Source organism: Ruditapes philippinarum, unplaced genomic scaffold, assembly GCF_026571515.1.
Source record: "Ruditapes philippinarum isolate M1 unplaced genomic scaffold, ASM2657151v2 ctg290_1_1_1_1, whole genome shotgun sequence".
In the NCBI taxonomy this organism is placed as follows: Eukaryota; Metazoa; Mollusca; class Bivalvia; order Venerida; family Veneridae; genus Ruditapes; species Ruditapes philippinarum.
In genome coordinates, this window is record NW_026854468.1 from 8,730 (window position 1) to 135,069 (window position 126,340).

A 126,340-nucleotide genomic window follows, 5' to 3' on the forward strand; every position below is an offset into this window, starting at 1 on the left:
AACACTTCCTCCCCCGTGTTGTACACTTATATTAAATAAACTGTGTAAATACGCTTTGATATTGTTGTTCACATTATTATTTCTTTGACAAGTAAGTTTACATTCCTAGAGTCAAAGATGCAATGAAAGAGAAAGAAGGAATCCAAATCTAATAGAAAGTAATAGGAAATGGTCACAAGAAAGTATTTGAAAGTATAATTGCTAACTGGCAATTAGGAGTCAGCAAGACTTTCAGCCAGTATTACAAAATTGTATCTTGTCAGCAATTTTCGGCAAACTTTGGATAAGGACCTTGAACACTATAGATTGAATACAAAACGGATGCGGTATTTTGGTCCAACATACGCTAAAACATAAAAACATGTAAATTAGTTATATTCACTATATTGTTTACAAGTCTACTTGATATTCAGACGAATTTTATTAGTTAAATCAAAGCTAATTAAGGAGGCCACGTGCTGCGTGTCTATTTGCTGTAGAATGAGAATTTTGAAAAGTACACAGCAATTAATTGACGCACCAAATAGTTAGACATTGAAAATATTTAACGAGATTTAATTCCTATTTATTTAGAAATTAAAACTGAGTTTTGTTAATTTCTCATGTGGTAAACACTAAGTGCTTTTTTTATCCTACGAAACCGGTGAAATGGAAGTAGAGTAAGTTGAAAACATGACAGAAAGATATAAGAGTAAAGTGATTATAAAAGGCAAGGAGCAGGAAATGAAACATGTGTTGTTATGCTGACACTTTCTAAAGTAGGATAGTACGTGATGTATTTCAAAGCAAACAAATCGCTGTGAAATTATAACTACATGTTAAAGCCGATAGACTTGTCGACAACAACCATATCACGTACTTTACGATCATAACAAAAACGAAAAAGTACATCAAAGTAAATTAAAGTAAGTATGTATGTATCAAGATAAAAAATAAACTGATTCTGATCAAGTATAAACAAACCTTTTATTTGTTTTGTGTAAAGAGTTAATTGCAACACACAAAGTTTTTTATTTGTTCCAAAGCATATGCTTTAGACTTGCAAATATTTATAAATTCCAAATTTGTCCAGTTGCCAAGTACCTTCAAACCTGGCTCGAACTCGGTCTTTCTTTGTTGTTGTATTAATGTAGACAATTTATACCTGAAAGATATTTAAAAAAAAAAACAGTTGATCTTACTTTGGTGTCCCTATTCCTAAATAAAGCCCGTTGAGAAATATTCCAAATCAATTGTCTATTTTATCTGGTATTTTATGATTCTTGTATTTTTAAAATGGGTTATTAGAAGAAATACTGTTTGGCAAAACACATACACACACGGACGCACCCACGCACTGGCGCGCAAGAGCTCGAGTATGCAATGGAGTTCAGATAGTAAAATTGTTTATAGATAATTACCTTTGTAGTCAATTTATAGACCACATATTTAAAAGTCATACAGAGAACATATACAGTAATGCACACTAAGTAAGTCAAACATGGTGGGGGGCTTTGTAACTGTTAATATTTAAGCACCACTTGCCCTTTATATTTGAAGAAGATTTTGCAAAAATGTGGTTGTCGTAATGTAAAACAAACAAGCTATAAGATTTAAGAATTCGAAAAGATCCAATAGCCTAAACTGTTTTCCGAACTAATATCTTAAACGTCATGATATACAAATATAGCTATCACCTTCATTTTGTTTGTCTTCAATTTTTGCAAAAACTTGCATATTAGGTTATCAACGGATATTCAAACACTAGTGTTATTATAAAATGTCAATTTTCTCATTTGATTATTCATTGTTTTGTGAGTAAGTATTAACGTATGAATTATTATTGAAATATATATATATATCTAGGATCTAAATCATATAACAAGACTTTGTAGGACAAAGACATATTTGCTGTAACTATGCTTCACTTTATGTCGTTATTTTCATGTTTGTTTTTATAGCCTATTATAATTAATTGTCAAGTTAATTTTGCAGTCTGTATACTTTAGTTCTCAGGTAGAAATATTCTACAGTTAATATTGTGCACTTTTTTGTTCTGTTATTTTGTTGTTTAAAAAAAGTGGAATTGAATCTATGTCGAAATCGAAATGTCTTCATTTGTTGGAGCCGTTCTTAATTTGCATAAAATTCTGAATAATTTTGTATTGAATTTTAAATGCCATATCTAAAAAAAGAACGCAATAAAACAGACAAGATTCAAATAACAAACTATTAATTATTGAAAGAATATCTGTATAAACTGAGATACTGTTCGCTAATATATTGGTAATAACTATCTTAGAAAGTACTCTGTAATGTCCTTCACCTTATTCGTCTTCAATAACAAGTTAAATTTAGATTTATCTCTCAAACATTTTCTTAGCATTTGTATCCAGTCAAATAAATACACGTTCACCAGAATCACGTGAAAATCAATATAATGTAGGTGGGAAATTATAATTTTAGAACTCAAGAGAAAATATTATACATTTATTGGCAATAAATCTTAATCTAGAATCATCTTTTCATGATTTAACTAACCATTGCTTTCAGTTTAATGGGGGTATCAGATTTGTTTTCGCAAGAAGAACTTGCCAATTTTTCAGGACAGTATACGTAAAACACAAAAACATTCAAACGAGAGATTTTAAACTTTTTTCATTATTCCTCATGAACAGACTCAGTTATTTTAATCTATCTATATGAATCCTAAACTAATTGAATTAATAACGATCGATCTGAATCAACAGCATGACCGTTGACAATGTCCTATATGAATGATTACTTCGCCTATTGCAGTACGAGCATTCCAAAATTTGTACTCTATTGAGCAGGTGCGAGGTCCAGTGGTTATACACTAGAGGTTGGGAGGTCCACTCCTACTCTAATTTAAATTACCAGTACTGTTTCGGAATATAGGCTTTAAAACCAAGTTGTATGGCGGTCAGTAAAAACAAGGTCCGGAGCATAAAATTGTATTTACATGTATATTATTTTGTTTTAATGCGGCTTGAAAGTAAGAAGTTTTATGAACTTTATATCCATATGTTGTCTATATGTTGCCGTTGACCAGATCGCCAAGTTTAGCACTATCCGGCTTCGGTATATTCTTGTGAGTTTGCTTTTATTTATACTCGCCACCGGTTGCCCATATGAGCGAGTCTTCCAGAAAAGTATTAGTCATTTTAGATTTTTGGAGGATAGTGCAATTACAGATACAGAAAGATGCCTCAATTCCAGAAGATTCTCCTGGTTCTTCAGCGTGCCAAGTGTTTAAGCACCCATACACGGGACCTCGATTTAAAGTCTCATCCGAAAGACTGATTAGTAATTTTAGTTGTCCAGCCCGGGAATCAAACCCACAATGTTGAGATTACAAGTCTCGAACTCTAACAATATTCTTAAACAGTTTTGCTTTGCTTTATGTGTGACCCACATTCGTGACAAAAACCAGTGTTGTGTAAATTATGAACTCCTGACATTTTATTCCTTTTATAAATTGAGCTCTTTCTTTAAAAGTTTATAACTTTCTTTAAAAGTCTGTAAATTACTGTTCCTTCACATGACTCGTCAAAGACAACTACAATTAACCAAGCTCTACAAAATGTGTTTAAACACGCGATATGCAAACACGTGGTAAAGACAAAGATCCTGTGACTAGCAGAAGAAGTTTTAACACACTTTAACGTATCATATGACACCGTGATAAAATTCCCACTTGTAGGACTACAGTTTCTGTTTATTTCTTCACCTTTCTCTTCCATTTATTGCACTTTATCTGAAGAGTAACGATTCACTTTTAGAATCCGTTTACATTCGGTTTTCTTTATGACATTAACTTCGCATTCACTTAAAGCATTGTCTCTTTAATCATGGCGTTATAAGTCTTGTATGGTCTCTTTTCAGTTATTCATATTGTATATGTCTTCCTTAATAACATAACGATAAGAAACGACCAGGTTACATGAATGGTTCGTTTAAAGTACACAGTAAACGGTTGCACTGAACAGCTTAACAATGGCAACAATTTACGTGATGCTGATTTTAAACTGTCTTAGAAAATTTAATATTTATTCGATAAAATCATTTGATAAAATCAAAACGAATGTTTTACTTCTTTCTCATGGTTGTAGAGAAACGGGATATTAAAAGAGTGGATGAAAAGTTGAATCATATATAAATGTAATACATTAAAAGAGAAACGATGTTTAGTTGCTGTTTAAACGTTTAAAGTGTCAAAATTATCCGCAGTTCGCATGGTCTTAAAGTCAGAAAAAGGTACGATATTAATGCATTACACATTGTTTCAACAAGCTATATCTCGTATATATTCACTTGGAATATATACACATATAAAACAATGGCAACATGTAAATGATAATCAGATTTTATTACATTTATTAAGAAATTAGAAATATGTCATACAGAACCACTTTAACAATATATAACATCATTTATTTTATTCATCTGAACATTTAATTTTACAAAGAAGATTTTATTGACATTTTGGTCATAAAATGTCAAAGTATGCCAAGATGTTGTAAAATATATGACCAATATGGTTTTAAACCATGGCTTATAAAATAGGTTTCTTTCATGAGATTTATTGCGCAATATGTTGTACAATTTCTCCGCTATTTTATCAATCATTTTAAGGACAAAATGTGATAAAAGTTTAATTTACACACACAAAAAAACACTGATAAATAATGATTCTAGTATTTCCCATATAACTAATTTAAAGCATTTTATAACTTTTTTTATCTATAACTTAAAATGATAAGATAAAAATAGACTATAGTTTCAAAATTATATATATGTAATGTAAAATAACAATTAAAAGAATAAATGCTACATTAACAAGAAACTTAAGATCACAAACACTGTTCCCATGACCTCAATTGTTAGTACATAAAGCTACATTTTATTCTATTCCCGACAACTCTCGAATGTTACATAAATATATAAATATATACCTAAATAAATACGTTTCAGTTACTGAAAATAAAAATTGTTATTCTATACTAAATACGTATGATAATTACCTGTTTCTGATAAGTGATGGTCCAATATATTTCACTGAGGTTTTTCACATGAATGGACAATTAACTTGTGTGCAAAATCTCCTATTCTTCATTAACTTAGTTTTTCCAGAAGAATCATTTTTAGTGTGCAAAATAACTTACAATGGTAACCGTTTAAACGTTTTTACAAATCGCACATAAAATATATTTTTATTTAAATTCTGAGAATATAGCTTAATTATGTGGTGCATACGTTTTTGTTAAATGCCCGCCAGTTCATATATGTAAGAATTTCATTTGTTATGTTTTAAATATTGGGACGACAATGGAGTTCCTTTAATACATACATTGTCAATTAGGCAACAAATCTGTAGTCATGGGAATGTTAGAACCATTTTATATACATAGAAAGGAATGATTACACATAGGAATCACATATTGAACACATATCTCTCTGATACAAAAATATGTAGCCATGGTTAATGGTGATAAAATTCACATGTAAACCTATAATATATACAAGATTCTTCAGGAATGAAAATTATGTAAAATTATAAGCTAGCCAATGTTATCAAAATGGTTCTGGCAAAAAAATGCTGTAATTTTAGCAAAATGTATATTTTTTTGCAGGAATGAAATATTTTATAAACTGAGATGATAGCTTTTAAAACCAAAATATTAACTGTTTGTTAACAAATAACTTAACACCAATATTCTATGCAAAGTTTCCCATATATATTATAATAAAAAGCAATGATTAATAAATTAACCGCTACATATGTGTTCTTGTGATCATAAATATATACCGATTACTAAAAGTTTAAGAAAGCAATATAAACACAAAGCAAATAACTAAACCATTAAGTTCAGTATGAAATATCAAGCAGGAAAGATGCTTGGCACGAATTGACTAGCCATTCAAAAATTATCCTACTCTTCTGGCCTCACTCTATATGTTTAAAATATATGTTTTTTTGAATAAAAATCAACAGAATATACAAACTGGGCAAATAGGAAACACCCTATATTTTCTTTGTTTTGAGTACATTGTGTTTATATATACATAAACCTCAGTAACACCGTATGACCATCATTGGACATATCAATTAAAAATAAAATTTTAAAAGTTGTTCACTTCCATCTAAATTTTCAAATCAAACGTGTCTAGCCATATAACTAAGAATAAATACTTTAATGTGGTTGTATTTGTTACAATCATGTAATATGATTGCCATTGAAAACGAGTATCATTTTTTTTGTAAACATGCTCATTTTTCATCATTCTGTGACTGTGACTTACTAAACTTTTTAAACAAAGTATAATTTCATTAAATTAATCAATGTCTTAATCTGTATGAAAATAAGTATATGTATTTTGTCATACGTACATGTATTTTGAATGTACAAAACATGTTAATATTCACATATCCCACACTTCTCTACAATAATTACACCTGTCTATTGTTTTTTATTTGTTTGGGTCGTCGGACCAAACAAATAATGGTAGCGAAATTTCAGACCCTGATGCTGTTAATTGCAAATGCCGAAAGTAGTCCGCTTTTTTGAAGCGGTTACTTCCCTTCATATGTATATTAACGCCGAAAAATTAAGGGGAGATCACTGCGTAAAGATTGTCAAATGACAGGCGCATTAATTTTCGTATTGACAAAATAGTTCCCGATTGGACGAAGATTTCTAATATTGTGTTATTCTTATAGATATACATGCTAATATTCAGCTCCATGATTATTTACTTCAGTGTTAAGCAACAGGTTTACCATGAACAAAATACATCGGAATTAATAAGGGTAACAAACTCTAATTAAGAATAATATGGTATTCTTCAGGCTATTATCTTATAACTCCCCGTGGTCGAGGAGTTTACACGCTCGCTTTAGAAGCGAGAGGTCTGGAGTTCAAATCCCATTTCAGGCTACTCATGTCTTTTTTTTTTCTTTTTTTCTTCTTTTATTTTTAATTTATTAAGCCAAATAAACATTGAATTGAATATCAGTGTTGCAATTAGTCTTATACCCACTATAGTTGTAACACTGGAAACAGAATTCGGTGACACTTTACAAACAAATTGGTTTATAGTCTAACAACCTTCACCTTTCTGACATTCTGAGACCCAAACAAATTCAGCGCCTTCTGTGCTTTGATCTATGTTTGTTAAAACCGGAGGTTGTTTAACTGTGAGAATTGTTTATGTACACAGGAGTGGCTCTCTCCAAACAAATTTTTTTATTGACATGTCTGTCACTAAACTTGTTTCTTGTATTGGGTATAAACAAATGGTTGATTTTTCTTTTTTTCTAAATAAAATTTTGTGTTGCGTTTGTGTCTCAGATAATTCAGTAACAGAACTTTTTATCATTCATAAAAAAGTTACAAAATCCAACACCATTTTTTAAATTAAAAAAAAAATTACCCGATAACTATTCAGATGACATAAATAATTGACTTCTTACACTACAGATAATTTATTATAATCAACATTACACCTCAACATCTCAACATGTACAAAATATACAGTTTCATTGGTTCAAATGTACCATTTTAAATTGATTTAAATGCTTATAATACAAATGAAAATAAACTTTGTAATACTATATAAAATTATACAAACTAACAGAGTATATGAATCGAATATGTGGATAATATTCTTAATAGAAATCATGTTTAGAAAAATAAAACAATTAATTTCTTTAAAAAATATAGAAGAAGCTTAAAATTTAAAAACATGTATATAGAAATCTTTTCATAAAACATTTAACTAATAGCAATGTACGTAATCATCCACAATTGTATTGCTAAAAATAAAATAAAACTCATGTACATGTACAAACAATTGTCAAAAACCCTGTTGTCTATAAACTTATCAGTAGGCATTTAATGTAAAACCAATATTAAAGATACTAAAACACCATTTTCATGCTTAAAAAAGGTTGTTTTTAAAACAATAACTAAGGACAACAGCATTGCTCTGAGATTGATAAAATGAAACTTGTTAAAATTTCCTGCTAAAAACATATATGTATCATGAAAAAATTTGTGTTATTTTGTACAACTATTAACTCCAAATTTAAAAGCAACTAATGAATTGGCTGTGCCACCAAACACTTAAATTATGATTGGCCATTTTGAATGTGTCTTTGAATATAATAAACTTGTCCTGATTGGTTGATATATTTACAAGAGTGAGCTGATTGGTCAGTTGATGTTATCATATGACAGTCATGTGATTAAAATGAAACTTCTTCTGCATCTTCCTCATATGATTCGTGCCGTCCAGGACCCTGTAAAGAAAATATGTAGAGGTTATAAATGAAATTATTCAGACTAAGTTTACCATTGAGAAGATTAACTATGCGATACAAGTATAAATGAAATCTTGGGATGCAAAAATCCCTAAAGATTATTAAAAGAACCTTTAATATCTGAGTTATAAAACTAATGGAGCTAAAGATCAGACATGATTTTAATAGTATAAAATCATTACAGGACACCCCAATCAGGTAACAAATTTGGCTATCATTATGTTTAAAGTACATGTTGCTAAATTTTGTCAAATGTGGGGTATATTGTTATTCACTATGCAATCTACACATTCTAGTTCATTTTATTTCTTAATATATATAATTAACATATTGTCTTTATATTATAATATGTATTATAAAAAAATGTATATAGAATAAATACCAAGATTTACTAAAACTACAAATAAGTAAATGTAAAGAAAAAAAGAAACTTTGAGCTTAATCAAACACAAAATAATTTATTGTGACATCGTTAAAAATCATTTTGTTTTGTTCTTTTCCCATTTAAATCTCAAAACAAATATATATGTTATGGAGATCGAAGATAAAATCAAAAATATAAATCACTAGAATGAGCGGGCAGATGAATAGTGATGACACAATCACTAGGCACTATCACCACTTCGTTATAAAAGAATGTATGCTTTAAATCCACTCTGACATGTACGATGACCGTAACAAATGTTTAAAAAAAATGTCATTCCAGCATCTCAAGATATTTCAAACAACTCTGAGGTTTACATTAGAGCAATGAAAAACAAATAAATACGAGTTTGATTAAATCTGATCGTAAGAGATAATGAAAAGTGCAATACCCCTTACTCCCACTAACACTTCCTTTGTCAATATTAATTATATTAAATACTAAAAATATTTGATGAAATGATAAAAATTGAGGACCAGAATATCAAAGGGAATTACTAAGTATTGTCTCCACAAGTTCAAACAAATTATAAATTATATGATGAAAACAATTCAGTTTTCAGCTCCAAATATATTTAAACAGAATGATTGTATTTTACATAAACTCTTGTCATTATAAGATAAACGTTGATTTGATGATTTATGTTTTGGAGACTTATATACTTAAAGAACAAAGATCTATTGCTTGTTTACTCAGTGTCTTTTCCTGATGTCAAAATGACACATTTCCCCAGATAAATCACCGCTCTTATATTTTCCATTAACAATGTGAGACCTTTAATTAAAGTATGTTCACCCACGACATGTTGCTTAACTTTACTGCATTAATGGGAAAACATATCAAAACACCAATCGTTAATTGTGTGTACGTGTCCATTACCATGGCAATTCTCAACACGAAAAATATCGCCAAGTTTATGTCAGGTAATATGATCTTTGTTTTTGTTTTTGTCACATTCTAATAATTGGTTTATATCAAATTTATCGTCTGAAGACTATTGTTAGAATCTAAGCTATAAAGATCTAATGAAGGAGAGTATGGGATTATAACATGTGCATAAATTATTGTAAGAAATCTGAAATCATAACTCATACGAAAGACCGTGTAAACTGATTAGTTGCCGTCAAAGAGTAATGAGTATATGTTCAGTTGTTTATTTAGGGATACATTTTGTAGTATGTAAGCTATTTACTTGTGTGTGTGTGTTTTCTTTTTGTGGGGGAGGGGGGAGGTTTGTCTAATAAATGTTTCTGGTTTCGACTATGAATAAAACGGTAATGTATGTCAGACACAGAACAAATTTGATATTGTTTATTTTTTAGCTCGGCATTGAGTATTACAAATAAATATCTAACTAGATATATAATTTTTAACGAAAAATGTAGAATTCACTTTGGCAAAACTATACATAAATAAAGGTTTCATTAAGTATAATAGGGCTTCCTATACTTGGAAAGTGTTCAAATATTGTCATGGCTAGTTATTATTATGTTTTATTCAAAACAAATCAATTGATACAATAAAAATGTAATTTTGCTTTGTGAAATATAGGAGATTTTACTTTTGTTTTGTAATAATTAAATTGTAAAAAAGGGTTGTCTTTTATTTTGTTTCTAAACTGACAATTAAAACAACCCCGTATTACAATAGACATCACGATTTCATGACAGCTATGTCATTGAGAGAAAAGGCAAAATGTTATCACCGCTATATATGATACATATCAAATATAGTATAATATATATAAAAACTTATTATCTTAATACAGATACCACTAGATATAGATAAAGGGGTAACAATTTTGTCGTGGTCACTTTTATTCCCCAATAATTTAAAGATATTCTGTTTGTCTGACGTTTGACCCATAACCGGCTGGAACTGTAAATTAGTAATCTTTGCTAACAGTGTATAGAGCCTTGCCACCTTCCACATCCACATATTCTGGTCAGACCCTACACTGTTTATAGTTCACTTTTTCTATCCCCGTAAACTTTAATTGACAGTTTGAGACAACGTTTGCTATGGTATGTGACATTTTGAAATAAAAATGTAAACACAAATGTGTGCCTTTCGAAATCATATTTTACTTCACTCTTAGCCGAGAACTCTAAGAACGATTGCTTACAGTTTGCCATCAATTTGCTATGCAAAATCTAAGTCAATAATGATTCAAATTTAAAGACCTGTGGTGTTTTAAATGTATAAAATTTTGCTGACATCAGATAATGAATATCACAGTAATTTAAACACTGTACTCAGTTCGTAAACCACTACGATGACATTTGCCTTGCTTCTTAAAAGACATTTGAATGATCTTTACGGATTCAATAATCAACGTTAAAAGTCATTTGGGGATACATAAACAGATGACTACATGATTTTCAAATAAAACACAAGATAAAACATTAAGTAAAACAACAGTAGGGAAATTGTTTTAAGACTCCACAACAATCTCCGCAACGGTCTGTTATACCACGAATAAATATGTTGATATATGTCACAACAAAACAAGACAGAATTATATATATACGTTGTTGGTGTGAGATACATTATCTTATATTACATATCTATATATAGCAATTCTACAACAAAAAGTTAACATTCATCGTTTAAATGCTTTTGAACTCTTATCAACATTTTTAAAATTATATTCTGTGAATATTCAAATAATATATTTCTATTGCCTTTTTATCAATATTTGAAATTATTATGGAAAATGTGCCCCCACTTTAAAGGCTTGTACAGTGGGTCCATTATAACATATACATCATAAAAATCAACGATATGCAAGTGTCCGACTTTTAAAAAATAAACTTCGATTTTGTTTAAGCTACTCATGGGGAAATGCCAGCAATTAACTTATGAACATAGTTGTTAATTCATCCATCTATTCATCCATCATCCATTGGTTCGTCCGTCTGGATCTATCTTTTTGCTATAAATGCGTCGAAAGGTATCGCTCGATATTCTATGGCAGGAAAAGCAACAATTATTTCGAGAGTAATCTGACGTTCTTACAAAATCTAAGGAGTATTTTACATTTGTAAAATATGATGGATGTCAGTGAAAAAACTTTAGTTTTGTTGTAATTCTGTTTATTTTCCCCTTTAGTTATACATAGATAAATATATACATATATACACATGTTACATACCTTTACATCCAACGATTTTTTGAAAAAAGAAAGGAGGAACAAATTAACAGGAAGAAAGTACAAGTACTTGAAAGAATCATTGCTCTCTGACATTCAGGGGTCAGCAAGACTTTCAGGCCCCAGTATAACAAAATCGTATCTTGTCCGACCTTTCCCTCAAACTTTGGATAAGGTCCTTGATCATGTTGATTGAATACAAAACGGATGCGGTATTTTAGTTCAACATATGCTAACAACTAAATATGAACACAAATAACATGTAAATGCTGGGATTTTTTAATAAGTTTATTCCGATCATCTTATCATGTACGCGTCCACTTGACTTTCAGACGAATTTTACTGACAGCATTGAACCATTAATGAAAGTTAAGAAGGTCACGTGCTGCATGTCTTGTGCTCTAGAAAATGAAACATGTGTTCTTATGCTGACACTTTCTAAAGTATGATAGTACGTGATGTATTTTAAAGCAAACAAATCGCTGTGAAATTATAACTACATGTTAAGCCGATATACTTTTTGACAACAATTATATCTCTTTCTTTAAAGTGACATTATGCCCATCCAAGGATAGATAGTGAGTGAATAGGTGAAAGTCAAAATAAATTTTAATTTTGTCATAATTCCTTTTAACTTAATAATTTATTTTGCATAAACATTAAATAACGCAAGGGTCCAAGCAAAATTTCTGTGAATAGCCATTACCAATGGCATGTAACGTTCAGATTATAAAAAGAGTGGGACAGTCTTTTTATTCTTTAGGCAGATTTAAATTTAATCCTATACATTTTCCAATATCAACTGTTGGTCAAACACCATTTTAACAGTCAAACTTTTGAAATATAAAGACAATTCAGCTGAAATTGACTATAAAAATATGAGCATAATGTCACTTTACAATCACAACAAAAACAAATAGTACATAAAAGTACATTAACGTAAGTATGTATGTATCAAGATAAAAAATAAACTGAGTCGAGTATAAACAAACCTTGTAAAGAGTTAATTGCAACACACAAGTTTTTTTTTATTTGTTCCAAAGCATATGCTTCAGACTTGCAAATATTTATCAATTCCAAATGTGTGCAGTTGCCGAGTACTGTCTCGAACTCGGTCTTTCTTATCATATTGAATTAATATAATTAATTGCTTAGTTTGCATAATGTTCTGAATAATTTTGTATTGAATTTTAAAATGCCATCTATCTACAGAATCTAAAATAACGCAATAAAACAGACATGATTCAAATAACAAACTATTAATTATTGAAAGAATATCTGTATAAACTGAGATACTGTTCGCTAATATATTGGTAATAACTATCTTAGAAAGCACTTTGTAATGTCCTTCACCTTAGTCGTCTTCAATAACAAGTTAAATTTAGATTTATCTCTCAAACATTTTCTTAGCATTTGTTTCCAGTCAAATTAATACACGTTCACCAGAATCACGTGAAAATCAATATAATGTAGGTGTGAAATTATAATTTTAGACTTCAAGAGAAAATCTTACACATTTACTGACAATAAATCATAATCTAAAATCATCTTTTCATGATTTAACTAACCATTGCTTTCAGGTTAATGGGGTATCAGATTTGTTTTCGCAAGAAGAACTTGCCAATTTTTCAGGACAGTATACGTAAAACACAAAAACATTCAAACGTTTTCATAATTCCTCATGAACAGACTCAGTTATTTTAAGCTATCTATATGAATCTTAAACTAATTGCATTAATAACGATCGATCTGAATCAACAGCATGACGGTCCCGTTGACATTGTCCTATATGTATGATTACTTTGCCTACTGCAGTATATCAAATGAACATTCCAAAATTTCCACTCTATTAAGCAGGTACGAGGTCCAGTTGTTATACACCAGAGGTTGCGAGTTCCACTCCTACTCTAATTTAAATTACCAGTACTGTTTCAGAATATAGGCTTTAGAACCAAGTTGTATGGCGGTCAGTGAAAAACAAGGTCCGGAGCATATGTATAGTATTTTGTTTTAATGCGGCTTGAAAGTAAGAAGTTTTATGAACTCTATATCCACATGTTGTCGTTGACCAGATCGCCAAGTTTAGCACTTTCCGGCTTCACAATATTCTTGTGAGTTTGCTTTTATTTATACTCGCCACCGGTTGCCCATATGGGCGAGTCCTCCAGAAAAGTATTATTCATTTTAGATTTTTGGAGGCTGGTGCAATTACAGATACAGAAAGATGCCTCAATTCCAGAAGCTTCTCCTCGTTCTTCAGCGTGCCAAATGTTTAAGCACCCATACACGGGACCTCGATTTAAAGTCACATCCGAAATAGAGAAAATAAGAATCCCTAAAGAAGTCCAACACATCATAATTGAAAATGTTGCAGGCTCGGTTTGATTGAGCCTGTTCATGGACGGTACTGTAAAATGCAACCTACCGTCCACGCCCCCTAGCACCGGCTTAAGCAGAATTCAACATTTAAACATGAAATGGTAAAATTTTGAATTTAGAAACATCCGCAGATGTGTTCATACGGCGGTTATCAGGGAACCTTCAACGTGACACTTTCGTGCCATTCCATGAAAAGCGGCGTATGGTCCCCAAGTAATAAAAAGCGTGTGCCCTAAACCAGAAAACAATGGGCGGAACTAAATAAAATGGAATCTTGAAAGGGGATCAGAGGTTATGAAGCCTGCATATCACAGATAAGACGTCAAAAGACAAAGTTAAAAAACGCAGGCAACATATCCTAAGGGTGATTCAACATTATTCAAGTAGGAATACTGGAACCACCCAACTAGAAAATGCCGAAAAGTTAAAACTAAAAATACCACAAGCACAACAAAAATGTCGTGCTGATCTTTAAGGATCGGAAATTTAACATCTCTGATTGAATGTACGGGGCGACTTTTTACAGACTTATAAGTAATTTTAGTTGTCCAGCCCGGGAATCGAACCCACAATATTGAGATTACAAGTCTCGAACTCTAACAATATTTTTAAACAGTTTTGCTTTGCTTTATGTGTGACCCACATTCGTGACAAAACCTGTGTTTTGTAAATTATGAACTCCTGACAGTTTATTCTTTTTGTAAATTGAGCTCTTTCTTTAAATAACTTTCTTTAAAAGCCTGTAAATTACAGTTTTTTCACATGACTCGTCAAAGACAACTGCAATTAACCTAGCTCTACAAAATGTGTTTAAACACGCGATATGCAAACACGTGGTAAAGACAAAAATCCTGTGACCAGCAGAAGAAATTTTAACACTTTTAAACGTATCATATGACACCGTGATAAAATTCTCACTTGTAAGGCTACAGTTTCTGTTCATTTATTCACCTTTCTCTTCCATTTATTGCACTTTATCTGAAGAGTAACGATTCACTTTTAGAATCCGTTTACATTCGGTTTTCTTTATGGCATTAACTTCGCAATCACTTAAAACAGTGTCTCTTTTATCTTGGCGTTTTAAGTCTTATATGGTCTTTTTTCAGGTATCTGTCTTCTTTATTAACATAACGATAAGAAACGGTCAGGTTACATAAATGGCTCGTTTAAAGTAAACAGTAAACGGCTGCACTGAACAGTATAACAATGGCAAAACGTGATGTTGATTGTAAACTGTTTTAGAAAATTTAATATTAATTCGAAAAATCAAAACTTATGTTTAACTTTTTTGTCATGGTTGTAGAGAAACAGTAAAAGAATGGATGAAAAGTTAAATCATATATAAATGTAATACATTAAAAGAGAAACGATGTTTAGCTGATGTTTAAACGTTTAAAGTGTCAAGAATATGCGCCGTTCGCATAGTCTTAAAGTCAGAAAAAGGTGCGGTATTAATGCATTACACATTGTATCTCGGATTTGTTTACTTGGAAAATATACACATATAAAACAATGGCAACATGTAAATGATAATCAGATTTTATTACATTTATTAAGAAATTAGAAATATGAACAAACATTACATCATACAGAATCACTTTAACAATATACAACATCATTTATAGTGTTAATCTTACAAAGAAGATTTTATTGACTTTCTGGTCATAAAACGTCATAACATGCCAAGATGTTGTAAAAATATGACCAATATGATTTTAAAACTATGGCTTATAAAAAGAAGTTTCTTTCATGAGATTTATTGCGCAATATGTTGTACAATTTCCCCACTATTTTAACAAACATTTTAAGGCCAAAATGAGATAAAAGTTTAATTTACACACACACAAACAGGGACAAAAATGATTCTAGTATTTCCCATATAACTTATTTAAAGCATTTTATATTTTTTTTTTATCTATAACTTAAAATGATAAGATAAAAATAGACTATAGTTTAAAAGTTATATATATGTAATGTAAAATAACAATTAAAAGAATAAATGCTACATTAACAAGAAACTCTTAAACATTATTCCCATGGCCTCTTTTGTTAGTACATAATGCTACATTTTTATTCTATTCCCAACAACTCTAGATTGTTACATATATGTCTAAATATATACCTAAATAAATACGTTTGAATTATTCTTTTTCAGTTGTTAAAAATTGTTATTCTATACTTAATAAGTATGACTAATAGCTGTTTCTGATAAGTGATGGTCCAATATATTTTACTGAGGTTTTTCATCAACTTGTGTGCAAAATCATCTTATTGATCTATGTCATAATTTCAGTTGTTTTGTTTTAAACATTGGGACGTCAATGGAGTTCCTTTAATACATGCATTATCAATTAGGCAACAAATCTGTAGTCATGGGAATGTTAGAACCATTTTATATACATAGAAAGGAATGATTACACATAGGAATCACATATTGAACACAATCTCTCTGATACAAAAATATGTAGCCATGGTTAATGGTGATAAAATTCAAATGTAAACCTATAATATATACAAGATTCTTCAGGAATGAAAATTATGTAAAATTATAAGCTAGCCAATGTTATCAAAATGGTTCTGAAAAAAATTGCTATGAATTAAGAATAATAAATTGTTTTTGCAAGAACAAAATATTTATAAACTGAGCTGGCAGGCTTTTAAAACAAACTGATTTTTGACCAAAAACTTAACCCCAATATTCTGTGCAAAGTTTCCCATATATTTTAACAAAAAAATGATTAAAAAATTAACCCTCATATTTTTTTGATCTAAATTTTAACCCATTACTAAAAAAATTTAAGAAAACCAATATAAACACAATCAAATAACCCAAACATTTTAAATTAGTAAAGAAATTTCAAGCAGAAAAGATTTAGGCCAACTGACTAGCCCTTAAAAATTATCCTTTTCTTTTCCCCATTTTTTATTTTTTAAAAAATCTTTTATTTAAAAAAAATCCAGAAAAATACAACGGGGGAAATTAGAAAAGCCCCCATTTTAATTTTTTTTTTAAAACATATGATTATGTATACAAAACCTCATAACACCGTATGACATTGGTTATTAATATTTTAAAAATTTTAACTTTCATCTATAATTTTAAATCCAACATGTCTAGCCATATGACTTATGAATAACTAAATTTGGCTGTTTTTGTTACAATCATGTAATATGATTATCATTGAAAACATGCCCATTTCTCATTATTCTGTGACTTACTAAACTTTTTAAACAAAGTATTATTAGCGAAGTATAATTTAACTAAATTAACCAACGCCTTAATCTGTATTAGTGAATTTAGCAGAGAATATGTTGTATTCATGTGTTTTGCAATACTTACATGTATTCTGAATGTTTGTTTGTTTGTTTCATTTTACGCCTTTTCCCAACAGTATTTCAGTCATATAGGCGAGTAGTTTCCTAGCCATCGTTCCTGGAGAGTAACACCAGTACTAGACTACCTTCCTCCGTGCTAAACTACCAAAGCATCTCTTGGGGATCGAACCCATGCCAGAGAGGAACTGGATTAGAAGTCATGGACTCTAACCCCTCGACCACGGAGGCGGTTTATTCTGAATGTACAAAAATGTTAATATGCACATATCCCACACTTCTCTACAATAATTACATTTCTATGTTTGTAAAATCCCGAGGTTATTTAACTGTGAGAATTGTTTATGTAAACAGGAATGGCTCCCTCCACACAAAAAATTCTATTGACATATCTGTCATTGAACTATGGCTATAAACATGTGGTTGTTGTTTTTTTGCTGAATAAAATTTTGTGTTGCATTTGTGTCTTAGATTGTTCATTAACAGCACTTTTTATCAGTCATAAACAGTTACAAAATCCGACACCAGTTTTTAAATTAAAAACAAGAAACATGGCAATGCCACGAAACCAGGTTTTCAATTATCTCCATTGTAGATAAATATGTTGTATTTGTAATACAAATGCAAGCAATAAACAATGTAACTATGTGCAATGTAAAACATGAATAATGTAGGAGGAATTGCCACAGAAGAAGTGTTCACTGTATATTCTGTATTAGGAAAAATGTATTCTGTATAAGGAAAAAAAACAAAGGGCCATAATTAGGTCAAAAATTATCCAATCACAAAACCTCTCCAATATGCGCCAGGGCACATGATGACAAAGCTTCTGTGAAAGTTTGAACAAAATCTGTTGAGAAATGTAGGACTAGTTCAGCACAGAAGAATTTGTTCACTATATATTGATAATTCTGTATAAGGAAAAAAAACAAAGGGCATAATTAGGTCAAATATTATCCAATCACAAAACCCTAACAATATGCGCCAGGGCACTTGATAACAAAGCTTCTGTGAAAGTTTGAAAAAAAAATCTGTTGAGAAATGTAGGACTAGTTCAGCACAGAAGAATTTGTTCACTATATATTCTGTATAAGGAAAAAACAAAGGGCCATAATTACATCAAATATTATCCAATCACAAAACCCCGACAATATGTGCCAGGGCACTTGATAACAAAGCTTCTGTGAAAGTTTGGTCAAAATCCGTTGAGAAATGTAGGAGGAGTTGCGCACAGAAGAAATTGTTCACTATATATTCTAAATAAGGAAAAAAACAAAGGGCCATAATTAAGTCAAATATTATCCAATGGCAAAACCCGGACAATAAGTGCCATGGCACTTGATGACAAAGCTTCTGTAAAGTTTGGTCAAAATCCGTTGAGAAATGTAGGAGGAGTTGCACACAGAAGAAGAAATTGTTCACTATATATTCTATATAAGGAAAAAAACAAAGGGCCATAATTAGGTCAAATATTATCCAATGGCAAAACACGGACAATATGTGCCAGGGCACTTGATGACAAAGCTTCTGTAAATGTTTGGTCAAAATCCGTAGAAAAATATAGGAGGAGTTGCGCACAGAAGAAATTGTTCACTATATAATATTCTATATAAGAAAAAACAACAAAGGGCCATAATTAGGTCAAATATTATCCAATCGCAAAACCCCGACAATATGTGCCAGGGCACTTAATGACAAAGCTTCTGTGAAAGTTTGGTCAAAATCCGTTGAGAAATGATGGAGGAGTTGCGCACAGAAGAAATTGTTCACTATATATTCTATATAAGAAAAAACAACAAAGGGCCATAATTAGGTCAAATATTATCCAATGGCAAAACACCGACAATATGCGCCAGGGCACTTGATGACAAAGCTTCTGTGAAAGTTTGGTCAAAATCCGTTGAGAAATGTAGGAGGAGTTGCGCACAGAAGAAATTGTTAACGCCCGCCCGCCCGCCCATCCGCCCGCCGACATACCTAAATCTAATAACCAGATTTTTCCTTCGGAAAACCTGGTTAATAAAAATTACCCAATAACTATTCAGATATCATAAATAATTGATTTCTTACACTACAGATAATTTATTTTATAATCAACATTACACCTCAAAATGTACAAAATATACAGTTCCATTGGTTCTAATGTACCATTTTAAATGGATTTAAATGCTTATAATACAAATGAAAATAGACTTTGTAATAGTATATACAATCATACAAACTAACAGAGTATATGAATCGAATATGTGGATAATATTCATAATAGAAATCGTGTTTAAAAATAAAACAATTAATTTCTTTAAAAATTAAAGAAGAAGCTTAAAATTTAAAAACATGTATATAGAAACCTTTTCACAAAACGTAAAATGTTTAACTTAGCAATGTTAAATCAGCCACAAATGTATTGCTAAATATATAAAACATGTACTTGTACAAACAATTGGCACAAACCCTGTTTTGTATAAAACTAGTCAGTACGCATTTAATGTAAAACCAATTTTAAGATACTAAAACACTAATTACGTGGTTAACAAAAAGTTTTAAAAATATCTAAGGAAAATAGCAATGCTCTGCGCTTGATAAAATGAAACTTGTTAAAATTTCCTCCTAATATACATAAATGTCTCATGAAAAAGCTTGTGTTATTTTGTACAACTGTTAACATTAAAACAAATTAATCTTTTTACAAGCAACTAATGAATTGGCTGTGGCACCAAACATTTTTTATGATTGGCAACTTTGTAATGTTTCTTTGAATATAATAAACTTGTCCTTCCTGATTGGTTGATATATTTACAAGAGTGAGCTGATTGGTCAGTTGATGTTATCATGTGACAGTCGTGTGATTAAAATGAAACTTCTTCTGCATCTTCCTCATCTGATTCGTGCCGTCCAGGACCCTGTAAAAGTAAAAAGTAAAATTTCCAGTTTTAATACAAAATATGCAGAGGCAATAAAAGAAATTATTCAGATTAAGTTTACCCATGAGCAGATAACTTATGCAATACAAGTGCAAAATAAAATCTTGAAGGGGTAAAATCCCTTAAGATTATGAAAAATACATTGAATATCTTAGTTTTAAACTAAAGATCAGACCTGATTTTTGAAATATAAAATTTTGACACGACACCTCAATCAGGTAACAAAGCATTATGTTTAAAGTCCATGATGTTAAATTTTGAGTTCAATTTGTGGTATATTGATATTCACCATACAATCTACACATTCTAATCCATTTTACGTCTTATTTTAAAATCATTGTTTTTATCATATAATATGTATTATACAAGAATGTATAAAGAATGAAATATTAAGATTCACTAAAACTAATAGAAAACTACAAATAAGTAAATAATCTATAAAGAAAAAGAAGAAACTTTGAGCTTAATATCAAACACAAAATGCTTTTTTCTGACATTATTAAAAATCATTTTGTTTTGTTCTTTTCCAATTTAAATCCCAAAACAAATATATATGATGTGGAGATCTAACATAAAGTAAAGACTATAAATCACAATAATGAGCAGCGAGATGAACAGTAATAACAAATGCTGTTCAAAATGTCATTCCAGTATTACAAGATATTGCAAACATTGCTGGGAATTACATTAGAGCAATGAAAAACAAATAAATACAAGTTTGATTAAATCTGATCGTAATAGATAATGAAAGGTGCAATATCCCTTACTCCCACTAGCACTTGCTTAGTCAATATTAATTATATTCAATACTAAAAGTATTGGATGAAATGATCACAAATTGAGGATCAGAATATCAAAGGAAATATAATGTCTCCACAAGTTCAATCAAATTATAAATTATATTGTGAAAACAATTCACAAGTTTTTCAACCCCAAATATATTTAAAATAGAATGATTGTATTTTACATAAACTTTTGTTATTCTTACAGGAATCAACATTCTAAATATAAGATAAACATTGATTTGTTAACTTGTGTTTTTAAGACTTATTTACCGAGAGAACAAAGATCTATTGCTTGTTTACTCAGTATCTTTTCCTGATGTCAAAATGACACATTTCCCCAGATAAATCACCCCTGTTATATTCTCCATTTACAATATGAGACCTTTAAATGAAGTCTGTCCACCCACGACATGTTGCTTAACTTTACTGCCATAATGGGAAAACATATCAAAACACCAATCGTTAATTATGTGTAGTGTCCATTACCAGGGCAATTCTCGATAAGAAAAATATCGCCAAGTTTATGTCAGGTAATATGATCTTTGTTTTTGTTTTTGTCACATTCTAATAATTGGTTTATATCAGATCTATCTATCATCAGCAGACTATAGTTAGAATCAAGCTATATTTATCTAATGAATGAGATATGGGATTATAACATATGCACAAATCATTGTAAAAATCTGGAGAACGTAATTGCTACTAAAGACCGTGAGAACTGATTGGTTGGTATCTTAGAATGATGAGTATATGATAACTTGATTATTAAAGCTGCATGCCCACATATTATAAAGCCAAAATAATTCAAGAAAGTCAACCTTGAGAAAAATGTACTAAAGTTTTAAGAAAAGTCAAAATATTCACAATTCGAGAAATGATGTACATTTTATATGCAATTGATGACATATAGTACTCTGCAGTATTTATCATCAAATTTCATAGTTATGCAGTTAGGGCTGTTTTTGCCATCTTCTGACCTATTTTTGGTAATTTTTGAAGATCTAAAGTGCCATATGCAATGTGTAAACTATATTCTTTGTTCACTTGACAATATTTACTTTTTAAATCATTTGACAGATTTCCTTGCACACTAGCATAAATCTGGAGGCATGCTGCTTTAATTGTTACATTTTGCAGCATGTTTCTTGTTTGTTTGGTTATTGTGAGGGTGTGTGGTGGGGGAGTGGGTGATTTTTCAGTCACATTGATACTGTAAAGGTCATATTGTTGACTCTCCAGCCTGACTGTAAAGGTGGCCTAAAATGCCCCTCCATGTATTATTTAAGGCACTAGCCAACACCAGAGAATGTGTCACCAACCTCACACAGACTAGCTGCACATAGCTTCCACATATGACAGAATCCAAACTGCCTGGTGCGATTTAAACCCACAGCAATTTAAGAAATACTTTTTAAAATGATTCAAAACAAGAAACCTAATAACCACTTATATAGCTACAGTCAGATTTGTATTTGAAATAAGAAATGGATGTCAGTACACTTATGAAATATTCATAGTAATTCATAATGTTTATGAAACAATTGAAAAGTCTTATGGACAGAGCTAATTCTATTGAAAATTGTAAACTGGTAAGAAAGATTAACATAATTATCATCAGTTGGGTAACAATTAACTATAATAGAAAACTATCTAATTTTTCTACAACTTTCTCGGAAAAAGCTCAGTTTGCTATCCAAATAATGCCATAATACTGTACGTACTAAACTACAATGCCATAGCAAAAAGCTGTAGCCTAAATGAAGATATACAATATTGTAAAAATATATTATGTAAGTTTCTCAATCAAATATTATACATTTATTTCAGCACTGCTCTAAGAATTCTTGCAATTTCTGTCAGCAAGAGCTACTAAGTTTAACCCTTACCCTACTGAAAACAAAAGCCATAAGACTTGCCCCCCCCCCCACCCCATTCACCAGTATAGAGCCAATTACCAGTCAACACGTCAGTGCAGTCTAACCAGGATTTTCATATTGATATCCCCAAAACTGATAATGAACAGTTCCAAAACTGGAAGCTGGACAAGTCCATTCAAGAAATTCAGCAAGTTTAGGGTTTAACATGATTTAGTTATGCTCAGTTGTTATGGAAGCTTTAAGTTTATTTAAACCATTCTTTGAAAAGAATAAACGAATCCTCTTCTTTGAACTAACCAGTAACTGGCTTCGTATAAAGGCACTGAATTGTGCTAGGCCTAGCAATTTGTCAGAGAAGAAGATTTTTTAAAGATTTTATTTTTAAAATTTAGTTTAAGCCCTTCTGACCCAGATATACTATGGAGAATAACCATTTAAATAATTGTAGTAGAGCTCCATGCCTAAGGACCATCCCAGGAATATTTCATCAAATTTTACCCAGAGGTTTCAGAGGAGAAGTTGTTTGAAAAAATGTTGACAACTGACACACTGAAAGACCATGGACAAAACTTCTGACCACAAATCATCTTGAGCACTTCGTGCTGTTGTGAGCTAAAAATCGTTATGTCCATAGTAACGAAGATATACCAGTCCCAATTTAGTAGGGTAAGGGTTAAATGGCGTTCTTTTTTCTTTTTTAAGCTATATCTAAGCAACAATTTTATCATCTTTAGCTCTGAAAATGATATCTAAATACAAAATTATATTATCAATTTCTACAACATTTTCTTAACTTACTATAACTATAATTAGTATATATAAAATTGACAATTAGTAACTATATATATTATCTGGGATCAGACATAATTCAATTGATATACACTAAAGAATTAGATGAGTAATTATAACATAAAAACACAGTAATATATTTTGTAATTTTAAATAATTTGAATTATTATCTAGCAATATAGGAATTAAATTAGCATAAGCTTATTATTTGATTCACATTTTCTTTTCACCTTTCAGATGAATTTATATCAGAACTGATAAATATCTTTTATTCCAAAGACTGGTATATATATTGTATAAGTGGATATTTCCGCATGTCAAAATGTTACCAAATTTAAAATTCCAGACATTCTGCTTGAGGAAATATAAGCAAATCAGGCAAGGGTAGAATTTAAAGACAGTTTAGTTGATATTTACACTTGAGAAAATTTTAACAATTTTTTGCCAATTTGCGAAATTCGCAAATATTTCCACAACTAACTTAACCACTTATACAGTCACCTATTGAGCAGGCAAAGTTTTATTCTGTAGGTGGGATGGGTACACTGATAGTGAAGGCAGAAAAAGGTTAAAACCATCTTTTTGTGCAAGACCAGTAGTACTACTAATGCCCTATCTTATTATTCTAATATTGAAGAATTTGTGAACCAAACAATATCAAAGCACCATTTATATATTTAAGGAAGGTAGATAAATTAGTAGCTCAGGTTAAAATTAAGCTGAAACACACATAGCTATAAAACATATTAACACACTCGTATAACCTGATGATCATCCTCCTCCGAGTCAAAATCAGAGCCGGAGTGATTACCTCCCTTTGCTCCAATAGGAAGTGGAGCAGGTGGGGTCGGAGGTCGGTCCTCCTCACCGTCTGCTTCTCTCTATAGGATAAATATACATACAACAACATATATAGCATGCAACATCCGAGTATGTTTATATGTACATAAATTATATGTAATAACCGTATATATGTAAGGTAAGTCACACAAATATTGAATTAATGATACTGCATGCAAGGTTGTCTTAAATCATTATGCATATCAGTTAGTATGAACATAAATATTAATACGCAAACATTTCTTGAATAGATAGTATTAAAAGAATGAAACACTGCCTCATTTTCAGTCTTTTTAATCAACTTAAGAATTATCAACAACTAATGAATTATCTAAAGGTTTTTAAAGTATCTAATAATAATTAAAACAAAGTTATATCACAGTTTAATAAAAAAACTTAATCAAGTATTTATCTAACTTAATTGCTTTCATTGAACATTGGGGGATGTGTAAATAACCTAGAAAATAAAGCATGGCTTGTCTTGTATCAAGGCACTGTACATAATGAGGTATAACCTAATTTTGAGGTGTTGCGAATACTGTCAAGCCTAACTCAGATGCCTGTGAAAATACTAACCTTCACATTTCATATCAAAACAAGTTCATATTAACCCTTTCCTAATAAATATTTGATACCAAAATAATGACACAATTCATCAAACCTATAACACCAGCAATTTTAAGCCTTAAGCAATTATTTCCATACTTAAAATGTTTGTATTCAAGTTAATTTCAAACAGACTGTTACATGCATATAATGTAATGTTTAGAACAAAATCAAATATTCAACTTTAAGGGAAATTCAAATGAACATTTTTCAAATCCTGATGAAGTTTCACATAGTTCAAAATGTTGGTGCACATTAAAAGTTAAACCTTCGAAATTATCCTGCGTTGGTTATTTGTCCCAAGTCATTAATATATTTTAACATATTTGAAATAGACCAACACAGAACTAACCTAAGCTTTTGTCTGCAAATAAATGCCCTTGAAAACTTATATAAATACTTTAACAAACATTCAATAAAGAAATTAATAATTTTTGTTTTAAATTTGACATTTAAAAGTTTTGATGTATTTTAATACACCAGGTGGGATTTTCAAGAATCTGAATCTAACCTAATGAATGACCTTGACAATAAACATTGCTTAGGGGTGTGCAAAATTGTAAAAAGGATCAAATTGTGTTAACTGTGTGAAAAGGAAACCTGAAATATATCAATATTGCAAAACACCTAAATGACTCTTGAAGTATGACTCTAGTTATCCTTAAAAGTGCAGTATAAAAATGCCCACACCTTAATGAAATATGAACAACAAAAAACTTATTGTTAAATTTATTAACACAATATAGATCTAAATACAGAATGTGATATCAAACAATTACTTAATTAATATGTAAGATTTTAGGTTCTATCCTACCATGCCCCCATCCCATCATCACACCCCATTATCTTTAAATCTAGCATGACCCCTGAATACCAAATCATAATAATCAAAGCAAATTGCATAATGGCAGGTCAGTGTCATGGTATTTTCTGTTCTCCTGAATGACACAATCTTGCTGTTTGTTAGAAGAAATTCTATCCTTCGTTAAATTACTCCTTTGTCCATTTCAATCAAGTGCGACTTAAGACTTTAATTTCAAATAGGAAACACAAATTATATACAGCAACATTTCATATATAGATTTTCAATCCTTGTCATTTCTTTTCCATGGCAAGAATCAGATTTCCTCCCACACAAAGTAATTTGAGATTTATGAGTCTTGCAATAACTAACAATTTATTTTCTTCCCTTTTCTACATCACCTGTGTCTGACAGCTTGAATCACATTTAAGTGTCTTGTTTTACAATTATATAAAAAAAGACCTTGTTCAAGGTGTGCTTATCATTTTATTGACATTACTGGCTTTTACATAAAGCCAGAAGAAAAGTAATAAAATGACTTCTCTTCTATCGTTGATCAGGAATATACCATATTTCCTGCTTTTATCCTCTGTAAATTTTATCAGATTCATCAGTTTTATCCTAAGTTCATTTCAACCAATTCTCTGGTCTACCATCTGAATATTTATCAGATTCCCTTCATTACCCTATGTACAGTTTATCCTCAGTACATTTTATTAGATTCCTAACTTTTACCCTCTGTGCATTTTCTCAAATGTCCTGGTCTACCTTCTGTACATTCCCTAGTTTAACCTCTGTACATTCCCTAGTTTAACCTCTGTACAGTTAATCGAGTGAGATTTCGCACTTAATCCTCTGTATATCTTATATGATTCCCTGTTTTTCTCTCTCTACAATTTATTGGATTTTCCTCTTTACCTCTGTATTCTTTATCACATTCCCTGCTTTGTACTTTGTATTTTAGATTCCTTGCTCTTCTGTACATTTTATCAGATTTCCCACATTTAATTCAGATTTGCCACCTCAACCTCTGCACATTTTTTGATTGTCTGCATTACCCTCTTGCTTTACCCTCTGTACATTTGTCAGATTTCCAGCTAAGCCTTACCTTCTGTACATTTATCAGATTCTTGTTTTACCTTCTGTACATTTATCAGATTTCCTGCTTTACCTTCTGTACATTTTTGTTCAGATTCCAGGCTTTATTCTCTGTACATTTTATTAGATTCAAGTTATTGACCATTGCAATCAGCTGGGCACAAAGTTTTACAAGTCACATAAAAATTTCACCTACTGTATTCAGGAATCAAACCTTGGGTCGCTGAATTGGGAGTCCAGTATGCTTACATCTGCAGTCCTATCTTTTTCATGCTTATATATCTTTCATATTGTGATAAGTAATCCTCATTTACCAGTGTGACAAGCTATTCATTGCCATCCAAGCATCTCGGCTATTTCTGGCTGATTCAGTTATATTTTCTTACATCATATAATAAATATTCTTATAGCAAATAACTTTTAAAATGGCCACTCCCACTCAGAAATGTATAAGAAGAAAGTTATATAAATCATAATAATTATAAAAGAAATAATCATGAGAAAAATCAGCCAGGGGAATACTTAAATATAAAGTCAGAAAAATATTATGTTCCTAAAATATCTCAATTTGTATGTTAATGAACTCATACAATTTCTCCTCAGAATTATTTCAACACTAAATTAACATGCATGATTAACATGCATATTATAAGCAACTTGTGTCTTAACTTTGTGAAGCTCTGTAGTTTATTAGCTAAAGAAGTGGTTATTCCTTTTATTTTATAATCTTTTATAAAGATATAATTTCAAAGAATATTTATGACTGTTAACTATGCAGAATGTTTAACATAAGGCTTGACTTAGGCTTGACTAAGTTTTCAATTCCATTATAACTATTTTTTTCACATGCAAACTACAAAAACATGCTCATCTAAGGCACCTAGCATCTCCCCCTTTTCCTTCTGCATAGCAGATAAGTTCATGTAGTTTCATGTAATCTTGGTTTGTAAATCAGCCTTGTAAAGGTGCTCCACCCAGATCAAAAGCATGAAATTTGACTAAAGGAGGAAATCTTTCCAGTTGTTCCCACAGTACCAAATGATCCATACATAAAAACTTAATATAAAAGCAAAAATGCTGCAAGTTGAATAAGCATCAGTTTTGATTTATAAATCTGTTTTGATTTATAAATCACTGAGTTAAAATGGCCTCGTTATAAGTTTAAACACACCCTGGTTGAAGAAGCAACCTGACTTCACACATGTCTGATTGATCTGATTTATGCTTAAACTACATGTTTACAATGTCCATAAGACACTTTTGAAAGATAAACCCTAATGCCCAAAACACAATTTGAAAATAATGAAAAATCTTCAGATAAACATAAAATAAATCAACCTTTTAAAACTAGAACTGCCACTGTCATGGCGTGAATACCCCCGCATACCACTTTGTCAGATTCAACAGTGGCCATTTAGAGCTCAAGGACAACCTCCCTGCCAAATCTAAAGTTACTTGAAGCCAGTGCATTGCTTAGTTATGTATTCTAAATGCTTCAAATGTGAAAATGTCAAAATCAATACACTGCGGACAGGCATTCTTAAGCATTTGAGCAGACAAACTTATCATAGTAAAAATCCCTGTAACCACAAAATCAATATTCATGACTAACCTGCATGCCAAATATGAAGACTGTGGGTCAAATGAATCTTAAGTTATTGGGCGGACAAGGTTTTTTAAGTCAAGGCCCCTGTGACATTGACCTTTGACCCAGCGACCTCAAAATCAATAGGGATCATCTACTAGTCATGACAAACCTGAAAACTGTGGGTCAAAGGAATCTTAAGTTATTGGGTAGACAAGGAAAAACTGCCGGACGGCCAAGCTGATTCCAGTATACCCCCCTTACAACTTTGTTGTGCTGGGGTATAAAAATATCTAATTGCGTTTCCCAAATGACCTTCACCTTTGAGTTGAAAATAATTTTTCTATGACAAAATTCACAAACATGTAGCAGCAATATTTAGCATGGCATCCAATAGAAAGCTCCATAACTAAATTAAGTTATCCATCACCTATGCAAAAATTACTAATCTTTTTTTATGATTGAAGTTTATTAAAGGCACATGAAGCCTCCTCCCTAATGAATAATTTTTTCATTCTGCAGAAATGGCAAAATATGTGTTTTATAATGAAATACATTTTGTAAAAGATTAAGAACAATGATAATAGCTTTGACTTAAAGAAAATTGTGCTGAATGTGGATTAATTTAAAGGTAGAAAAATGTAAAAAAAAGTAGAATTTTGACTTCCATACATTACACAATACTAAATGACTATAACTCACGCAGCACTAATTGTCAGAAAGCAAGCAGAATCAAAAGATGAAACAGCCATATGGTCAATGAGTATAGCTTTTTGAAAATGTAACAGGACATTAAAGAATAAACACTATTCAGAAATAACAGCATAACAATATAGCATTTTGGAGGCTTAATGGTACTTTAATAAGTCTTAAAGGTTGAAAGTTCTACTCAAAGTTTGATGCAATGGATCAACTAATCAGATACAAATTTTTTCAGCACTAGTGTCCAATCCTAATTTTCTATCCCAATTAACATAACTCAATCAATCAATCAATCAATCAATCAGACTAGCTTTTATTATTGCTGATAGAATTTTACCTAGATGTAATTCACCTTTGAGTCAAAATTAATTTTTCTATGAACAAAATTCACAAAACATGTAGTATGTAAAATTGAAAACCTTTGTTTGTAATTTTAGATAATTATACCTAATGAATGAAGCATAAATAAATAACACAAGAATTAATTATCAGGCACTGACATCTACTATTGACTCAAAACAATGTTTTCCCCCTTTAAACATTTGGATAATTTCAATATTAATGCAGAAAATAAGTAAGCTTTTGCTAAGCAAGCAGAAATAAAGCGAAACTTTACCCCTTTGAATGAATTATGCTGAAAAAGTAAAATGGTATGAAACTAAGAATAGGGTACCAAAGTACAGGTAATAAAGTTCATGGCTGTAAACACTGTAAAATCATTGCAATTTCTCAATGACTCTTTCTTATAGATTTTAGGATTACAGTCACCAATGAATAAATTTGTTTGTTTGTCTGGTATTTAACATCCGATTTTAACATATTTTTGGTCATTATCTCTGTGGTCGCTCCACCTTTCCTGGATAACTAACCAGTAATTACATATTTTCTCAGAAAGTTACCAACACTACTCACATATGAATTCTGAAGCAGCAGTAAGAGACAAATGACCATTAGACTTAATGTCCCATATAAATCATCTTACACGAGGATTGAACCTGTGACCCCTGGTTAACAAATCTATAATCTGACTGAAATATCTACTTATATCAGGTAAACACATGTATTAAAATAAAAACCTAGCCCTTCTCAAATTATTTCAACAGTTTTTGTGATACCTAGTTTTAATTTCATTTTTGTCACGTAAAAGGGCGTTTTCCACTGTGACAACATTTTTTGAGAAAATACCAATACAGTGGCATGCATACATGCTCATTTATGTCCGTTATCATTAAGACTTGTTAAAACCATCTTTTCCACAAATATATAAAACATTGTTTGTTTGGTAAAAACTTTGGTAAAAAGACTGTCATAATAGTTTTAAATTTAACATTGGCATAATACTTTTAAGTACTTAATATGCAGAAATTCCAAATGATTTTACAGCATTTATAATAATTATGCAGTAACAGAAAAAAAGACAATGTATTTATGGGAGCATGCAAACTTCTATTAAACACACATAATTACTAATTGAACAAAAAAATATATTGATATGCACAGAATGCTTTGCCTCTCAAGGAATTAATCCACAAGTATTCCCCCTTGTTGTTAACTAAATTTTTTTATTTGCTATGTACTAGTTTTCTACTTTTGTATGCTTGTTTTGCTTTTCCTTGTCTTCTTTTTTATGCACTTTCAAAGAAAAGAAGGGGTCTGTTACACTGACCCTGTTACTTCTTAAAAAAGGTTTTATCAAAGCAAAAAGCCCTGTGACATCAAACAAATCTTCAACAAAAATATAAACAAAAGTATGATCATGCTATTAGTTCTCTAAAAAGCAACAAAAACTGAACGAAATTGCGGGAAAATTTCACTGAAATGTTTTACACAATACATTCAGAAACAAACCTTGATATCCTCAAAACTGCTCAGCCTCTTTCTCGACCTCTCCGGCGTTACTGGACCGCGTTCATCTTGTGACCGGACATTTTCCCAGTCACGACCCATGTCATTACTGCCACGACTATCACGTCTTTCACGAACATCTTTTTCCGGATCTTTCTTATCTTTGCCCTAAAACACACAAAAAGTTTCAACCCTTAGCCTGCTGAATTTCTTAAATGGACTAGTCCAGCTTTCAATTTTAGAACAGTTTAAATTTGGGAGAAATCAAATTTAAAAAAAAAAAAATTAAATTAATTGGCTAACAGTGAACAGAGCCAGGTCAAACTGCATGCATGTGCAGGCAGGCCTGGCTGAGTACTGATGGAAAAGGATTCTCATTTTCAGTTCAAGTAGTTTAAGGGTTAAGTACATTAGATCAAATTTAATCTTTTTTTTTTGCTTTTTTTCAGAATTTCAAATTCTTCGGGATGTGTCAGACAGTGAATGTTTAACACTGTTGAACTTGTGTAGTGGATTAATTAATTTAGTACAGTCCAGCAAATATTAAAATAGAGCTACCAACAGTTAGGAGTAATGTCAGAGACTGAATTTGATTGGTTTAAAATAGCAAATTAATTAACACAGTTTTAATATAACTGGTGAGTTTATAAAATTCAAATTTTACTTTGAATATGATAAATATAATTATCATTTCAATGCAAAAATATACAAAGGGCAAGAAATTAAAAAAGCATACAAAGGGCTAGGAATTCAAATATAAATATACAATTTAGGGCTAGAAATTGTTATTCTTATAAAATATGATATTGATACCAAATCTACTGAAGTCATAATAATAAAACTAACCTTTTGTTTTGACTTCTGTTTAGCTGCCTTCTTTTCCTCTGCAAGTAAGGCTTTCTTTTCTTTTTCCAATCTCTTTCTTTCCCTTTCTTCTTCCTTCTTTCTAAGTTTTTCTTGCTCTTTCTCTTGCTACAAAGTATATGCACAATCAATTGTTACATTATATATCTTAAAAAAACATGTTTGTCTTTTAATCTCCACAGAACCATTAATCATAATTAGGGAAAATTTCAAGATATATAGTAACTAAATAGCAGTCAAAGCATACAATGATCAGATACCTCAGTTATTGGTCTGTAATGGTTGTGATCCCATTAGTATAAAATAATTTGCAGCCAGCAGGCATGTGTTAATCTACTGTGAATTAACCAAATTTCATTGGCATGAAATTTCGTGGTTATGTCACAATGAAAATATTCGTGGGTTCTTTAATTTGTGGACTGTTTATTTTTTGAAAAGGTAAAATGTAAATAACAGGATGCAATATTATCTTACAGCAGAAGAAATGAAATTTAAATGGATCTAAAAAAATTGGATTGACCTATCCACGAAAATCACAAAAATTAGTTCCCCACAAATAATAATGAATTTGCAGTGTCATCTCTGTCCCTATCTTTAACCTGCCAAATTTCTTAAATGGACTTGCCCAGGTTTCATCTTTGGGACTGTCCATTACCAACTTAAGGGTATCAAAATGAAAAAGTTAGTCAGACAACAAAGTAATTAGCCTGACAGGCAGTCCAGAGGTTCAGGCTGACCTTGTTTAATACAGTGGTAGCAGAGGCTGATTATATTCAGTTGTAACAATTTAACGGCTAAAAGCAGGTAAATTTTTAACTGTATGACTTTCATGCTTGGTCACTGAATGCTTCTTTTAGTGTCTTTAAATAAATATCAGACCCAAGTGTACTAATATGTGTTACTTAAAATACATCAGTTTACATAATAGATCAATATTTGTCTGTCCTTGCTGTCTAGATAAATGTCCCATTAAACATGATTATAGAAATTAAATTGCTATGAAATCTTCCAGCTGGTAATAGGAAACTTTCTTGTCAAAGACCCAACCTAAAATTTACTTGAAATAATTGTTGTTTTTGTCCTTATTTTAGTTTGTCATGACCTAAAAAAACATCTGTTTTAATAAAATTTCACAGATATCACCAGGAAAATTGGTAATGCTGGGGATGACATGGGTAGTGTTTGGGATGACATGGGTAATGCTGGGGTTGACATGTGTAATGTTGGGGATGACATGGGTAATGTTGGGGATGACATGGGTAATGTCAGGGATGACATGGGTAATGTCAGGGATGACATGGGTAATGTCAGGGATGACATGGGTAATGTCAGGGATGACATTGGTAATGTCAGGGATAACATGTTTTATGTCAGGGATGACATGGGTAATGTCAGGGATAACATGGGTAATGTCAGGGATGACATTGGTAATGTCAGGGATAACATGTTTTATGTCAGGGATGACATGGGTAATGTTGGGGTGACAAGGGTAATGTCAGGGATGACATTAGTAATGTCAGGGATAACGAGGGTAATAGCAGGGATGACATGGGTAATGTCAGGGATAACATGGGTATGTCAGGGATGACATTGGTAATGTCAGGGATAACATGGATAATGTCAGGGATGACATGGGTATTGTTGGGGGTGACAAGGTTAATGTCAGAATGACATGGGTAATGTCAGTGATGACATGTAACATGGGTAATGTCAGGGATTACATGGGTAATGTCAGGGATGACATGGGTATTGTTGGGGGTGACTAGGGTAATGTCACGGAAAACATGGGTAATGTCAGGGATGACATACGTAATGTCAGGGATGACATGGGTATTGTTGGGGTGACAAGGGTTATGTCAGGGATAACATGGGTTATGTCAGGGATAACATGGGTAATGTCAGGGATAACATGGGTTTATGTCAGGGATGACATGGGTATTGTTGGGGATGACAAGGGTAATGCCAGGGATAACATGGGTAATGTCAGGGATAATATGGGTAATGTCAGGGATAACATGGGTTATGTCATGGATGACATGGGTATTGATGGGGGGAATGGGTATTGTTGGGATTGACATGGGTATTGTTTGGGGTGACAAGGGTAATGTCAGGGATGGACATGGGTAATGTCAGGGATAACATGGGTAATGTCAGGGATTACACGGGTAATGTCAGGGATGACATGGGTATTGTTAGGGGTGACAAGGGTAATGTCAGGGATTACATGGGTAATGTCAAGGATGACATGGGTAATGTCAGGGAATACAAGGGTAATGTCAGGGATGACATGGGTAATGTTAGGGATGACATGGGTAATGCCTGGGAGAACATGGGTAATGTCAGGGATGACATGGGTATTGATAGGGTGACATTGGTATTGTTGGGGATGACATGGGTATTGTTGGGGGTGACAAGGGTAATGTTGGGGATAACATGGGTATTGTTGGGGGTAACATGTGTAATGTTGGGATGACATGGGTAATGACAGGGATAACATGGGTAATGACAGGGATGACATGGGTAATGACAGTGTTGTAAAGTTGGATTCCACTTACAACAGCTTACATAATCATTACATAATATTGTATAATATTACTAAAGACGTTAATCATATATAATCTTCATACATATTTTTCAAGAAATATTAAGGGTTTAAACTTTAACTGAGATTTAAGTTTATTTTAAAGTTTAATCATATTGAATATTGTATTGTTTTACAGACATTTCATTCTTATCATTCATTAGTTTAATGTTGATTATAGTTTGTAGAACTTATTGATACACTCATTAACAGTAACTTAGCATGGCCTAAGACTCTTTATATACAACATATAGAGAATGGTTCTACTTTTACTTATATTATCCTTAAACTTTAAAGTGAGATACAAGTTACTGATTTAGCATTATATATGTTTGTAAATATGTTTAGTTTCTTATTAGTATTTTGATTATTTTGATTACTTTGTATTACTTAGTCATTATTATCATCTTTTATAGAAATGTCAATATTGTTTCATGTTAAACTTTTCCATGAATCATAATCTATTTTTAGACTAGTTATGTAAAAGACTTGATAGCCTAGAGCTTTGTTAAGTAAATTCTGGTTGGCTGTAATTTGACCAATCAGATAAGTTGTTACATACAGTGCACACTGTAGGTAGATGCTAGCTCCCTCTAGGATTTCAGAAGTCCATTTATACAAGCATCTCAAACAATTTTATCATTCTGCTGCTAATTTTTGGAAAAGTAAGATCTCTAAAAGCTCTCTAAGGTTAATTAATTAATTATTTAATTTATTTTAGGCACTTTGGCATTTAAATGAACCTTAGAGATTATCTAAATTCACTAAATTATTTTTGTTAAAATTGTAAGTAATATTAGTAATTATTTTTACAGAGTTAATTAAGATTAATTAATATCTTTTCTTTGTTTTAAGTGGCAGCCATCTTGAATTATTAGATCTCTATTTTTGTTCACATAGATTAAAACAGGGCTTGCTACTATTTAGGTTATTAGTTTAACAGCACAGAATCATTAAGGTTATTTATCATATTTTCAGTTATAACAGTTTAAACAACTTTCAATTGGTTTAAATCTTTTATTCGCTAGTTTATTTTGATTATCATATTTTTGGTTAATTACAGACAGTTTATATTAAAGTACATTTTGTCAACTTGTTTAGTTTTAAGTAACTTTTAGTTAAGTGTAAATAAAAGCTTAGTTCATTAAAAATTTGGTTGATTTAAGTTTATTCAACATTTGTGTTTTATTTCCCTTTGCATTCAAAGGGTGGTGTCATCCTGACGATTAGATTTTTTCCCTATTAAAGAGTACTTCTGAGCAAACTAAGAACATTAGGTAATAAGTAACTAAATTCTATTAATAGAAATCAAAAAGGTTTTAATTTTCAACACCACAACAATGGTGCCAAGTGGGATAGAGGCCTGCTTCTATTTTTAGAAACACCACTTATTAACCATATTTTTTCATCACCACAACAATGGTGTCAGAATCGGGATAGTTTTGAAAATAAGTAAATTTTCTCAACTCAGGAGTACATTATTTTTATAAGTAAATTTTTGATAGTTTTGAAAATAAGTAAATTTTCTCAACTCAGGTGTACAGTATTTTTAATAAGTAAATTTTTGTATTTTTGAAAATAAAGATTTTTGTCAAAGTATATTTTTGAATACAAAATCAATTAATAGCAATAAAGTGAAGTCAATTATCAGTAAACACTCTTAACCTATCTTTTCTTCCTTCAAACTGCTACTGATGATCTGTTCTATTTCAACTGATAGGGGCGGCCTGAAGGTTGAAGCTTGTCACAAGCCTGAACAGCTAACTTAGCTTCAGTTAATTTCATATAAGGTAGGACGGTGAATACATTGACATCCTGCCGGCTATACGTTTTGCGGCAGTCCGGCAAGCTGGATGTTATATGGGGTAATCGTTCTATTAGTAATACAATAATAGGTGATTATATATTTCTGGCTATACTGTTCTGGCAGCTGGAAGCACAAGCGTGTCTTATATGATCCTAGAGTTGTAAAATTCTTGTCTATCTTCCAGCCAGGCCTATTTTACCTCTTTAATTCAATATAAAGGCCAATTCCCAAAGAGTCCCTTACCCAGAAACATAAATCACAAGTACAGAGATCAATAGCAACCAAAGTTATTGATTTATGAAGTACATAGTCATTTCCAACTAATTACAACTTTATTTTCAGCGTCCGACAGTGCCTATTTCGTTAACACACGTTTTAGGCAATAAAGTGTGTATAATTAGAAAGCTTTCGATCTATCTTTATAATATAAATTCTAAATTTTTATTTTAAAAGCACTACACTTGGCATAACCACTATTTTGTCTGTACATTGGCTCCGAAATAAAAGATTATCAAAATTTGTCTGTATATTGGCTCCATATTATTAAAGAAAGAAGAATTCCTTCATATTGTTCAACCTTCTGAAATTGTCACAGAAGATTCAGCCTCAGAACATGGCCAGCTACTAGACACTTAAACACTTCCTAGGATGGAACCGCTATCCAGAACCCTACAAACCAATGTTGGCATCAAACACGTCAGAAGAAGATGTCTACTTCTACGAATTGTTATCCTCACTACAATCACTACTTCATACCGGAGAGACAACTACTACCATGACGACCATTATGCAACATCCAGACAACTGCCTCCAAACTTCTTCACATCACAACGAACTCAGTCAGAGAAATCCAATATCTCCGAGAGCAAATTCAGTTCTATCAGAAGCGACTTCAAAAGCACTTCAGCTGTCACAAAGCAGAACCAGAGAAACATGACCAACTACGCCATTCTTTTACCAGTCAACACAGCCCACAATAAACAGATTTGGCTCCATGTCATATGCCAATTAGACATCACCAGCTTACCAGCAAACAAGAAAATATACCTCAGAAGACGTCAAAAATATTCAAGAAGAATCTGGAGAATGGCTACATAGACCCTGAAGTATACCAGCCTAGACGGTCAACCTACCACACTGACCTTCCTACAAGCAAACCAAGATCGTTACATAACAAGTACACCATGTTACCCTTAGAAACACAGTCCTAACTGTTACAAATTGCAGAGAAGATTCTGAAGATATATACCACCATCAATTGGGGCACTTACAATTCAAATCATTTCATAACTGAAGAACAATTTCATCAATTTGGCAAGTGACTTTATACAATCACTGATAAAAGATGGATATAAACTGGGGTGATGATAACTACCAAGATAAAGACATTACCAGAAATAAAGATTTTCAACATAACACAAACTGCTCTTCAAACTGTCAAGAAGGACTGCTGCCTTACTTCCAGATGTCAAACTGAGCTACAGCTTTACAACAAAGTCAAAGAAGAAACTCTACCAAAGAAACATTTAAACTTCAAGGGACTGATTCTGCAGGCCAAGAGTCAGTCCAGACAGTAATGCAAAACTACAAGAAAATGGCCTATCACAAACCAGATGACGAACTACGAATGGCATCGGACACAATAAAGTCAGCAACAATAGAAGACTCTATTCCTGTTCAGGGCTACAATCTAACGCCTTTCCCAGAACTGATGCCAAAGAAAGCCAAACGACGACCCTTCAATGCCAATTACATACCAACTGAAGACATCACCGACACAAACAGCAGACCAAAAGATGCAATATTCCATTGGACAGTCTGCATGGCTACTGTTTACGATAACCTTTCAGTAGTCACATACGATAAAATACCAACAGGCGATGATGACGATGACAAAACCAATACCAGACCTAACCAAGATGACAAACCAATACCCGGCGAAGACCATATACCACGAGAAGATGCCAAATACCAATCAGATGACCAATACCACAGACCAGATGCTTGCGTTTATTTGAGACGAGGGAAGAAGATTGGTAACTATTCAAATCGCGACTGCGTTAAACTGAGCAAACCCGAGTTTGTTCATAGATTGACGAGTAAAATTCAAAACAAGTATAAAAACATTTAGGGTAATAGAAAAGATGCCACCTTTTATAAAGTTTCCTTTTTCAATTCATATCATATTGATAAGAAGTAATTTAAGTTAAAGTTACACTGTCATACCATACCATGTTGTTTTTTGTTATGTTGAGAAAAAGACTTTTGTATACATATAAGATATTGATATGTTGAGTTGAACTTTTGTTACAATAATTGATATTGTGTAATTATTTGTTAACTTTTTTGTTAAGTACACATTTTCTGTTTGAGTTTTATGAGGCTGCTTTAGGTGTCTTAGTGAATGTTTTTTGTGCTCGTTACATAGAATTTAAGTTTCTATGGGCTTGATGTTTTTGAAACATCAAAATTTTTTGAGTTTTTAGAGATTTTCTATAGGATTTAAGATCTATAGGCGTCTTGGTGATATGTTTCACAGACATTTTTTGTTCACTTAAGTAATGATCCTAAAGTAAAGCGTTTGCTTACCATAGATGTGCATAGCTCCATCGCAGCTAGGTGTAACACATATGTTTTTTGTGATTTTTCACAGTGTGGTGTGAGACTTTGATTTATTTAAAAGTTAATATGTATTTTTACATGTCATTAGACTAACAAGATTTAAGTTGGATATCATATATTTTGTTGTATGAGATAGACCTGTTTTACTTATGGTATAATTGTTAACCATTTTGATGCTACTTTCTTAATGATAAAGTATTGTTAATCATCTGTCAAAGCTATATTTCTTATGATTGTATTTTAACATGGTGGTGTAACTGATTCTTTATTGAAACTTTAGGCATTATACAAATTTAAAGTTAAAATCTATTATTGATTCTATTAAAAGGTGACATTCTTTTCTAGAAAGTGTTTCGTGTAGATGAAGATAAAGAAAATTCGCATAAAGTGTTATATGAATAGTGATAAAGTGTTATATGAATAGTGATAAAGAAAATCTAAAGTGTAGAATAAAGTGAAAGAAATAGCGCGCAAAGTAAAACAAATCAATTGATCGCGCATCTGAGTAAATATAATTAAATCGCGCATCTGAGAAACATTACCAAATTGTGCATCTGAGAGACAAAAATAATGATATCGCGCAACATGTAAATAATAGTGCAAAGACATTGGGTGCAATGAACATTTAAGGTGGTTGTGCCATCATGCACTTATACTAAACATAACTTGTTATCGCGCATAAGTATCAAATCCCATAATTGTGACAAAATCTTAGTGCAAAGACATTGGGCACAGTATGAACATTTCAGGTGGCTGTGTCAGCACACTAGTAACCCGAACATGACAAAAAAGAAACCCCAAACAAGACGAAACTAGAAAACCCCGATGATGACAGAAAGAAGAAATAACATTTGTAAATTGTTATCATGTTATAATAATATAATAACACTTCTTTTAATTCCAAAACAAGACATTTTAATAATTATTTTCTCATTTTTATATTCACATGATGCATAGATACACATGTATTTCTATTTCCATGTAACATGAGATAAATAATATTTCACCATAACTGCATGCTTGTACATTTTTGTAAATATGTTCTTTATTCATTCTTTTAAAGTAGATTTGTTAGCTTATTGTTTTATACTTTATAGTTTCATCCATATATTATATTGACATGAACATTTTTTGATAAGATAATATGCTATTTCTTTGAGGTATCTTAATGATACAGTTTAAGTTCAAGTTTTATCTTTGAAAAAAATTATTGCTTTATTGCAATAAATTTTTTTCTTTTTTCCAAAACCGGTGTATTGTTGTAAAGTTGGATTCCACTTACAACAGCTTACATAATCATTACATAATATTGTATAATATTACTAAAAGACGTTAATCATATATAATCTTCATACATATTTTTCAAGAAATATTAAGGGTTTAAACTTTAACTGAGATTTAAGTTTATTTTAAAGTTTAATCATATTGAATATTGTATTGTTTTACAGACATTTCATTCTTATCATTCATTAGTTTAATGTTGATTATAGTTTGTAGAACTTATTGATACACTCATTAACAGTAACTTAGCATGGCCTAAGACTCTTTATATACAACATATAGAGAATGGTTCTACTTTTACTTATATTATCCTTAAACTTTAAAGTGAGATACAAGTTACTGATTTAGCATTATATATGTTTGTAAATATGTTTAGTTTCTTATTAGTATTTTGATTATTTTGATTACTTTGTATTACTTAGTCATTATTATCATCTTTTATAGAAAATGTCAATATTGTTTCATGTTAAACTTTTCCATGAATCATAATCTATTTTTAGACTAGTTATGTAAAGAACTGATAAGCCTAGAGCTTTGTTAAGTAAATTCTGGTTGGCTGTAATTTGACCAATCAGATAAGTTGTTACATACAGTGCCACCTGTAGGTAGATGCTAGCTCCCTCTAGGATTCAGAAGTCCATTTATACAAGCATCTCAAACAATTTTATCATTCTGCTGCTAATTTTTGGAAAAGTAAGATCTCTAAAAGCTCTCTAAGGTTAATTAATTAATTATTTAATTTATTTTAGGCACTTTGGCATTTAAATGAACCTTAGAGATTATCTAAATTCACTAAATTATTTTTGTTAAAATTGTAAGTAATATTAGTAATTATTTTTACAGAGTTAATTAAGATTAATTAATATCTTTTCTTTGTTTTAAGTGGCAGCCATCTTGAATTATTAGATCTCTATTTTTGTTCACATAGATTAAAACAGGGCTTGCTACTATTTAGGTTTATTAGTTTAACAGCACAGAATCATTAAGGTTATTTATCATATTTTCAGTTATAACAGTTTAAACAACTTTCAATTGGTTTAAATCTTTTATTCGCTAGTTTATTTTGATTATCATATTTTTGGTTAATTACAGACAGTTTATATTAAAGTACATTTTGTCAACTTGTTTAGTTTTAAGTAACTTTTAGTTAAGTGTAAATAAAAGCTTAGTTCATTAAAAATTTGGTTGATTTAAGTTTATTCAACATTTGTGTTTTATTTCCCTTTGCATTCAAAGGGTGGTGTCATCCTGACGATTAGATTTTTCCCTATTAAAGAGTACTCCTGAGCAAACTAAGAACATTAGGTAATAAGTAACTAAATTCTATTAATAGAAATCAAAAAGGTTTTAATTTTCAACACACAACAATGGTGCCAAGTGGGATAGAGGCCTGCTTCTATTTTTAGAAACACCACTTATTAACCATATTTTTTCATCACCACAACAACAGGGATGACATGGGTAATGCTGGGGATGACATTGGTAATGACAGGGATGACATGGGTAATGCTGGGGATGACATGTGTAATGTCTGGATGACATGGGTAATGACAGGGATAACATGGGTAATGACGGGGATGACAAGGGTAATGACAGGTATGACACGGGTGATGCTAGGAATGACATGGTTAATGCTGGGGAATTGACATGTTTAATGTCGGGATGACATGGGTAATGATGGGGATGGCATGTGTTATGTCAGGGACAACATGATGACATTTGAGATGTTGGAGGTGACATAGGTAATGTTCTGGATGACATGTGTAATGTCATAATCAATCCTTAAACTGCTTGAATAGAGAGTGATTAACCTTTGCCACCAGTGTGCATATCTGTGCGTTCTGACAACACTCTATACTGTTGGTCCGCCTTGAATTTTAATACAGATGTCCCCAAAATTAGTTATGAACACTCCCAAAAATGGAAGCCTGACAAGCTCATTTGCAAAATTCAGCAGGTAAAAAGGTTAAGAAAACCCTCCAAGTTCTTAGACTCCAAAGACAGGTAACAAATAGGGGTGCCAGAGTTATTGACCTTTACATTTGAGAAAATGGTGATTATAAAAAGTTCCTTTAAATCCTTTAAAGGCACATCATGCTTAAGAAATGAATAAAGTTTTCTTCCAGTTACTAAGAAAGGGCAAACACTTATCTTAAAGGTTAGTAATAACAGATCGAAAACATATGTTTATTACATGAACAAAATTGCGCAGAATATGAAATAATTTGTGGTTAAGGTAGAAAAATGTAAACAAAGTGGTATTTCCACTCCTATATAAAATGATAGTCCACTGTAACTATACTAAAGATAGTTCAGCTATATGGCCCATGAGTTTTTGGTTTTTTTACATTGTAACATTAAAAATAATAAAAAGTTTTAATTTAAAAATCAAAATTTCTGCATTGGTTTTGGCTAAATAGGCCTTTAAGCACTGAGATAGGTTGTAAGGGCTTTTATAGAATCTAATTATGAAAATTCCAGCTTTCAATAAAATATACAATAATAAAAGGATAAATAAAATTGAAGCTAACTAAACAAATCCCTTTATATACAATCTGGCTACTGCTTCAAAATATAAGACATAATTATGTTTTGTTTTGTTTGTTTGTTTCATTTTACGCCTTTTTCCAACATTATGTCAGTCATATAGACGGGTAGTTTCCTAACCATCGACGTAATTATGTGACGGTTTCCTAAAAGGATAGGTATTCCAAGTACAATGTAATAAGACCTTCAGTTCTTGAGACATATTAATAATGTGCTGCATCCTTCGTAGATCTTTTCACAATAAAATAACCTCAATGTGGGCCATAAGGTCTGACATTTTAGCTGAACGCATTGGGCTGTTTATTAAAATTTACCTCCTTTATTAGAAAACTGATAAGGTCAGTGCAAAACAATTTTCTATACAAATAAATCTGAAATAGTTTGTGGTCCAGCCAATAAATTTGTTTTATTGACAATATTTGTAACTTAAATTCTGTTCCGAAATAAATTAATGACGCAATAGCGAAACAAATTCTGCAGTTTGCAATAATTTGTCTCATATATCTGATCATCAGCTTCATGAAAATAGCTGACATAAAAGATATTTCACTAATCAATTACCTGTAGAATTATGAGTGAAATTTTCATTATGAAATACTAATAGGCAAAAACATCATTTAATTGAGAAACAGACAGTCTATCTATTGCAGGTATTATCTTCGAAGATATTTTAAATCAATAATTTTATCAAATTCCTGCTTTTCATTTCTCTAGGTTTTCTGTTTCTGCATTGATAAAAGAAAAACTTCTTTTTCTGTTTCTGTAATTTATTTTTTCCAGAGGTGGGGGTTGTAGGGGGGGGGAGGGGGGCAGCATCTGACCTGAGAAGATATAACACCTTAGTGCAGTTACAGGTTAACTCCTATTAAATTATATAAGGAGTTAACCTGTTACTGCACTAAGGGGACAAGACTTTCTCATAGACTATAAGGTGAGATTCAAAACCACAGCAATGAGGGGAAAGTTGTTCTTAGTTGAAATAGACAATTGGTATAATGTACGGCTAGAACCCATGCTCCCTTAAATGAGAGGAAGAAAACTTCACCTCAAGACCATCGTTAATTCAATTCTCATAAACATCTCTTCAATTAATTCATTTGATAATAAAATAACGCTGTAAATTTTCTGATTTATATCTCCGATGACATTTTCTTAAGTTTCTCTTGAATCAATTTGGTTTTCTTCCATTTGAATATGTTATGAAAATTAATACTGCGTTTCAATTAAAACCAAACCAAACATATCCGTACAAAATTTTATTGAAGTTCCCCAATGTGGCTTTGACAAAACTTTACACTGACTCATACATAAGAAAAATCTATTTTTTACCCTCAATGGTCTTGACCCAATAAGCACAAAACTCAAGCCTCGTTATAATACAGATCTGTGGAAAGTTCTTACATATCAAATAAATCAAATATATCAGAAAATAAATTATGATGCTACGAGAATATGTAAAGTGTTTTGCAGCATTAAAAGTTATAACATTGTTAACAAGGTCTACACGAACAAGTGTGGCCTACAAAAATATACACATGATTGTATACTAGACCAGCTTACCTTAATGCGCTCTTTCTCCTGCTTTGCAAATGCCTTTTTCTCTTTGTCCGACATGGTTGACTGCGGTCTTTGAGCCGGCAGCACTGTGTAATCCTGTGCTATTACCTCTGGGGTCATAGGTCGGCTGTCATGCTCCTTGAAACATACATGCGACCATAATCACGTACATGTTATAAATGGAATAGTATGCTGTATGCATTAAATACATCTCTTGCATTATTACGGTATGTTAATTGTAAATTTATCTTCAGCATCTGATGTGTACAATTGACAATTGACTGATGTGTACAACATACATGACATACCATTAATGAATTTAGAATATTTTTTTTCCCCCAAGCTTATCTAGGGATACAAACAAACTTATACAGTCACAAGTCTTTTAAAATAAGCGTAACAAGTTGACTAAATCTATCATGACTAGTACAGCACTGTGAAGCTTATATAATAACCGTAAAAGTTTGTTTGAACTAGGGGTATAGCTTGGAAAAAACCCTCATTTGCAGAGTTCCGGATATCATCTAGTCAAAAGTGTGAAAAAAATATTTGTCGATAGTAGTCTGGTTAAATAACAAGCATGCTAGTCTGGGCTCAGTCTACTGGTGCTACAGAGACCCGCAAGCAAGCTAGTCTTGTTCCTATGATGCTGCTATTTAAATTAATACACAATTCATGGGACATATTTTTGTGCGCAAAAAGCGTTGGTAAGAAAACTGCGTTAAATACAAGGTCTTGGGATCAGTTACATCACGTGTACTTTTAAATACTAAATTGTTTTGCTTAAGTGACTATGCAGGTACATTTATATAGTGGGAAGCCTACACAAGTGTTTACTCTTTTCCCCAGACAATATTGTCACCTTAGTGCAGTAACACATTAAGTCCTTCTAAATTCAATAGGAGTTAACTAGTTATTGCACTAAGGTGACAATTTACTATGTTAGTGGCAGCATATTCAATATACATCAAACCATGCTAGTAAAAGGAACTTTGCTTTTTTCTAAAGCTAAGTAGGCTTCATTCATGCAACAGTCTTCAGAATCTATGATAGGTGTATTTACAATTTGGTTAATATTTAAAATGGTAAGCAAGGCACATTATGTTTTATAAGTCTAAGCATTTAAAATTTTCCCCATCTTTAGGAAGTTTTAAATAAAGGAAACCAGTATTAAAAATGGCAGAAAATGCTTATTTTTACTCAAATGTCCAAAATTCCAAATTACTTTCTATATTTACAAACCGGCATTTTTATGACCTGTTTTTCCCCCAATTTACTTATGACTTCACGACTCTAAAATTTCACAATTTTGGCAGACTGGACTCTTTTCCTAAAAGGGAGTGTAAAAAAATTTATTACAAGTTGAAAATAATCTGATCATGAAATTAGTTTTGAAACTTATTAATGTATAACTTAGACATTGAACAACTTATGTATGACACTGATAATTGTGTCAGTTAATGTTTGTTTTTCTAGTATTTATGCTAATTTTATTGCATGTTTATGGCCGGCCATATCTTGTGGTAGATCCACACTAACTGTATCTGTTAAAAATAGTCAGCTATATTATACAGGATTGTAAATCATTTCATTTCAGACTTAAAGTCTGAGCTGGTTCAGTGACAGTCATTCTTGTAAAATTCTCGTGAAATCTAAATACATGAAGCTGGCTCATTTAAAAAATTCAGTATCACTTTTATGAGAAAAAACATTTGGAATTAAATGCTTCACTGAAAAAGGCATTTCAAACAATGATAATAAAACTGATTGCCAAGACATGTTGCAAGGTAGTAATTTAGAAAGCATTGCAAGAATATTTTTTTTTGCCATATACAAATAAGCTTATCGCAAAAGATTTTGCACATAAAGCCGATTATTACAAGTCCTAGGATATCATGTACAGATTTTATATCTCAAAGTTAAGAAAATGACAGACAAACAGACAGATGGACAGACAAGACAGCAGAAAAGAATATGTTCATCAAAACATTGGTCAAGATATATATATATTTTTGAGAGTAAATGGAATTATCAAGTGTGCATGATCGTTTAGTCCATTCCAGTGAGTATATTTGTGCTTTCCTTTCAATTAGTATGGTTAAGTTAGTAATCAAGTCTACAAGTATACAAGGCTAAATTTTAGGTGCGCTAACACTAATTTTATCATGGTTTGTTAGTGAATTTCATGGTGTTAAAAAAATTACAGACACACAAACTTTCTATGTAAAAAGTTTATTGAACAGTAAGTATAACATGTTGTTAACACTAGTAAGTATATATATACAAATTAACATTAGTAAATATAAGTATTTAAAAGTCGTTGCATTCAAAAAGAATCTAAAACTTAGTTAAAAAGGTGGATTTTAAAACAAGCATCACAATACACATGCACTTGGAATATGGACTAAACAAAAACAACTTGAAGCGGATATCTATGTATATATATATAATTATATAAAAGCTAGAGCAAAAAAACAAAAAAAAACCAAAAAAACTTGGCTATAAAATATTGGTAACTAAACATTTTATATCAGAAAAGAATACCACTTTTCCTGCATTTTGTTTTCCTTAATTTTTTATTCAGTTAGTGTGTCACATACTTGTAAGTTTATATAATAAGCCTTCATAGAAATTCAAGGCAATTTGAGTACATGTATTTATTAATAAATACAAGGAAATTGATTGCTTGGTTTAGAAAAATCATATATTTATAAAAAGAACAGAATTTTTAGTTATATAATATACCAAAATCCTCAAAAAACAAACTATGTTTCACTTGCAAGTTTGAGTGTCCTTTGCCTTTCAAAAACAAAGAAACTTTGTACACCATTTGTTATTGAAAGCCACAATGAAAACTGCAGCTTTAGGTTTCTAGAATATGGAAATTTTGTTTGTTTGAAAGTTTAATTTAGTACGCATTTTTTCCCCTTGCAGACAAACTGACTGAGTTTTTTTTAAGACCTTCACATTCTAATCCATTATATAAAGAGGCAAGGGCAGGATTACCTTGAAATCATCTTTTTCTTAACCACAAAATGGCAATAATGCTTGTATATATAAGGCACTATGTGATAAAAGTGGTATTCTTTCCCTATCATCATTTTTTAACAAAGGGTACATTTTGGCTATATGGTATGGCCTTTTTTTTCTAGGAAACAATATTACATAAATTATAGTTTTGGAATTCAAAGATTACATTACAAAATTAGCAAAATGTCAGAATGGAATTCTAAAACATTAGGAGACACAACATTGAAAGTTCAAACCAAACAAAAGTTTTGTCCAAACTTGGTAAATTAACTTGAAAATGCACTAACAAACTGATAGCACTTAATTAAATGTTAGATTGTAAAATTTATACAGAAGATATACAATAACACATACATAAGGATTTTCATATTTCCAGTGACTGTCCTTTTAAAATATAACATAAAATTACAAATGGCTTAAAGAAATCACAATTTTTTTAATTTAATATGTTATAAAAATTTCGCAAGTTGCTGAGATTCGAACATTGGCCAAATAACTTAAAATTCTTAAAATAAATTTAAAAGGCAATTTCCAGAAATCTTCAGTATACTCTTAGAATTACAAACAGCAGTTTCTAAATTAGTTTTCCTTAAGTTTCACTACAGACTCCAAAGTTTCTGTGATGAAATTGAAAACTATAAGCTGATCAAACCTATTAACGCTTAATCTGCCGAGTGCTGAAACCAAAAGTAGTGTTTAGCCTTGAATTGCCAGCAACATGGAGCAAGGCCATTCTGCACATACGTCCAGTCTGATCAAGCTCTTTGCTGCTGGTAGCTCATTTTTTTTTTGTATTTTTATATTGAAATCTCTTCAACTTAGAATGAATTGCTGGGCAAATTCATTTAATAAATTTACTTTGTTACTGGTTGAGGGTTAAAGGCTTTAAAGGTTCTAATAAGACAGCAGGCTTTCTTTTATAATTTTCATTGTTCAATTTCAAATATATCAACTTTATTTTCATTTCAACAAAGTTTTTTAACATAGAGCTATCCTTTTAGCATTCAATGCTGTAACACAAAACTATGTATCATTGCATGTATTTTTTCAGAACACAAAAGAGGGATGATAATTCTGTGAAAATGTATGATAGAGTTATTGGTGTTGGTCTGATATTCCATAATATGTTCCATGCAATATGTTTCAACAAAAGGATTTCAATGTTTTAACCAATATAAGTTCAAGCATAAAAGAGTAATACACATCAATGTCAACTTCAATGTGGAGATTGTTTACTTGCATTACTTAAACTAAGTAAAGTAGCAAGTGAATTTTCTTAGTTCATAAAGGGCTATAACTGTGTGAAACTTCATGCTAGAGATATGGACCTTTGGACAGTTAAGACATTCAGGAAATGCCCAGTGATTAACTGAACAAAGCATTATGCCAAATTCAAATTGCTTAATGTCAAAGCCGAGTTACAAGAGTTAAAAAAAGCATCTCTATAGTTTGAAAATCAAATTATTCTTTTCCAATTGTCATATTAAAAATTGGCATAGTAAGAATTTTCAGTCTATAAGATGGATTATATCATTTAATGTTTTCCCCTATACAACAGCTTACATATCAGGTTCAGCACTAGACATGCCAGGCAAATTCCTCTACTTGTCTATATTTCATAAAATTATATCAAATCTCCAAAACTCAATATTATATTATATATTATTATATAATGCTCACAAATGATCTTCAACTGTGCCAAATGGTGAGACTTTTTGTAGTGACAAATTGTTGGTGAAACAGCAAGAAGTTATTACAGTTTCAGATAAATTTATCCTTTAACTAATAAAATATCAAATTCTACATGTTCTAAATATAGAATTCCAAGACAACATGATTGAATTTTATGAATTAATAGTATTTTATACACAGCTCAAAACACACCTTAAGCATTTCTTTCCAAGGGAGGTAAATATAATGAACTTTTTTCTCTCAAAAAGCTTCATTGCATGCATTTGGTTATCCTTACACTTTAAGGTAACTGAACCATTTCAGCAAAAAAAATTTTAGGCATTCAATTTCGCTTTAAATATAAACTCAGTACTCTAATCATATGTGATGTGACCATTATATGGCTATTTAAATTGCCATCCCTACTTTGTGGGGTTTCAATACAGATTGGATATAGTCCATGACATTTAGTATGACAGATATTGCTGATTGTTGGATCAGTTACCTTTAATCAATAATGTCACCTTAGTGCAATAAGAGGTTAACTCCTTATATAATTGAATTGGAGTTAATCTGTTATTGCACCAATTGTAACAGACTGTTATCTAACTTTTTTTATGTTACATTTTGTGTTACATGCGTTACATAGGCGCGGTAAACAAATGTTAGTCTTTCTTCATTTCTACTTTAGCAATAATTAATCCGTCAGAAAGAGCAAAAGTATCGCATTACCCCATTAACAACCTTACCTTATTTATAATAAAAGACATCATGATAAAAATAACTTCTTGAAATATTACATATTAAACAAGATGTGGAATAAATAACAAATGACATAAAGGAGACATTAATTCGGTCAACTTTCCTTAATTAACCCAGGAAAAAGCAGAAAATCCATATAAACCTGTTGAATTTGTATAATGGATTCGCCCTGCTTTGAATTTGGAACAATCCATTCAAAGTTTAAGGGATTTCAATATAAAAATACAAAAACAGCTGTCAACCATTTATAGCAATGTTTATAGCAAATTAATGGGTCATTTTTTCCCCCGGTTCCTGAGCCAGTTAAGGAATAAATTATAAGAAAACATATTAATACTTTGGCATAACAGTTTCTTGGAGATTCAAAACAATACAAATATTACTAAACTACCCCACCCCCACCCCCCAAAAAAACATACAAAAACAACATGTTTATAATAATTCAAGATAGAAGATATTTTTGTTGGCATCTTTAATAGGTCAAGTGGGGCAAAGGATGTATTTACAATTGGGGATCTTGGCATAATTATTTTTGTTAGATATCATATTAACTTTAAATTAAATTAAATTTACAAAAAAAGACATTTAAACAATTTTTAAAAAATATCAATCCTGTAATTGGCACTGTATTGCACAAGTTTAAAGTGTTTTGTACTTCAAGTATAATCTTTAAAAAGTGAGTGAATTTTTACATCTTTTTTGAATTCACAAGATCTTCTTGAAAGTAAAGTGCAAGCAATAATTTTGTACCTTATGAGACATTATTCGTCATACAGAAAGACTAGGCAAGCAAAGAATTAAAATAACAACCATCTAAACAATATTGAGACAGATTTTATACAATTAATTTATAACGAAAAAATAATAAATAACTATTTATATTGCACATTACATTTATAAATAATATGATAGATAAATAAAAAATGTAAATTTGTTCACATATTTGCGATATCACATTTAGTCATTCTTTACAAAAAAAAATTAAATTCTATATACATGTATAGCAGTTTAGAATTACATCTATGTGTGTGTGTACTTTTCTTTGTACATTTAATTTTATATTGATATTTGCTGATCAACGCTGATTTAAATTGTGTATAGGTATGCTGTGTTCACACAGATTCTTTGTATCATGTAAAACATGTCATAGCTTGTCGTGTTATATGACACATTATGATTAATATTGACATCATGTTATATGACACATTATGTTCAAACTGATTATTTCTTTATATAAATTTCTGATTTACAATATTGACATCATGTTATATGACACATTATGATTTACAATATTGACATCATGTTATATGACACATTATGATTTACAATATTGACATCATGTTATATGACACATTATGATTAATATTGACATCATGTTATATGACACATTATGTTCAAACTGATTATTTCTTTATATAAATTTCATCATGTTATTATGGCACTGTTCACTGTTTTTATAATCAAAGTGTTTCCAATATTATAATGTTATATGACACTGTGTTCAAAGTGATATGTTTTTAAAAATGATACTGATAAGTATTTACATTATTATCATGTTATATGACACTATTTTTATAACATGAAGTATCTATATTATATGACACTGTGTTAAAACGGATGTTTTTATAAAGTAAATAATTTACAATATTTAAATGTTATATGACACTGTGTTCAAATTGATATGTTTTTATAAGGTAAAGTGTTTCCATTATTATCATATTATATGACACTGACTGTTCAAATTATTATGTTTTTACAACATGAAGTATATATAATGTTGACATATTATGCGACACTATGTTCAAACAGATATGTTTATATAAAATAGATTAATTGTGGTTTCAAGTCCTTGACATCATGTTTTTGAAATAAAAGTTAATTTACTTGTAATTGGTATTTACAGATTTTTGAGTAAAATAGGTTTGGATTAGTATCTTATTCTCACTGAAATAACAGGGACAGTTCTGAAGTCTACATTATGTGTTGTAAATGTGTTTCAAGTCACACCTACACAGTTACAGTAAAATGGAGACTTTTAAGCTTTAGTGGTGTCCCTTCTTGCTATACTTTAGGCACATGTGGGCACCCAAGCAGCACCATCGACAATTGGTAAGTAAGGTAGCTGGAAAGATTCCTCACATTATAAAAATTACCCTACATAAGGTAACAAAAACACAAGAACAGTACCCAATGCAATAGCTGCAACTGCTTGCACAACAAACATGGTCTCATTTGACTGATCATGTAATTGCAGCTCTGGTAATCTTTCCTGCATCACAGCAGCAAGAAAGGTTTCCCCATCATCTTTATTCTGTAGTCTCATATTTGCACAATCACCAACATTTGGAATATTACCTACTCCTCTTCTATCATCAGGAACCTTCTTTGTCTCTCCAATTTCAAATTCAAGTCCATCTTTTTTATCACTGTCACTTGTAATACTTAAAACCTTTTGGTCACTGCTTTCACTATCAGAAAAATCTTCATCATCAACATTTTTATGTCTTTTCAATAATTTTCTCCTACAAAATTGTCTCAGCCTGTCCTTCCCTTGCAAAGTTTCCTGCTGATTGTACCTGTTTCCTAAAAGCTCATCTTTAGTACTAAGATCTGTTCTAACATTTGTATCTCTCTCAGTTTCTTCACATAAATTCCCCCCATCAATTGATGTTGCGACTGCATCATTTTTTCCAAAACTATAATCAGTATCATCATAATTTTTAGAGACAGCTTCTTGTACACAACTATCCTCCTCATCACATAGAGTCCAGTTTTTCTTAAGTTTCGCTTCTTCATCAAGCTTATCAGTAATGTACAAATATTTTGAAGATGGCAAAGAAACTGTTGGTCTAAATGGAATGTTAGTCTGACATGACTGCCAAAAATATTTCTTTGAGTTGTGTTCAATAACCTGCATGTCTAGTACACCTGAGGGCTTTGGTAAAACAGTTTTCTTTTTTCTATCTCTTTCACCTATGGCTGCAATAGTTATAGACTTTTCAATTTGTTCTTCAGCATTTCTACCTTCACCTGATGTTGTACTGTCACTTGATGGTTTACCATGACTTGGTCCTAGAGGATAGCATACTGACTTTTCAATAACCTCTTCCATAATTATTTTAGAGTCAGTTTGAATAATCCCTTTATCAATGTCTTTCTTACTATAACTTGGTCCTAGTGGATAGCACACTGACTTTTCAATAACCTCTTCCATAATTATTTTAGAGTCAGTTTGATTACTCCCTTTATCAATGTCTTTTTTATCTTTAACACCTACATCTTCCACAATCTTGTCTTGACAATCCTTCCCCTTGTGCACTCTTATAGACTCCGCATCAGTTTGTGTTTTTCTATTCTGTTGATACTGGATTTTCACATTATTCAACTTGTACTCGGTCACATACTCATATGTCACAGTTTTTATCTTTGGACACTCTGTATCTAAATCTTCATTTACACTGAATGTATATTTAGTAACTTGATCCCTTGGCTGACTTGAAAAAACAACATTTACATTTTCTGTGCTACCTGGATTTATTTCAGCACAGTCTAAGTCCTGTTTAATCGATTTTGATTCCATTTCTTTAAGATGCTCAGCAGACCTCCTCTGCACAGAATACTGAGGTCTATAGTCAACTTGATTAAAACTATCATTACAGGTATTTGTTTCATTTTCTTTTTTAATTTCATGATATTTTCCATTTTTTAACTCTGCAACACATGAAGAACTATACAGATTAACATGGTCCTGAATATTTTTATCATCTGTCTTTACATCATTTTCAGAAGAATCATCTACATCACTATTTATTTTATATTCTACTTCATTATTCATTTCAGATTTATCTCCTTGCCTGCTTGAAGCAATATCAATATTAATGTTGTCTCTACAACTATAATGATCACTTCCTGTAGTTACATTTTCTGACCCAGTTGTCTTTCCTGTTGGTGATGTAAGCAATATTTTTGGAATTGTCTTCTTTTCAAACTGAATAACCTTATCTTTGATGCATTCTGATTTACTATTTGACACAGTAATTGGAATCATTACTGGTATATTTGCATTGGTTCTTTGTTGTGTTGAGACCCTCACTAATGTTGGTCTTTGTTTTCTGCCAGATATTGGCTTGACAATTCTAGGAGACCTCTTTGAAGGACAATCCAGCCCACTGTATTTCTCATCAAAACCTTCATTCATCGTACCATCAGTTAATGTGGTAACATCTTCTGTTCCACCATTATTCGATAATGATTCATTTGATGATGTATCATCATCACATGGCACAGTGTCATTGCTCGTATTTTTACAAACAGTCTGATTAAAAACACTTACTTTGGTTTCATGAAGTTTCTTGTCATTATCTAGCAATCCATAAGTGTCTGTTGCATTACAATAATCTAATGTGCTATCATTATCTAGTTGATTACCTGTGCTTACATCTTTAAATTTACTTACAGCCATGTCACTTTTGAATGGCTGATCAATGACAAATGCATTACTATCAAACAGTGCCTTGTCTTCTTCTAATTTTTTATCAGTGTTTGTACTATCAAAATAATCAAAAGCAGCATCATTTCCTATTTGCCAGTTCTCATCTACAGGATCTGACAAAATATTGTCATTTGATTGTGTGCTGACTAAACCAATATTCCTTGGTTCTGAATCAAACAAGCATGTTATAAAATCCTCTATATACTTCATGTTATCATCTTTGTTACCATTGGACTTTCTTTTTCTGAACAGATGGTGTTGACCAAGACTGTTACTTGATTTGTATACAGGTAAATTTTCTTCAAAACGCACCCTCCTTTCTGATAAATTTGACTCACTTTTAGATTTCCTTTTCAAATTTGATCTTACAGGAACATGAGGAGTATCATCAATTATGTCTGGCACTTTGTCTCTTACAGATCTGTGTAACTTGCATGAATTGACTTGTCCTGGCTCGACAGCATGGAAAGAACATTCACACAATATAGAATCCTGTTCCTGGTCGGTGTTTTCCATCTGATAAGACTTCACATCCTCAAAGCTGCAATCTATAGCAAACTGCTGATTTATATCAGCACTGTTGTAACCATCTATATCATCTGACTCTGGATTTACTACAAATCCTGGCATTTCAAATGAAGCAAGTTCTATCTCATCTCCAGATTCAGAATCAGTTTCACTTGGTCCTGATTCAGAATCTGAGGAATTATCTTCTGCATTGAAATCAATCTGTTGTGCTTCGAAACTTTGCTGTTCAAGTGCATCTTCATCTAATTTAACATCACCGAGACCCAAGGATTCCAGCTTTGAATGTAAGCTCAGTTGTTCATTGTTTGGCTTTTTGGAATTTCCACTTTCTACATCATTTTTCTTTTTTGTGTTATTGATGTTATTCGAACTTTTAACACAGTTTTGTACTTCAAGTGGCGAAAGCAACTCACTGCCTCTTTCCGATCTTTCTGTTACATCTCTTGTTTCATTGTTAACATGATTTCCATTTTCTGCCAAGCCTTTTGCTTTCTTTGCTATGCTTCCTTCATCAGATAAACCCGACTTGGCTTTCTCAAAATCATAACTTACATTTTCATCATTAATATCAGCCTCCTTATCAGCATCATCATCATTTTCCACAGCAAAATCTTTACATTTTGACTGCAATATTCCTCCTTTATCAAAAACAGACTCTTTAAGACTTTTGTTATCATCTTCTTCATATAAGTCATATCCTTCACTTTCATTATCACCATCTCTTCTGTCACTATCAATTTCCTTTTTATTTGTATTTTTTCCACTTCTTATATATTTTTTCCATACTCTACGACATAACAAGTCAGTCTGTTGAGCATTTTCAAGCATTTTCTTAGGATCGTGCTCAGTTTTGTCAACCTTAATATCTTCATCTCTTTTTATTTTAGTAAGATCCGAGTCAAGAGAGGAAACAAATAATTCTTTTGGCCTTGGGATCTCTTGGGGCTTAAAATCTAGGACAGACACAGTGTATTTTGATGGTTTCTCTTTTTTCTTTGTTTCAGATTGCTTTTCAGATGATCTTATTCCACCTTCAATCCAACCAGAAGGGCAAGGATTTAACATATGAACAACACCAGGTGTTACCTTTTTATTCACATCCTTTTCATTTTCACGTGAGCTTGTACTTTCTAAACTCAGATTATCACTTGGTTTTGTTTCTTTTCTAACATGGTCTGATTTTTCAAGCTTAGAGCTTGGAGTTTTCTTATCAGTGCCAGTATTTTTCTCTTTGTTAACATTCCTTTCCCTTTCACTTTTAGATTCAGGAGGCATAGATATTTCACTGCAAGGTTCAGAACCCTGAAATGGTTTAATGTTTCCCATAATTATTACATTGTTTTCTTTACTATCCTCTTCTTGCATTAACTGTTCACTATTTTTCTTGTCTGACTTTTGGTTAGAAAAAACTTTGCTTTCTTTGATAACAATAGGGACCTTTTCAATTTTCTGTTCCTTATCATTTTTTTTAAATCTAAAAGTCTGACCTATGGTTTGAATTTCACTGTTCACACCTTTATTCCTTTCATCATTTGATTTCTTAGATCTTGAATCTGCTGGGAAAAAATTAGAAAGTGATGGTCTTTCTTCAACATGCTCCTTTCTGTCATTAAGGATGTGATCCCTGTATGTGTGCGGTAAATTTTCATCATCAACTTCATCCTTTTTGGTTTGTTTTGATGAATAAAGTGGCTTCAGGACTGTGATGTGGGTATTACCATTTATAGAATATGGTAGAAATGTATTTTTTTCTTTATTTTGTGATGGTAAATTCATTTCTCGATCTTCTGTACATTTCAATTCATTTAAATACTTTTTTTGATTTTGTTTATCAGTTTCTTCATTCTTTTTACTAGCAACAAAAACTTTACTGCCTTCTATTATTGGAATTTTAGTTTTTGAGTATGTGTCCTTAATTTCGTCAGTTGGAGAAAATAATTGCTTTTTAATTGTTTCCTTACCAATTTGTAAATGTTGTTTTATGTTTGGGATTATTTTGACAGGCGTGTCATTATCTTCCATTATAAATGATTTTCCAAGCAACGACTCTTGTTTGTTGTCAACTATTTCAATTGGTAGTCTGCTTTCTGAATGAGTAGCTATCTGTAGATCTTTTAACACTTCTGGTTTTTCACTGTTGTTTGCTATTGTTTGGGTTTCAGTTACATCCATCTGATTGCTATCCAAACTCTCATTTAATTGAATCGAAATGTTACCTTTACCTTCCATTTTCTGAGATTTTTCCTTTGTTTCCTGAAATATTTTTTCATCTCCTTCACTAAGAGATTCAATTGGTTCACAAAGTGCATTATCCTGAAGCTTTGGCTTTTGAAAAAAGTCCATTGTGTCTGTATTCTCTCTGTTTACATTTGTAGAAAAAAATTCTGATTTAAAATCATTGTGGATGGAAGTAGGTCTTACCCTTTGTCGGCTATATGGCTCTGCATCATAAACTTCAATTTCAAAAGAATCTTTAGCTACAGGTTTAACAGCCTTGATTGTGGTATTCTGCTTTTCATATACTTTGTTTTCTACTTCTGGACATTCTACTATTTTAGCAAGAAAGTTTTTCTCAGCACTGGCACTGCAAAGTTTCATCATATTGTTACCATCTGCTTCAGTAGAAGTTGTTTTTGTATCAACATGTTTTTGATCCCAGACATTTTTATCCAATTCACTTTTAACCTTTACTTCTTCTTTGTCTATTTGTCTGAGTCTGTTCATTGACGGAACTTCTAAATTTAAACCAAAATCTAAAGGACTTTCGTTAACATTTTCAAAGTCACTTGAATCTGTAGATACTGTACTAAATCTCTCTAATTCTTCATCAAGACTAAGTCTCTGCTGTTTGCTGCCTGTTTCAATATCTACTGCACCTTCTACTATAATGGTGGCAATTGTGTCTACATCATTAGACTCACTAGAAAGAGCGCTTAATTTTTCTAACTTCTCGTCATCTAGATTCAAACTTTCTGTGTCATTATTGGAATTCCCATCGAAGGTGAGTTTATACAGGCTAGACAAAGAGCTACTCGCAACACGTTTTCTAATGTCCATTTCAACACCTTCTGCCTCTAATTCCGATATATTTACTGTCTGTTCAGGATCCGAAATGACAGAAGAAGTATTATGGACAGATTCACCATCTTCTAATGAAGAAAGGGATAAAACTTTTATGATATTTTCTTGCAAAGTAGTTTCTAGTATTTCATTCCTTGCCACAGAATGCAATTCTCCTATATTTCTTTGCTGTGACTCGTCTTGGTCAACTTGATTAAGTTTCGTTTCTACAGTGACAATATCTTTTTCAACTAGCTTCTTTTCTACTTTTGAACTTTCTATAATAATACTTGGATTGCTTAATGGCTTAGAGTTAACATTTATATTTTCATTATGTTGAACTGTTGTTAAATTAGTTTTTTCTTGTTCCTTTATGTCTGATTTCATTGTATTATGTAAACCTTCAAAATTTCTGTTCACCTTTTCCGGCGTTAAAATGTACATCTTCAGTTCTTCTTTTAACTCTTTACTATCCTGTAAGTTTTGCAATTCAATGTTAGAATCTTGAATTGAATCTGTTAAATCAGAGCCTGTTTTGCAAGTCTTATCAAGACAGTCTTTCCTTTGTTTATTTATTTTGGCATAGATTGGCATTTGAGCTGAAGGTTTTGGTTTGGGTTGTAAAAAATGTTCAGATTTAGAATTGCATGGACCCTCATCAAAATCTTTTTTCTCATTTTCATGTTTTGTAATGTGAAACAACTTTTTTGGTTGTGTTAGTTTTATAGTCTTTGTCTCAAGGGAAGTGTATTGATTTGGTATGTGAGTTTTATCTTGAGAATGTTCAGACTTTTGATTTTCTTTAAAATATTTACTTTTTCTACCATGAATTTTTACCTCAGGTTGTTCTGAGTTTTGTGTTTCATTTCTGTTGGGAATCTCATCATAAATGTTATTTGAATTAATTTTCTTGTGTCTTAATTTTTCAACTTGAGATTTAACTTCATCAATTTCTGCATAAATGCCTTCAAATTTAGGTGGACCAATTTCATCATATTGACTTTTGGGAATTTCAGAATATACAATTTCTGCTGAGATACTTGGATTTACTTGTTCAGACTTGGTATTTTGAATATGTTTACTACCTGAACCTATATATTTTTCACTTTCAGCCCTACCATTTAACCCTCCAATACAATCATTATTTGCATCATAATCGCCATGTGAAGTAACTGATTCAAAAGATGAAGCAGGATAGGAAAATAAAAGTGTTTTTGTCCCCATTAAATTATCCCCCATACTTTTGCTCTTTCTGACCCTTTCATTTTTGTTAACTCTAGTGTAATTATCACCTTTACCACTATATGTTCTGTCAGTTTTATAGGCTTGGTTAGTTTGATTAGTCTTACTACTGTTACCAACCTCGTGATCATAAGATCGGTCATGATCATCGTCATGGTGATCATCTCTATGGCGTTTTTCTCTTTGATGCTCATCTCTACGTTCATCATCACTATGGTCATCTCTATGACGATGAGCTTCTTCTCTGTGATGTTCTTCTTCATGCTGCTCGTGTTCCTTCTTTGCCTGCATTAAAGCAGCCAGAGGTGTGGCTACAGCATGAATTTTCTCCATACGGCTCTTCCTATCGGGGACATCATCAAATGAGTCATTTAGCGAGCGTCTATCAAGAGAAGCACTATCCTCAACAGAGGATGGACCTCGAGGAGAGGGTTTAGGCTTTCCTGGTTTTGGTGCTACTGGAGGAGCATGTTTAGGTTCAGGCGGTGTTCTTGTAGGCTCTGGAGGAGGTTCTTTTCTCGGTTCATGAGGCGGAAGCTTGGTCTGTGGTGGGGCTCGTCTAAGCTCATCTCTTCTATGCTGTCTCTCTGCAGACAAAAACATTTAAGCATTTTTAATCAAAATTTACTTTGAGCAATATTATTGGCTAAACAACTTTTAAAAGGAATTAAGAAAATCAGAAGGGATAACATAAATACAGTTTATCATACAGCTTTTGCTGTACACATTCAATATATACTTGCGCCTTCCAGAATTTAATAAATAAATGTCATCCCCGCCACCACACCAATCATTGAAAACTGTTGCAGATGAAAAATCACAGTTATTATGCCCTAACCTTTCATTAAATAAAATCAATTGATTTATCTATGTTTCAGAGTAAGGTTTCATCATTCAGAGGCCATTACATTAAATGTTTCACAATCAAAGCAATCAGATATCCAGATGTGTGGTAAAATTTAATTTTTTGTGAAGAAAAAAAATCAATATTGATTATGCAAATATTCAAATGGTCTCATACTTTTTAAATTTGCTTTAAGTTTATTTTAAATATAAGATGATGCTAATAATAAAATATACAATAATGTACTATAAATTTAGACTCAAGCCTTATTTCTTTTGTTTCAAATTAAGATAATTACTTTTCCCTTAAAACCGAGATTATTACATAATTCCTGAGATAGATTATTACATAATTCCTGACAGATTATTACATTATTCCTGACATAGATTATTACATTATTCCTGACATAGATTATTACATGATGTAATTCTTATTTGATATTATTTTACAGACTTGAAAAGGTTGCATCTGGGTTTTCATTTTCAGAAAATTCCTGCATGAGTTTTTTTTAAGATGCAAAAGATATCTGAGAAAAATTTAGTAGAACTAGAAATGTGTCCATAGGACACGGATGCCCCCACACGCCACTGTTCTGTCAATCTTATGACTCTAGGTCAAATATTTTTTGGACTACATGTGCCACAAGTTGAAAACTAAAAATCAACAAAGGGCCATAATTCTGTTAAATTTGGTCGCAGCAAAAAATTCCTTCCTTTACTACCATCTACACATTAAGGTTGTTAATCCCTGGAAGTTTAAGCAAAATCTGCCATCCGGTTTAAGAGGAGTTGCATTCACAAAATTTAACATAGTATATAATTAAAAAATCAAAAAAGGGCCATAATTCTGTTAAATTTAGTTGCAGCAACAATTCCTTTCTTCGTTACCATCTACACATTAAGGTTGTTCATTCCTGGAAGTTTAAGCAAAATCTGCTATCCGGTTTAAGAGGAGTTGCATTCACAAAATTTCTACATAGTATATAGTGAAAAAATCAACAAAGGGCCATAAATCTGTAAAATTTGGTCGCAGCGAAAATTCCTTCCTTTACTACCATCTACACCTGAAGGTTGTTCATCCCTGTAAGTTTAAGCAAAATCTGCCATCCGGTTTAAGAGGAGTTGCGTTCACAAAATTTCTACATAGTATATAGTGAAAAAATCAACAAAGGGCCATAATTCTGTTAAAATTGGTCGCAGCATAAAATCCTTCCTTTACTACCATCTACACATGAAGGTTGTTCATCCCTGTAAGTTTAAGCAAATTCTGCCATCCAGTTTAAGAGGAGTTGCGTTCACAAAATTTCTACATAGTATCTAGTGAAAAAATCAACAAAGGGCCATAATTCTGTTAAATTTGGTCGCAGCAAAAATTCCTTCCTTTACTACCATCTACACATTAAGGTTGTTCATCCCTGTAAGTTTAAGCAAAATCTGCCATCCGGTTTAAGAGGAGTTGCGTTCACAAGATTTTGGGACGTACGGACGGACTGACGGACGGACTGACGGACGGACGGACAAGTGCAACGCTATATGCTCCCACATTGTGGGGGCATAAAAATGCACATAAGACAGGTTAGCAAAGATTAAATGTGGCATCAATGGTCAAGGGGTTATGGTCATTGACCTCAAACCACTTGCCCCTCACTGCTATGTATTCAAATCCTGCCAGGGACTTTAGATTCTTTCATATGAGGAAGTTATCCAGCAAAATGAGATTTCAAATAATATTTACATTTGATGTTTATTATTATGTAAATCATAAATACCTTCATCTCTTTTCCTCATGTTATTTGTACGTCCACCAAAAGTTCCACGTTTACTCAGGACTCTGTCGAAAAATGGAGACTCACGATTCTCTTCTGCCACAACTTGTCGAGTTTGGAACTGTGTTCTACCAGAGTACCTGAACCTGGAACCAAACCTAGGCAAAAAGCTAACACTCTTCTGATTTTCTGGTTCCCTGAACCTGTAATAGATAGCCGTTGTTTTCAACGCAAAAACCAAAAATAACAACAAAAAGTTCTTGATGACTGAAAATCACTAATATCAAAACAAAGATTAAGATCAAACAAGAGGGCCATGATGGCCCTGAGGTCGCTCACCTGTATATAGGCCCCCCCAACCCCCACCCCAAACGTTGCAGGGCCAATTTAACCCAAGGGCTTTTATTTGCACAAACTTGGTAGACACCCATAAGAAGATGTTTCATGCTAAACATCTAAGCTCTAGCTCATTGGGCTTTTTAAAAGAAGATTTTTATTAAGTTTTTACTAAATACTATATTGACCCCAGGGCTTTTATTTGAACAAACTTGGTAGACACTTATTAGAACATGTTTCATGCTAAATATCTTAGCTCTAACTCTTTTGGTTTTTTAAAAGAAGATTTTTTAAGTTTTTACTAAATGCACATAGGGAAAATCAATGACCCCTGGGGCGGGGCCAGTTTTGACCCCAGGGCTTTTATTTGAACAAACTTGGTAGACACCTATTAGAACATGTTTGATGCTCAATATCTTAGCCATAGCTCTTTGAGTTCTTTAAAAGAAGATTTTTTAAGTTTTTAATATATGCATATAGGGAAAATCAATGACCCCACGGGGCTGGGCCAATTTTGACCCCAGGGCTTTTATTTGAACAAACTTGGTAGACACCCATTAGAACATGTTTCATGCTAAATATCTTAGCTCTAGCTCTTTGGGTTCTTTAAAAGAAGATTTTTTAATTTTTTACTATATGCATAAAGGGAAAATCAATGACCCCCCCAGGGCGGGGCCAATTTTGACCCCAGGGCTTTTATTTGAACAAACTTGGTAGACACTCACTAGAAGGTGTTTCATGCCAAATATCTAAGCTCTAGCTCTTATGGTTTTTTAAAAGAAGATATTTAAAGTTTTTTTCTTTCGGTTGCCATGGCAACCAGAGTTCTGCATGGAATTAAATTCTTTGAACAATTTTTAAAGGTGACCACCAAAGGAACATTCCTGTGAAGTTTGGATGAAATTGGCTTAGTGGTTTATGAGGAGATGTCATTTAAAGTAAAAGTTTACGGACGGACGACAGACGCCGGACGGACGCTGGACAAAAAGCGATCACAAAAGCTCACCCTGTCACTTTGTGACAGGTGAGCTAAAAATGAATACGCTTGATTGCTTTTTAACACGCAGAGACAATGTAATTGTCATATGGTGACTATCCAGCTTGACTTCTGGAGGAAGACCTTAAAGGTGCTCCTTTTGTGTAATATCTAAGGCACGAGCAAGCACCTAAGTACAACTATGGATCTTTCATCAATTAGCTGGTAAGCTTTCTATGTATCAAAATCATAAGTCCCTGTGGTAATTGGGACCCACAGCCGTAAGGGGCAAGTGAATCTAAAACAGTAAACTTAACCTCTTGGCCACCAACAAGCACAAGCTTCAATATTAAGTGTAATATAAACTTATGAATGCTGAAGCATAGAAAATTCAAGCTCTTTAAATTTGATTGGCAGACACTTTCCTCCTTAGTATAATATTCAACTTGCCAAATTAAAAAAAATGTCAGAAATGAATGCATTATAAAAAGAGCTGCCATATGATAACATCTATCTAGATCTTTTGTCTATCAGATCTAGATCTTTTGCTTGCTTATCAGACTGGATTTTCTAGTGTTGCATCAGTTCTTTAAAATGACATCATTACACGGGCTTTATAAATGAGGTGCTTGCTTCAAATGTCATTCAGCCACAAGATTTGTTGTAACTGAGCAGAACCTCATTTCAACCTTATAACAGTGACCCTATTGATATTTAGCAGCCTTGTTACTGCCTTACACAGTTAACACCTGGGTCTGAGTTTCCAACCTTTACCAGCAGTCTATTTAACAGTCTAATAATCTAAGTATATTCCCTACCTGAAGAATGAATGATGTTCAACACTGATCTTCCACAATCTCTTGGCAAACTTTACATTGGCAAGTTTAAATCCGATTAAACTAGCAAACTCTTCAAACTGAAAGTAAAGTCAATGAATATTACTATAAAGGTACAGAACAAGCATGATAGCCAGTGCACCAACAAAGATTTTTATATAATATACAACCTTTCAGGGAACGGTTTCTTTGGTGCAGTGGTCTCTAGGACTATGTGTTTATTTGCTTGTAAACACATTCGAAACTGCTTTCCAAATGCATAAAGCATCTTTTTAATACAAATTTGAAGATAAGCAATAGTTATTTGTCTGCCCTTTTTGACATTTGAATTCATTAGTGAACATTAGCCATAATTCAGATGTCTGCATCTAAAAAAGACATGAAAGCTTTGTCTCTGTTTCCTAGTCTTATAAAATTAATTTCAAAGACCACAGTTTCAACTTCCAACAGCTGAATTTAATACTTCTTATATATCACTAATCTTTGCTGACAAATATCAAACATTTTGGGGATGAGTTCCACAATTTTTTTTTTTAATCATGAATGGGTTACAGTGAAAGTAATCACTTTTTCATTATCCCTCATGTACAGACTCAATCAAACTGAGTCTGCAATTTTCATGTAATTTTGTTGTTTAAAATGCTTCAGAGGATCACTCTTTTTCCAGATTTTTTAAAAATGCTCTTAAGTTATCAACCCTTTTATAATCAATATAGACTTCTTAATCATTGAAAAAAATGAAGAATAAAAAAAGGGCTGAGAATTTACCTCTCCAGGACGAATCTTGATGTAATATTTATTACGTCTGTAAGATATTTTTAGCACTTTAGGCCAAACAAATCGGTTGATTTGCTGCTTGTCCTTATATACAATGAGTCCACTTGCACAAACACCGAGTTGAATGTCTCGGCCTTCAGCATCCTGCAATGTACACAACATTCTTAAATAAACAACTTGACTGATTGTGTTAAATTTCCATGTTTATCTAATGGGAACCATAGGTTGTTTTTTTTCAGTTTGACTGTGTTCAAATTTCATGTTTATCTAAAGGGAACCATTGTTGTTGTTTTTTTCTGTCTGTGTTTAATTTTCATCTTTATCTAATTGGGAATCATTGGTTATTTCAGTTTGACTGTGTTTAATTTTCATGTTTATCTAATTAGAACCATTGGTTTTTTTCACGTTGATTGTCTTTAATTTTCATGTTTATCTAATGGGAACCATTGAGTTTTTTTCCCAGTAAGAGTGTGGACAGAATACACTGCTATCTGACCACTATAAAATACTACAATTAAAGACTACATAATGTCACATTAGTTGCAATTTCACAATTCAAACAAAAAAACATTTGCATGACAGGGAAAAAGAATATTTTCAAGCTGTTCCACATTTCACTTTTGTTTTGTAACATTTCAATATAAATTCATTTTTAGAAAGTTAGACATTCCACAGTTTTTTTAATTAAGGCTAAATTCTCTCATCTCAAAGCACTTTATATTGAAATTCAGTCTGCTTTGATAAAATATGATAATTACCAGTAAAACTTGTCATTAAGATATTTTTAACCCCTAAACCAGTTTAAACCCAACATGATTTTTCTTTCCCATCAGTATAGAGCCTGGCCACCTACACTCTTGTGCCTGGCCACCCTACAGCCTGATACTGATGGAAGCTCAAGATTTTTTTAATTTTGTTAATGATACCCCTAAATTTCAAAGCAGGACATGTCCATTAGTACACAAAATCAGCAGGTTAAGAGTTAGAATAATTTTGACACTGACCTTTGCAGGATGTAGCTCCACCCCAAACATTGCCAACTTCTTAGCATTCTCTAGAAAATGTAGCTCAGCTTCTTCTGGTGTTTCTCCCCTACAAAATGCACCAAATGTTAGTTACGGTTTTTGTTTAGGCCATTTTGTATTTTTCCTACCTTCTTTTGTGGGAGAAAACCTTCATGTGCACCATTTAAACCACCAAAGATTACCACCAGAGGGCACTACCAGAGAGCTCCAGCAGAGCACAACATAAGAGGGTAACACCAGAGGTCATCACAAGAGGAACTTAAATCTTTTTCAATTCAGTCACATAGCTATCATACATTAATTAATTTAATATTCTGAAAGGGATTAGAATTTAAATATTCCAAGAGCTGTTAATTTAGAAAGGGCCATAATTCTTTTAAAATTGGTGTTAAGTTATGGACCTCAGATGGTGAAATGGTAATATGCTCTCAAATAAGTGTGTGAAGTTTCAACCCATTCCTTATGGCATTTTTGGAGATACTAACTTGCAACCCCCTCAAATTAACCAAAGTTTGATGGCGGTGACAATGCCTTGGTGAGTACATGTACATTAGTTTTCCCTATTCTTTGAATAGGCAAGCTAAAAAATTGGCAAGTGATTCCAAGACAGAAATTTTTAGCTTGACCTTTTTATACCTTAAATGAGACCTCTCATCTCATTAACTGAGTAATAAAAGATATTACGATAAAGGGGATTAAGCTTTATTTTTCACCAAAAATGACTTACAGTAATTTCTCTTTCATTATTCCTTTAATCATAAGCCTACTAGTAGCAACTGATTGCATCCATGTGACCAGGGCAGACCAAGATCAGTGGGCATAAATAATGAAGGTTTGCACAGTTTGCTATTCAGTCAGTACATATCTTCAAAAGTTTTCCTATTATTTGATTTTGTTTTGTTTGATTGATTTGGTTTTACGTCACACCAACATGGCGACATTCCAGCTTTACTGGTGGAAAAAGACGTCAGGTGACCTTCTGTGCATTATTTCAGGCTTGAACGGGCACCTGAGTAGAACCTGACCGACGTTCTGTAAGCTAGCTGGATAGCTTCCCTATTATTTGATGAATGAGTTATGTTCAGATTGAAACACAGAGTTAGATGTGTTCTTGCACTTAGTGCAAATAGATACTTTAATGGCATGGGCTCAATTTCTAGATAAATGTATTAAACTTTAGTAAAAGTGAAAACTATGAAATTCAAATGTTTACATTTCAGAGTAAGACATGATTGTATACTTTTCTCAACATTGTGAAAATAAACTATAATCCGAATTATTGCTATATAATTTGATATAAGATAATATTTGTTGTTATTTTCTTTCATCTTTTTTTTCTTTTTTTTAAATTGGTATTTTGCAATATCTGGTATCTAAATATATACACTTAACCTGATAAAACTGGAAGTTTTTGCAACCAGTTTAAAGTGCCAGCCTTGAAAATCTCTTTGAAATCTGGCCAAGCGTTTTTTTTTTATTAACTATTGACTAACAAAACCTAAATTCTCATTTTGATATCCCTAAAACTGATAATGGACAGTTCCATAAAGAGAAGCTGGAAGAGTCCATTTACGAAATTTAGCAGGTTAAGGGTACAGAATAAATGGGACTTGTTGCTTACTTGTGCTGCCTGTGAAGCTCGGCGATCTTAATGAGGAGTTCTTTGTCTTGATGTGGGGCGAACTGTATATCCTTGAGGTATTTATAGCCACTGCCAAACTCCTCCGTATCATAGTCGCCAAGCTCCGACTGGGCTGTGTATGAGCCAAGCAGTGTGTATGTCACAAATGAACACGGCAATCTGAAAGTAAACATTGTTTCTTCATATTTATAAAACATCCACTTTTGTGTGTACATTATTTTTTTTTCAAAAAAAAAAAAAGAAAAAGGAAAAGATGTGCACACCTTCAGTTATTGAAATAATGACAGCTATTAATGAAACCTGAAACCAAAATCCAGTGGTAAAAATTAGAGCTTTGTATGTGCCTTGTAATTAATGCTGTGCTACTGCTAAAGCAAAGGTATCTTATTTCTTACGAAATTATGGTGCCACAGTTTTCTTTTTCCATAATAATCCTTAATTCCTTATTACTAACTATTTAGTGTAACAGCTTACCCATTATTTAAATTTCACATACAACCTGAGAAGCAACAAGAAACTTTGAAAATAATAATTTGAGACCACTATAACATGTATAACTTTAAGAGATTATAGTTCTCCTGTATTAGTGTATACTTGGTTGTTGCCATGGATATATATACATCACATTATGTGTTGTTATTTTTCTCCTGATTTCACTTCTCTTTCTAGTTATTTATCAACAAAATCAAGAAGTTTGATTGTATGCTCCCTAAAATATTTGGTATGTGCACCTAATTTCATTATCATCAACCATTCAGGATATTATGATGGTCACTGAAAAGGAATTTCCTTAAAAGAACATTGTGAAGTATTTGCAAGGAATTTCCATATCAGGTCAAAGCTACACAAAAAAATAACACCTATCCCACCCCACCCTTGATTGCTCATAATGAATCTATCAACAGAAATAAACATTTGTCAAAATGATAAAAAGTAATAATCACATAATGCATAGGAAAAGTGACAGGAAATTGCCACAAAACTATGTCTTCTGCACATAATTTACAGTTGTTTGAAATCCTTTGAGACATAAAGAGGAGGAGAGTATACAAAAGACAATTATTTTATGCCTGCCCACCGACATTCACCAATCTCATAACTATGTTTTTCCACATTTAAAAAAAAAAAAAAAGACAAAAGTACAAGCTCCATTCAAGTTAAATGATCAATCTGACCATTATAATAATTCTTCAACATTGCTCATATGACTCGCGTAACTTTATAAAGCTCCACGTCAGAAATAATATTTAACAAGACTAATGTCAGCAGACATTGTTCTCCACTTTTCTCAGTGCTGTATAATTAAAAAAAAAAAAGCAACACAGAAAAGGGGGCTTAACACTGCAGATATGCTTATCAGCATTACCTGCCCTTGACAGTCAACTGAAGTGAATACCTGAAACAGATTTTAAGGCAAATATCCTTAGTCAAACTTATGAAATAATAAAGCAAAAAGGGCTTCCAGGATTATCTCCCATATACAGATTCATTTCACAAGTACTTCAGTGAATATCATTGATACTTTTAATTTTAAGTTTTTTTTAGAAATGTGCCTTAACAAAAAAGTTTACAAAGATATTCAAAGATAAAAAGGGGTCATAACTCAGAAAAAAAGTACATGCCCTTTAGAAATGCATTTAACTTCAAAAACAGAAAAACGTATTTGAGGTGATTAACTGACAGATTTTGAGAAATTGACCTTAGAAGAAAAATAGAAGGAAAAAACTGTTAAAAGAGGGGCATAACTTTGCAAGAGATTTTTAAGATTATCTGCTCTTTTGAAATGGTGTCCTTTTATGAAATAAACATGAATACCAAGTTTCAGAAGTGAATAGTTTCTGAGAAAATGGATGCTAACGAAAAGGTTAACCAATGCCTGGACGCCAACGAAAGGGTCATGACAATAGCTTCAAAATTTTTCTCTGAAAAGTGCAGCTAATAATATAATATATAAAACATAATAAGAGTACTAGCTGCTTTAACATAAAAGTACATTTACACTCTGTTACTATAGCAATATAATTTATAACTCATTCATTTCCATTTTATCTCTTATAATCTTGTAATAACATTAATACATCTATATAAATCATGGAACTTCTTATTACTTTCTTTAAATAACAGACTAAGATTCACTGCTTTTCAAATAAAATTTAAAAATGCTTATTAATCTATAATTCATACCACATTTGTATTTAGTTATAGCCATATTAGCAATGGAAATGTTAAAAATCCTGACAACTATATATATATTTCTTTTGTACTACTTGAATAATGACACATTTATCCTTATTTGAAAGATTTTTTATTACAAATTTAAACTTTAAAATATGAAAAAGATATCTTACAGACTGAAATCATCACAGATCTTTCATAAAAAGATAACATGTTATTTTAATTAAGTATCTAGTTTCAGTAATGAAAAAAATATTTTTTTATGGTACTTGAAGAGTTTCAGGAATGGAGTGCAATGATAGAAAATTTGGAATTTAAAAATCTTAGAAAACCTGACAGGTATATAATTCAACACCTTGTCAAATATGTCAAATAAGAAACAGAGACCTCCATACCTCCACATTTCACTCTTTTGTCAGTCTACTGATGCAGTCAGCATAACAAAATGATAGTCACCGGGATGGATGGACAAGGACAGCAAATATATATGCAACCCCCCATTAAGTTGGGGAACAAAAACATTGTGTCTAGTTTCACATTTATTTCACAATTGCAATACAATCTTGCCAACCAACATTTCTTGTTTCTTTGCACTCTTAGTTCATTAAAACATAAATTCAACAGAGATAGTATGTTTTTCATTATACACCCACCTTTCATTCACTATATCTCTCCTAATCTGTAGGCACAACTGGTATCGGGTTAAATCCTCAGCCAGCTGTGATGGATCTGCCGGGTAGAACTTCACTTCAAAGTGAAAATCCCAGTTCTGACCTGAAATACAAAATAATCTCTTTTTAATCACTTACTACATTGCTTTTATGTAAGGGACATGCCTTCAGCCTAGGGGAAATCAAACATTTAAGTGGTTATGATTTTTTAACATGGAATCATTTACTCTACATTTACTATTGGTTCAAATCCCTTTCAGGGAAAAAATTTAAGTAAAGAACACCAGTGCCTTAAAAAATGAACAACCAAAGCCGTCCTCCACTCAAAACCAAACAACATGCTTGTTTAAAGCTTAAAATCTTTTTAAACCACCCATTGCTAATTAAAAAGAATTTAGTAACAAAATAGTGAAATCGTCCAGAGATAATTGAAATGCGATAATGACACTGAAAGAGTTATATAACTTGTTGTTTTGCAGCCCTGGTGTTCAACAGAATTAAAGTCTGGGGGCTTGAAGGGGGGCGGCAGCCCCCCTCATTGCCAAGAAAATTTTGCACCTGTGATAAGCTAAAAATGGCCTTGGGCCGATCGTAAGGTAACGTGTAACCAACGCTGAATAGCTTTTTACTCTATCTCAATCCATTGAGAAGTTGCAGCACTCTGAAATCAGTTTTGATGGAAAAAACAATGCAAAATAGTGTTTTTTGGCAATTTTGAGACGTCCCCAATGTTACAGGAAATTAAAAATTTAGTATGCTGTTACAGAGGCTATGTTCCAGTCAACATGCTAAGTTTCATCAGTATTGAAGCATTTTTCATAGTTTCATAACAGTTCAAACTTGTAACAGGAGGCTTTTGAATGAAAACGGCCATTTTTCACAATATGCTCATGAAGGAAAGGGTTAAACCTACTACACGATGAAGGAGGGGTTTTAAACCTACTACATGTGAGATGAGGGGTTTTAAACCTACTACATGAGAGATGAGGTGTTTTAAACCTACTACATGAGAGATGAGGGGTTTTAAACCTACTACATGAGAGATGAGGAGTTTTAAACCTACTACATGAGAGATGATGGGTTTTAAACCTACTACATGAGAGATGAGGGGTTTTAAACCTACTACATGTGAGATGAGGGGTTTTAAATCTACTACATGAGAGATGAGGGGTTTTAAACCTACTATATGTGAGATGATGGGTTTTAAACCTACTACATGTGAGATGAGGGGTTTTAAACTTACTACATGAGAGATGATGGGTTTTATACCTACTACATGAGAGATGACTGGTTTTAAACCTACTACATGATGAGGGAGGGGTTTTAAACCTATGGTACAACCTAAGCGAGTAGGAGGTTAAAATCTACAACACAAAGTGGGAGAAGTTTTAAACCTATCATTGTGAGAAGAAAAAAGTGTTTGAGGCCTACAGCAAAAGTTAAGTGGTAATAGAGAGCAAAAACATGAAGGTTGAGTGAACATTACCTACATCAGGAGAGAGAAAGAAGTTCAAATTTGATCTTTAACCTTTTGAGAGGGGAAGTGGAGGGGGATTATTTAAAATAAATGAGAATGAAGTGGTGATGAATAACAAGTGCTGTTGGAAGGACAGCATGCTCAATTATTCTTAGTGCTTGATAGTAAAAGAGCCTTGATAATGTAAATTTTTCTAAGTTCACAAAAGGGCCAATCCATGTTACAGTTATAGGTCTTGAAGAGAGTCCTATTATGCTCTCAAGGAAGTGTATAAATTTTCAACTAAAGATGTCAATGGAATATGAAATTATCTGAGGTGGTATGCAAACTTTCGAAGAAGGGGCATAATTTTGTCAAAATGCTTGATACAGTTACTTCCTCCTGTCTACAGGTCATGGACATATGTCAATGAACTTTGAAAATATTTAAGGTGGTACACAAACTTAAACAATATATAAGTGGTTACACCGACACTTGGGTACCTTTTTGAGGATATTCTTATCTAATAGTCAAAGTATTAACAGAAACAAAACCCACAACATCACACCTAAATTTGCATATTAGAGCTAATATAAATGGGGTAAAACATAAACATGTACGATTATTTTTACCAATAAAAGATTATGTCACGTGACAAAGTTACCACATCTGTGACAATATTGACATTAGTGTATGGATTATCTATAATCCTTTACCATATCATTTATTCACTTATCTAGACAACATTCAGGCTTAAATCTGTCAACTTACCTTTTAATTGTTTAGCAATCTTCTTATCATTGTTCAACCAGAACTGAAAATACAGATAAAATATTGTAAATTCATTTAATTTCATGGGGACAAAATTGTGGATTGCACTATGAAAACCACGAAAATTAGTGTCCAATGAAAAATGGATTTTGCACTAGCATTCAGTTGCTTGATGAGTATTCTGCAAAAACTATGCAGTGGAATTTATGTTTTACCCTATTAGCTGCCTTCACTTCAAATTTGAGTACACAACTTATTGATAACATAATTTCAAGTACATTAATCAATAATTGTTTGTCAGTTTTTACATACGTAAGTATTCATACAATAAATATGCTGTCAAAAATAAACACACACTTGATAACTGAAATTTATTATTTATAGTTTTTTTTCTCTCTAAACATATCAAAATTGAAAACACTTAACCATGTTTTTATATATCAGAAACATGTTCCAATTGGGGCCTTAGTATGTAAGCGTTTTTAACATTTTTTTGAAAATAATATATTGCCATATAAATCAATTGTATCATGAACGTATCTAAAAACGTATCACAACTTATGTCTAAAAGCTCTAAAATCTTATCTCTTAATGTGGCAATAACTGACCATTACCTCCTTTTAATGTCATGTTACAGCAATGATTATGAACATGCCAACAAATAATTTGTGTATTTAACTTTATCTGTTAATTGTAGACTAAAAGTGGCAAACCTTTCAAATGACTCATTTGCCATATACATGGACTATGCTTTGCAACTTTAGCTCTGTGTTGGCAACTGGTATTATGGACTAGTGAATTAGTATTTTGTATGGAAGTCAAAATACTACTTTGTTTACATTTTGCCACCTATGTGACAGATAACTGCAAGTTCAGCTCTACTTTCTTCAGTTGTCAAAAATCTAACATGACTACATCCAGTATTCAAACACTATTAAACAAATGTTTGACATTTCTAAAGAATTAAAAAACTAGAAATGTGTCATCATGCCACGGATGCCCCCGCATGCAGCCAAAATTTCAGATGTTATAATATTTAGTTCCAAATTTGTTTTCACAAATTATTTTTTTTATTTGCAGTTCAAAGCCCTTAAAACTTTTCAATGTTAACACAAAACATTTTCATACAATGTTCAAAACACTGAAATTATTCAGTCTTAACCTTTTGAAAATAGCATATTTCATATTTGTAGCCAAAATAATGGCTACATACATTTCCACAAAAGTATGAGTGCTGAAACTGAAAGTTCAAAATTTTTCCAACATTCAAGAAAGATAAGTTTGTCCAAAATCATTGAACCACGACCAAATTCAAACTTAAACTGCTTATTCCTAAGATGTATCTATATTATTTTCAAAGTGAAAGGGACATTACTCTGCCAAAAAATCATCAAACCATGACCAAATTCCAACTTGACCTGCCCATTCCTTTGACATATCCATATGTCAAATTTGAGTTGAATGTGTAACACTGTTGGGTAGATAATGAACAGAAACTGTAAATTTCATATTATTTTCAAAGTAAAAGGGGCATTACTCTGCCAAAAATCATTGAACCATGACCAAATTCTAACTTGGCCTGGGCATTCCAAAACCATATCCATATGTCAAATTTGAGTTGAATGTGTTGTACTGTTGGGGAGATAATAAACAGAAACTGAAAATTTCATATTATTTTCAAAGAGAAAGGGGCAATAACTCTGCCAAAAATCATTGAACCACGACCATATTTGAACTTGACCTGCCCATTCCTTTGATGTATCCATATGTCAAGTTTGAGTTAAATGTGTTGTACCATTGGGGAGATAATGAATGGAAACTGAAAATTTCATATTATTTTCAAAGTGAAAGGGGCATAACTCTGCCCAAAAATCATTGAACCACGACCATATTTGAACTTGACCTGCCCATTCCTTTGATGTATCCATATGTCAAGTTTGAGTTGAATGTGTTGTACCATTGGGGAGATAATGAATGGAAACTGAAAATTTCATATTATTTTCAAAGTGAAAGGGGCAATAACTCTGCCAAAAATCATCGAACCATGACCAAATTCGAACTTGACCTGTATTTTCTCAAGACATATCCATATGTCAAATTTGAGTTGAATGTGTTCCACCTTTGGGGAGATAATGAACGGAAACTGAAAATTTCATATTATTTTCAAAGTAAAAGGGGCATAACTCTGCCAAAAATCATCGAACCATGACCAAATTTGAACTTGACCTGTATTTTTCTCATGACATATCCATATGTCAAGTTTGAGTTGAATGTGTTGTATCGTTGGGGAGATAATGAACGGAAACTGAAAATTTCATATTATTTTAAAGTAAAAGGGGCATAACTCTGCCAAAAATCATCGAACCATGACCAAATTCGAACTTGACCTGTATTTTCTCATGACATATCCATATGTCAAATTTGAGTTGAATGTGTGCAACCGTTACTAAGATAATGAACGGAAACTGATGATGACGGAATGATAGAATGACGGAAGGACGGAATGACGGAAGGACGGAAGGACGGAACAGGGTAACACTATATGCCCCGGCCATTACATGGCGGGGGCATAAAAAAAGATTTCTGAGGCATAATGTGCCTTTAAACTTACCGGTATTAAAGTACAAAAGCAAGTTATGGTAAGGACATAATATTTACAAGCCATATCTCTAAGGGCCACATACTTGACCTACTCATAGGGCATTAATTTCTCTTGATCAAGGTCGACCATCGGCTTATATTCGCCTGTTATCAATATCAGTTGGGTAGCCCTATCTTAAGCTGGAATTTTACAATTATTATGCAGTTATTTTAATATTTGCTTTGTCAAAAGAATCATTCAAATTATTACAAACTACTCAAAAATTTCCAGTCAGTGGCATTTTCTCTTGGACCCGAATTTAAAATTTATTATTTTCATGAAACAGACATCATAATACTTTAAATTCATGTCCTAAAATACAGAGCTTCAACATTTCATCAAAAATCTAAAATTTGTTTTATAAAATCTAAAATTTGCATAACTAGTACATAAATCTGCACTAAAAATGTGCGTTTATCTCACCAGGTAAAGGAAGTATGAAAATTCGTCATGCATTTAATAAACAAGTGGAGAAATAATCTTGCCAATAATCATAAAATATGGTGAGAATGATTTAAGATACCTTGCCACACTGGTGATATTTATAATGCATCATTTTTTCCCTAATTAAATTTAATGGGATAGTCAATTACTTCCTTATGTACTTGCTTCAAATTGTTTAATTGTGGTCAAAGGGAGACAACCAAGTGCTAAATGTCTTATATGGAGTTGTCTATCTTTCAATCTGGACAATTTAAGGAAAATTTAAAAATTAAGAACTGACTGAACAGCTAACAGTCCAGACCATGATCATTAGTTGGTCCTTTTTTTACTATTTTAGTTTAAATTTGATACAAATTTGGCAAAAAATGCTACCTTAGCGTTTAAAATGCTAAGTTACAGCATTGAAAATACAAATGTATCTTAAATTATAATACACACCTTCTCTCCATTTACATAGTAATTTAATCCGAAATAATCCTTTTCCAGAATATTCAAATGTTCACACACACTGTCAAATAGAATCCAGCCCACTGCCCTTTTCTGCAAAATAAAAGAACCGGCATTAATTAAACTAGAGGATGCTTTTGTAAAAAAGCGCATGTCTCCCCCACTGCTGAGAATAACTGTGAATGGAAACAGGAATGGAAATGGAGATAAGATAATGTAAATACCCGGTAGTCACTTCAATGAAGGCTGTCTATGGATGGTTTCTATTGTTAAGGTTGTATGAGAAGATGCTTCCTAAACTGTTTGTTTTTAACCAGGTATTCAATTTTGAAAATCCTGGTTATTCAATCAGCGTATGGCAGGCGGGCGTCAAACGAAATTGCACTTGATGGTCATATCATATATAGTTTCACAAATGAAATTAAATAACTCTAGTTATCATCCGGAAATGAGAAAATGACCAATGGTCACTGTGACCTTAACCTTTGACCTACTGACTCCATAAACAAGAGGGATCATCTGCTCAATAAGACCAATCATCCTATGAAGTTTGAGGGTTGTAGGTCTAAAGGAACTCTAGTTATCATCCGGAAAGGAGAAATTAACCAACGGTCGCTGTGACCTTGACCTTTGACCTACTGACCATTAAAACAATAGGGATCATTTGATTAATAAGACCAATCATCCTATGAAGTTTGAGGGTTGTAGGTCAAAAGGAACTCTAGTTATCATCCAGAAATGAGAAATTGACCAACGGTCACTGTGACCTTGACCTTTGACCTACTGACCCCAAAAACAATAGGGATCATCTGCTCTATAAGACCAATCATCCTATGAAGTTTGAGGGCTGTAGGTCAAAAGGAACTCTAGTTATCATCCGGAAACGAGAAATTGACCAACGGTCACTGTGACCTTGACCTTTGAACTACTGACCCCAAAAACAATAGGGATCATCTGCTCAATAAGACCAATCATCCTATGAAGTTTGAGGTCTGTAGGTCTAAAGGAACTCTAGTTATCATCCGGAAACGAGAAATTGACCAACGGTCAGTGTGACCTTGACCTTTGACCTACTGACCCCAAAAACAATAGGGATCATCAGCTCTATAAGACCAATCATCCTATGAAGTTTGAGGGCTGTAGGTCAAAAGGAACTCTAGTTATCATCCGGAAATGAGAAATTGACCAACGGTCACTGTGACCTTGACCTTTGAACTACTGACCCCAAAAACAATAGGGATCATCTGCTCAATAAGACCATTCATCCTATGAAGTTTGAGAGCTGTAGGTCAAAAGGAACTCTAGTTATCGTCCGGAAACGAAGAATGGACGGACGGACTGACGGACGGACTGACGGACGGACTGACGGACAGGGCAAAAACAATATGTCTCCCCCCGAGGTGGGGGAGACATAATTAACAATATGAGACTTATAAAAGACTTAAAGATATACAATAATGCTCAAATTTTGTATTTTCAAATATTGATAATTGCTACACAGTCTCTTTATAAATATAGAACAAACATGTTTTGACTTCACACAAAGTCTATATATTGTGTTTTAAATCTACACACTTTAGGTGGAAACAATAAGAATATACATGTATAGTGTCATTAAAAGAAACTGGCAGTTTTTTTAAGAAAGGACCCGAACTTTACTTGACCCGTTATAGGATATGCAGCTTCCCACTCACAGTTTGCACGCTCAACTATTCTCAGTGTTTGACTGAGATAAAACCTGTGTAACTCAGTCAAAAGGTAACCTCAGCATTCATTAAAGTAATTATATCAGTATAGACTTCATATGGGAAAAAAACCTCCATAATATTTTGTGCTTTAACAATTTCAAGTATTATAACAGCAGTTTCCTCCCTTCCATATAAAATTCATATACACAATTACCAGGGCATCTGCACTTATCATTCTCAGGGCTTTTAAAGTGACATAATATGCCCAACAAGTGTTACTGTGTTTTTGGTGACAGTATTCTAAGGTAGAAGTCAAAAGAAGTTTACATTTTGTCATATTTGTTTTCAATTTCATATTCTACATGTAATGAATATTCAATAACTCACAATTGCACATGGAATTTTTTTTTATAAATATCCTTAAGAATGGATCAGTAATGGCTCAGCTGATAAAAAGAGTGGGGCAGTTTTTTAAAATATTTTTAGGCTGCTTTACATATTCATGTACATAATGTAAACTTATCATCAAGTTTAGTTCAACCGTCATAAAAATAGCCACATTTTTGAAATATATGCAGGTAGCTAACTGACACCTCAAACTGACAATGAAAAAATAAGCAAAATATGTCACTTTAATTTAATCAATACTGTATTGTATCACTTTTTGAAAGGGAAACCCTTACCTAATAGTGTGAATGGGTTGGGTACCTTAACCTTTAATGCATTTGTACTGTACCCCTCAGAGTATAAATCAAAAATTTTATCATTTAGCTGATAAGTGCAGGTTGTTGTTTTTTTGTCCTTATGCTGTTTTTTCCTGTACATGTATTATTTATGAATCAATAGTCTTGAAAGATCTTGAATCAGAATCTGTCTTAAACTCACGTTTTAAATAAACAAGTCAATATACCCTCTCAAATGCAGGTAAAACCTTACTATATTTACATAATCCCCTTCAACCCTTATGTTTATCAGATTTTATTGTCTTGTGTTAAAGCATTAACTTTATCGATTTTCAATGTATATTTAATCTAATTTAGAATCTAATATCTAATATCCAGACTATGAGTCATTGGAAAAAAGTAAGTAGTCTAACCTTTCTATTAAGACCAGTTATTGGAATGTAAATATACAAACCTTTCTATTAAGACCATTCATTGGAATATAAATATACAAACCTTTCTACTAAGACCAGTTATTGGAATGTTAATATACAAACCTTTCTATTAAGACCACTCATCGGAATGGAAAGTCACACATTATTTTCTATTAAGACCAGTTATTGAAATGGAAAAATCATAGATTATTTCCAGTTAAGACCAATTATAGGAATGTAAATATACAAACCTTTTTATTCAGACCACTCATTGAAATGGAAAGTCACACATTATTTTCTATTAAGACCAGTTATTGGAATGTCAATATGCAAACCTTTCTGTGAAGATGAGTTATTATGATGTAAATATGCATGTGACCAGGCAGTTATAATAATATGCAAACATTCCTATTAAGACCAGTTACTGGAATGTAAATATGCAAATCATATAGATTAAGACCAATTAAGTGTATGATGATTATAGGATAGTCAGACCTTTCTATTAAGTCCAGTTGCAGGGATCAAAATAATGAAACTTTTCTATTAAGACCAGTTGTAAGGAATGAAATTAATCTAACCTTTATTTTATCAAAAGCAGTTATGGGAATATTGAATAGCAAACCTTTCTGCTATAAGATCAGATTTTGGAAAGTAATTTTAAATGTCAAATCTTTCTATTAAGGTCATTTATAGTGATGAAAATTGCCACACCTGTCTCTATTATGACTATATCTGGGAATGAAAAGGACAAACCATAATATTAAGACCAGTTACAGTGGATCAATTTGTCATCAATTTTTTTTATCCTCAATACTCCAATTCCTGCAGAGGTAACATCAAGCTATTATACTACTAAATGGAGCTTCGTTAATTAAGGATAAACAGTTTAATGAAGTGTGCTCTGGAATGTGACTTCAGCATTCTGTAATTCTCTTCCTCAAGAGTATTAAATCAATATATGATTATATATAAACTGGTATATTAATTTAATATTATACATATCTTACATCTACACTGTGATTAAATGTGTCATCATCCAATAATTGCACACGGACAGGTACTTGTCTCGCTGAACGCACTTGCATAATCTTTTGAGACTCCCCCATATTTATAATTCATCTAAAAAAGACAACACATCAGTGTAAAACAAATAAATATGGTTGAAAACTGGAACATGGTAAAATGCTCAATCGATGACTCATAAATTTTACTAATTACGAGTTAAAAGACTAAATAAGCTGTATTGAAATATGATTTTAAAGCAAATAATTACGTTAACTGAAAGAATATTCAGAAGCAACATTCATTTCCTGATTTGACGTTATGTTTATTGTGTGACTTTTTTTTGTAAATCGTGAAATTTCACGTCAGCCTACCTGTTTACCAGGTGTGCTTTGTTTACAATTTTAACTATAATATTTTTCATCTAATAAACTCTTATGAAATAAATCAATAACTTATTGTGACTTACTCGAAATGTCTCTGACCGGCTAAAAGTTTCACGAAATCAAATTACACCATTTTGAATGGGGAAGCCGATGACCTAAATTTACCTGTATAATTTTGTGTATATTTCCCACGCGCCCACCAGGTGCGCTAGTATACTGTGACGTCACTGATTTCAGAGCACACAAGGTGTGTATAAACTCTGCGCTGCTCGCTGATCAGAATTTTTAAAAGAAAAAAAACTTCAAAAAAGGGAAATATATATGAACTTAACTCAATAAAATGTACTGGTATAATGTTAGAAACGTTTGTAAATGGTAACTAGTGTCAGGAAAAACTAGTTACCATTTACAATCAAAATAAAATTAACAGTTTGTATACATTTAGGCATACCGTGCGTCGAGAATTTAGTCTAAGCATTTACCGAACATATTTTGTGCCGTGCATTAGGCTATTTTTTTTCACATTATTGTAAATACATAAATAAATAAATAAAACATTATGAATTAAGGTGCTATTTGAGAAACACATTTTATTACATAATGTAAAGTGTCTTATAAACTTTGGATGGTTCTAATATTCTTAAAACCAAGATTGCAATGGTTCCAAGATACATGTACACCTTTTAGAAACTCCTTAATTTATTGTTTTCCCAGCTACATGACGTATATATATAGTCGAGCATCATTCTATCTATCAAAACTCCTTTATGCACTGCCACAGAGCACCAAATTTCAGACTCGATCGGTATTACAATTGACTTCTTTGTAATGGTCACAATTAATAAACCTTCTATAACTATAACTACATGTATAACATAGGATCAATTATCAAATTCTGCATGCTTGGTTAAGTTATAGCTACTTAATTAGTTGGCTGTAGTTGTGACTCAAAATATATTTTTGTCCCAGGTTGAAGCTGTACTTGATTTTATAGCTCTTTAAATAATGACATTTCCCTGAAAATATCTCCACATCAAACCTACGCGTGTGGTCAATGGAAAAAAAAATGTTCAAATTTTCTGTTAAATTGTCTCTTAAATTGTATCGGGATCAACTAGCTATAGTGACTTCTTTAGGTACATCATATACAACTGGACCGATCCCTTATTGCTTACTTTTCTCTCTCAAGACAATCAAAACGTTGAACTTTGTTTAAGCTTGTTAATTGTTATGTTTGTGATGTGAAAATATTTATCTAATATACGTCTGATACATGTACTTGTATGTAGCACATTCGGTCGAATTTACATAGCTGTGCAGATTTCTTGTAAAAAAAGTCTATAACACTTTTAACGGAACATGTTTTTCTAATATGTTTGTTTTTATTAAAATTATTTTCTTTTTACAAAAATACTTAAATTTGTTCCGACGAGCTCATCTAAACACGTCTCGCACACCAAGTAATATCGAATTCACTATTTTATTTTAATAATCAGTTTTAATTCGATTGTGTTGGAAGCTATAAGCGTACTGAAACACTCTCGAACCCGTTCCTGGAACCAACCAGTAATAAACAATGAGCGTAGTTTCTTACTCAAGGAAACAACGGCTTGTCATTGACGGGATTGAACCCACGCGGCCAGCAATCCATGAAGATTACCAGTCCGACGCGTAAACACTCGGCCATTCCGCCATGTCCAGTAAGCAGCATAGCCTGCACAGGGACATCTTAAAGGTTTAATGCAGGCTATAATTTTCTTTTTTCCAGAAAAGGGATTGCATACATGTATTTCATGTTCATAGACGGTCGGTGGCCGTATTCGGTCCGCCAAGAATTCGAAACGTTAAAAATCAAAATGAATTTCATATGCACCTTTTACAGGATGAAAAACAAGAAGTATCCCACTGCAATCTAGCGTATTGATTGTGTTCTTGTTTTTGTGCCATATACATGTATATGGATCGCTGACAAGATATATTTGATCCACTACATTCTATATAATCAATCTTCACACGACTGTTTTTTTACTTGTACATACATATTCAGCAATGACCTCTCTGTACTTGTTAGATAACTAAAAGAACACAAATATTCACTTATTCCCTCGTGTCAGGATAGTCCTTGTAAGCAACACGTAGATCTACTTTGATCTGCGTAGCGGCGGTGCACGAAAAAAACAAATGTGTGCAAATAGAGTAAAACAATATACAAATGTATCTCCTAACGTGTATGAAAACAAGGTTACCGATAATCGTAGATGGTTATTTCAAAAGATTTTTATTTCAATAATCAGTTTTAATTCGATTGTGTTGGAAGCTATAAGCGTACTGAAACACTCGAACCCGTTCCTGGAGCCAACCAGTACTAAACAATGAGCGTAATTTCTTACTCAATGAAACAACAGCTTGTCATTGACGGGATTGAACCCACGCGGCCAGCAATCCTTGAAGATTACCAGTCCGACGCGTAAACACTCGGCCATTCCGCCATGTCCAGTAAGCAGCACAGCCTGCACAGGGACATCTTAAAGGTTTAATGCAGGCTATAATTTTCTTTTTTCCAGAAAAGGGATTGAATACATATATTTCATGTTCATAGATGGTCGGTGGCCGTATTCGGTCCGCCAAGAATTCGAAACGTTAAAAATCAAAATGAATTTCATATGCACCTTTTACAGGATGAAAAATAAGAAGTATCCCACTGCAATCTAGCGTATTGATTGTGTTCTTGTTTTTGTGCCATATATATGGACCGCTGACAAGATATATTTGATCCACTACATTCTATCTAATCAATCTTCACGCGACTGTATTTTTACTTGTACATACATATTCAGCAATGACCTCTGCACTTGTTAGATAACTAAAAGAACACAAATATTCACTTATTCCCTCGTGTCAGGATAGTCCTTGTAAGCAACACGTAGATCTACTTTGATCTGCGTAGTGGCGGTGCACGAAAAAACAAATTTGTGCAAATAGAGTAAAACTATATATCTTCTAACATGTAGGAAAACAAGGTTACCGATAATCGTATGTGGTTATTTCAAAAGATTTTTATAAGTCATTGCTGAATATGTATGTACAAGTAAAAAATCAGTCGTGTGAAGATTGATTAGATAGAATGTAGTGGATCAAATATATCTTGTCAGCGATCCATATACATGTATATGGCACAAAAACAAGAACACAATCAATACGCTAGATTGCAGTGGGATACTTCTTATTTTTCATCCCGTAAAAGGTGCATAGGATTAAAATATTCGTTTTAATCGTCTTCCCATGTTTTAAAAAAAGATTTCACCACTAGTCATGTGATACAATTGCCATACTCTGCCAGTCACTGATGCAATTGCCAATCTCCATCAGTCACGCGATACATTTGCCAATCTGCTTACCGTGACAACTGTACTCTGTACATTGTATTTACAAGTAAACCGTCACACGATAGGCAGGTAAACTAATGCAATGTGATAAACGACTACTTTATAATTCTACCTAATTACTGGTTGACAAACTGGTGAAATAAATGCAGTGGTGAATATATGAACATACATGCAAAGTTTTGTGCATGTAAAACAGAAAATTCATGCGGAGATTTCTACAATTTGTATTCCATTTGCACTGATGTGTTTTACAATTATATAAGGAAATATTCCCATTTCACGTGACTTATAACCTCAAAAATAGTAAAAGAATGAACAAACAAGTACCCAAAACAACTTTAAAGTATTTAGTATTTTAGGAATTTTTCTTTCAAAATATATTTTTCTTTCATTTAACACAGTAATGTTAAGTTGGTTTTTTTTTTGGGGGGGGGGGGGGAGGCGGGGGGGGTGGTGGCAGGACCAAGACTGGACGAGCACCTTTGATCTATTTCACCATCAGTGAAACCCTCTTATAGTTACAATGCAATAGCCAACATTCAAGTCCATTGCAATCAAATATGTAGAATGTTAATGTCAAATGCGCTACAATAAATACATTGTTAGTCGGCACTAATTAAGACAATAAATTAATATATGAAAGGTGAGTGACTGAAACATTAGTAATAATGACCATAAATACCAAATATCTGAAGGGTCATGCTTGTTAAACTTTTGAACTAAGTTTCAAGTGAAAACATACTAGGAAAAAACAAACAAAAGAAAACCACACAAAAAATCCACCAAAAACAAACAAGAGGGTCATGATGACCCTGAATTGCTCACCAGAGTTAAATTACTAGTAAAGGTGTAAAGTTTTTAAAGCAAGAGTCAGTGATTAGGTCACATTGGTTTATCATTTTTTACGTTTAGCTGTTTGCTACATAATGCGAGATATCTAAGCTCTTGACACAAGAAGACTTATATGCATTTTACTATGTACATGTATAAGTTTTAAAATACAAATGTACCACAAAAATGTTACATTCCATATACGGTTTTTATCTAAATTCTGGATATTGTCTTTTCACAACTGAAGACTTAAATGTACCTTTCTATATAGGTCTATATAAACTAAGTGAGTCAATGGGTGGGGCCAATTTTGGCTGGGCTTTATTTATATATTTTCTGTAGAGGACCATAAGGTGATGCTACAAGCTAAATATCTAAGCATTGTCATTGTCATTTCTAAGCAAAAGATAATTAAGACATTTTTAATTTACAAGTTAGTATTAACTATATGACCCTCAGGGCAAAGCCATTTTTTACCCTAGGACAAGACTTCATATAACTTTGGTAAAGTCCACTAGGCAATGCTACATGTCCTGTCACAATAGAGGACATAAATGTTTTCCCTATATAAGTCTATATAAACTAAGTGACCCTAGGGCAGGGCCAATTTTGACCCTAGGGTCATGATTAATATAACTTTTGCAGAGGATGATAAGATGAGAAAGACCACTTGAAGAAAGGGAAAACTTGCAATTTCTGTCAAAAAGACCACTTGAAGAAAGGGACAACTTGCAATTTTTGTCGAAAAGACCACTTGAAGAAAGGGACAACTTGCAATTTCTGACAAAAAGACCACTTGAAGAAAGGGACAACTTGCAATATCTGTACAAAAAGACCACTTGTAGTAAGACAGCTTGCAATATCTGTACAAAAAGACCACTTGTAGTAATGACAGCTTGCAATATCTGTACAAAAAGACCACTTGTACTAACAGACAACTTGCAATTTCTGTTGTAGAGAGACAACTTGCAATATCTGTACAAAAAGACCACTTGTAGTAAGACAGCTTGCAATATCTGTACAAAAAAGACCACTCATAGTAAGACAGCTTGCATTCTCTGTACAAAAAGGCCACTTGCAGTAACAGACAGCCTGCAATATCTGTACAAAAAGACCATTTGTAGTAAGACAGCTTGCATTCTCTATACAAAAAAAATACTTGTAGTAGACAGCTTGCAATATCTGTACAAAAAGACCACTTGTAGTAACAGAGAGCCTGCAATATATGTACAAAAAGACCACTTGTAGTAAGACAGCTTGCAATATCTGTACAAAAAGACCATTTGTAGTAACAGACAGCCTGCAATATCTGTACAACAAGATTGCATTTGAGAAAATGCTATGCCACCGCATGGTTCAAATTTCATAGCTGTACATCAAAGGACAAGAAAGTAGGTCACTGTCCCCTTGGGCAAGGCATAATTTTGACCCAAGGGTTTAATTCAAAACAATCTTGATACAGGTCCGACAAACAACATTTCAAGTCAAATATCTAAGCTATAGCTTTCTCCCATTCAGAAAACATTTGTTTTATTTTCTGTTTTTACTTTGGCCCCAGGGCTATAATTTGAACAATCTTGCAAGAGGTTCACTACACAATGTTTCATGCAAAATATCTTAACTCTAGCCTTTGTAAATTTAGAGAAGATGATTTTTTAAGTTTTTACTATATACATATAAGGAAAACCTATGGCCACCGGGGGCGGGGCTAATTTTGACACAAGAGGCAAAATTTGAATAACTTTTGTAGATTACCTTTAGATGATATTATTTAACAAATATTAAAGCTCTAAGCCTTGTACCTTCAGACAATAAGATTTATTTATTTTTTACTATATGTATATATTGAAATCAATGACCCCAAGGGCGGGGGCAATTTTGACCCCAGGGCTATAATTTGAACAATCTTGCTAGAGGTTTACTACACAATGTTTCATGCAAAATATCTAACCTCTAGCATTTGTCAATTGCTAGAAGAATTTTTTTTGAAGTTTTTACTATAAGTTTTACTATATATACATATAAGGAAAACCAATGACCCCCGGGGCGGGGCCGATTTTGACCCCAGAGCTATAATTTGAACAATCTGGGTAGAGGTCTGCCAGACAATGCCATTTATGCAAAAATATATAAGCTCTAGGCCTTTTGGGTCTTTACAAGAAGGTGTTTTAAGTTTTTACTATATGTACATATAGTGAAAATCAATGACCCCGGGGCGGGGCCGATTTTGACCCAAGGGCTCTAATTTGAACAATCTTAGTAAGGGTCTACCAGACGATGCCTTATGCAAAATATCTAAGCTCTAGGCCTTTTTGGGTTTTACAAGAAGGTATTTTAAGTTTTTACCATATGTACATAGTGAAAAACCAATGACCCCCGGGGCGGGGCCAATTTTGACCCCAGGGCTATAATTTGAACAATCTTGTTAGAGGTCTACCAGACAATGCCTTATGCAAAATATCTAAGCTCTAGGCCTTTTGGGTCTTTACAAGAAGATTTTTTAAATTTATTCTTATAATTCCTTTTGGTTGCCATGGCAACCAGATTTCTGCATGGAATGAAATTCTTTGAACAACTTTGGAAGCCCTTCACCCAAGGAACAATCCTGCCAAGTTTGGTTGAAATTGGACTAGTGGTTTTTCACAAGAAGATTTTTTAAGTTCACTATATAATCTATATAACACACACACAAACACACACACAAACACACACACACACACACACACAGGTGAATCGCTATATGCCACCGCATCGCAGATGCTGCGGTGGCATAAAAAGACCATTTGTAGTAAGACAGCTTGCACTTTCAGTACAAAAGGGCCTGGGGTGGTACCAGTAGTTATCTGAGGAAGCCTCAGAGACCATAAAATTTGAAAATCTTCTCAGGCACTACAATTGAAGAATCAGAAGAAAGATATTAAAGAAATATAATTGAATTAAAAAAGTACTATTATTAGCCCAATTTGGGTTAAAAGCAATTAAACACTTTTTTTAAAAGTTATTTTACACAATAATAATGACTGTTCTGGGAACAAAGTAGTGAACAAATCATCAGAAATTTTGTACATAATTTATTGGTATAGACCTACATATTATGGCAAAGAAGTCTCAAAAGAATATTTACAGTCTAAATATGTCAACCGCCCACTAACCCCCCCCCCCCCCCCCCAAAAAAAATATTTTTTTCAAAAAAAAAATAAACTTACTATTGAGCCTTTTTTTAAAAAATTAAGTAAAACCTCTGCACTGCAACACCCTTTTGAAGACAAGGATTTTTGGCGCTCCAAAGAGGTGTTGCTGTACAGGGGTTCAATTTATTGTGAAGAAATATTACTGTTGTTTTAAGAGGAAATTGATCTCAGGAGGGCCATGTTACAGAGGTTATACTGTATTGACAATACATGAGTGATATAAAGGAAATACATGTATGCATACTAGATGGAAACAAAACACAACTGCAAGTTTTGGTCACACTTAAATCAATATATCCCAATTCAATTATAATAATAAATAAACATTGGAAAAAGAACAAAACAAAAAGCCTGAAAACTCTGAAATATGCATTGTTTTCATCATTTATACATGTATATAGAAAAAAATTGCTTTCAAGAGAACACAAAACTTGAAATTCCGAAAATAACCAAACACTTTAGCAATTTGATGATAACTTAGAAGTTAACATATGGCATAACATGGCATAATAAGATTTGTCGTTACTTTTGAATGAATGTTACAGCAGCATTTGAACATGGCCAGTCAATGATGTTCTCCATTTACTATAGCACAAATCAATAAAACTAGCTTCCTGAGATTCAGCTGCCAGTTTTACACATTTCAATCAAACTTACATAATTTTATCACACACCCATGCCGATTTTGTGACTCCATAAAAATGGTATTGCACGGCCGTGCATATATTTTGACATGACGTCATTAGCGTTATACAAACATATTGTAAAGACGCGCTAAATGTTAGCGTTCTACTATAGGCACGTCAATGAAAAATGACTCTTATTTCACTTTAAACAGTTTTTATTTTGGGTATGTGATAAATAGAATAATAAATTCGTGTAAAATCATAACTGAATTTATTGCACTCGTTAAATAAAATAATATTATGCTCGCCAGAGGCTCGCATAATATAATTTTATTTAACGAGTGCAATAAATTCAGTATTGAACCTACACTCATTCAATATCCTCTATTTATCAGATTTACCTCGGCGCAGGAGTGTAATAAAGCCATTTAATAAAAACAATATTACACTAGTTTAATAACATTTTGCGCTATTTAGAAACATAGCGTTAAAGGGCGCTAATGTTAGCGTTACACTATGGGCGTGCATTGAAAGATTACTCATTTTAACAGTTTACTCTTCTTATTTTATATATGTGATAAATAGAATATTATAAAATTTATATTCGTGAAGATTCAATACTAAATTTATTGAACTCGTTGAATAAAACAATATTATGCTCGCCTGAGGCTCGCAAAATATGATTTTATTCAACTTGTTCAAAAAATTTAGTATTAAACTACACTCATTCAATATCCTCTATATACAGGCCAATGTTACCATCTAAAATCATTAAAGTAGTTACCAAATTACAATAACACAAGTCAATGCCACGCTAAAAATTGATAAAAAAATATGTCAAAGTCACTATTTTATTAAGTTAACATAGCAAAGTACAATCTTTTGGCAAATTTAGGTAACAAGTGAATTACACTCTAAAATTGACATAATTTTTCAATCACATTCAATGTAAATTAACTTTCTAAAACTGACATAACACAAGTCAATCAGGCTTTCATCTTGACACGGCACCAGTATTCTGTTTCACTTACTTCCTTTCCTTAATTCTGTCTGAGCTTTGTGTTCTTTCCTTTTCAATTTTGCCCAAGCTTGATCTTTTATTTCTTGACGCACTCGCATCGAAGCTGTATGCGAACACATTTGTTTCAGTTTCGCTTCCATTGCACTTTTCATGTTTATTTCATCTGGGATATGAACATAACGAATTGTTTTGCCATTCACAAAGAAATGATCAAACTTTTTCACACCCGAGTATGATTTAAAAACAACATCTTCCATATTGATATTCATGTATCCGTCAACCTTTTTAACCCTTCCTATTATTTTCTTTTCTGGGCCTTTTTTTTTCCCCTTACCGTATTTTATTTTCCCTTCCCCCCATTTTTAAAAAACACAGCATCGATTTTAAATCTTTAAAAAACTTCTCCCCCGGTTTGGGGTCCCCCCTGTCTAGGGAAATCATTTTTTTTGGCCTTTTTTTGTAAGAAAAATTCAAATTTTTATCAAACTGAATTCACTTTTCAGTTTCAAGAATCACCCTTCTCTTCTTTTAACTTCTGCAATATTTCTTCTTTGCTACTCCCAGTTACCAGAACCGTCTTGTTTCGTGACTTTGAGCCCTGGAAATAAAATCAAATTGTCCGTTTAAATTTAACCCTTTACCTACTGAATTTCTGAAAGTGGCATTATTTCCATTTAAATAGTGGTCATACAGGTCAAACTTAAAATAAATGAAGATTTTACCATAAATGTTTTCAATTTTATAGTCTAGTTCATGTTTACAATCAATAACCCACCTGACTCACAGAAAATTGTATAAATATCAGGGATTCTTTTTTTTGGCTTATTTTATAGCCGATATTCGCTCATATTCCCAATTGAAAATAGTATATTATTTTCCCAATCCACAGGAAAAAATTCCCAATTGAAAGTTACAAAATAAAAATATTGAATAACAAATTCTAAAATCTTTGAAAATAAGGGCCTCTTCACTGTAATGGTGCTTAAATGTTTGAAGATGCCATCCTAGACATTGATTCTTTTCATTCATTTAATCTTTGCAAGATTTAATTCATGCAATTTTTCCCAATTTTTAAAAAAAAAATCGCTGAAATTCCCAATTCCATGGGTATGGGTCATGTTCCCAAAATCCTGGGAAAAAAACCCAGAAAATTCTTTGAAATGTATTGTTAACATTCAAAAGATAAAAAGAGTGGGGCAGTCTTTTTATATTTTAGGCAGTTGTTACATTTTATCTTAAGCAAGTTTTTTTATCATCAATTATGGGTCAATGACAATAGTAACAGTCAATCTTTTTAAATATATAGCAAATTCAGCTGAACTCGACAACGAAAAAATGAGCATATTGTCACTTCAAATAGAACTGTCCAGCATCTATTTTTAGAACCATTCATTATCAATTTTTGGGATATCAAGATGAAAATCTGAAGCTATTCAGACAACAAAATGGAGCCTGGTCCAAGTGCATGGTAGTGCTAACTGGCCTGACCTTATAGTAATACTGGTCACTTCTGGTTACCGTGGTTACAGGGTTAAACTAAATTTCTTCCATGTATAATTGGATAGTTACGTAACAGTCGCAAATAGCAGGATTGTGATAAAAGCTATCCAAATAACCAGAGATAGTTATTTAAGGTTCCCTGGGCATGATATATAAGAAACATATTGAAATCCTATATAAGACTTGTTGACAAGTTTTTGACACATTTTTACAGGAAACAAATAGGATAATTAAATGATCATGAAGTGAAGCACACATGAATTAGGTCTAGTTATATCATTTTGTTTACAAAACACTTTGAAGTCAAACACCCCATGAAATATGCATAACCTTTAATCAGATTTTGCTGCTCTGACTCTGTTAAATAATTCTGAATCCACATCTGATAAATATACATCATGCATGTATCACATTGTCAAGTGATCTTCAAGTTCATGATATGAGAGAAAACAATATATATTACTTCATCAATTAAATAACAGCTTCTATAAATGGAATCAAGTCTTATTCTTGAATGATGACTGTCAACTCTATGCTATATAAAATAAAGCAGTTTCTTTCCAAATATTTAAGTTACACTGTACAGCATATTTTCTTCAATAGTTCCTTTTTCCTGAATAAGCTGTGTTAAAAAATGGATGTAACGTTAAACATTTGACTTGAACTGTTGGGTTACAGTTCATTTACCTTATCTAATGTAACTTGTGATTTCTTCAGGCCTAGGATTTTTGAGAGATATTTAACCAACTCCAAGTTAGCTTCTCCATCCACTGGTGGGGCTGCAATCTGTATCCCTACAGTATCATTAATATCTGAAAGTTCAAAGGTCAGATTTAAGTTAATATAAGAAGATTAACACCTAAACACCATATAACCTACAGTACATGTACATACTTATGAATGGTGACATTAATCATGTAATACACCTGGTAAAATATATTTTATTATTTATCTGGTGAAGTTTTTCTTATAATCAATATGCAGACATTCATTTTGACATTATTTATATTTTTTTTATTTCATGGTCACATTTATCTTTTCATTAACCTGGTGACATTTATCTTGCTATCAACCTGGTGACATTTATTTATATTTTCCTAGTGACATTTATTTATATTTTTCCTGGTGACATTTATTTATATTTTCCTGGTGACATTTTTCTTGTTATAAACATGGTGACTAGTGCTTGCAAAAACACTTAATTTGAAAACCTGAGTTCCCTTTAAATCTTTGAGAGCTTGATCTTTTTTAAACCACAACAACATTAATATGGGTCTTTGAATGGCGTTTGAACGCCATAAACAAAACGCAGATAATAGTTTCATAAACAGCTTCTGTCAGTTTGTGTTGTAATTGTTGTATTATGATACTGAAAGACATAAGTAGCTAAACAAAATTGTCAAACTTCGGCCTGGTTTGTTTGTCTGCTTTTTAATATGAGACGCGTCACGACAAAACCAACATAATGGGTTTGCGACCAGCATGGATCCAGACAAGCCTGCGCATATGCGCAGTCTGATCAGGATCCATGCTGTTCGCTTACCAACCCTATTACAAGTAGAGAAACTGATAGCGAACAGCATGGATCTTGATCAGACTGTGCGGATACGCAGGCTGGTCTGGATCCATGCTGGTCGCAAACACACTATGTTGGTTTTGTTGTGACGCGGCTAATATATTCTAACACATTTTTGGGTCATATCTCGTTGGTAGGTCCATCTATCAAGCTTTCCTGAACATCTTATGTAGTAAATTACCAATTTTCTCAGCAAGTGAAAAACCAGTAAAAACAAATGATTCTTAATTTTAATTAAATAATTTTACAAATAACCATCCCAAAAGATTTAAATTCGGAATAAAAAAATTTTTTTGGGTTTTTTTCCCCGCTTTAAATTTTTTCAGTTACCCTGTTTTTAAACAAAAATGGGAATAGGTTGATTTAAACTATTGTTGGGCCCAAAAGTGCACTTTTGAAAATATAACGCAAGGGCCTGCAAGTACCTTTAAAGGGAAAACAGCTGGTTAAGAATATAATACCTGTGATAGAGTTACACTTGGCTGCTGGTTTAGCTAGTATCTTGATCTCGATCCCTGCCTTACTGACTGACACAGGTTCTGTTTGTGAGACAGTTGAAGCTCCTGATTCTCCTGGCTGAATATATTAGAAACATAAAACATAATCTTTCTATAAAAATCTGCTACTATGATTGGATACGTAAATAAAGCATTGCCTGGCAATATCTTCCCTCTACTGGAAGCGAGATTCTGACACAGAACAAGAACATCTCAGAATCTAGCTTTGGCATGTCAATATATTTTAACTAGAATAAGAGGTGGCCCTGAAAAGGAATATAATACCAGCAGTTTTGCCTGGCTTACAACATCAAGCTAGCTAAAGAGACTTCAGCGAACAGCTTTTTATATCCCGGAATAACCAATATTCAATCAGTTAAGTTGTTTTTAACCAATAATAAATGGAAGGGGAAATTATACTTTAAATTTATGTAAGAAATTAATGCATCTATCAACATTTCATTTTAAGGTTGGCACATTTTCAACATGTATTGATCTTTCTTAGAAAAACAATAAAAACGATATGACCCACTTGGGTCACACCCAGGAATATTTTAACCTAAATTCAAACAGCAGGGTAATCACTACTAAAGAATTTGTTCAAGATATTTCAGGGCTACTAAAAATTGTAGAAAATTTCACAACTATTTAACAATTTTAAACAGTTTTTTCAAGATGTTATAACATACATGTATGTACAGTACAATGCATTGGTATGACTACTGTTAATGTGTATAAAAAGGGCAGTTTAAGGTGTCACTTCTTAGTATGCTATTGATAAATGCATCCAATCATTACATCCATTTACCTTCCCCACTTTAAAATATTACCAAATATGAATACTTGTCTAGATCTGCCAGATGGTATTGCTTATAAAAAACATTTATTTTCAATCATCACATGAATTTTTTTTAGCAATTTATGATTTTATTAATAAGGATCCCTATGTAAAGTCTGATGAATATTTAGTGGTACATCATATAAATAAATGTTTTAAATACACCTAAGACTGAGGTACATTTTGTAAATGGTAAATTTCTAGCCAATACTAATTACTTTATAAAAAAATTTAGCTTGCTTGGAAATTTTTTTATCACTATTTTAAACAAGTGACTGTTTAACTAACAATTTCCTATTGTTTTTCTGATAACATCTGACAATTAATCCAGTATGGCATTTCTGCAAATGACTTTATGTACTTTAGTCAGACATGGCATCAGCACCACAGAATTAACCCTTTCACTGCCATAGGGAAGCCATTTCTATAATAATAATTATAATAATAATAAATATACTGGCATGCGAGCAGTTCCCGTACAAAAATCATAGTTACTTAAACATTATTTTTTATTACGGTCACTCACCAAAATTTGAATGTTACACATCAATATTCGGCTTGTCACAAAAATCATGGAAATTCCATCATGTTCTAAACATAGAATAACCCTTACTTATGAGTACTCATATGGGGTACCGAAATTATCCATTATTTTGTATGAAGAGAAGTAGTTCCCGTACATAAAATCTAACCCATTATAATTATACAATTTTATTATATCGGACCTATTTTTCATTTACAATTGTTGAACAGACCATTATCTAAGAGATAAATAGATGTAAATCAGGAAATAGAGCGTAGACTAAACGCGGGTATCTATTACCCTGTACCGTTACCCCAACGCATTCACATGCAATAGCATGCTTGTATGCATGATATTTTACGCATCAAAGGCATAAAATTATTTTATATAGTAATATTGGTCAAAATTCTGATAATTAAACAAGTTTTCATCACATTGCCTACTTATTTGTAAACAGGTGGTATTAGTGGAAAACCCTTTAACAAGCCTCACGTGCAAGTATTTTTGCGCATGCGCGCAATGACGGAATCCCCCAGAGAAAACAAGGTCACGTTTTGACGACGCACAGGTGAAAGTGATTTAAAATGAGACTTTTTATACGTACTGCCAAACTGACACTTAGATTTTGTCTCGTTTATGTATCTGCTTGATTTGAAATGAATTTTTGAAGAATGCAGGTAAAAATCAAGCATTTAAATGAAAAATACGGGTACTGCTTCTGTACGGGAACTGCTCGAATGCCAGTATAGATAATACACCAATAAACACTTTCCCCAACTAGCAGACAACAGCCTATTCTTATCAGTAGGTTTTCGAGTAAAGATAACCGGTTGCGTACCTCACTGTATAAATCGTATGTAAAATGGTCTGACATATGGTAGGTTTAACAGTTAATTTAAATACTTTGGTGACAAAAAAGTATGTAAAATTATATACTGTGGCAAAGCTAAGATCCCAAGCTTTCCATTGATGTAATATTTTTTAAAATCTGACATTTAATCACAAAAAACTAGCGGTTTAAAAATGGCTTAATTTGTATTGTTTTAGCATAAGAGATATCGATTTTACTCGAAGATAAGGGAAACAACTCGTATTTTTTCACTCGATATACCTCGGTTATTTACGTAGTTCATATGAAAAGTGTTTATGGGTGTATTATACCATCGACAATAATTATTATATACTAGCAGATTTGGAAACATATATAATTATTATAATACTAATAACAAATAATAATAATTATATTAATTAATAATATAGTAATTTCTTAGAAAACCTTCTGGCAAATAGGGGATCAATAAATAAAATTATAAATAACCCTCTGGCAGCAAAAGGGTTAAGAATGTGTTTGAATTTAGGTTGCGATTGAAAATTGGTTGTTTCGGGATAGTACTGCTATCTAGACCTGTTCTGTCGCACATTATCAAAATGAAAACAACATTCATTTCTGACTTAGGACAAATGTTTTCTACCACCAAACACATATTTTGTGAACATTCAATGAGCCGTACCCCCATAGGCTTTTGGGTAATATGTGCTATCCGAAATTATCTACACTTCACAAATTTCGTGAAAATAATAATAAGAAACCTTAGATTTCTTTTTTGGCATTGAAATAATTTCCGACTGATGTATCTCTCTTAAATTTGATAAATTCTTCAGGTTTTTTGAAAGCATCACATGTGTAGCATAAACATTTAATGCGGAAAAATAAATGTAATATTTAATTTTTGTGAAAACGAAAAAAAATGAACACCACTAAATATTTGTATTGCGCTACTAATATGGAACATTAGATACTCTGGGTTTTCCTACAGAAAGATTCTCTGAAGACAAATTTTGTAATAATTTTGGCCGCAGACTTATTGATTTTTGTAAGTCTACAGATGTTCACATAGCCAATGGTAGATTGGGTAAAGATGCTTACATTGGTGAAACAACATGCAAGGGTGTTAGTGTAAGATTTTTTTTTTTCGACTATGTCTTACTTTCACCAGAACTATTTCCTCATGTTAAATGCTTTGAATTTTTACCATTTGACCCGTTATTGTCTGATGTACATTGTGCAGTGTCTTTTGCATTAGATTCTGGTATAAATCAGACCGTGTCTTGTACATTGGATAGTGATCGGTCACGTGATACTGTAAATGATGTAGTTAAACCATTTTGGAATTCTGAAAGTTCAGATGAGTTTCTGAATTGTATTGATTGTGAGACTGTTAATATGATTTGTTCATCAATTGCTACCCATAGTAGTGAAGGTACATGTTCACTTGACTTTATTAACAAAGTCAACAATTGAAACTGGTGAGATACTTGTGTTCATCAACTTCAGAATGATAAGAAATGAAGTAAAATAAAAACATTTTAAAAGATTATATACAATGTACATTTATAAAATAAAAATATAAAGGATTGTTATAAAGTAAAAAGCTCAGAAACTGCAATGTTTTATTTGATAGATTGCAAATATATCTTTGATTAATTGACATAGATTTGATTCATTAAAACAAGTCCATAATTTGATGAATTGCAAAATCTTAAATTTATTATTAATTAATTACAAAGTTTGCAAATGCATATAAAATAAACTATATATTCGGCTATTTTTTGTGTTTTCAGCATGTTATACTGGTACTGAAAATGTTATTTACCTATGGCAATACCAACTTCTGCTGCTGAAAAATGTAATTTAGTAAAAATTGTACAGAAGAAAGGCCTAACTCCTCAAAAAAAAGTCCTAATAATCAGTGGTTTGGGACTTAGAATGTTAGGGATAGTCAGAAGGAGTATTATCTTTTCTAAGCGTAATTAAACAGATCTTTTTTCGCACCGCAAGAATAACTTAAATTAAATCTGAAAACTTTGTATAAGAAGTTACCCAAGAAATTATTCAAAATACTAAACCTTAGGAATTACCAAGAAAGTATTGTTAAAAAATTAAAAAGTCTAAGATCGTACAAAACCAAATGGAAGTATCCGGTGTTCTTCTCAAATAAATATTCGGGGGAAAAACGGAAAGAACTAATCGAACCCAAGGTTTCGTTAGAAGCATTTTCATTGATCATTTTCGTAATATAATAGTGATTGATGATTCTGAAGATTTTAATTTGACAAGCATTTTGATATTGAATCAGTTTCATGAATTTAATGAATATATTAAATCGCCCCCCATTTACTACTTTAGGAAATTGACAAAAGTTATTAAAACTTTAAAAATAAACAAAAGCATGTTCACCTAAAGATAAATATAACTGAATGAGTATATAAAATACTCAAAAGATTTGTTATTACCATTGTATTGCAGCTTATTTAATCTTGTACTTGAAACAGGAATTGTTTCCAGATACATGGTGTACGGGTATATATTTTACCCCCTATTTATAAAAAACAAAGGGGACGAAAATTATGCTGATAATTATAGAGGTATAAATATTTTAAGTTGTCTTGGTAAATTGTTTCACATCAGTTTTTAAATTCTAGAATACAATCTTCCTTTTTGGAAGAGTCTGGCCATTAATTGAGGAACAGGCAGGGTTTTCGTAATGGTTATGGAACTAGGATCATATTTTTTCCTTAAAAATGTTGAATTGATATTTACTTATCGAAGAAAAAGAGATTGTATTGCTCTTTTATTGATTACAAGAAAGCATTTGATAGTATAAACCGTACTGCTCTCTGGAGGAAATTGTTAGAACATAATATTGATGGGAAAATACTTAAAGTTATTCATAATATCTTTGACAAAGCATTGAAAGCTAAGTCTTGTGTTAAAGTGTAAAAGCTTTGTCAGATACATTTGTAAGTTGTTAAGGTGTGCGTCAGGGAGAAAATCTTTCTCCAATTTTGTTTTCAATTTTCCTTAATGATTTGGTTTCTTATATGTCTACATATTGTGAAGGGTTGCAGTTTTTTTTATCAGACCAGATAAATGAACAGTTAAGTAATGATGAAGTTGATGTATTCTTGAAGTTGTACTTATTACTCTATGCTGATGATACAGTTGTTTTCGCGGAAAGTCAAACTGGCCTTCAAACAGCACTAAACTGCATGCTTGATTATTGTAAATTATGGCATTTGACTGTTAATACGATAAGACAAAAGTTGTTGTATTTTCTCGTGGTAAATTAAGAAATAAGCCTGTATTTTATTTCAATAATGCGCCTCTAGAAGCTGTAGATGATTTTAGTTATTTAGGTGTGATATTCAACTTTAATGGTAAATTTAATAAAACAAAAAAGCACTTGACAGATCAAGCGAGGAAGGCTATGTTTAGTATTTTAACTAAAATTAAGAAATTGTGTTTGCCAATTGATATTCAGCTACAGTTGTTTGATAGTATGGTTAAGCCAATATTATTGTATGGGTCGGAGGTGTGGGGATCTGAAAATAATTCTATTATTTCTCAGTTTCAATTGAAATTTTATAAATATATACTTAAACTTAAGATGTCAACTCCTTCGGTTATGGTCTTGGGAGAACTAGGTGCATTTCCTATTGAAAATGTATATTACTTGCAGAATGTTAAATTTTTGGAGTAAATTAGTTAATGGTAAAAATGATAAAATATGTGCTTCTTTGTACCGCACTATGTATAATCTTCATGAAAAGGGTATTTTTACATTGTCAGTGGATCGAGAAAGTAAAATCTACTTTGAATAATCTTGGTTGTTCTGATTTTTTGGATAACTCAGAATGTTGCAAATTTTAATAATTTTAAATATGTAATAAAATCACGATTACGTGATCAGTTTTTACAAGTATGGAATAGTGATGTTTTTGATTCTGCTAAGTGTTTAAACTATAGAATATATAAAACTCAATTTAAATTAGAACATTATTTACTATGTTTACCAAAGAAATTTAGCAATTGCTCTCTGTAAATTTAGATGTCTCAATTCTAATATTCCTATAGAGAAAGGTCGCTATTTTGGTATTGAAAGAGAAAATAGAACATGCTCACTTTGTAATCAGCAAGAGTTAGGTGATGAATTTCATTATATTTTTAAATGTACTTATTTTAATCATGAAAGACACAGGTATATCAGTAACTATTATTCAAGGTTTCATATAGTATTTTAAATTTTCAGGCTCTTATGTGTAGCGACAACAGAAATACTTTATTTAATCTAGCCATTTTTGTCAAAGCTATAATGCTGAAATTTCAATAAGTCATCTTCCTTATTTACTTATTTACTTCATGCCATGTTTGTATTATTATTTTTTGTTTTGTTGATTGTTCACTCTTATGCCCTTAAGGGCCATGAGTTTTGTTTATAAATAAAAAAAAGAAAAAAAAAAGAAAGAAATAAAAACGTATTTATTACAGTTTAAGAGTAATAGGTGTACGGTTAAATTAGTTGTGTCATATTTTAGCACGATATTTTTTCGTGCTCCCTGAACTTGATGTGTGTATGAAATTGACAATTTGTTCTGACTTCAAATAGCCATTATGATGGTATCAAAAGGCTATTATTTTTTTTAAAATGTTTTGGATATTCAGATAAGTTGTCAGTTTCTCAGTTCCTTATATTGTGCCCGTTAGAATGGCCATACCTTAATTGTGTTTTTAAAAATCCCTGCCTTTAGTTCCACTTGCACATCTTTCTTGAAACATTTTAACCTGGGACGTTAGTGTCAGCCATTGCTCCTCATCGCCATGCAGGTACTAAACCCGATAGGGAAATTGGATTCTGTTATGTGAGGAAACTATTTAGCTAGCTTACGGAACGTCGGTGGTTCTAGGCCCATTTCTGCCTGATATATTACACGGAAGGGCACCTGAGGTCTACCTACACCAGTATAAAGCTGGAAAGTCGCCCTATATATGATACATGCTGTGTTGTAGTGACGACCCCCACCAAATAAAGTCTAACTTATTTTCCTCTCTCTTAATTGACACGCTTTCTAATTATCCGAAAATCATGCTTGTTTTATCCGATAATTCACTGAAATTCATTCTCTTTTCGTCGTGTGCTTAATTGTATATACTTATTTCCTTATAGTTCTGTGTTAATGAAAACTTGACATATAGGTTTTTTTTTTGTTTTAATTGGCATTTATGCAATTATTTCTGAGCCAGAATCAATTGCCGTTCGGTCAATGCTTTTGTGATAAGCATTGTTATTCAATTTTCCAACCTGTTGTATATCAAGGAAACACAATTGTCAAAATTTACTGTTATTTTAAATTACATATTATGTACAAAAATAAGAACATTTTATAGCACTCTTAGACTGTTTTTACAATGCATGGTTGTTTATAAAGTCTTGATATTCTTATGTAGACGATATTGACTTTCCCAATGCCAAGGTCATGCTTAGTCATTTTATTATGAATTTAGAAATTTCGTGTCCGTTCAGTATTATTTGAACCAATAGAAAAAAAAATACTTAAAAAACTTTTTGCAGAAATATTAATTGTAATAAGATGATATGCAAAGACAGGTTTGGGCTTGAGATCAAAATTACTCGCCCCGGGGATTACCTGATTTATATAGGAAAACACATTTAAGTTTCATTGCGTGAAACTATATAGAGCTTAGATATTTAGATATCTAGCATTAAACATTGGCTTATTGACCTTTACAAAACCATGTTCCTTGGTTTATTATTGCCACCGCCCCAGGGATCACTTTATTTAAATGGACTTGCGTAGGAGGAAAAACACATCTAAGACTTATTGTGTGAAAATACAATGGCCAGAAGTTAGATATTTGGCATGTAACACAACTTTGTGGACCCAAAAATAATTGGTATTAATCATGTCCCTTGGGTCAATATTGACCCCACCCCGGTGTCACTGAGTTAATATAGAAGAACACATTTATTATCATATGGAAAACACACTTCAACTTATTAGTAAAACTTGCAATGCCTAGAATTTAGATATTTGTCATGTAGTATTGCCCTGTTGACATCTACAATAATGATATAAATCATGCCCCTTAGATTTGGCCCAACGCACGACGGGGGTCACATTTTATATAGACTTCTGTAAGAAAACTTATTTGAGTTTTATTGTGTGAAACTACAATGCAAACAGCCTACATATTTGGAATGAAACATTACCATATTGACCTCCGCAAAACTGATAAAACATTTTAATCATGAACCTTTGGTCAATATAATGACAGTCCTGGGAGACACTAAATTTATATAATATTTGATATAGACTTGTTTGAATATGAACACTGCAAAACTTTTTTTTTATTTTTTATTTTTCTTAGATTTTTTTTGACATATACATACACTATACTGAGATATACATATTTAAAGAGAATTAAGATTCTACAAATATTTTAAAGAAAGTAATTCAATAGTATAATCTTACTAATAATGTAAAACGTTATTTAAGGCAGACCTATTTTTAATAAAACCATAGAAAGAAATCCTTTCTAGAAGTTATTGCATAACACTTTTGTAGAACTTCTTTGACATAAAGGAAAAATCTCATTATAACATTGAAAACTTAACTAATTTAACATTTATACTTATTTTGACAAAATTTTCACCAACTAAAGGGAAAAAAACTCCTACTGTTTTAAAGTTGATGTTCAATTAAGAGTTGTACCATTTGACATGAATACTTTATGCATTAATATCATAAGGAAAAAAAAATAAACAAGACCAAAGGTCATAAAAGGTGTTAACAAAACTAACTAGATCATGCCCCCCCCTGAGGTCAATATTTGCCTGCACATGGGTCACTTGAATATATACAAACTTATATAGGGAAAACACATTTAAGACTTATTGTTTGAAAATAAAAAAGCCAAAAGCTTAGAAATTTCGCATGCAGCATCAGTTTGTAGTAGATTTCTACGAAAGTTATATTTATCAATTAATAAGGTTAAGGTTATGGTTAACTCACATTCCACATACCCCATTTATGAATACGGAACTTCATGCCATTGAAATCTTTCCTTCATAACTTCAGGTAATTGTCATTTTATTTTCATTTAAAAACATGTGCATTTATACAATGTTATTTTAATTATAGAAACTTTTACTTTTTTATTTCTTTATATTTACCATTTATATTTACCAATTGTGCTAAATAAGCTTCTTTTTGAATCGGATAACCATTATTTTCTTACGCGTTTTTTTATTCTCATAGATCTACGCATTATTTTCATTTATGAAATGTCAACTACTTTTAAATAATAAAACCGCCCATTTGAAATGTTATTTTACTTCAAGACAATAGCAGGATGATAAAAATGGCACATTAATTAAAATGTTATATTAGTTTTTTTGACATCTTTATTGCATTACATCAAAAGAGATATAATGAAATAAGTAAAGATATATAAACCGACTTTACATAAAACTAATCAATATACAATTATATTCAATATTGAAAAATATGTTGTTAGTCACTGATGAAAAGTTATGGTAATATCCATTCAACGAATCATAACACTGGTCCTGCCATTTTGCCTCTGCTCCAGTAACTTGGAAGAACCAGTTCTTGAACTGCTCTCTATCTCGTTTCATGTCTAAGAAATGCACATACAGTTGGGCAGCCTGAAGAATAGAAAATTTCAGAAACATAATTCTAAACCGTATATTTACAGTATTTCGTTCCATGAAACATATTGCAGTGCATTTTGCATCTCATGATTAGAGATTTTGGCAGGGATCGATGAAGTCGATTTTTAGACACGTTTACTTTGATAATATTTTTCAACAAATTTTCAAAGTAGACAATTGTGATGTCAGGGTGGAGCAAGGGGTAAGGGTGGTGACTATTTATATCGTGCCAAGATTGTTGGGGTTCAGACATTTTAAAGATAAAAAACAACTTCTACTTAATTAACATAAGGCATAAAATTTTTTATAACCCCACAAATGAAGTTTTTTTTTTTTTTTGGGGGGGGGGGTTATAGGAGCGGTCTCTTCATGGTTTCCGGAAAAATGGTTAAAATAGAAAAAATGGTTTTCGGACAATAATTTGAATTTGGAATTACATATTGTAATCAAATACCGTATATAGGAAGCTTTACGTTAAAACCCCAATTGTTGTTGCTTTTGACTCCCTGGGGTCAACGGCAAGGTCACCGCTACTAAATGTTTTTTCGTAAATTCAATTTGAACATAAAAAAATATGGTTTCATTTGACTGTTTGATTTAATCAAATGATTATCATCTATAAAGTAATTACCAGACCTAATACTAAAATTTATATAAGGCATTAATAATAAAATAGAAGACAGGGAACTTGCAAGCAACTTTAACAACTGTCAGTGTTTTCCTGGACAGCTCTATCTAAGAGATTGTCTTCCAAAATGGTGTCAATAAGTGTATAAAGCTGACATGACATGAATAGATGTTTTTTACATTGGACCTTTGAGTGTGACCCTGACATTCTGGGTTGTAAATTTTATCATTGTGCCTTGCCACAGACCAGTGTCATAATTGTGATAATTTCTTCCAAGTTATCATAAAAAAATTGCAGCGGTTTAAATAATGTGATCACTTGTGCCAAGCTATTAAAAAAATTCAGAGGTTAAAAGTTATCGGAGGGGACACGAAATTTTTATACATTTTGACCTTTAAGTGTAACCTTGACCTTTTGGGTAGCAACCAAATTATTGCACTCTGACACGTCGTCTCATAATTACGTGATCAGTTGTGCCAAGTTATTAAATTTTTTTTCAGCGGTTTAAAAGTTATGGAGCAGACAGGAAATGTAGACTTTTTTACTATGAAATGAAGACTTTTTAACATTTGACCTTTAAGTGTGACCTTGACCTATTGGGGGTAGCTAAACCCAATTATTGACGCTTTGCACGTCGTCTCATAATAGGGATCAGTTGCTGCCAAGTTACTCAAAAAATATCAGCGGTTATTAAGTTATGGAGTCAGACAGGAAATGTTAGACTTTTTACTATGGAAATGAAGACTTTTACCATTTGACCTTGACTTGGGGGTACCAAACTATTTTGCGCTCTGTACATTGTCTTATAATGGGGATTCACTTGTGCATGTTTATTTCAAAAAATATTTTCAGCGTTTAAAATTATGGAGCGGACCTCGAAATGTAGACTTTTTATTATTAAAATGAAGACTTTTAACATTTGACTTTAAGTGTGACATTGACCTTGCGGTAGAACCCAGTTATTGCGCTCTGCACAATCGTCTCATTATGTTTGATTACTTGTGCCAAGTATTAAAATTATATTTTTTTTCAGCGGTATAAAAGTTATGGAGCGGACACGAAAGTGTTACGGACGGACAGACAGACAGACAGACAGACGGACTGACATACGGAGGCCATTCCTATAATCTCCTTTCCACTACACGGAAGGGGATAACAAAAACATTTCTTACCTCAACTCAAGACTAAACCTGAAATAGATTTACTTCAGTTTTCAAAAAATATTCTTTCTATCAGCCCTAAAATACCTAAAATTCAAATCGGGCTATAAGAAAAGCAAAATAGATTTCAATTATTTCAAACAATATTTTTTAACTATCTTTGCATCATAATTTCTGTTAAAGTGGCCACTCAATGCACCACCGACTGTGAGGGCTTATTTCCCATGGGCTCGTCATCATAAAAATCGTTCTTTTTTTTGTGTGTTAACCTGAAATATAACTAAAATTTAAAATATAGAATTACTCTTACTTACTCCTTCATGTCAGTAAATCAATCAAACACGGGAGCCTGTAAAAAGTAAAAAAATCAGAACTAATTTTTATAACGTAAATTGCAGTATTCCGAAGTTCCCCATAACACATATTGCACATTTTAGCATCTCATGAAAAAGTTATTGGCAGTGAAGATAAATCAAGGGGTTAGGGCGTGCTTTTTTAATCGGCTGACGTTAAACTTAAAAAATTCCCAAAAAAAAACCCCTTTTTAAATCAAAAAAAAAAAATTTAGTGGGGTTAAATGGTCATCCCGTCACGGGTCGACCCCTTTAGCCCATGGTTAGCAAATTTTATGTGAAACCCCCTTATTTTTTTTTCCCCCGTTTCAAAAAAGAAAAAGGGTTTTCCCGGCAAAAAAAAAATAGCAAACGTTTTAACAAGCAAGGGAATTTTTGGGCCCCCCTGTAGTCAGGACACGGTCACCTTTATAAAAAAAATTTCCGGACAATAACAAGTTGGATTAAATTTAAACAAACTAAATTAGAAAGCTTTTTTAAAAGACCAGGGGAAATTCCCTTTAACCCCTTAATTAAGGTTTTTTTAAAATACATAATATAAAAATTTGTAGTTTTTTTTTAAAAAATTAAAAGTACAAAAAAAAACTTTATCGAAATTTTCCCCAATTCCAAATTTTTTTTGGTTTTTGTAAACTTTTTTTTGGGGGGAATTAAACCTGAAAGAAAAATTTAATTGTAAAAATTAAAAAAAACATTTAAATAACCCTCAACTTTAAAAAATTTTTTTTTTAAATAATAATTTTTAAGGGTTGCTTTTAATCATATGATATACTGCATCTTAAAATTTTTTTTTCTGTACACGGGGATCACAGAAAAAAATAATTTTTTTAAACACCCCTCAAAGGGGGTTTTAAATATGTGATAAATTATAACAAAAATTTACTGCATTTTTTTTTTTATTTTAAACATTTTTAAAAAAGAAATGAAAAAAATTTGAAAAAAATAATCCTAACATTAATCAAACCCAAAATTACAAAGAATCAGACCAGTTTGATTGAGGGTTCAACTGAATAAGTGCAAACGCCCTCACGCCCCCCTAGGCACGGCTTGAGCGTACTAATAGTGCTGGCATCAATGATCCCGAAGGACCAGAAAAATATAACAACACTGAAGTGACGTACGGGGCAAATTTTTACAGCTGCCACACAGCACTTGACACTTGCTGTTGCAAGTTCGTAAAGGTTGTTGCATCATCCATATTTTTACATTTTCATACATTGTGATACCTTTAACTTATATACTTACATAAAATCATTATTTTTCTATACATTTTGATAATACAACTTTTCTATATTAAAAGTAATTGAATTCCACATTCATTCTGAAATGGCCATGAACTGTATGTCCATTTGTTCTTTTCAGCTAATACAGCAAACAGTAATGATTTACGTAAATGCGAGATGAAGATGTGGCAAGTGTTTTTTTCCTCTTTAAATAAAGATGTCAAATCGTAATGATTTTTGCAAACCGGTCTCTCTAACATAAAACGAATTTGTAAACGGAGTATTATCAAAAGTTTATCACAACCCTATCCCGCATGTAGTTGATATCGACACCTTAATACAAAATGTATATCTAATTGTACATACACAGTTAAAGCCTAGATTGGAATGACTTGGCGCAGAAATTGGTCCGACCGACCGGTGTGAGAGGCTTAATTCCCATCGACTCGCTCATAAACGATTGTACTTTTCTTGTATTCATGTCAACCTAAATGATATATAAATTTAAATCATAGGATAACAGGAAAACCAATCCAATGGCCAAATTTATAGAACGGAAGATCCGCTAGTAAATGCGTTTCGCTTTCTTTTCAATAATACATTCTTTTCTGACTTATGGTTGCAATTACATACCATTAAATGATAATACTGTACATCATAAATTTTGAAATGCATACTTTCCAGCGGAATGTTACTATTGTCGCTTTAATTACACCTGAAAAAATAAAATGCAAAACTGAATTTTACTAGTTTTTGTTTGCACTGTGACAAGTGCCTTTTGGCATATAATGTTTTATTACACTTTAAATAATATCGTTTAATAATTTAAAAGTTTGAATAAAAAACCAACTACCCCCACCCCTCCCTAAAATATATGAATAATTATAAATGTTATTTTTTTAATTCAAGGAAAGGGTCCTTTCCTATCTGTGAAAGAAGTCCGGATTATATGGAAGCCCTGGAGGGACATTTGAAATTAATATTTAAAACTTAAAACATATTATTTAATTCTTAATATTTAAAATTTAATTCTTAATATTTAAAAATTATTTCTTGATACTTAAAAATTAAGAACAGAATACATAAGACGCGGGTATTTGAATTTAACGATCTCTTGCAAAAGGTTGTTACACGAAGAAAAATTGGCAAATTCGATATAGCTGCTTACAGGTAATTGCCATTTTTTATATATACTTTAAACATTCCGTGAACTATTATATCTCGATTGTTATATTTTTCATGCTAACAGATTACGATTAAGATATGTAAGTTTTGTCAAAGAAGGCAGATACCGTGCCGCTTTACATTTTATTGATTACATGGTGTCAAAAGCAGCGGTTGAGAAAGTTTATCATTACATTTTGTTCTGGTTGACGCGTTAAAACTGACAGAAATATGCCTGCTAGTCAGGGGGTTAGGTTTGTCTAACGATAATGTTTAGTTGTTGGTGGTGGCTGACAATATTACACGTTTAAAGCCCCAGCCCTTTGTTTTTTATAACGCTATATTTCTTTTTTTTTTTTCTATTTCTTTTAAGATCGTAAACATGGAGATCCCGTTGATGTTTGCCTTTATCATTTCATTTAAAGTGACTCCTTTGTCAACAGTTGTGTCATCCCTATTGCCATCTGGAAACGGAAGCACCTGGTTAGAAGTGATTTCGCAGTACTTTCGAACGCAGAAATTGTTTAACTTCTCCTTTGTCAACACAACATACGTCTTATTATTCGTCCGTTTAAGAGGATACTTCGGTGTAATAATTGAGGGCGTCACCGTGTCATTTATACTCCGCAAGAAATTGTACAAATACAGTAGAAAAAGAATTGAATTGCAGTTAAGAGGAGACGGCTTATGGTACCAAGGTGGAGGAATTCGTTGAAGGATTTGAGAGCTCGTGGACGAATTGATACGTCAAACCCTATTCATGCAGAATGCTTGCGATTTTATGTAACGGATGTTCTTCAAGCGGACTTTATGGCATTGTATTCACTGGAATTTACACAATGTGCGACCACAGAAACATGTAGACACTTGTACTTGAAGACAAGAAATAAAATGTTGTTTAATGTACTTAACTGTCAGGTTCTACTGATTATGGTGTAAATGTTGATTTGTAGGATATTGAATATAAAACAAATCCAGATGATTGAACATTAGACAATAATATATATACTTTTTAATGAATAAAAATTAATGTTCATGGTTTTCCGAAGTATGTACTTTTTATGTTTAACTGCTAGTTAAAATTTCTAGGCCGATCTCGAGTTCGCGTTACTTATTGTTTAAGCAGGTCATAAATCAAACTAAAAAAATAATAAAAGAACTTAAACACGAGACCTCTTTTGAAAAGATGATTGCATGACAAATCTGACTTAGAGTAAACATTACTAGAAATATAAGTTAACCGAATGTAGGAAATTAGAAGATAAACCTTATCAGCTCTTTGTAGGCAGTACTAAAAATTTGCCAAATGTTCTCCAGAAGGGGTCAAATTTTAGGACTTTTTAACCACAAAAGGCCAATTTTCATCATTGACCTACATATATAACCGATGATAAAGTTACAAGTTTTTCCAACTGAAAAAAGACATGTAGTGTTCAAAACGTTTTTCTTTGATTTGGCCTTTCTTTTACCCAATATGACCCAGATTCAAATTCGACCTAAAGATTACCCAGACAAATATTTTTATAAACTTTTAAGTTGTTCAAGTTAAAAATACAGCATCTAACTATAGTTAACATTTTATATGCACTGTTTTGTCCTCTGTCTTTCTTCACAGCAGTTGCCTAAAATATATTAGAGCTTTTATTAACGACCGATTTCATACAATTTTGGCCTAGAGGGACATACCCTATAACTGATGTCAAACTAAATAACCTCCAAGACATAAATAATAGAATTTTTGAAAATATTATAAATTACATTAAAAGTTTCAGCTATACATTCCCAATCATCATCGATAAAATCAGCTGTTAAAATATGTTGCAGTACTGTAAACCAGTCAATAATCTATGTAGAGTTGTTGCTGTACAATTAATGGGTTGATGCAATTTATTCCAGAACGCCTCTAAATTGATAAATTGTGGTAAAATGAGGTTTCTTTCAGCATAGATTCTTCTATGACATTGTATTTATTTATCATTTTACGTCATTGAGCACAAACTTTATGTTTTGAGAATATAATCAGCTAGATGTAGGAAATGCCCCTATATCTACATCTAAAGTTTAATTTACCAAACCTGTGGCAATGTTTTTGCAAACTACAGGCATTTAAATACAAACTACTTCAACCTATATAACTGGTAATGTAAATTTCCAATGCAAATCAATGATCATACTAGTAGGATGATGGTGGCCCTAAAACACTCAACTTAAAATAAAGGCTTTTCATTTAAGATTTACAGTAGGCAACATGTCCGGCCTGCTTGATTCTAATGCTTATTCTATAGAAGACGCTGTGAACTGCATAAAAAACGGACTAGTCAATGTAGGTACAAGTTTGCTTCTTTAAAAAGAAGCATGAGAGAGGTCTTTTTGCTGCTGTGGTTCGAAAATATTTGGGGATATTTTTTATAAATTACAATTATTTAACAAAATAGTATTTATTAAATATATTGAATATAGTATCATAATGAAAGTTTGTTTTACACTTCATTTTTTAAAATGTTTTGAAAGATTATATGCCGTAGAAATGGACCTTTTTCTTGGCGCATAAAGGGATACATGTACTACAAATGGAACTTGTATCATAGTTTGGGGACCTTTCTGTTGAAAATGTGTCCGAGTTAAATCATATACATATACATGCACAGTGCGTTAACTGGAGTGCAGGTATCAGTTACCCGCACTCCAGAGCATGCCCATTGATTGGTTCATTTTTGCTGGGGTTAACTTATTGTGACGGCAGAGAAAGGGAAAGCGACAAAAATATCATATTCAGATGCTCGTTCATTGGTTCCTTTTTTCTGGGGTTTCATATTGTGATAACAGGGAACGTGTTTTATGCTTGACTATGATACAAAAAAGAAAAAACATAAAAACACTCGGCAATCTGATTAATACTTGGGGGCTACGCCCCTCATACAAATCAGATAGCCTCATGTTTCGATGCTCTTTCTATTACTAAATTTAAAAGATGATATATTAATATATTAAAAGTAGTTTCAAAATAAAAGTTTCTTGTAAAATTCAATAAGCAAATTTTCGGTTGATGTTTCGGTAAGTATATGGAAACATTTCTACGGGCATAAAGTATTTTAATCAATCAATTTTAAGTCCCAGATTTATATAAAAAAATGTTTATATCATGATTGAATAAACAGTATATTAAGCTGCATGCCTCCAACCACAATATTTGATGAAAATCAAACTTGAGTAAAATTTGTGCCATTTGCGCCAAAAAATCTCTGTTGCGTTATTTAGTCATACCAGTTCAAAAGTTTAAGGAGCAGCATAATTTCAGTACACGGTTCACTCGGTCATATAATAGTGCATGGTGATACTGTAGCTATAATGTTCACTGTTACTATTTATCGGAACATGAAATAGTAAAACACTATTCAGAAAACAATACGGTAATCGATTTATACAGTTTAAGATATGTAAAACGGTATGAAACATCAACGTAGCGCTAAGTAACGTAAATGATATTTTCCGATTTTTCTATGTACCGATTTGTTAAATTCGATGTTAACTTTTCGTTTAAGTTAAGTCGTATTTTGAAACGGAGCATGCACAAAACAATTTTTGTAGACTGCTCCTAATGATTTTACGCTTTAAATGAGATTCATTCAAAACAACCAGATACGCAAAAATGGATGCCGCCACAATCAGTCTGAACACTGTGGAGAGGTCTGATGACCTCTCAAATAAAAAAGACCGCTAAATGTGACCTTGACCTTTGAGCATGGGTCTTACATGCGACACACCTTGTCATGGCGGTGAACAATTGAACCAAGTTATTTTATATTCCTCTCAGCCCAATTCGGACCTTTAAACCCTACAATCTGGGTTGGATTGTCTTTTACAAAAAAAAAATAAATAAAAAATAAAGAAAAAATAAACCCGCCCAAGCAAGTCCTCACCATGAAAGTAAATGCGTGTGCGTGTCCTAGTGTGATTCAAAACAGTTTTTCTTGTATATAAAGTCCAACTTATTTTACTTCCTTCACTAATCGTATTCTCGCAGCCGCTACTTTTGCCGTCAATCTTTCAACGGAATAGTTTCCCGCGTCCATGTTTAATGATAAGATTTAAGTATTAAATATTTAAAATTAAATTTTAGATATTAAGAATTAAATTTTAAATATTAAGTTTTAATTTAAAATGTCCCTCCAGGGCTTCCATAGGACTATGCAGCACTATTCAAATACTTAATGGTATGATGTGAAAGTTTTTTTATAACATGGTTACATGTCTCAATTTTTACGTGCATTATAAATTGTGCACCCGAAAATGCATCAGAAGCTATCATTTCGAATACAAAGAAAGACAAGCATTTAACGTTATTGCAGCTGTTAGAAACGTGATTTTTATATTGTGTACGTGAAGTGTATCAAAAACTTCCATTTAATTTGCATATATTTTCAGCGATCGGCTAGAATTTAAAACCCTTGCTTGCATGTTCTTAAATCTGAAATTTTGTAAAAAAAAACAACAACAAAAAGCATGTAGACACTTGTATGTTAAATATGAACGTAAAATGAACCAGAAGCCACAATTTAACATGCATATTTTATTTTTTCCCCAGGGGGAAGGATCCCACAGACCACCCATAAGATTAGGGTAGTTTGGTTATTTCAGACTTAAGCCGTAAGTTCATTTTCGTATTTCGTATAAAATCGATTATTTAACTGTCAATTTTCCGAATATTCGTTCTAAATGTCTTATACATCACTTAAGGTCAATTCCCACTTTCCTATCCACACTTAAATTTCAACACGTATTGTTTAATCCATATCAAAATGGATTCTTTTTCACAGTTTTAATCTAATGGTTGCAAAGGATGTTAAAAATTAAATTTATTGTTTGTTTCTTGACAACCTTGAAAAGTGGCGCAGGTATAAAAATACATCTCTTGTTCACTTTTCCAAATATCTAGTTGGTCACACCTTAAAATGCATTGTTTCAGAAAGTTTTTATCTATATTAATCTATATTTTCTTGCATATTGTTTAAAGTAAAATCTCTTTCATACTAATATATGGAAACCAAGTATTTTTTATATATTGATTATTTCACGGTTCAAATGACTATTTATGAACCAAAGTTCTAGACTTTGTATTGATCGTGTTACAGTATACTATACTAGCATGCAAGTAGTTCCCGTACAACACCCATCAGGGGCGAACCTCGGCTTATTATGAGTGTACGCCGAGTGCCGGACCGCCAGAGACTTATTTATCAAATATAGTTATGTGCTATAATTAAGGATTTAGGGGATATTTAAGCTAATTGTAAGTCTATTGTCGTTATCTATAGTTATGAAAATAATATCAAGTACATATATTGAATGTCAGAGAAATAGCACGAAGTCTAACGTGTACACTGTTTTAAATAGTTCAAAAGTTATTTGCTTTTAGAAAAGCAAAACATAGCCAGGTATCTCTCTTGTAAAAAAATGTGTTTTATTTCCTTTTGTAACAAGTTTAGTTTTTTCTTTATTTTTCTTTTGTTTCACCATAATTTAACGTGAGATATAATCAAGGAAAATATGCTTTAAAATGATCAGACTGACTTTAATACAAACACAATAGCTTAAATGTTTAGTATAACGAAGTTATCGTATTCACAGCTAAAATGTAGTACTTATCGCACGATCATTTAGCTTCCTTAACATATTTTTTGATGCGTATTATGTCAATGTTGTAGACAATAAATATTGTATTTAACATTTTTGTTCTCAACTCTAGTCTTTCAATTTCCATTCGAAATATTTAAGTTATTTCATTACGAAGTAAAATGCCCCACGCAACATGTTAGTATAAACAGACCCGCCGATTTGTTATCTAAAGTCGGCGAAAATAAAAGAATTTAGACACGATGTTATACATTGTTCTCGTTGTATATCTGTCTATGTTTAAATATGTATAGATGAGGCTATATATATATGGATGTTGGCAATTGTTTCACTGCAAAGATCTGATTCACAGTGTCACAATAATTTGAAATGAATATAAGTTGAATGAATATATAATATATAACTTAAAAATAATATACTGATTTAAAGTTACAATGTAAAATAAAAAAAAGACATTCCATACAGCTTACTCACTCCCTTTTATTGTGCTGCAAACGCCAAGTTGCAAACAAGATCTTTATTTTGCATATAAATCTAGATGTAAAAATGGAATAAATGTTAACTTTTCACTGATTTGATTCTTCTGAAAAAAATGATGGCAATATATTGGACAATTTCTTATCCTAACTTGGATTTTAACGAGGTTTATTTGCATTATCACGCTTAACTCAAGCTGAAAAAGAGAAAATTCCAAAGAAATTGCTTATATCATATTTTTACTCCCTTTCTTCATAATTGAAGTTTTCATTGTGCATAAAAAGGTTACGCATATTTGAATAAGGTAACAGCCTAAGCATACTGTAGAATTAGCGGCTTCGAATATGTTGATCGATCTACGCCCAAATTAATGATTTCATTTTTTTTTAAAACTTTTCTTTTTATACGCCCATGCGTATTGGCGTGTCGGTAGGTACGCCGTTGTCCGTTTTTTTCTCTCTCTAAAAAACGCTTAAGTTTTGTTTGGCAATGCGTCCTTCGAACATTGGTATCCGATCACACCCAAAATTGATCTGGACACCATAAAAGTGTGATTTCCGGAGTAGGTATACAACATTTACATTTCACTTTTTGTCTAAGATAATGTGAGAGTTACGTTTCTTTTTATGTGTACACAAAAATTCTAAACAGTCGGTTAAAAAGGTCAAATCGAATATACCAGTAAATTAGCACAAAAATGTTAAATCTGAATGGTGGACTTTGTAATGTCGTCTGGATTTCAAATTAACAACCACATTGTCACAAGTTCTAGCTTGACAGAATATTTTCCCCTTTTTCACTTTTTTTTAATTTTCATATTAAGGTTTTTATGTTGTCTTACTTACAAACTATATAAAATATACAGGTTTCACATTGTGCGTAAGGCCAAATACAAGTGGTATATGTCCAGTGCACAAAGTACCTCCGATTAGGCCTGTTTAATGTTTCTGCTTTGACTGATGTGTAACTACAGTGGTAGGAGATATGGGAAGATATTGTGTACAAATTCTTAAATGAAAGGAGTTTTGAAGAGAAAAATCAGCTGTTTAAACATGAATCTAGAACAAAACAACATATTACAGTCCGTTGATGTAATGCTCGTTCGGTAAAATGTACGTCACTGTTATTTGCCGCTTAATTTCAGTGGGCCGATAACAAAAACCCTTAATTATGCCTTCATTGGTTGTCATCCTGAAATCGTTATTATTTGAAGGTCAGCTGACACTGACATAAAAAAAGAAGAAATATATTTGTGTAAATTATTATACTAATGTCAATATGTTTACTTTTATTGCTATACTGTATAATTTAAGTAATCGTAATATAACACGGGTGTTACACTGCATTAAAATAGAATACACGTATATACGAGTACGTTTCTCCAGCTTAATTACAGTAACTATAGCCTTATATTCATTTATCTTCTTTACTTTTTAGCTGGACTATTCGATAAGAATAAGTAGAGCTATTGTAGTCACCCGAGCGGCGTCGGCGTAACCACTTATGTTAAAGTTTTTGTAATAGTTCAAATATTTTCAAAGTCCATTGACATATGGCTTTGAAACTTTGCACACTTGTTCATCATCATGACACCAACCTGTTAAAGGAGGAGGTTACTCTATCAAGCAATTTGACAGAATTATGCCCCTTTTTCGACTTAGAATTTACGTTAAAGTTTTTGTAACACCTCAAATATTTTCAAAGTTCATTGACATAAGGCTTTGAAACATGTTGAACTTTTATGCTCTTCTTTGAGAGCATAATAGGACACTCCCCAAGGCCTATAACTGTAATATGAATTTAAAGAAAAAAATTGCCTTTTTCTCTACTGAGGAAATTTTACCTTTTAATCAAGGTTTTTTTTACTATAAAGCACTAAGAATAGTAGAGCGTTGCTGTCCTACCGACAGCTCTTGTTACATGTTCTGGTTGTTTGCGTGCTTATAGCTGACTGGGACAAAACATATTAGTCTGTAGCTAGTTAGTGAAATCTTAGTGATCTAATCATCAGGAAAGTCTAACAGTTTAAGAGCAAATTATTTGCAAATTGTGCGATGTAAAAGATAAGAGGCATAGGCGTACACATTAATTTTTATGAAGTTCAAGTAAATGCTTTATTTGTGCATGATGACTTTCATCTCCAGTTAAATGTATACCGCTTTGTGAAGTAAGTCATGCGTGTTTGAAATGTGAAACGTAGCTTCTTTCTGTATATATTGATATTTTCCTGGTTTAATTGTTTGCATATTTTTCTCATGCGGGTAACGTAATAGTTATAGTATATGAAACGAGTTTGTTACAAGGATATAACACTGACTGTAGCGACATCGATGGGGACTTTCTGCTTAAACATGTCAAGGCCGTTAGCCCGATACGATTTTTTGCAGAAACATCACGAGATGTCACCCCAGTCAGTGTTATATCCCCATAACTAACGAGTTTCACTTATTATAACTGTTTTATCGCACTGTCATAATTTTTTGTATCAGAAATCCGAAAAAAAAAAAAAAAATTGCACTTCCCTCTCTTGTGCCCTTTCACTTTTGTTTCAAATGGAAAGCCCTGATTAACCCATTACTCGATATACATGCCTTTTAACGCCCTTTTCACGCCCCTTTTTTGTTGTCTTATATGGTGAAAAATTGCCTTATTTAGGCCCCCAACACTTGTTTTTGTTTGAGAAATGTTGTTTAAAAGTGATCATTTTTTCGGCGCGGCTCCCTATCCAAAAGATACATCAGGTGGTTGCCAGGAGGGGGATGTGCCCCCTTCTGTTTGAGGGGTTTGATCGCCAAGAAAATTTTGTACTTGTGACAGGCTAAAAATGACCCCAGGTCAATCATAAGGTAACGTGTAACCAACGCTGAAAAGCCTTTGAGTCTATCTCAATCCATTAAGAAGTTGAAGCACTTTGAAATCAATTTTGATGGGAAAAACAACGAAAAATAGTGATTTTTGGCAATTTTGAGACGTTCCCTATCTGTTGGGCCATGGGTAATAGGAAATTTTAAGAATTAGGAGCCATGCCAAGTTTGTTACAAAAGGCAATCGCCCCAGTTCCAACATTTTGGTGCCAAGTTTGAATTAGTACTGAAGCAGATTTTTTATAGTTTTTAAAATTAGCAATTTGAATTGTAAACGGGGGAGACTTTTCAAATGAAAAATAGGCCCATTTTTTAACAAAATTTTAATGCAGTAAATGGGTTTTAAAATGAATCAAATACTAAGCTAATTGTCGTAAGCTAAACCTAAAAAGCTATTGATAACAAAGCAAGTCCTGAAGACCAAAGTTTAATAATCCCCTTTTCCGCAGTGAACAAATGAATGTTTGTACCTTCATTGACTCTTTACAACCCCAGCCACGACCTTGATGTTATGTCCATGCATATCATAAGCGCATAGTCATTGATGGTGATTATTTGTGCCATGTTATTTAAAATCTTTCATAAAGAAAAGAAAAGTTATGGAGAACATATAACCTTAACCTTTGGGTAGCAGTAATAGTAATTTGAGAACTTTTGAATTGTCAATAAGTTATAGAGTGGACATGAAAAATAGTTGTTTTTATTACATTGGACATTTAAATAAATGCGACCCTGACCTTCAGGGTTGTGACTTCATAATTGTGCTCTGCCAATGGTGTCATAATGTTGATCATTTGTACCAAATTATCTTAAAGACATTTCAGCGGTTTAAATGTTATGGACAGACACGAAATGTAGACTTTCTAACATTTGACCTGTAAGGTATGACCTTGATCTTGGGTGTAGCAATGCAATTATTGCGCTCTGCACATCGTCTCATAATGGTGATCACTCGTGCCAAGTTATTAAAAAAACAACGTTTTAGCAGTTTAAAAGTTATGGAGCGGACACGAATTGTTAACCTTTTAACACTTGACCTATAAGTGTGACCTTGACATTGGGGATAGCAACCCAATTATTGCGCGCTGCACATTGTCTCATACTGGTGATCACTTGTGCCAAGCTATTAAAAAACTGAGGTTTAATAGTTATGGAGGGGTCAAGAAATCGAGGGCTCATCGTGAAACTAGTCTATGTGCATTTTTTAAAAATGTTCAGGAGTAGGAAAAAACTGTCCCAATTGTTACATTTTCAGAATATTTCAATATAAAATAGATACAGTATGTATTTAAGAGAACTTCAACCATACTTATTTCAGTTTTAATAATCTGTTCATTAAAAATGATGTTTTAGTAAGAAATGTCACATAGAATAGTTTCGCGCCAGAATATTGTCATACATGGCTTAAACATTGAATGCGAAACTATTCTTTGTGATTTTATTAAAAAAGCACACTAGTGCTTCAGGGTATTTTATAATAACAATATATGATACAAAAACATTTTTTTAATGATCTTATGAAAAATTCACATAGACTAGTTTCGCTCTGAATTTTGTTAAAAAAAACTGACAAGAAATTTTGTGCGAAACTAGTCTAAGTGATATTTAGGATATGAATGTATGGCAATTAAATGTTTATTTCTCCTTCTTTTTCTATTTCTATAAAGTTATATCAATTAAAACATACAGAGCTTTGAAAATTTTCATGTTATATCAATTTTTTTTAGAAAATTGATTTAATTAACATCATTTTTGTGCTGTTTCATAAATTAACAGATACAGTCGGTGTAGAAATGAAGGGATGAAATTCAGTTCAGGCTTGAAAAGAATTATTTAAAATTTGATTAATATTAATTAAACTCATACAGTGCAAACAATAGAAACATTGCTTACCAGTATATTTTATATATTACTGTATCATAGAAATCAGTGTTAATTACATGACTTGTTTTCATAGACTGTTGTTTATGAATTCTTAATAGGGTAAATTATGACTTATGTAATCCTTAAACCTACAATTTGACAATTTTCTTCTTACTTACTTTATACTCAAGCAGACAAGACAAATGTAAGTCATCTTCAAATATTTTTTTAAATACAAAGGTAATTTAGTAAAGGGTCATATAGAATTTCTATCCAATTAGGGAACATAACTCATAGAGTTTCCAAGTTGAAAAGGGGCATAACTCCTACTAAGTTTGCTTACAGGATTAATGCCCTTGTCTTACATCTTTCTTTGACATGATATGTAAGCATTCCAAGTTTCATATTGAAACCTTAGATGGTCTTTAATTTAAATCATTAAACTTTATAAGCAATTTTAATAAAAATTGTATGTTAAAAAGGGGCATCTGACTCCAAATTTATAATAGCTACAATAAATAATAATAGCTTTTAGATTATATGAATGCCCCTTGTGTCACAATGGAATCTTACATTGATAAGCAAATATTCAAAGTTTCAAACTTTTAAACTGTTTGCGTTTTAGACTGCAGTCAATATTTTTCACATTCCCAACAATAACAAGACCGACTCAGCCATCATTACAGCTCTATTTTTTATTTGAAACAGAAGAGCTAAGAATGAAAAGCAGTCAACCAACTGTGCCATTTAAAATTTTGTTTTAATGCATACATTTAGGACTAGGCATATCACAATGCAACAAATCATCCATGAATCTTGAATCTCTAATATTGGGGAGATGTTACCCAAATAAATAATGTATTCTATCTGCTTTGGACGAGAGAAAAGAACATGATAGTTTTTCAAAGCAGAAACAAAAACATGTGTGTTAACATTGATTTGCTAATATGATGTAAAAATTAATTTTGAAATAGAAAACTGCTCAAATAAAATGATTTTATGCATCTTGTCACTTAAGTGAATACCCCCTCTCCTAGCAATATCAGAAACAAAAAAAAACAAGAATAAAGATAAACAAGGCAAAGGCAACGTTCACAGGACGCGGCCCCCGACACACCCAAGCATGGCACCCAGAAGGCACCAAACAAAAACCCGGAGCGGACACAAGGGTGAAAAGAGTGGGACATGTAATGTGAAATATCAACTAAAACGGGCCCATAAGGGAATTAAAGGGATAAGCGCTGTAAGGGTGAAAATAAGGGTGTAAGGGTGAAAAAATCACATCATTGACCTGAAAGAAGCTAATTTCCATAACTTTGTCCGGCCCTTCCCCCATAAGGGTGAAGAAGCTTAGACTAAGATGTATTATATCAAATGTTTAACAAGAAAGTATTTTTGGATAAAAGTATACATGTATTATTCAATCTGATATGATAAGCATGTTATTATTAATGATACTCATGTTCCCAAAGATGAAATACTTTAACCAAAAATATTTCAAAGGCAAACTAGTGGCAAGAATTTATGGAAGCAATACGTAATTAGGTTTGTTAACTATGTTTTTCATGACAGTTTTATTTGACTATGTTTGAAATTTTTTTAACTTGTACCATGCAAGTTTTATATGGTTGTCTTTTTTTTGCGACCAAAAATTTCATTAATATGTATGTCACTCAATCCATATCTTCAACATTCTGTCCAGTAAGTTGTTGGACTGTGAACCGAGTTCAAAAGGATGGAGTCATTTTGATATGCCCTTGTTTTTTATGCTGTCCCGCTGTCATGTCAGACTTCCTTACACTGACACAAAAGTGGAATATGGCTAAAATTGCACACATTTCTAGTTATTTTTAGGTTAACCAGATGAAAATATCTTGAATATAAATAAAAAAGCATTGGATTTATTATGGAGGGGTGTTGGTTCTATTCTCAGGCTAATTTCTGTGTGACATTTAATCTCAGATATTAAGTTTTTCATTTTTCTCTTTCTGCTTATAAAGAAATCATGTGGGATGAGATAAGTAGTTGGTCATTTTCAAAAAATAATGGTTTGTAATGGTTATTACTGTTAAGTTATTCAGGAAAGTAGGTAACCGGTATGTGGACTGACTGACAATCAAGTTTTTGAAAAACACTGATACCTAATTTACATAAACAACTCAAATTGTTGCTTCCATAAATTCTTAACACTCAGTTTGCAGTTTGCCTTAGAAATCTTTTTAGTTAAAATAAATCATGATTAAAGAAATATAATGCCTGAATTAAAAAAAATTTAAAAATTATTAAAAAAAAAGGTCAAAGTGAATTTTAATAAACTACAATGTGTGATTTGGAATAAATTTTAAAGGTTGTTTTAATATTTTTAATGATCTGAATTAATTTAACTATTGAAATAATGCAATTGTATAGAAAAATTGATACAAATTTCTTCACATAGGCTACTTGACTTAAAAAGAGATGTTAATATTCATGCGAAACTAGCCTATGTGCAAATTTTTTGCAGATAGACTAGTTTCGCATGGAACAAATATAGCCTTTTAAGATAGAATAGTATGGCAAATATGTTTTGTGTCCTTAACTTTGCATAGGAAAAGGAAGATTTTAACACATAATGTGAGGACTATAAATACTTTTCAGAATATGTAAAAAAGACCTTTTATGGAAAAATGTCAGAAAGCATAGTTTCGCGTTGACCCCTCGAAATGTAATCTTTATACATTTGACCTTTAAGTGTGACATTGACCTTGGTGTTGGCAACCCAACTATTGTGCTCTGCACATGTTCTTATAATGGTGATCAATTTTGCAAAGTTATTTTTTTAAAAAACTTAAGCGGTTAAAAAGTTATGGAGTGGACACGAAATGTAGACTTTTTAACATTATTCATGAATTGTGACCTTGACTTTTGGGTACCAAGCCAATTATTGCGCTCTGCACGTCGTCTTATAATGGTGATCAGTTGTAACAAGTTATTTCAACATTTTTCAGCGGTTAAAAAGTTATATAACGGTCACGAAATGAGGACTTTTAATATGAAATGAAGACGTTTTAACATTTGACCTTAAAGTGTGACCTTGACCTTGGGGTGGCAACCAAATTATTGTGCTCTGCACATCGTCTCATTAGTGTGATCACTTGTTTTTTCAAATTTTTTCAGCGGTTTAAAAGTTATGGAGTGTGACATTGACCTTGGGGGTAGCAACCAAATTATTGCGCTCTGCACATCCTCTGGTCATGGTGATTACGTGTGCCAAGATATTTAAAAAAAATCAGCAGTTCAAAAGTTATGGAGCGGACACCAAATGTAGATTTTTATTATGAAATGAAGATATTTTAACATTATTTTGACCTTTAAGTGTGACCTTGACCTTGGGGGTAGCAACTTAATTTTTAAGCTCTACACTTCGTCTCATTATGGTGATTACATGTGTTAAGTTATTAAAAAAACAGCGGTTTAAAAGTGATGATGCGGACACGAAAGTGTTACGGACGGAAACACAGGACGGACGAACGGACAGAAGGACAGACGGTCTGACAGACGGAGGCCATTCCTATATTCCTTTTTCCGCTATGCGGAAGGGGATAAATAAGTTAATACTGTTGCTTGAAGCTGTTTTCGCTGCTGCCAAAAAACAAAAAACCAACAAAACAAACCCAAAACAAAACATAAAACAACAAAAACTACAACAACTAAAACACAAAAAGAAAAAAGAATAAAACAAGATATACAAACCGTAAGTTTAAGACGTCGAATGTTAGAGACGGATTGTTAACTTTTCCTTGTGGAGAAAGTAATGTTGATTCAATATTAAGGGTGTTTTTTTTCCAGTTGAATTAATTCATTCAACGGATGTACATATTTATTTTAGCAGTTGTATATAAGGTTATAAATTTCATAATTTATTATTATTTATTTATATTACTTATTTTATTTATTCAATTTATTTTATTTTATTTTATTCTATTTTATTGATTTTGCTACTGGGATTGTTCTTTTACCCTGCCCCATTGGAGCCTCAGTGTAAAAACTACACTGTTATATACAAGGTGCGAAAACAAATTACACTGCTATATAGCAGTTGAGTTTTTTCCCCTATATGAATCAATGAAAAAAACTACACTGTTATATATCAATACAGTTTTTAAATCCTCATGACAGTGTACTGAGTATAATGGGTTATTTCGCATGGTTTGGAACTTTTTTTTTGTTCTTACTAATCCATTATACACAGTACACGTTCAATGAGCATTTGAAAACTGTAATCAAAGATGCCAATGTAGAATATATAGTGGCCGGTAGAGTCCTTTTTAAAGCCATGAGAGATTTTACCGTCAGTTTATAAATGTCGTGTGTAACGTTAAATCCGCGAGATTCTATGTCTTAAATGTATAAAATGTCGCGGCTTCCAGAAATTCCGATATAGAATTTTTCCGCACACTTCTGCTGTAAAAACTCGATTTTACAAAATTTTTATACTCTTACCTTATAACTGAACAACCCAAATGATAAATTATCGCATGGTTTGGAACTTTTTCTTTGTTTTTACAAAACCAATTATACTCAGTACACTTTCAATGAGCATTTGAAAACTGTTTTGATATACAGCAGTACAGTTTTTTCATTGATTTATATAGGAAACACGTAGAGGTTTTGATACTAAAGCATCAAGTCGTCGGATAAAAAAATGTTTGTATTATCATAAATATAAGAAAATATCAGTTTAATTAATGGTTCAGGTATAAAGAAAGAGAAACCATATGTTGAGTGACTGTTAAATTACAATGAAAACTCACATATATTTGAAGCACACTTGCTTTGCGATATTGTCAAGGAACTGCTATTATTTTAATTTGGCAATATTGACCTGAGACTCATTGATTTTCGGAAGGTGTTTCGTTAGTTTATGTAACTTATTATGATTAATGTTTAAGGTGTTATTGATAGTATAGATCTCGATATTAAATCAATTAATGTTGCTCGATGGCCTAGTGGTAAGTATGACGAAGTTGTGACCTAGTAGGCTTGAACGTCCTTTTTGTAGTTTTCATAAAAATATTTTTTTATCATTTCTTTTAACTATATGAAACATAACTTGATAAATCGTGTGTTTCATTTCTAGCTTTTTTTTTATTTCATAATTTTAATTAATTTTGTAAGGCCAGTGATATGCTTGTAATTCTACATGTAACTATACCTTATACATATACCGTTATCTTCAGAATCCGATAATTACCGCCAAATAATTAACGGTCATCGAATATTTGCGAAGTTACTCTGAAAATATATATGTTTTAATTATTGCATACGCAATGCAATCCAGCCGTAAAGGTGGTATCTGCATTTCTTATGCGCTATCGAAAAAATGTATAATTTAGTTGAAATCAATATTCTTGTTGTTACATACGATAAAGTTAACGTTTTATTGTCTCTCAGTGCGATAAAATATCAATAAAAAGATAGTTTATTAGTTTGCTCAATGTATCTAATACGATTCCGGATCCCTAACGTCATACCGTTTTGGAAACCTGCACGGCGGAAATCGACGGAATATAACAAAGACGACGATTTCCACTATTTATTTCAATAAATGCACCTCTTTAACGTAAATCTATTTTGTGATGTTCAACCTACAATGAACTATTGCACGTTGACAGAAAGGGCCAAGAGTCACCCTTTACCAAGCAAAAATGAAAAGGTTTTGAAAATTTATTCTTTAATGTGTAAATTATGAGTATACAGACCTTTCTAATGATATAAAATACGACACGGATTAATGAAAAATAACTTTGTAATTATGTATACAAATAACAATGATTTGCATCTTATCAGCGGCCATACCGTTTGCCAACTATTCACAAGTTACCTGTATGTCTTATCAGCAATCTGTTACAATTAATAGGTTTTATAACAATAACTTACAGCGTGTAGTCACGTATTCTTACGAAAGAACAGGGAGAATTTTGTTTATAATTAGATAAAATAATGAAATATAATGGGTATCATACGATATAAACAACCAAATAATACAAAGGTGTTATTTCAAATATCATTGATGAATTATCTATCATAAAATAGCAACGATTGACAATTAGAAAAAAGTAGAAGTATCTCTAAGTCAATGACTGGTCCATAGGTTTACATTTTTGATTCATTTTATGAGAATTGTGATGTTGCTTTTTAAGATGTCAGTATTTGTATATTTCATTTCATTGAGCAACGTTATTTTATGTTTGAATTTTTAAGATTATGAAAAATAATTGTGGTCCTTAATTGTTCAGTAATTGAATTTTTTGTTTGTTTGATTGTGTCTTACGTCACACCGACACAGTATAGGTCATTTGGCGACGTTCCAGCTATACTGGTGGAGGAAGACCTCAGATGCCCTTCCGTGCATAATTTCAGGCACAAACGGGCAAATGAGTAGAACCACCGACGTTCCATAAGCCAGCTGGATTGCTTTCTCACATGACAGAATCCAAAGTCCATGTCGGGATTCGAACCCACAGCGGTGAGGGGCAAGTGATTTGAAGTCAACGACCTTAACCACTCGGCCACAGACGCCCCGAATAATTGATTTGCTTTCATTTTCAGATTTTAAGGCCTTCTCCAACCATATATATAATATTAAACTGTTACAAATATAATCGCCGGTTTCTACCGGCGACTAATAAACTAAACTGCTATATTACAGTTGAGATTTTTTCGCACCTTGTATATATCAGTATAGTTTTTTCTCTGAGGCTCCATTGGGGCAGCGGTAACGATCATTCCCAAGTAGCAAAAAAAACAAAAACAAAAAAAAAAAAAACATAAAAAAAGAAAATTTAGCTATTTTCCCCTCTTTTGCGCCCAAGTTATAACGGGACCAGTACCATGTGTTAACATAGTAACGCACTCTTGTTATTTAAGAGTAATTTAATGCTTTTTTCTTCAGTTAATTAATCTGCAATGTTAAACTTTGTTAAATCAATTAAGATTCGAATTTTCGTTCGGTTCTGGGCATTTGTATTTCCCAATTATTTGGCCCTGGGCAAATGAAACGTATACGTGAAACATGTAGAATTGGATAAATAACGTCCAAGCATTTATGTGTTTTGTATTAAATATACATCATGAATCCTTTTTGAAATTTTATGCTATAATAGAGTCAACGCACGTTTATTTTGTGTTATAAAGTCTGCAGAGTCCCTACTGGGCTCGGGCACCAACCGTTTCTTGGGACTCTGCAGACGTTATAACACGAAAAAACGTCCTTTAACCCTATATAAATGAAATGAATTTATTCTTGTATAATTATGCAACTGCTGAAATCCGCTAAATGAATTATTGCCACTGGAAAAAGCCCTTAAATCTTGAATCCGAATAACTTTCTCGTTTACAATCCGTCTTGTTTTAAGTTTTCAATAATATATATAGCTGCAATGTAGCTTACGACATCATTACACCCCTTGATGTCGCCCCAGCCAGTGTTATATCCTCGTAACTGACTCGTTTCATATACTATAACTTCATAACACTTGCTTGGCTATAAAGGTAACGATTGAAATACCCGTCTACATCACACTTGTTATTTAAAGTTTGTTTATACTTCCTGCTCTATATACATATATCTGCTTGAAAATGGATACAATAAGGCAAAATATGATTTTTTGTACTTAATATGTAGATAAGTATGTTACTTTTTTTGCGAAACTCACATATATCAAGAAATAAAACCTCTTTAAAAATATACGTCATGTTTAGAGAAGGAAACCGCAATTGTCTCAGTCAACAAAGTAGACTAAGCCACGCAAACATATGCCTGCTTTATGTAGCTGATTACGACCATTATAATCCGCGGTATTTTATTTTAATGCATACCTCGTAAAAAGTCGACTTTGAGGTTTTATACCGTGAAATGTCTCTGCGCAAAAAGTCACGGCTGATAATTTCTATAACTCGCCGCGGTAATTATTGAGACCGTTTTTGA

The 126,340-nt window shown here is 32.1% G+C and overlaps 2 protein-coding genes across 6 annotated transcripts; both read right to left on the minus strand.

Annotated features, from left to right (window-relative positions):
* Window positions 1-19,634: 19,634 nt before the first annotated feature.
* On the minus strand, window positions 19,635-80,773 carry LOC132740213 (protein 4.1-like). Of its 5 annotated transcripts, none has more exons than XM_060728071.1 (17): window positions 80,648-80,773; window positions 80,102-80,213; window positions 76,302-76,403; window positions 72,779-72,821; window positions 70,534-70,654; window positions 67,685-67,864; window positions 66,043-66,130; window positions 65,030-65,182; window positions 64,244-64,341; window positions 62,117-62,316; window positions 59,625-60,091; window positions 44,723-44,857; window positions 32,307-32,432; window positions 31,464-31,628; window positions 30,232-30,249; window positions 24,747-24,863; window positions 19,635-20,510 (listed from the first exon to the last, which is right to left on the minus strand). In XM_060728071.1, exons 2-17 carry the CDS (start codon window positions 80,198-80,200, stop codon window positions 20,457-20,459), a joined length of 2,166 nt encoding a protein of 721 aa, XP_060584054.1. In that variant the 5' UTR covers window positions 80,201-80,213; window positions 80,648-80,773; the 3' UTR covers window positions 19,635-20,456. The 5 variants fall into 5 exon arrangements, with proteins under 5 accessions (XP_060584054.1, XP_060584053.1, XP_060584055.1 ...); XM_060728070.1 differs by having other exon boundaries at window positions 80,566-80,720; XM_060728072.1 differs by lacking the exon at window positions 30,232-30,249 and having other exon boundaries at window positions 80,566-80,720.
* A 9,226-nt stretch (window positions 80,774-89,999) lies between these two features.
* Window positions 90,000-96,006, minus strand: LOC132740214 (UPF0235 protein C15orf40 homolog). The gene is made up of 4 exons (XM_060728075.1): window positions 95,983-96,006; window positions 93,075-93,189; window positions 91,725-91,849; window positions 90,000-90,135 (listed from the first exon to the last, which is right to left on the minus strand). The coding sequence occupies exons 1-4, from the start codon at window positions 95,986-95,988 to the stop codon at window positions 90,043-90,045; spliced, it is 339 nt and encodes a 112-aa protein (XP_060584058.1). The 5' UTR covers window positions 95,989-96,006; the 3' UTR covers window positions 90,000-90,042.
* Window positions 96,007-126,340: the final 30,334 nt, after the last annotated feature.

What these genes read in the sequence shown, in the direction of transcription:
- LOC132740213 (XM_060728071.1), bottom strand. Translation starts at nt 80,200, where the DNA reads ATGGGGGAGTCTCAAAAGATTATGCAAGTGCGTTCAGCGAGACAAGTA. An exon ending in AGGAGAAAGAGCGCATTAAG is followed by an intron (nt 32,433 to 44,722) that starts GTAAGCTGGTCT and finishes TATACTTTGTAG; the next exon opens with CAAGAGAAAGAGCAAGAAAA. An exon ending in CGGAGGAGGATGATCATCAG is followed by an intron (nt 20,511 to 24,746) that starts GTTATACGAGTG and finishes TTACTTTTACAG; the next exon opens with GGTCCTGGACGGCACGAATC.
- LOC132740214 (XM_060728075.1), bottom strand. An exon ending in CAAGTGTAACTCTATCACAG is followed by an intron (nt 91,850 to 93,074) that starts GTATTATATTCT and finishes TTGAACTTTCAG; the next exon opens with ATATTAATGATACTGTAGGG. An exon ending in CACAAGTTACATTAGATAAG is followed by an intron (nt 90,136 to 91,724) that starts GTAAATGAACTG and finishes TTTTATTTCCAG; the next exon opens with GGCTCAAAGTCACGAAACAA.